Source organism: Eulemur rufifrons, chromosome 11 (assembly GCF_041146395.1).
Source record: "Eulemur rufifrons isolate Redbay chromosome 11, OSU_ERuf_1, whole genome shotgun sequence".
NCBI classification, from domain to species: domain Eukaryota; kingdom Metazoa; phylum Chordata; class Mammalia; order Primates; family Lemuridae; genus Eulemur; species Eulemur rufifrons.
This window is the reverse complement of record NC_090993.1, coordinates 10,399,254-10,528,815: the sequence shown is the minus strand read 5'-3', so window position 1 is coordinate 10,528,815 and position 129,562 is coordinate 10,399,254. Positions and strand designations below refer to the sequence as shown.

Genomic DNA, 129,562 nt, shown 5'->3' with positions numbered 1-129,562 from the left:
TTCCAAACATCCTTTGCATAGTCACGTTTTCCACATATTTTATTCACTGAATGGAGATCTCTCTCTCTCTCTCTCTCTCTCTCTCACACACACACACACACACACACGTGTCACGTTTAAAAGCTCCAGAATCCCCTCTTTCCTTCTTTCTCTCCTCTCTGCCCTCATCTGGGGAAATCAAGGCAAGGGACTTGGGTCAATCATGTTAACATGTCAGGAACCAAATCAAAGTTAGGAAGGGTCAGCTGTCACCTGCCATTAGTAAATCTGAGAGGACGGACAAGGGAGGACCAGAAGCCAGCTGTGTGTTATCATCTGTGTTATCATCTGCATCTTCGCCGACCTGTGTTGCCTCTTTCCATCCTGGTGGTGCTGGCTAGCTATTCCTTGTCAGTTACTCCCTGAAGGAGCCAAAACGAGGACCCTTGGGACGAGTAGGCTGAAAATTTTCATTCAAATATGTATTGAGCACCTACTATAAATCAGACACTGCATTAGGTGGTTAGAGGTGAGTTGGTGGTCAGGGGTGCCCGCTTCCAGTTCAGTTTATATCTGAATCGAATAAAAGTTGCCCACAGATGCTACAGAACTGTTTGTGACTCAGGGCTACTAACTTGTTGACGTGTTTCAAGCTGAAAGTATGTCTTGATTTATTATTGTTCCTTAGAATTTTTACATCACTTGCTTTTCTTTCTTTCTTCCTTTCTTTCCTTTTCTTGTCTATTCTTTTCTTTTCTTTTCTTTTCTTTTCTTTTCTTTTCTTTTTTAGAGATGGGGTCTGGCTTTGTCACCCAAGGCTGGAGTGCATTGCTGTCCACAGCCTGGAGCTCCTGGGCTCCAGTCATCCTCCCACCTCAGCCTCCAAGTCCCTGGGATTACAGGCAGGTGAGCCACTGTGCCGGGCTTTTGAAAACATTCTCACTAGGATATAAACTCCACCAGGGCAGGGAGTTTATCTCATCCACATTGTAATCCTTGGCAGCTGGAAGTGTGTCTACTACATAGTAGGTGCTCAAATATTTGTTGAAGGAAAAGTATCCCTGGAAACAGTGTGAGAGCTAATTTGCTTGTATTTAAACTTAAAATTTAAAGTTTGTATTTTGGAATAAAATCATACTCTCTGAACAAGTTTATCAATACACTTTAACTGTTAGAAACTGGATCAACAATTACAAAAAGTACTACAGCGTTAGTTTTCAGAAATTAACTGTGAGGACTTCAGGTTCCAAGGAAGGAATAAACAGCACCAGATGTATCATCCTGCCCGAAACAACTAAAATCTGGGCAAAACATATATAAAACAAAGGCTTTTAAGACATTAGTCATCAGGCAAGGAGGGATAATGAGCCCTGAGTGGCAGGAAATATTAATAAATGACCTGAGTACTACAATTGTCCCAGCTTGCTGCCTAGAGAAAATTTTCAAGGTGCAATGCAATAAAGGGGAACCCAGGTACAGCTTAGTCATCTCCTTAAACTGGGAGCTCAGTGAGACCGAAGTGTTAGAGTTTGCAAGGCCATTTGCAAGAGAGGATAGAACTGCAAAGCGAGAGGATTCTAGAGATTTGCAGAGTCCCCCTGGAATCTGATGAGTGAATGCATGGGAGAAAACTACCTGAAGCCAAGGAAAGACAGTGCCAAAAGGAACAGAAGGAATGATTCTTGGAACTCATAGAGGGTCAAAAAAAGTTCCTTTTTCCATCAGCCAGAGTGCAAAACCTTATAATTCACAAAGCATCACACATTGTACTCGGAACTGGGGACAATATTAGCCCTTAACTAAATGTTGTGCTAGTCCTGCCTGAAATACCTGAAAAGCAAGATCTGAAAGAATCAAACTGTTTCCGAATAACTTAATCACGTCCCAGAACAAAGCTCAAAAATATATATAGGAATATGAAAATATTCAATACCAAATAAGGTAAAATTTGCAATTTGTGCCACCTATCAAATATTACCAGGTGTGCAAAAAAGCAAGAAACTGTGAATCATACATAATGAAAAGAACAATCAGTCAAAACTGATCCAGAATTGACACATATGATAGAATTAGTAGACAGGAACATTAAAAAGAATAATTATTACTGTATTCTATATGCTTAAGAAGCTAGAGGAGAGACATGCCAAGTAGAGACATGGAAGATATTAAAAAAAAAAAGACCCAAATTTCATATCTAGAGGTGAAAACTACAATGTTTGAGATTAAAAATATACACTAAATGTGTTTAACTACAGAGTAGATATTGCATAACAAAAGACTTATGTATTATTTTTGAACTTGAAGGCATAGCAATAGAAAATGTTCAAAAAAGCTATGAGAACTAATAAGCTAGTTTATCAAAGTTGTAGGATATAAGATTAATATACAAAAATCAATTGCATTAGAAATTTCCAAGCTCAGATGGCTTCACTGCAAAGTCTATCAAACATCTAATGCTATATAATATCTTCCAGGAAATAGAAGAAGAAACACTTCACAACTCATCTTATGAGGTCAGCATTACCTTGGTACCTGAACCAAAGACAATGGAAAAAAAAAAAAGGAAAGAAAACAGCAGACCAGTTTCCCTCATTAACACAGATGATGCAAAAATCCACAACAAAATATTAGCAAATTGAACCCAGTAATGTGTAAGAAGAATAAATATTTGCAAGTCACACATCCAACAATAGACATATCCAAAATATATTTAAAAACTCTCTAAATGTAACAGTAGGAAAACAATCCAATAAAAAGGTGGGCAAAAGACTTGAACAGATAGTTCAGAGGATATACTAATGGCAAATAAGCGTAAAAAAAGATGTTCAACATCATTAGTCATTAGAAAATGTAAATTATAATCACAATGAGTTACAACTATCTACCTGTAAAAATACCTAAAAATCTAAAAGTCTGAACATATCAAGTGTTGGCAAGGATATGGAGAAACTGGAATTCTCATACATTTTTGGTGAGAATATAAAATGTTACAACTACTTAGGAAAACAGTTTGACAGTTTCTTTAAAAGTTAGACATATACCTACGTATGATTTAGCCATTCCACTCCCCATATGTTTATCCAAGAGAAAAGAAAGTGTTTGCCCGTATCAACATTTATACATCAATGTTCATAGCAGTTTTACTTGCAGTAACCAAAAACTGGAAACAGCCCAAATGTCCATCAATGGGGAAATGGATGAACAACTATAAATTCATGAATAGAATATTACTTGGCAATGAAAAGGAACGAATTATCTCAAAATCATTATGCTGAGTGTAGTAAGGCAGACATAAAACATCCATACCTTATCATTATGTGTATATAAAATTCTAGAAAATGCAAGCAACTCTACACTGACAGAACACAGATTGGTGGTTGCCTGGGAATTGGGAGGGTCTGGGTATGGGTGGGAAGGATTTCAAATTGGCATGAGAAAACTTTTGGGTGATAGATATGTTCATTATCTTGATTGCAGTGATGCTTTCAATAATATATCAAATTGTATGTTTTAAATATGTGTACTTCATTTTATGCCAATTATATCTCAACAATGCTATTTAAAAATTAACTGTGTATTTCTCTGTTGCCCTAACAATTTACACTGGTCTAGCACCCACGGATGGTGTTTCTTTCAGGATATTTCACAAATTTCAATTTTTAAAATTATGCCCCTCTTTGGAGGCTCATCTAAAATGCCTTGTCCTCTAAAACATCTGATAATTTCAGCCAGAAGTGACTCACCTCTGTATTACAAACACCTTTAGTAAATACTGATTATATGTAACTAACAAATACCGTCTTGAATTGTAAATAATTGTGTATCATTTCTTTTAATAGATTATACACTCTTAGAAGGCAAGAACCTTATCTTGTACTGTTTGAAATCTCCATTATAAACCAGTGCCTAGTAGATATCCATAATTAAAAAAAAAAAACCTCATAAATACAGCTAACATTTATTGAACACTTACTTTGTGCCAGGCACTATGGGGAATGCTTCGAATACTAGCTAATTTAATTTCACAGCAACCTTATGTCTGAAGTAAGTATAATCATTCCCATTTACACATGAGACAACTGTGGCTTCTTCTATTTTCTGGAAGAGATTAAGTAACTTGCCCCAGATCATGCAAATAGCAATTAGCAACACCCAGAGTTTGACCCCAGGGCTGCTGTTAACCACTGCTAAGGAATCAGGGGACCCAGATGAGATCAGCTACATAGTGACAGAGCCACAGTTAGAGGTCATGGCTCTATTTCCACAGGCTTCTCCTTTGGGCCTTTTTTTTTCCTCGGGTCAACTGGCCAAACTCTCACCCAGACATTTTCTCACCTCAAGGTAATGAAAAATTCCACGACTCAAGCATCAGAATCTCTCTGCACGTCTCCAAAATGTCCTTGACAGGCATAAGAATCCCAATCCCTGCCTGGGGTATTCAAATCTTGCCTGTTGGCTCCCTTGCTGCCTTCCCCCTTCCGCCGTATTCATCTTCAAGTCCTCCTCTCATCTTTGCTGGGGCCCTCTCAGTCTCCTTTCCAGTCCGCCACTGCACTATGTCACCATGCAGCTCTTGTTCCTAAAAGAAACTCTAATTTTAGGAACTATTGATTATTTAAGGAAAAGTAACTCATGTTTTAAATTACTTTGTTCTTTCTTCTCCTTCAAGACAGACATATAGGGCATTTTGATGTATATTAACTTTCAGATTTAGGGAAACTGAGGCAGTTAAGAGCTATTAAATATTCTCTAGTCCTAACTCCTACCCAAAATAGGAGCCAACTAAAGAACACTATGTAAAAAAAAAAAAAAAGAAAGAAAGAGAAGAAAAGAAACAAAACTTGCATACTCGTGTTATTTCTAGACCTCTGGTATGGCTGCCATGACTCTGAATGTATATAATTTTTCAGTCCCAGGCAGCTTACAAAGTGCCTCATCTGAAGGTGGATTTACTGAAGCTCAAGTTTCAGAGACCTCCATTTGCATGGCTCTTTCCAAGACTCAGTGTCAAATTTAAAATTCATAATTGTGTATTCTTTGTTCTTAAGTAAAGCCCATCAGATTGAATCATCTATCATCCCCTGAATTCATCCTAGTTTTGGAAGAAATGATGTAACTTCTACTCAGTAGTAGCCCCATCTGTCTTCTGGAGCTCTAGAGAAAATGTCTAATCTAATTCAAATATTTTAAGACAATCAGCAGTCCACAAAAGTTCTTTGCTATTATCTCATGACACTTGTTCTCCAGATAATAGCATCTAGTAAGAGCTCTTTATGTGGTAAACATTGTGGTAATCATGAATTATCTAATTAATCTGCACAGCTGCCTAGGAGGGAAGAGCTAGGATTCCCACTTTACAAATGAGAAACTGATAGTGGAAGAAGTTATAGAACATGTCCAAGGTCACACCGCTCAAAATTACGTGGATTATGACAAAACCCACACATTCAACAGCTCGGTCATATTGCCTTCTTATTTTTTTTTTCTGGACACACTCCTGCATGTGTATGTACTGTTTCTGAAATGTGATTTCCACGCGAACTTTTTGGAAAGGATGTGTTGTTATCCATCAAAAATTAGAATTGTACCCTTTGACCCAGAAATTCTTCTTTATGAATCTACCCTACAAATACAGACAAATGTCCACGTGAGAGACTGATTAAGGAAGTTAAGGAACATCTCTAAATTTTGATGTCCGTGACTTAGAAATGAAAAGCAAGTTGCAAAAGTAATTTCTTTTATGTAAGAAAATTGTACGTCTATGAAATATTTATATTTGGAAGAAAACATTTCAAACTGCTCATATTAGTGAACCATGGGGAATAGGTAGGGGGTGGAAAGAGGGAGGAACTATTTATTTCATACGATTTTTGTACTATTTGGTTTTTTTGCAGTACATGTTACATTTGTAATAAATGGTAGCCTTTATTACTGGCTGTGTTCTCGCAGCTCAGAGAACAATACATTACCAACGACTGAACATCACATCTATTAATGCAGTTTAAGTTTTGCATTTGATTTTTTTTGTCCGCCTACGGTCGCTTCTACTGAGCTTGCCATCAGTAAGACATCTAGGTCTTTTTCACAGAACCAAAAAGTAGCGTGGGTAAAATAACAAAAGATAAAATTCGATCCAATTATTGTTACTTATTGTTAAGAATGGACTGCAAACAAGAAGACATCCTTGGCATTTTCAACACTCATTCCTGTACCAACGCACATTCTCTTTCTGACTGATGGTGTTTACAGTTTTCTCGAGTCGCCACAAGGTACGGAGCCCCTTAAAAAAGTGAAAAAGTACAGGTGGGTGGTTTGTAGATGCAGCTAATCAACAGTTCTCAGGAGTATTTCAATTCATTTGTCTTTTATAAATGTACGTTTATTAATGTAATACTTTTCCCTAACCCTACAAATAACCAATGTTAACAGATTCTTGTGGCTCCTTTCAGAATTTTTCTATGCATATTCATAAATATTATTTTTTAAAAAACTTCAATAGGATTAGACTCTATGAACTATCATGCAACTTCTTTTTTATTTTATTTTATTTTTTTTAGAGATGGGGTCTTGTTCTGTTGCCCAGGTTGGAGTATAGTGCAGAGATCATATAGCTCACTGCAACCTCGAACTGCTGGGCTCATGCGACCCTCCCAGCTCAGCCTCCTGAGTAACTAGGACAACACCCCCACCTAATTTTTAAATATTTTTTGTAGAAACGGGGTCTCGTTATGTTACCCAGGCTGGTCTCGAACTCCTGGGCTCAAGTGATCCTCCTGCCTAGGCCTCTCAAAGTGCTGGGATTACAGGTGTGAGCCACTGTGCCCGGCCCAACTTCCTTTTTTAATGTGACACTGTATCTTGGATATGTTTATATATCACTGCGTGCAGATCATTTTTCCTAAAGACAGCATTGTCTCAATAATGTTGATTGAACTTCTTGACCATTGACCTTTTTGTGCATGTGGGAGGGGTAGGGAAGAGAGGGGAAGAATGTGGATCCTCTTGAAGTTTCACCAAGCAAGGAATATCAGCAGTTTATGTGTTCAAAAATTAGGTTGCAAACACTCCACCAACTGGAGAGCCATTTAGATTAAGAAGAGTCTTCATTTAGGATGTAGGTGTTGTTTCTGCAGGCTATTTTTGTATCTCATCTGGTAACCAGTAAGCACCTGGGCAGTGGCAGCCCTGTCCCAGGTGTTCCAGAAGGTCTTCTCCCCTTTGTTCAGTGCACCCCGGTTCTAGTCCCATGTCCCTGGTTCCGCCATTTCTTGGTTTTTTTACTCCATCTCTGAGTATCTGTATCAATCCTTCCCGTGTTTTCCTGCAATACCTTTCGACTGCCTCCCTCCCACCTGACTCTACATTCCATATTGTCCATTTTGGCAAACTAGAATCTCCAGAGAAGCCCCCCGCCTCCCTGCCAGACATGCCCTTCAGGACCCACTCAAGCAGGGGGGGCCCAGGAGAGCACCCTCACGTTCCTGTGGGGATGGGGAGGTTGGACAACGCACAGGGTTGAATTCGCTCCACAGTCATAAACATCCATTTGTGCCAGTTGTGTTAGTCAGGCGACGTCTAGGATAAACTTGGTGAATTCAAGCCTGGGTTCTGGGTAGGGAGATTTAATTTGGACTTTTGGAAAATGGAAAGGCTCGAGTGGGTGGGATGTAGGATGTTAGAAGATAAAGAACAGAACACAGTGCTAGAAGAGATGGGGGAAGTGGGAGAGGCGGGCAAAGACTTTTACATACTTGGTAACTTTGACTAGAACTCTGGTGGTGGCTGGAGTAATTCCTTAGGGACATCTTTAATCCCACTGGTATATTTATGGTTTATTGGAGTATCAATGTCTAAATTTTGGATGTAAGCACTAGTATGGAATTGCTAATAGTGACATCTCCCACACGTTGAGGGCATGATATTTGCCAAGCATGTGGTTAAGTGCTGCACTAACATGAGATCTCATCATCCCCAGAATCTAGAACAATGCCTGGCATTAAAAAATCATTGTGTAATCAGAAATAAGTTAGCCCACTAGTAGATGTTGCAGTTAGGATTCAAACATAGATCTGATTTCAAACTTCTTAGCCACTGTGTTATACAGCTTCTCTCAAAGACAGTAATCTCAGTCTATCTCATTTTAGCTGGTTGATGCTGATCCAAGCTCGTCAAATGTTCTCTGATGCAACTCTTGTATTTATCTAATGATTCTCCCCAAGAGACCGTAAGGAAACCCAAGGCAAAAGAATTTGCCAAACACGATCTTGGGGGAAATTAGTTTCAACTCTTTGTTTTTGAATGATCCACTTTTCTAGGCTACTCCAATTTAGGAATTATATAGGAATATTCCTATATAAAAAAAGGGGTAAATTCTAGAATTTTCTCTTAACCAGTTCTGGTTCACCCAAGCAATTTAGACAGGATAGGTCAAAAAGTGGTGCTAGAGTGATACATATCAATATCATTTATTCACTTCTTTATTCAACAAATACTTTTTGAACATATTGTAAGAACCATGGTAGGTGCTGGTGATACCAAAAAGAGAGCACATTGTTCTCACCTTCAGCAAGCTCACAGGCTAATGAGGAGAGAATCACACAAATGAAGAGCTCCAGTACAATAATTTAATAGCTGTATTGGAAATATGTGCAAATGCAAGGTTGAACAGGAAGATAGGACTCAGGTCTAACTAGATGAGACAAGGTTCACAGAGGAGGTGGGGTTTGAGCCGAGGTGTGAAAGATGAGCAGGTGAGTAAGCTGGGGACGGTATTTAGGAAGAAGGAAAAACACGTGCAAAAGCATGGAGACCTGTTAGAGCCCTGAGCCTGGAAGTCTAATGTGGGGGGGCACATTGGGGCATGGCAGGAAATAGGACTGGACACATGGGCTGGTGCAAACAGCACTGGACAGTGACAATTTGTCCTGTAGGTCAGGAGGAGCTACTGAATAATATACTCAGGTACACACAATTGGATTATCATGTGAGAAAGATCATTCTGGCAGCAAAGGGTAAGGAAGGAGCCAGGACAATGACAAGTGGGATGGAGCAAAGGGTAAGAGAGACATTAGGAAAGTGGAAGAAGAGGATGTTTTAATTGATTAGTTGGAGGCAGAGGAAGGTGGAGAAAGGAGCCTAGGCTTCCTCGTAGGCTCCTGACCGGGCCAGTGGGTGGATGTTCCATTACCTGAGATAACAGAGAAAAAGGAGCAGTCATGGGGTATGCAGAAGGGGTGGGGAAGATGGTTAATTTGGTTCGGGGACATGTTTAATAGTTAGACCCAACTTGTAGATCTGGGGCAAGGAGCATGTTCTAGTTGGAGGGGAGACTTGGGGAGCATCAGCCCTGGCATAGATGAGATTGCTTGTTGAGAATGTGCTACTCAGATGTGTTTATATAGATGAGGTTCTACGCTCAGGACAAAGCATATTGTAGAACACGCTTTCATTAGTGGAGATGAAAAATAGTTATTGTTTGTTCAGATTATAATCAGGATATACTGATCCACTGTGTATACCAAAGGCCAGTGGTTTCTCTTTGGCAAAAAGCCAGAAATTTTATAATTCTATTTTAATCTTCTTTGTCTTTATTTTGCACATGGTATTGAGTAATATGCTTTCATTACCCTTGTTGTCTGAATGTTCATAGAAATATTCTTGCTTGCTGGAAAATTGTAAAACTTGTTAGAAATTTTTATTTCTTTTCTCCAAGAGAAATCTTCAAACACATCTTTCAAAGATCGATTACACTATGTGTCTCTTTCCCAATCCCTCATAATAGACTCTGAGAATCTAAACAGAAAAAAGCCAGGCGGTGGAGGAAGTGTAGGAAGATCGCTGCTGAAGGACTGTTAAAGTTCTCTTCTGCAAGACTTGGCAATGATAAAAGGATGCAATGATGAGTTTGTTGTTGTCTCTTAATCACAGAAAGTAAGCCATGTTCCAAGTCCCTGCCCCTCACTGCTGTAATTTAGTCCTTAAGGCAACTTGGCTGAAAATAAGACAAGTGCTATGAGGCAAAAGGCAAAGACAATACAATTTTCTCACTTGACAGAGTCCAAGAACCAGAGGATTCTCTTCCAACTATGGACAGGGTACATTTGCACTTGAAATTTTATCTTAAACACCAGTTTGTGCTTGGGTTAATTGCCTTCAGTCTAAAGTTCTATAGCAGCAGAGGGACCCATTTTGTTCCCTACTCTTCCCCAATATGAGAAATAAAGAAGATACGACTATTAGAGAGTATTAGAGATACAGGAATCTTAGTGATCATGTCCAGCCCTTTCATTTTAAAGATAAGGCTACTGAAGGTAAGAGACTAAGGGACCTGCCCCAGTAATAATCATCACCACTGTCTGGAAGGCAGAGTGCTTGGTGGGAAAGAACTGGCATTAGAGCCAGGTCGACCCAGTTTCTTGTCCTGCTAGTTATGAGACCTCAGGCAGATTTCCTTACCTCTCTGAGCTTGATTTCCGGACATGTAGAAAATGAAAAATCTGGGTTAGAAAATCTCTAATGTCTCTCCAAGTTCTAGCATCTGCAAGTGGTTTTTTGTTTTGTTTTGTCTTGTTTTGAGAACAGGGCCAATGTTACCGGATCCCTAGTCCAGGACATCTCACTCCCCTCACACCGTAAGTCCTTGTTTATTCGGCTGAACGTTTGCTACTTCAGAGGCTGCTGTCTGCGGACCTGCAGCCTCACCTGGGAGCTTTTACACAGCAGAGCTTTAACAAGATCACCACTGCCTTGTGTGCACATTAAAGTTTGAGGAACACTGTGTTTAAACCATCTATGCTATAGTGTTGATCTTAAAATCACTAATTAGATTAACAAGTTATATATGTTTAAACGCTAAGAAATAAAAATTGGAGGCATATGTAAAGAAACTACTTACTGGAAGGATCAAATTCACGTCTCACATCAGCAGGACTTGAGAATTTAGATTGAAGGCCCAGTGTCATCACTTACTACCTATGGGTTGCCAGACAAATTACTCTACAAGTTTCAGCTGCCCCAGATGTCAAATGTGAATAATTCCTGCCTTGCATACTTCACCATGGGTATTATGAAGACCAAGTGAAATAACATATGCAAAATAACTTTGTAAATGTTTTATATCATACAGAAGCAACTTTAAGAAAGGGGATAGTCCTGACTTTACTGATAATAGAACAAAGTGCCTTTGAGAGGCTGATAGGATGGATTTTGTTTAGAGAGAGCAGTATTTGCCAACATAGTGAGGTTTAGGAGATAATGAGAAGTCCTCTTCCATCCTCCTCCATTCATTTGCTCATCTGAGCAATGCCAAACCTTTTCTAATGGGGCCTGAGGATCGAAAAAAGTTCAATAAAAATAAACAAATTAGTAGACTGGCTATTGCCATACACTAGTTTCAGAGAAAAAAACCTGGATGAAATATTTGAAAACATCTTCATAAATGCATTGACAAGATGACAATAAAGAAACACCCAGAAGGCAAAAAGTAAGTGAAAGTAGGAGCTATGAGAAGTAATACAAACATCTAAAGCCAAATTTCAACTTTAGGACATTTGCTTAAAAAAGAAAAAAAGGATAAATGTGGGATGTAATGGGAATTTATGATGCAAAACACAGAAGACAAAAGCTAGGCATACTTAAAAGGGAAATTATAGTATAAGACTCTTTCTCAAAAAGCTAAAACCTCAAAGAGCTATACAATCAGTGAATGGTGAATGATAATGACTGGCTGAGGATCAAGAAAAATGCACTATCTTAAATTTTGGTGCTGAATGAAAGGGAAAAAATTCTTCCCTAACAATGACTAAATATAAACTGGCCCTTATATTAGTTTGGACTTGCAGTCAAAAATCACACTTCCAAAAGTCTCAAGCCAAGTGTTCAGTTTAAAGTGGTCACCAGAATGATTAGTGAACTTGAAGACTTAGCAAGAGAAAATTATTAAAAATTAAAAAGAGAGAGAAAAGAGAATTCCAAAAACAAAAACAGAACACTAGTGAGTGGTGGGACACCAAATAGCCTAATATACAAATAACTGGAATCTCTGAAGAAGAGGAGATATGGGAGAGCACAGAAAAAAACATTTGAAGAAATAATGGCTGAGATTTCCCCAAATTTGATGAAAATCCATAGAGTTAATACACTGTGTTAACCCACAGCACAACAAACATAAAGAAAACTACATAAAATTGCTCTACATCTGTGACAAAGAGAAAAGCTTAAAAATAGTCAGGGAGGCTGGGTGCAGTGGCTCACACCTGTAATCCTAGCACTTTGGGAGGCTGAGGCAGGAGGATTACTTGAGCCCAGGAGTTCAAGATGAGCCTAGACAAGAGTGAGACCCTGTCTCTAGAAAAAATAGAAAAATTATCTGGGCATGGTGGTACGTGTCTGTAGGTCCCAGCTACTCGGGAGGCTGAGGCAGAAATGAAGGGAGAAATGGGACATATGGAGCAAGATCTCTGTAAAAGGAAGAAGGGAAGGGGATCAGAGCACAAGGGAAGGGGACATGAGCTTACTGAGGGAGGGGGTAAAAGGGAAATGTGTGCAGGTGGGCTTGTGGGCTTGGTTTCAGGAAGATGAAACACTTATGTCTGACAGCTTTCAGGGCCCCCAGTGAGGCAAGGACATCTGCTGAGAGTAAGAAAGGAAGGGGGTGGGGAGGTATGAAGAGTTGAGAAGTTCTGCCAACGAAAGTACCGCAAATGGAAAGAGAGGCAAATTCACCACTTCACAATTATTCTTAGTTTTCTGGAAGCCTGTTTCCAAATTGTAGCAACATTTAGAACCCAATTTGAAATAAAATGGAAACTGAAACCTCTCAGTCCATTTTTGCTTCATGTGCCATTAAACCTTCCCATTTTGCAAATATCTCTGTTAAACTGAGTCGTGGAATTATGGAAACTCGGTATCTTAGAACTTGGAGGAAATTGGAGATCATTCTGACAGATGGGAAAGTCCCAGAAATATTAATCCAATTTTTCCCCAGACCTCTGCTTTATTTTATTTGAAATGAAGACTATGGTAAAATGATTAGCAGTTAGCATTTCTGCAGGATTTCATTTCTTTGTTTTTTAAAATATTGTGGCAAAATACACCCAATATAAAATTTGTCATTTTAACCATTTTTCAATACACAGTTCAGTGACATTAAGTACATTCACATTGTTGCATAACCATTGCCACCAACCCTTTTCATCTTCCCAAACTAACACTCCGTACCCACTACACTGGCTTTTGTTCTTAAGCCAAACATTGACTACATCAAAGCTCCCATGTGCACAACAACAGGGTCTCATGCCCCCTCAAAGTATCCTAGAGCTTCTTTTGGAGAACTTGAAAAAGTGTGCACACATAAATATATTACATATAGAAATTATGAAAGTATAATTTTATATAATGTTTAAATAGACTTATCTTTTGAGCAGTTTTAAGATTTATAGAAAAATTGAACAGAAAGTACAGAGAGTTCCTATATACCACCTCACATACATCCCTCCCCCAACAGTTTTCTCTATTATCAACATCATGCATTAGTGTTGTACATTTGTTACAATTGATGGGCCAATACTGATATAGTATTATTAACTAAAGCTCATAGTTTACATCAGGGTTTACTCTTTATGTTGTATAGGTCCATGGGTTTTGAAAAATGTATCATGACATGTATCCACCATTACAGTACCACACCGAATAGTTTCAATGCTGTAAAAATCTCCTGTGCTTTCCTTGTTGTCTCTCCTTCTTTCCCCTCAAACGCCTGGCAACTGCTGATATTTTTACTGTCTCTGTAGTTTTACCTTTTATAGAAAGTCACATAATCAGAATCACACAGTATATAGCCTTTTCAAATTGGCTTCTCCCACCCACTTAGTAATATGTACTTAAGTTTCTTCATGTCTTTTCATGGCTTGATAACTCATTCCTTTTTAGATGTCCTACTGAAGGACATCTTGATTGCCTCCAAGTTTTGGCAACTATGAATACCGCTATAAACATTCATGTGCAGGTTTTTGTGTGGACGTAAGTTTTAAATTCATCTGGGTAAATACCAAGGAGCACTGTTGCTGAATCATATGGAAGACTGTATGTGTAGCGCTTTAAGAAACTGCCAAAATGTCTTCCAAAGTGGCTGTACCATTTTGCATTCCTACCAGCAATAAATGAGAGTTCTGGTTGCTCCACATTCTCTTTCAGCATTTGATGTTGTCAGTTTTTTGGATTCCAGCTGCTCTAATAGGTGTGTAGTATTATCTCATTGTTTTAATTTTCAATTTTTAATGACATGTAATGTTGAGCCTCTTTTCATATAATTATTTACCATCTATGTATCTTCTTTCTTGAGGTGGCTGTTCAAATCTTTTGCTCATCTTTTAATTGAGATGTTTGTTTTCTTATTGTTGAATTTTAAGAAATCTTTGTATATTTTGGATACCAATCCTTTATGAGATATGCATTTTGCAAATATTTTTTCCAAGTCTGTGAGCTCATCTTTTCATTCTAACAGTGTCTTTCACAGAACAAAAGTTTTTAAATTTTAATGAAGTCCAGCTTATTTTTTTCTTTCATGGATTGTACTTTTTTGGTGTTGTATCAAAAACTAATCACCAAGCCCAAGGTCACCTAGATTTTGTCCTAAGTTATCTTCTAGGAGTTTTACAGTTTTGTGTTTTACATTTAGGTCTATGATACATTCCATTTTCTTTTTTGGCTAATACTCTGCATAATTTCCCAATTAAATTATTGGAGTTGTGATACTTTCCATTTTGTACTATAAGTTGCTCTCTGAAAGTTAGGTTATCCTCTTAATTTTCTATCCCATTATGTTTTCCTGCTTCTTTTCCATAGGCATTTCTTCTATAACAATCTGCTTATAACATTCGTATTACTCGGACACATACAGTAACTTCTTTAATCATGAGCATATTATGCAAGTAGTTAAGTTATCAAAGATTCCTTGTTTACAAATGGGAATACTCAGGCCCTAAAAGAAACTTACTCAATATATGTGTAACTCATTATGTCTTACTCAGCCCAGCTGAAAAGCTGTGAAGACTCCTAAAGGTCCCTAAAATGGAACATTCGAAGAAAGCATGGTGTTCTAAATAAGCTGGAGCTGGTATTATGCTATTAATGAAGTGGCACTCAGCCTTTGCAGCCTAACACATATGGTGACAGGTGGAGAAACTACAAATAGCCTTGGCCTAAGAATGGAAAAAATGCTAAGCCGGGGCCACGGCTTTCAAAGTGACTTAATGACAGGAATGCAAGGGACAGACCTGAGGATACAGAATAGTGGATTACAGGCCTCCCAAAGAACCTGAGAGTGCAGAGGGCTCGGGCTGCCACGCTCATGCTGGCCCCACTTAGACTAGGACAGTAAACTCCAAGATGTCAGTTTGTGGGGGTGCTGAGACCTACAACCTGTCCATACAGTGTGTCTCATGAATACCAACTTCCTAAAAGCAACAAAACACTCCCTACGTCCTTGTCATTTTACAAAACTGAGCCACTTTGAATTGCACGTTTCCTGGGAAGGTCAGGTTGTGCTGGTTTGTGTTGGTTTTTGATGCTATTGGAGAGTGGAAAGCAGCTTAGCCCACCTGTTGGCTGTATCGTATTACCTGAAGTCTGGCTACAGGGCCACAGAGAGGGGATTTAGGAGCTCTGGGTTTTAATCCCAGCTCCACTTGTCGACTCATTGAACCCTTATGGCATTTTGATTTCCTCATCTTTAAAATTGGGATATGAGCTGGCTTTGCTGGTAAGGTGACTGTGAGTAATTAACTAATGAAATAGACCGTTTGGTGCCATGTATTCAGTGGAGGAGTAGAGAGCTACACGTGAATTGTAGACCTCATTCTGCCTCACCCTGCCCTGATTTCCTCATAATAAGGAAATCGTCATGCGGTTAGGACACATGATCCCTAAGATTGCTTCTATTCCAGAATCCTAAGACAATGGCTCTCAAATTTGAGCATGAGACAGAACCACCTGGAGGGCTTCTTAAAACACAGATTGGGGCTCAAGATCTGGCATTTCTAACAAGTTCTCTAATGTTGTTGATGGCGCTCGCCAGCGGACCACACCCTGAGAACCGTGAGCTTGTGGCAGGGGAGAAAACTCCAGCCAAAGGGGAGAGAGCGACCGAAGCTAATTCATTGTCCAGGCTGTTTCACGGGTGTGCAACTCGTGCGGTCCCACAGCTCCCTCCCCGCCGCACCCGGCAAGAGTCCTGTGCTTGGTTTAATACTCTGCTGTCACCGACAACTTGAAATTCTTAATTCCTGAACAAGATGCCCTGCATTTTCATGTGCACTGGGCCCCATAAAAGTATGTAGCTGGTCCTATTCATAGTTTTGGCTTTTCAAATAAACTTTGGGTGAATGAACAAATGTCATTTTAAAAAGGCACCTGAAAACCTACTAAGAACCTTTAAGCTACTTCTACACCTGAACAAACAGGCTTACGTAGAAATCGTTCTTTTGGTCACCAGCATCTTGCCAGTCCGCTGATCCATCCAGCAGAGGCTGCTGTGCGCATGCGGCCAAGCCCTCCCGGGCCAAAGTAGGGCAGAGTGAGGTCCAGTCTCACCTGTCCACTCCGAGTGGGCCGGGCTTCCCTCACTGCTCCAGCGAGACTCCAGCTACACAGCCAAGCGGGCTGTGAGCAGAGTGAAGGCTGGGGATTCTCACCAACAAAATGCAGACATTCACATCTTTTTTTAGGATGGGAATTCCTACCCAGGCACACCCCTTGGACTTGTTTTCCTCTTAGTCAGAGCTGGTAACAGCACTTGGGTTTTATGTAGTTCTGTAATTGTAAGTGTCAACAGCATGGGGAAGTATGAAGCCAAAATCCATTTATTTTGCTTTCCTGGGGTAGACAAGTTTTGCCAAGAGGACATAGGGACAGGTGATTGAAAGAGCCATTGCCTACATTAAGGTTTTATCAGACTGACCGAGAAAGAACATGCTCACAAAGGATAGTGTGGTTTCACTAGTGTTTGGGATGCCAGTTTTAGTAAAGATTCCCTGGAATGATGAGATATTAGCACACTGGAGGTGAAGGGTGCTAGTTAGCTTTCATCTAACGTGGACATGTTAGATAAAACCACTCTGAAAAAAAAAAATTAAAAAATTAAAAAATTAAAAAAAAAAAAAAAACCACTCTGGGCCGGGTGCAGTGGCTCACGCCTATAATCCTAGCACTTTGGGAGGCCAAGGCAGGAGGATCACTTGAGGCCAGGAGTTCAGAACCAGCCCGAGCAAGAGCAAGACCCTGTCTCTACAAAAAATAAAAGAAATTAGCCAGGAATGGTGGTGCACGTCTGTAGTCCCAGCTACTCAGAAAGCTAAGGCAGGAAGATCACTTGAGCCCATGAGTTGAAGGTTGCAGTGAGTTATGATGATGCCACTGCATTCTAGCCCAGGGCGACAGAGCCAAGACCCTGTCTTAACAAAACAAAACAAAACAACAACAACAACAACAACAACAACAAAAATTCTGAAAACATCAAGAATTTAACCCTCCTTCCTGACAAGTATCATGTACCTATAGCCCCACTATTTGCATACAGGGAGAATTTGTGCAAATTAGAAAGGGGGATTCCCTTCCTCAGGACATTTTGAAGGCATAAGGCAGAAAATTGTCATCACCTCCATATAAATTTGTGATGCTCCTGATGTGAAATGGTGTTCCTTGGAGTACCGTAGGCGCAACTTACCCCGCCTTTAAACAGAGCTGTCTCTAAGGATCCAAGGTTAGCGGGCTTCTAGGTAGATCCGTCTTTTAGTTACTAACTACATGGGGGTAGCAGCTACAGATTATTGTCAAGAATTAATACTTATTGTATGTTCACCTTGGTATGGCTGCGGAATAAGGACGCAAAAGAAAACAACAAATTGCTACTAATCACTACTTCTCTAGACGGTCGATCGTAGGATTCTGCCTGCTTCCTATGGGGATCCAATCCACCCCATACAGACTGACCTTCCCAAAAAGCAGCTCCAATCACATCACTTCCATTCAATCCCCTCATCAAAACCAAGACAATCTGACTGAAAGAAAGAATAACTCTACTTAATAGATGTAATATAAAATCACGACTATAAATATAAACATACAAAAAGCAGACAGAAACCTATCAAAGCATGAGTTTCTTGTTTTTATTTATTTGCTAGATTTTTACTTATTTTGTCGTTTGGCCAACCCAAATTCTTAAACCAAAAGTTTAAAGAAAATTGTGGGAAAAAATGATTAAAAGTTGAGAAAAATTTCATCCATTAAATTATCATTTTCTGTGCCAGGCACGGTGGCTCACGCCTGATATCCTAGCACTCTGGGAGGCCCAGGCGGGTGGATCGTTTAAGCTCAGGAGTTCGAGACCAGCCTGAGCAAAAGCGAGACCCCATCTCTACTTAAAAAAAATAGAAAGAAATTATATGGACAACTAAAAATATATATAGAAAAAATTAGCCGGGCATGGTGGCGCATGCCTGTAGTCCCAGCTGCTCGGGAGGCTAAGGCAGGAGGATCGCTTGAGCCCAGGAGTTTGAGGTTGCTGTGAGCTAGGTTGATGCCACAGCACTCTAGCCTGAGCAACAGAGTGAAACTCTGTCTCAAAAAAGAAAAAAAATTATTTTCTGGACCTTAGGAAACCATCCTTATTCTTTGATTTCATCAGCAGAACACCTAAGTTCACCCTGTGGAGCAACAGAATTTATGCAGGAGCATAGATTGAGAACCACTTCAGAAGGTGGATTCTACATGATATTCGTGGACAATATGAGACATTTCCCTGGTGCAAATAACCAAAAATAGAAACAAGAATCCAAATTTGGTCAAACCAGATCATAAGAGGATTAAAACATGTATCTGTATGCCGCACTTGGGGTAAGATTTATCATCCAAACCTACAAGATATTACTTAGGTTCCACCAAAGTGTTGACATTTATCCTACAGCACAGGGATAATTGAACACACCATTCAACTCTGAAACTTTTTGCATTCCAAAGTATGTCTAAGCATCCTGAACACTAAGGCAGCATCGCTTTTACCAAAGTTGTACATACTCCAGGAGGGAAGATCCAGCCATAAGCATCCATTTTGAACACTCCTGTCCTATAAGTTTTGTCTCCCCAAGTCAGAATGTACTGCATTTTTCACATCAAGGGCACGGTGATATTGTGATTTATAATAAGAAATATATATATATTGATTTTGTTTCTGGTTTCTGTCACAGAGGTGCTCAAACTCTTGTAATTTCCTGAGTTTATAGGGGTGCTAGGAGAATCTTTTTTTCTAATATTTGGTCTTTGACCCTGATTCATGATACAGAGCTCCTAATCTTTCGGAATTTCCTAGGTGATAGGAGCATCTTTTGTTTTAATTAAGTGGGTTCCTGGATGAGGGCTGGTCACCAGAAAGACCAGGCCATGATTAGAGGCTTTAAACTTTGGGCCCGGATCACACCAGTGTGAGGAGGCCGCCATAAAAATCCCTGAACTACGGGGTTTGGAGAGCTTCCTGGTTGAACCCATGGAGGGCATGGGAGGGTGGCACAGCTGGCGAGGGCATGCAAGCTCTGCCTCCCTTCCCCCACACCTTGCCCTGTGCATCTTTTCCATCTGGCTGTTTCTGAACTGTATCCTTTATAGTGAACTGGCGATCTGGCAAGTAAACTGATTTCCTGAGTTCCGTGAACCACTCTAGCAGACGGTCAAAACCCAAGAGGGGGTTGTGGGAACCCTTAATTTATAGCCAGTTGGCCAGAAATACAGGTCACAACTTGAGACTTGTGTCTGCACCTGAAGTGGGGGCGGGGAGGACAGTTTTGTGGGACTGAGCCCTTAACCTGTGGGCCCTGTGCTAACTCCGGTTAGTGTCAGAACAGAATTAAATTGTAGGACAGCCAGTTGGTGTCCGCAGAGAAGTGGAGTTGCTTGGTATGGGGGGAAAAAGCCTCACACATTTGGTCACAGAGGTGTTCTGTGTGAGAGTATGAGAAACAGTGTTTTTCCCACAGATGCTCATGCTGAAACAGATGCCAAACTCAAAGTCAAGCCTCTGCACCCAGAGAATGAGATGTCCCATGTCGCTGCCAAAGTGAGAATTCTCACAAGCCGTACCTATGGCCAAAACGTCTATGCTAAATTCATAATAAGGCAGTAGCTGCTATTGAAACAAGAATCTAAGTCCTAAAATCACATTGCTTTGGTGTGTCACATCTTAATTGGCAACTTAGGGATGAAATAAAAATTTAATTTTTATTCTCTTAGACACCAGTGGAAAACTGAGATCTGAAAACATGTCTTTCTTCCTTATATAACGTATTATAATGATGGTTTAAAATATCAGGGAACTAAATTGCTATCTTATTGTGTCACCTGCCGATTTTATACTGCTCTTACATTCAGACCCGAAGGGTTAGTTCAGGCTACTTGGAGAATGTCAAGTCCATTCCGCAGTGTCAACTCTGTGCCAACCAGCGTCTGCCCTTGTCTCCATTAGCTAAGCCCCAAACAGAAGAGCAATATTTTGCACACAGCTTTTCAGAAGATGATTATCTCGTCCTAATATACTGCTGCACTTGAAATGAAAATTACAATTCTTTATTTCCATGTGAAAGAGCTGCTAATAAATGGTTTTGTTTTGTTTTCAGAAACAAACATCAAACATCTGGCGTAACACTGAGAAAGGAAGGAAGAGCGAAAAAAGAAGAGAAAATGTGGCATGAAGGATGTTTCTTCACTATTATCATGATCCACAGTCATTTATTAATAAAGTGACCAGATAACATATTGTCCAAACCAGGATCTGTCATCTGAAAGTAAGAGGTAAGGCTGTTAATTGTGATGTTGGAGATAACTGCCCTGTTGATCAACTGTGTTACAGATGGGAAATACCAAGAGGCCAAAATGTCGTTTCTTCTATATAATGCTAAAAGTTAGCTGGGGAGAAAACATATTTAGAAAAAAGAAACATACAATGAGGCAGCTAAATGAGATACATTAGCGATAGCAAGGGGATTATTGAAGGCTGAGAAAGGTCGTGTTGAAGAGCTCTAAATTGGTCTGCATTTTTATTGGTCATCAAATCTTACAGTTGTGTTGGTATTTACACTTCTCTAACCGCCTTCAGACATAGCTCATTTGCTCCTCATAGCAAACTGGAGAGGTCGGCAAGGGGGCCACTACTATATCTATGTCCCAGGTGACGCAGCAGAGTCCAAGGAGATGGATCCACCAGCCAATGTCACTGCTAGTGAAGGGAGGAATGGAGAACAGAAGCCAGGTGATCCAGTTCCAGGTCTAGCACCTTCCACAACAGTACTCAACATGGATGAATGCAAGGTGAGTCCCAGAATTCCAGGAGCCAGACTGGAGTGATGCAAACACAACCTACAAGTTTGGCTAGCACACAACTCATGTGGATAATGGAAGATAATATTGAAACCTCAGTTTAGGTAAGGGGGAATTTATGACTCTTGACTGCTAGGCTTAAGTGATTGAATGTATGCTCCTGAAAGATGTGGGCCAAAGGCATGATGTGTACAAAGTCACATCTTGGGAAGACTTAACGTGGAGCAGTAGAGCCTGAAGAAACTAGAAACAGACAAGACTATAGAACTTCAACATGCATTGTTGTAGGTTGGAATTAAGATATTAAGATGGCAGATCTTGAAGTGGAAAGGAGTTCATGACTTATTTATGTGAGAAGAGACAAGTGATGAGCCTGTGTTAGTAGAAGATTGTAATTCTATTAAAAATAGGGAAGGTTAGAAGGGGAGTTGCTTAACAGTATGTCTTAGGGGTCTTCCTATCTGAGAACATATAGATATACTGCATTCTTTTTCTTGCTTCATAGTATTCTATTAATATAACATAGCTGTACCAAAGCTTATTTAACTTAATTCAGTCTTGGTCTCACTTATCCTTTTGTCAACCTTTATGCTTTCAACTATAAATGAAAGTCTTGTACTTGTGCATCTTTGCCTTGTAAATAAATATCAGATGAAAACATTTAATCTGATAAATATATTCTTCTAGGATTCTGGACATTTTGTGTGAAAACAACATATCAAAAGGCATTGACAAAGGTTGCCTCAGTAAATCAAAATGTTCCATTCAAAGAACATGTATTGAGTAATTTCTGTGTGCAAATGGCAGGTAATGGTGCTGTAGGCCGGACCTCAAGGAATTTAGAGTCAAGAAGAGGAGATACACATGCAACAAAATAGAATACAAAAAGTACGGAAAACTACGTTAGCAAAATGCTAAGAGAACACTGAAGGTACTAATTCTATTTTTTTAATGAATTAAAAAGTTTATTCGCCGTTAAAAAAACTGATTCCTCAAAATCAGTTTATTCTTGTTAAGAATCAATTCCTGTTAAGTCCCTGTAAAACAGTAAGCTTACAGAAAATTTCTTTCTCATGAACAGAAAATCACTATACTTTTGGTCCAAGATATGTTGGGTTTTTTCCTCCTTCTTCAAATGACAGATGGATGTAACTGAATCTATGAACGAGTGTACTTTTCCCAAATGTGCATCATAAATACAGAAGCGATGAACAGCAGAACCATGACCAATACTGCAACAGGGCCAACTTTGAGCCCAGGTGACTGTTCCGTATAGAATTGCCACATGCCTCCGGTGCCTGCCTTGGTCGTGTGGCCCACGGTCCTTGTTCCACAGCTGGCATTTTTCCTTTGCCGGACAGTGGATCCTGCCACCCGGGTGGCCACTGCTTTGCTGGCACGGTGCCCTGAAGACCCACGTTTATGCCACTGGGAATCAGACCTGGCATGGTGGAGACTGGAGGGTGGCAGGGCGCTGAAGTGAAGGACCGATTCTAAATGCAGGAGGTAGATCATAAATAACCTCGTAGATTAGAAATGGGCTTTTTTAGTCCTCCAAGTCTGAACTGTACATAGAAGTCAAGCCATTCAGGAAATATATATTGATTGATTAATTCAACAGCTAAGGTTTATGAGAATTATACTATATGCTGACACAGTGCAAAGTGCTCTATTTACATAAGCTCATTTAATCAAATAATGGAAAGCAGATGGAAAGAGAAAATATTCAGTATCCTTACTCATTCTTATATATGCTAATAGTACACTGAAGGGATATCTCTGTATAATTGCATTTTTACTAATTCCATAAATACAGAAAAGCTATTACTAATTTAATACATACAATTATATACCTATGATAAGTTAAATATTTTCTAATAAACATAGATGACAAATAACCTAGTAAATTACATTTATAAATGCATACTAATTATGACTGTATATTTGTAACGCATCACTATATATTACTAATTACATTTAAGATACAATTTTACTGCACTTTGAGTTCATCATTTCTGCTGCTGCTGTTGCATCCTCTTCCCCTTTTTTCTTCTTGTTCTTGTTTTTGTTTTTGTCTTCCTCCCCCTCCTCCTGTCCTTCCTCCCCCTCTCTTTGTCCTCCTCCTCCTCCTCCTCCTGTCTTTTCTACATTGCTTTCTTTAACAAAACAAAAAAAAATATGTATTCTAGTTCTATGCTTCCCATTACTATGGCAATCCTTGTAGATAAAAGAGCATGCTCTTAGGTTTGGGAATTAGTTTTTAGTCTTGTCTATTTTATGTTAACCTAAAAGAAACCATTTAATCATTCTTTCTTTGTCCAGTGGTCTCCTTTTACCAATACCAAGTCACATGTGAAAGACAGTTCTACCCAGTGTCCTGATAAATCTCAGATTCGCATTTAGGAAGGCACCGAAGGGCACGCAAAGCTAGTACGGTGGGGTCTGAAATTCAGTAGATCCCCGCCATCCCTTTCTCGTCCCGATTTCTTTATGGGCTGGGCCGTGGAGGTGCTAAGGCCAGTATCCCATGTTAGAGTCCTAGGTAAGCCAGTCAGCCTCATGAACTTCCATACCCTAATCCTGACCTACCTTCTCCCCAGTGTGCAGACAGAAAAAAGACAGCAAGAGTGAGAGCTGCGTGGATCCGCCCACTGGTCCACGGGAAGGTAGAAGCATCCAGGGGCAGCTCTCTTCCCCCAGATGCCTCCCTGGAGTCAGCAAAGATAAGGTCTGTGAGACTGTCTACCTAGGCGGGCTCTCTGGGACCCTCGGCCCCTTCTTGGCTATGCTACTGCAGCACAGATCTGTTTGCCCTTCTCGAGAAGCAGTGGAGGAGGAGGAGTGAGCGAGAGAGGCGGGTAGGTCTTAATTACAGTGTATTTGTGATTTCATTGTCTAAATTGCCCTGGTCTGAGAAGGGAATCTCGGGGACACGGTGTTTTGCCTGCCCCACCTGGCTGCTTAACATACAGATATGTCTAGGAATAAAATCCAGAAACTGATTTTTTAGAAAATAAATGGGAGGTAGCAAACGCCTCTTACATACAGGTTATATCTGAAAGAAAGAACCAGGTAGTTAGACATAGTTTGAAAGAGGATTCAGAAAGATCCCATACGTTCTGCCACTCCCCCACGCAGGGTTTCTGTCCTGGGTCTGGAAGGTCGTCTCTGACCATCAGGAAGATCTTCACGCCTGAAGCGCGGGGTCTAGAGAAAGTCACATTGTGCGTCACAGCACACCCCACCCGTCATGTATATGGCGGCCTTCTCTGTACTCACACACACACATTTTATACTGGTGAAACAGAGTAAAAGCTTTGGTAAGCTTCAGGTAATCTTCAGGGAAAAAAGGAGGTGCCATAGGAAGTGTGCAGTCTGAAGAATGTGAGTGGAATGTGAAAGCGGCTGGGGACACGAGGGCCACCAGCCATCCCGTCCCACCCCAGGACACCCACTAAAGGTCAGAACTTGCGACAATAGTAATAATGACTAATGATTGCATGCCTCTGTGTTCAGATTGTATTTTCACACATATCATTTCTTCAGGATGATTGCCCCGGTTCATCAGAAGTGCCCACGTTTCCTCCTTGTCCCTTGACAGGTAGGCTGGGGCTGGCTTGACCAGGCAGCAACCATGGGGAGCTGTAAGGTGCCCAGGGCCAGGACCAAGAGCCAGAAGTTGTCATCTAAGTTGATGGGAGAGGCAGCAGATGGGGAAGAGAGCAAAGGAACCCCAAATCCTATACACTGAGGAAAACATCAAACCAGAGAAGTTAGAATCAGATACAAAGAGTTTAGAGTTTGGAGCCAGAGTCATGAGTTCCAGCAAAAGCAGCTGAGGCTCAAACAGAATTGAACGATTGCACCCACTCACTCCTTGTTTGGCTAAATGGGTAGCATTGCATGTGAAGGTCACCCTCCTGGGGTGCTGGAATTTGGCTGGGTGTTCGGGGAAGGGTCAGGCCCTTTTCCTCCTACCCCACAGTTTGTCTCTGGTGCCCAAAAATTAATACCTGAGCCTGGGACAGCCCCCTCAACCTCCAGCCCAGCAACAGATTTGTCAGCAACTCTCAAACAAAACACACACACACACACACACACACACATTCCCTAAGTACACATTTTATGGTGTGTGTGTTGTTTTTGTTGCTGTTGTTGTTTGGGTTTTTTAGGCACAGAGCAATCTCTAAGCATACTTAAGAAAAAAATGCACAATAAAACATTTTTCTCAAGGCAACCCAAACCTGCAGCACCACACTCCACCAGCCGCATAGACAGCTCTTCGCTGTGCTACACAGAGCAGGTTAGCATCGCGGCTTTGGAACTTCTTGGGTAACTGTATTCATTAGCCTTGTTTTGGGATGCTAAGGACAGAAAGCTGAGATAACAGTAGCTTAAACAAATAGCGTTTATTTTTCTAATGTGAAAAAAGCATACAGAGGCTGCACAACGGTGCTGTCTAAGCGAGTTTTCCCACTCCAGCATCCCATACGCTTGGCCTCTCACAGTGGCCCTCAGGCTGCCTGAGCTCCAGGCATTCAGGGCAAGAAGGAGGGGAAGGGCTGTTGCCTGCATATTCTTTTCTCCCACCTGTAGCTTTTGTAAGAAAGCAATAGCTTTCTTAGAAACAATCCCCATCCACTTCTTTCTATGTCTTCTTGCTGAGGACTGAGACACGTGGCCACTGCCCGCTATAAGGTAGGCCAGGAAAGCAAGTACCTGTTCTACGGTAGGAGGCAGGCAAGGGAGAAAGGGATTGGGAATGGCTGTCTGGTTCTATGGCTTCCCTCCAGGGGTGCCAAGGCACAGGTAACTGTGCAGAAACGGTGACCCCTCCGGGCTGCCAGGTGGGGTCTCAAGCCTACCTTCTGTCTACTTCACTCTGCCTCCGACATTCACTGTCATAGCTGTTTTCAGCATTGTCTTCCTAGGACCCCCTTATACTGTTAAAAAATTGAGGCTCCATAACAAGCTTCTATTTACATGAGTTTTATCTATTAATATTTGCCATATTTGAAATTAGAACTGAGAAGTTGAAAAAATATTATATACTTCATTTGAAAATAACAACAAACCCATTACATGTGAACCTAAATTTAATGTAAAAAATCTATTTTTATGAAACATAACTCTATTTTCAAAAAAAAGATTATTGGGCACAGTGGCATTGTTTTACATTGCTGCACGTCTCTTTATTAACTGTGTTTATGGAAGACGGCTGGGCTCCCCTGTCTGCCCCTGCCATCTGTTTTATTATCATGTATCAGGTAGCGTCAGGAAAATTTGACTGCACACTCATGAGAGGATGAGAGTGGCAAAGGCAAATCATGTCTTAGTATTATTATAAAAATAGTTCTGACCTCACGGGCCACCTGAAAGGGCTCAGGACCACCTTGAGAAACACTGCAGTACGGACACAGCCACTTGTTGGGGAGCCATCCAGGAGTGTCTGCCATCTTGGTCTCCACTTCCCATTTGGAGCTCTGTCTTTTACTTGCGTAACTAAATAGCCAGTTCAAGAGTTCGTCTCAGAATTAAGAAACCATCTTCCCCATAGTTATGTGCAATTCTTCATGGCTCATCAAACGGAAAACTGCCAGTGATTTTTTAAAACATAGGCTTGTTTTGGTTTTCTTAGACACATTTTGATTTCAAAGGTCAAAGGTGATTTTCAGTCATGGCTCAAACAAATGATGTCTGTTCCTTCACTCTTTGACAAGAAGAGAGCCTCCCTCCCAAAATCACAGCGTTTAAAAGAAGGGTATTGAGTGGAAGGATGTGTCTGGGACGCGGGCGCCTTCGAGCTTCACTGCCATTGGTCTATGCAGCATCCCCTGTTCTACAGGGATTACGGAAGACATGGCTGATGACATCCAAATTCACACTCTAAATCTTCAGCAGCTCCAAGGATCAAACCTAAGACTCTCCGTCAACTGTTGTCAACATTTAATTATACCCACCTCATTCTCATTAGACTCTTCAGTCTCTCTAGCTACTCCCTTATAACCGTGAGAAAGTTCACAGGACAACAGTGGGGAGGGTGGCCAAGGACTTCATGACATCTCCCTGTGTGATCTTCCCTGAGAGCCTCAGAGGTTCCTTTGAGGGCATTGTGGGCAACCCGCAGAAAAAGCTAGAGGGGTCTCCGTCAGCTTCCAAGCTCTGTGCCAGAGATTCTCCGATGGGATGTTGGGATTTGGAGGTGGGATACAGAATGACCGGGGGCCTTTTTCAAACTCTACATGGCTGCTCCTTTCCCCAAGCCCCTGGAGGTGGATCTCTCCTCACTCCCACCCTGGTTGAAAATCACTGATCTTGGTGGTTAGGAAAGAGCTTTATTAAATTTAAATTTAGCATGTGAGGTTGTGGATAACCCTATCTCTGTTTCTGAGAAACAACTGTTTACTATTCTAACACTCCAGAAACCTGGCAACCGACTGGCAAATGTAAGCTCACAAATTCCTGGGCAGCTGCTCTGGAAGGGACCCCTTCCCTAAACGCCCCTACCCATCGGAGGGGCTAGGAGGGGTACAAGACCTAGAACTTTCCAGGACCAAAAAAAGGCAGCCAAGACCTAATTTTGATGATTCCAAGGATTTAGAAAGGAAATTCCGTAAAGTCCTTGTAGCTCTTAAAAAGTATTTTGTTCCACTGCTTTCTGTGCAGTGATTCTATTTTTGTACTTCCCTCTTTACGTGTATGGGTCTGGAACCGAACAGCAATAAAATGGAAATGATCGTCCTAAAGCGCCGTTCCTCGGTAGAAAAACGGGTTTCTAAAAATTCCTTGCCTCCCCTGCTTGGATGACAACCTGGATGAAATTGCAGGAGGATTTGCAGGATACTTGGACCTCTTGATATTCAGAGGAGGAATTTTTATTCTATTATCACTTACTCTAGGGAAAATGTGATGTGGGTTATAGCTACATGGATATTATACTTGTCACTGAACACAGAGAAAGTGCCCCGCTCACAGTTTCTGTTGGAAACGTTTGCTTCAGGCGAAGCCCTCTGCTTAGCTCCTCTTATTCTCAATCACACGCACAGCATGTGATACTTGGTGTTGGAGTGGGGTCGCCAGACAGTAGAGGCAAACGGGTAACGGTATCTCTACGAGCGACACTATAGACATGCCATGCCGCGTGATTCCCACGGCTAAAACGGGACTCCAGACGCCGGAGGGAATGGAAAGTGATGACGTGAGACACCAGGATGACACTGTAACCTCAGATGATGCTCGCAGCCAGTACTATATAAGCTGAAGGGACTGGGGCTAAGTGCTTATGAAGACATCGTGGGCAGGGAATGTTATGAAGTCGTATGTCATTCTCTGCCCAAAGTGTCTCATCTCACAGCCTCCTTGTCACAGAGAAAATAAAATAGAGCTTGTAGACTTCATCAGTATTTGATGTCAGAAATGTGCTGTGGAAGAGAACAGCATTTATGCATTTCAAGAATGATACATTTTAGCAAAACTTGTGCAACCCCATTGCCTCTGTGCTCATCTTGAATATTCATGCCCAGCACACCAGACGCCAGCCAACAAACATCCATTTGGTCCTCACTACGATCAAGGTTCTGGACTAAAACCAGACAGAGACACAAAAATAAAACAGACATTGAACCTACCCTAAAAAGGATTATAAACTGGTGGCAAGGACATATATGTAAAGAGTCATTCTATGTGTTCACATATAAATATATAATTATATACCTGAATGTCTCAGAGTGGTGGCCATAGCACTGTTCATTAAGTAGATGATACATAGACAAATGAACCACATACATGTGAGCAGGACTATTTTAATAGAGGATGCCCAGGAATATCCTTCTAGAACTTTTCTTTTCCCCAGAATTCTGGAAATCAGGACAGGATTCCAGAACCTTCTTTTTAATAGACATTAATTGCTAGTATAACAAAACTAACAGTAAATATAATGCTCAAAAATTTAATAAACGCTAGAAGCTTATTTATAGCTCCTTATGTAATTGAACTAATGATATTCTCATCAGACACTTTTTTAAGCTCGGCACACAATTCTGTCTTATTTCCCAGGAAATTCTACAGGGATAGTGGTGAGAGAGGAGGAAGCTACAGCTTACTCTTTTCGCCTGTGACTGTTTGTAGTATTCCACACCATTTCCCCAACTCATCCTGGGTCTGGGGAGGGAGGATAAATGCAAAATACATTGAATCAAGGACACAATGAGGGTATCCTTGACTTTGCTGCTGACTCTGACAATCAAGTGACCATAAGACAAGTGGATTATGATGAGAACATGATCGAGGACAAGGTTTCTCCAAGGCAGTACTTTAATGTTCCAATTCTACGAAAAAATATTGGTGTTGTATAACCAAATAGTTTTTATATTTCAAAACTCTAGAAAAAATGCAAGTGCTATTTTGATTTAAATGCTATTCACTTATAAGGTTTTAATAATTAAACCAACTCCTCTGTCTTCTGATGGGAGGAGCGTGCACAGATGGGAGAAATTGTGAGCAGTTGTCTTTATAGGACAAACTACCTATAGGTCCAGCTCACACTCTGCACCCCTGATGCCTTTGCAGATTCAGCCTATAGAACATTGAGCATCTCTCGCCCAGGACTCAGAACTCACTTGAGTACCTTTCAGTCTGTGTTCAGCTTTGACTTTGACCCCTGGTTCGCATTAGTGGGTTTCTGCACTGTTCCTAAGACTCAAAGCTTGATCTCTATACTGCAGGTGTGGTAGCTAAATCTCTCTCTTGCTCCTGCTGAAGTAAAACAGATATTGTTATTAATAGCTAGTATTTATTAAACTCATTCTGCATACCAAGCAAACCTTGAGAGTTTTATATCATCTCTGTTTTGCGAATGAGGAAACTGAGATCCAGAGAGGTTAGTTAAAGTGGCCCAAAGTAGTAAATGGCAGAGTGAGAATCCAAGTTCAGGTTGTCTGGGCTAAAGCCTATATGTATTAATATAACTCCGGACTCTACTCCTCTCTCCCTGGGTTGTGGTACTGCATGACCCTTGCCGGCCCCCCGTACCTAAAGCAGCTGCTATTCCTGACTCCCTGTCTGGAGTTCGGGTCCTGCTGAATGCTGAGATGCTCCTTACTGCTGGCCCTATGTCTTCTTGCCTTTTTTTTTTTAATTAAACACATATTCTATTGAAGTATACCATACGTGCAGAAAAGTATAATGTACAGTTTGATGATTTTTCACAAAATGAGCATACCTGTATACTTACCACTCAAATCAAGAAATAGAACATTCCTATGACCCCAAAAAGCCTCATGCCCCATCCCAGTAACTGCTTATCCCTGCGGCACAAATTATTTCCTTCATTCTAGATTATTTTCTGTTTTTGAACTTTACCTAGATAGAATCATGTTATATGTATGCTTTTGTACTCGGCATTTACTGTCTAGCATTATGCTTGTAAGATACAGTCATAATGCTGAATAAAGAGTTTGTTTATTCTCATTGCTGAATAGTTTTCCATTGCATGACTATTCTACAATGTACGCATCCATTCTTCTGTTGATAAACATCTGTAATAAGCTATTACAGATAATGCTGCTGTGCCTATTCTTGGGCAGGCTCTTTTGTATACATGTGCACACATTTCTGTTGAGTATAGTATTCCTGGGAGTTTTAGTAATTATGAAACAATAGTTTTACAAAGGTTTTGTACCAATTTGCACTTCCACCAGCAGTATAGAAGAATTTCAATTGTTTTAAGTCTTTACCAACATTTGGTAATGCCAATATTTTTATTATTAGCCATCTGGTGGGTATGTAGTAAAATCTCTTGTGGCTTTAATTTGACTGGTTACAAATGATGGGGAGAACTCCCTTGTGTGTTTATTAGGTACTCAGATATTGTCTTTTTAAAAGTGACTATTCAAGTCTTTTGCCCATTTTTTTACTGGGTTTTCTGTCTATCTTCTCTTTTTTATTTGAAGCAGTTCCTTAAATATTCTGGATGTGAGTCATTTGTCAGATATATGAATTGCAAATCTTTTCTGTTTTGTGGCTTACCTCTGCACTATCTTAATGGTGTTTTTGGTGAGCTTATCTCCTAAGTATCACTACTCCTAGATTGCCAGTTGCTAAACTCTTCTTCCCAATAGGGTCACCCTCTTTCCCCTGGGGCCTCTCTAATGCTAACTGCTCCCTGTAATCTTGCCTTCAGGACAATGTCCCCTGCCAGCTTTGGCTGCACTGAACAACCTCAGAGTTCAGTCCACCTGTTCCTGTCCTTCCAGAACCAGCCCATCCCAGCATGCAGATCTGGTTCCAGGTTCTGGCACCTTCCAGTCTTCTCAGGCTTCCCTGCAGTTAACTAGCTGTGCCCAATCGTGTTCTGAAAATAAGTTCAGGATGTCCAAACAATTGACTTATAAATGAACTTTTGGAACCCATGACTTTGTACATCAGGGGGAGTCCTAGATGTTCTATTTCTTCCTGTCTTAGTCACCTAGGATCAAGTACCTCTTCCAGCCAAAGGGAACTGGAACATTAAAACCATGATTGTGAATCACCAAGACACCAATTTGGTACCGGCTCACCAATCCATGGAAGAAATTATACTGTGGGAAAATGGAACTCTTATGCCAAATTGAGAAATTCAACAAATAATTATTATCATGTGCCTGATAGGTGTCAGTCACTATTCCAAACACTAAAAAGGTAATTAAAAAAACCAGACACCAATCTATGCACACACGGCATTTATATTTTAGATGGAGAGACACACAGCAAACAGGCTAAAAAAAGAAGACATTTAGCATGTCGGGTAATGAGTGCTCGGGGAAGGGAGGCAGGAGTGTCAGGACAGTGGTAGTGGGTTGTTAGTAGTTTTAGAGGGATTTCCAGGTAAGAGCTCACCAAAAATGTGATATTTGAGCAAAGACCTTAAAAAAAAGGAGATAGTTATGATGATAGCATCTAAGGCAGAGGGAACCAAGTTCAAAGGCCCTGCAGTGAAAGTGTGTCTAGCATGTTACAAAAACACTGAGAAGCCAGGAGGCAAGTGTGGCTGGATTTGAGGGATTAAAGCAGAGAGAAACAGGAGAAGAGGTCAAATAGATATAAAAGAGGTAGAGCCTCATAGTCATTGACCTCCAATATGATGTATACTAAGTCGGGATAATGGTGTTCAAAAGCCAAATTTGCCTTACATGTAGATAAGGAAGTTGGCTGTATTTTGAAAGTTGTTAAGAACAGCATGCCACAATATCAAAACATCAAGTTGTACACCTTAAATATATATAATTTACTTTTTTTTTTTTTTTTTAGAGACAGGGTCTTGCTCTGTTTCCCAGGCTAGAATGCAATGGCACAATCACAGCTCACTTGTAACCTCAAAATCCTAGGTTCAAGAGATCTTCCTGCCTCAGCCTCCTGAGTAGCTGGAGCTACAGGTTCACGCCACCATGGCTGGCTAGTTTTTTTTTATTTTTTGTAGATACAGCGTCTCACTATGTTGCCTAGGCTGGTCTTGAACTCCTGGCCTCAAGGGATCCTCCCACCTTGGCCTCCCAGAGTGCTGGGATTATAGGTGGGAGCCACTGCATGTCGCCACACACATATATATATATATATATAATGTTTATATGTGAATGATATCGCCATAAAGCTGTTAGAAAAATAAAATTACCATTAAACCAAAAAAGAATAGAAAAAACAACCATGGAGAGGGCAGGGCTAGAGGCCACACTACCAGACCAGGGATTTGACAGATAAGGCAGTAGCATTGAGATCTTGGGTCCACAGAGAAAAGAAGATTCAGAAAAAGGCCAGGATGTGGGAGGGAATTAAACTCCAGACCCAGAGGTTCTGCAGAGGCCAGCTGGCTTCCTGCAGAGAATTAATAAATGAGAAAAAGGGCTGAGATCACATTAAGAGATCTTACTGGTACAAAGCTCATTAATCAGGGGTTAACTTCTCTCCAATGTCTGCCTGCTTTGGGTCATTCTCTAGTACCTTATGTTTTTTACTATTTTATAATTTTTGTCTGCAAGAGAATAAGCCCAACCAAGCTACTATATCATTACTGAAAGCAAGAATTCTTTCACTATTTTTAAAAATTCAGATGTTGTCTGTCTTCTTCAGCAACTCTATTCTGCTAGATGTATGTTCTGTAAGGTAGAACATACATCTAGCATGTTACATATATCTAGTTATATTCTTTTTTTTTTTTTTTTTGGCTAGTTCTCCTTAAATAAGATGTATTTTTCTTTGTTGGCTCATTGGGGCTCTGGTCTGACACTGGATTACCCAAGTTGATGGTACCTTTCGTGTACTGTCTCTGCTCCTACACGTTGGCAATGTAGAAGCAAGCAGGTCAACAGTTCCACTGAGAATCACAAAGTCTTTCTGTTCTGCTTCTTCTTGCTTTCCTTGCCACAGGATCAATAAAGGCTTGAGGCATTGCTGAGCTTTATATTAGTTATCTTTTGCTATCTAACAATATTATCAGAAACTTAGTGGCTTAAAACAACACAAATTTATTATTATATTTCACAGTTTCTGAGGTTCAGGAGCCCAGACACAGCCAGGTGGGGTCCTCTGGTTTAGGGTCTCACAAAACTGCCATCCAGGTACCTGGGCTGTGGGCTCATCTGAGGCTCGACTGGGGAAGGGTCTGCTTCCAAGCCCCTGTGGTTGTTGGCAGCATTCACTTCTTTGTGTACTGTTGGACTAAGGGTCTCGATCACTTGATGGCTGTTAGCTGGAGGTTTCTTTTAGTTCCTTTTCATAGGGGCCTTCCTCAAGTCAGCAACGGAGAGTCTCCTAGAAAGACCAATGTTCCAAATTTATATAATGTAATCACATATATCCCATCACCGTGGCTGTGTTCTGTGGATTAAAATCAAGTCACAGTTCCCACCCACACTCAAGGGAGGGGATTACACAAAGGCATCAATACCAGGAGGCAGGGATTATGGGGTCATTTTTAGAGTCAGGCTGCCACAGTTGGCTGTCTGGCTCCCGGTCATTCATACCTCTCCCACATGAAAATACATTCGCCCCTCCCAAGGTTCCTAAGGGTCTCATCCCATTACAGCATGTGCTAAAATTCAGAATTTTATCCAAATTGAGATCCAGGTGTGCATGAAGCTCTTTGGGTGTAGTTCCTCTCTATCTGTCAGTCTGTTAAACAAAAGAGGCTGGAGGGGAAAGACATTGGCGATCAAAAATATCATACCAGTTCATAAATGTAGAATTAGCTAACTTTGTTATCAAGCAAAAAACAAACAAAAAAAACCCATCCAGAATGTGTGCAAGCAGATAGCCTACAAGTGGCTGTAAGTCTATAGTGAATTTTCAGCTCTACCTATCTAGAATCAAAGCTACCGTTGCTATACCTTATCCTGCTTCTGTGAATAGTCATCCGTCATTCAGCATGCGTGAGTTGTGCTAAGCTTACTCTGGCATATTATAACAGCTATAAACATTCCCACTTAAAAAAAAGAGGAGAACTAGAAGATATAAAGGAGTCATTTGTCCGTAGAAATTCTGAAATCCAGTTAGGCAGATATTGGCAGTTCCTGGATTAGGTGTCAAGGCCTGAGAATAGTTCTTTTTAGCTCTTGGTTCTGCCCTTTGGATTCTTGGCTCTGCCCTCTGAGTCATCCCTTTTTCCTAAAAGGTAGCATGTGTTTGCAACTGAATAGTTTTACTGGTCTGCTTCCTGCCAGTAGAATCTGGGGGGGTAGGGGGGGTCTGACATCCTCCTTTCATCTTGTATCTTTGTCCCTTTCAGTTGAAGCTGACAGTGTTTTGCTGAAATACTTTTCTCAAATACTTTGTGGGTCTCCTGTGAATGTTCCTGGGTTCCACTCTGTTAGACAAAAGCCACATAAGAGACCTTGCTGAGATCTCTACCTTAGGCCCCTGCGGAGAGGACTAAAGGACAGCACTCTTAAGCTTCCCAGAGACTCTCTGTTTTGGCTGAGAAGTCTGTGAGCCACATACTTAATCTCTTAAAAGCCATTTGTGTGACTGAATGCCACTCTGATGCTCTGATCTTTCTGAGGTTTTAACAAAAGACTGTACAGTAACACCCTCAGCTTTTCTTTGGACCTCACATTCCTGACAGTGCTCAGAAGCCATTTCTTTCACATCTTTGCCATCTGGAAAGGCTGAGAATTTTCAAAATCATGAAGTCATGGTTCCATTTTGTTTAATCATTCTTTCCTTGGTTTGTTCTTCTCCTCTCACATTTTGCTATAAGCAGCAAGAAGCAGCCATGCATGCAGCACCTTCAACTATTGGAAATCTCTTCAGCTAAATAACCAAGTTCATCACTTGCATGCTCTGCTTTCCATGTAACTCCCGGCAATAATTTTCTGCCACTTTCTAACAAGAACCCCGGCACTTCCTCCAGTTTCCAGTCACTTCCTTTTGAGCCCTCGCTTGCAGCATCCTCCAAGTTGAGATTTGTGCATGCAATGTAGGTTTTCCCTAGCATTCCCCTCAATATACTTCCCCTGCTTCACTGTCTGTTTGCAAAGCCACCCCCTCCTCATTTTTAGGTATTATAGAAACATCCCACTTCTGGTACTAAAATCTATTATAGTTATCTATTGCTGTGTAACAATATTACCACAAGCTTTATGACTTAAAACAACACATATTTATGATCTCAGAATTTCTGTGGATCAGGAGTCCAGGTACAGCTTAGCTGGGTGCTCTGCTTCAGGGTCTCATAAAACTGCAATCAGTGTATCAGCTGGGGCTGCAGGTTCATCTGAAGCTTGAGTGGGGAGGGATCTGCTTCCAAGCTCATGTGGTTGTTGGCAGCATTCAGTCGTTTGTGGGCTGTTGGACTGAGGGTCACAGTGTCTTGCTAGCTGGAGGCTAAAGGCTGCTGGAGGCTGCCCTCAGTCCTTTTCAGGGGGATCTTACCAACAGTAGCTTGTTTCCTCAAGGGCAGCAGGAGAGAAGGACTCTTTGCAAGATGGGCATTACATGCGTGTGTAACATAATCATATACACATAATCCCATACATCCTGTCACCTTTGCCACATTCTATTGGTTAGAGGCAAGTCATAGTCCCATATACACTCAAGAGAAAGGGATCAGATAAATGCATGAAAATCACCACAGAGGTTGTGGGGACCACCTTAGAGTCCATCTGTCACAATTTCTTCTTAGCATCTTTGGGCCAGGAAGACTAGACACTCTCAGGCATTCAAAATCAACTTACTGGAGGAGGATGTGGTTCTACCCACGATCCTCTGCTACATGGTCCTCAAGCAAGAGTTCCCTGATGTTATTGACCTTCATGGTCTCCCCTGGCAAACAGAGACCACTAAAACTCACACGGAGCAAAGTCTCTACTTCTACCTAGCGGAAGCTGGCTGGTTTAGGTGAAGCATAGATGGTGAAGTTAGAAATTAGTCTCACTTGGATGCCACAATTCCAGAATCCCCGTTTGTGTGTGTGTGTGTGTGTGTGTGTGTGTGTGTATTTGACTGTTTTCTATAGCCTAAATGTTTGGAAAGTATTTTAATAAATTATGATACCTGTAAATGATCATATCAATTTTGTAGATATTCACAGAGATTTTTTAGCATGGAAAAATGTTCCTGGGGGGAAAAAGCAGTCTACAGAACAGTAGATATTTTAAATATAATTCCTTTAAAATATATGCACGCATATGTGTATAAAAATATGGTTATCTCTAGGTGGTAAAGATAATGGATGATTTTTTAGATTTATTTCTTTAACTTAGCCTTATCAAAAAAGTATAACAAAATGTACCACTTACGTATTAAAGGAATAAGCTTTAGAAGCTTTTTCTCACTATTATTTTAGAGTGTGAACTATGTAAGATTGGGGACTGTGTTATTTATCTCTGTGCTTCTAGCCCCTAGCATAACTTCCTTGGACATATTAAGTTCTTAATAAATGTTTTGAGCAAACATATAAATTTCAGAAGGTGTTAAACTAATATGAAGATATTCTGTGGGAATATATAAACAGTACTATTTTATATGCATTATTATAACCAAACAAAAACAAAATCCCCCAAACCTGGACTCTACTTCTAAGGAACCAAATCCACTCCCAACCCACCCAATGCCATCAACTATTGCACTACAGGGGTCTGGGGGGAAGGGTGGCCAATGGCATGGTTGTTGGTTAAGGATGGTTTAGACAAGTGAAATTCACAGGTAATTCAATATTTCTTGTTTTAATATATAGTCTCAACTCCCTTTCCCAATATGACTTTTGAAATGGGTACCAGTAAGTATAAAAACTGATGGAGTTACCATTACACTCCTATTTTGTTCTACCACTGTAGGGGCTGGTAATGAGCATTTAATTCATTTTGTACACTGAAGGAGGAAAAAAAATAAGGGGCCAAATAAGTGACCTTGTAATATCAGGAATTTACTATAAACAAATCCTTGCTATTTTTTTTAATTTAGCTAAAATAAACTTTTAATCACCAGGGGTGAGTGGGTAAGAGATTTCCCCCCTCCCCCCAAGAATACTAAGAAGTAACATGTGATATGTGTGTAAGTTTTTATTTCAGCATTGCACTTCAATGCTCATAGTATTATTTTTAAGGATAATGTGGCAAGTATAATTTGAATGCTGTTTTACAGAGGGGAATACTGAAGCACAGAAAGAGGCTAAAGAAATTTTACAAGATGATTTGGCAAGTCAGCAGCCCATCAAATAATAGATACTAGCGTTTCTCTGTAACAGTTTAGCCAACGCTCTTCTACCTCCTACTCACCGGTTTCCTGATCCCTAAGGAAATGAAATAACAAATAACTGATTAGAGAATTGGTCTTTTCTTTTTCCTTCTATGATTGTAATATTTTTTTGATGATTAGTTCAGTTTCCCCTGTTTTACTCTACTCTTTGCCCCAAAACATGTCAGGGACCCAAGACAGTGCTTTCAATTCCAGACTCTTCTGGTCTCAGCTGAGTAACGAAGCTCTCCACCAAGACGTTGATACCAGCAAGACTTCACCGGTGTATTTCAGCTCGTCCAGTTTCTCCTCTAACTGTGGCTTCAGTCTCAATCTCTTCTAGGTTCGGGCACCTGCCACACCTGCCTGCATTTGCCATCCTGCAAAAATGGAGAAGCTGCCACATGCTGGAAACTGTGCCAAGTCTTCACTGAGAGTTAGGGGTCAGGAGAGACAGTCATGTTATGTTGTTCCTTTCCTGTGCCCAGGGGAATTTTTTTCATTTCCCTTTCATCCTGTAACACCTGTCCCTTTCTCCACCTTCTATCAAGTCCCTGCTTGGAAGTCACCCTGGCTTTGTACATTCTACATCTGAAATCTGAGCTGCACCCTGGCAAATCAGCAGTCAGTCTACACACCTCCTTTTTCTCTCTGCTTGCTTTTGGTCTCCTTCATGTCTCTCTTTATTATTGAAGTCAGATTTTTCTTTTACGAAGTCAAACTTCAGTGCCCTTCTCCACTGCAAATGGAGACACCAATTAATATGTGATTATGTCATTCTCTTCTAGGAATGCCTCAAATTGACTATCATTCCCAGAGAAAGACATTCTGGAAGTATTGTTTTAGATTATGTTGGCTTCTAGACCTTCTTTTTAAGTCTTTTTTTCCTGATGTAAGAAGTAAACATTCTTTTTTTTTTTCCCTAACATTTAAGAAAATGTTTCTAAACATTTAAGATAACGCATGTAATAGAGAGGAGAAAACAAATCAGAGTCCCATCTTCCAGAGTTCCTGTTAATATTCACATCCATTTCTTTCTAGACCTTATCCTATGCATATATGGTTGTATACAAAATACAGATGTTTAATGAAGAGGGGTAATTTGGGATATACATTTTTTTGTGTCTCTTTTTATTGAGCATGGTGCTGTGACATATTCCCACATAATTAAACATTCTTTTAAACACATTATTTTTAAAGTCTGCCTTTGAATTGCTTTCAGATGTTTCCCCTCATTTATTAATTAGGGGGAAAAAATCAACCCCATAATTATGGCCATTCCTAAAGTGTGAAAATTATAGCTCTACAGTCTGAATTTTGGAATCACAGAAATTAAACGTGAAAAATAAATTTGTGGGGAAAGTTAATACTGTTACAGATTTTAAGGGAAACCAAAAATTTATATGTTTAATTTAATGGAGAGCAGTGGTGCTACCCATCACGGACTCCAAAATGCAGCTAAAAATAACAACTATAGTTGAGTAAGACTCAGAAGATATTCTAAGAACAGGTGAGGAAACATGATAGCACATTCCTCTGTAGTTTACAAATAGACTTGTGTGCTCTGTTGGAAAAGTCTGGGTCTTCTGTCCAGCTAGGGAATAATATTCAAGGTTTAATTTCAATCTGGTCTTTGTGGATTACTGATTAGGGAAGTGGTCAGAATTGGTCATATAAATATAGTAATCATAAATGAATATTTCTTTGATGATTATGTTATATAGAGAAAAAATCTTGAGAATTGATCAAGATTTGATCAATACTCTGATCAAGAGGCTTAGAAATGTATTTGCTGTGATTAAAGCATCCATTTATTTGTCGAGAAGTACAAAATCTGGCTAGATCTGCAGGAAGCCAGAGTTTCAGGTAAAGATATCTCAAGACCTTAGTTTAGTAGAAAAAGCACTGGACTGGAATTAGAAAACCTGAGGGTTAATCCTATCTTTGTCACTAACCATCTGAGTGATTTCAGCAAGTTATTCCACTTATCTGCTGCTCAGATTTTTCTTCCTGAAAAAAAAAAAAATGTAACACATATTATAAAAATTTTAAGCAATATTTAAGTTTGTAAAGTAAAATGTACTTTGCCTCACTCTGAGTCTACCTCATGATGTAACCTCTGTTAAAAATTTGTTAGATATCACTCTAAACATTTCTCTATAAGCATTTGAATATTTTTGTTAAAATGGGATCAAACTCTATATATTGTCCTATAACTTGCTTTTTCTACTCATGGACAGTCTTTCCTATTGCAGTCTTATATTTCACAGCATGGAGATACTTTATTTAACACTTCCCATTACTGATGGATATTTAGATTGACCCTCAATTTTCACCACCTAAAATTCCTGCAACAGGCACATCTGTACATCATATCCTCATGCATATGTATTAGGATTCTTGATAGCTTTCTAAAAGTGGAATTGCTAAGTCAAAGGCTACATGTATTTTATTTTATTTTTTTTTCCTTTATCAACTACGATAGACCCTAACACATGTATTTTAAATTTGTATAGGTAGTGCCAAACTGCCCTCCAAAAATGTATGCCTTGATGTTTTTCCCCAATGAGATATGGAAATCCTCCCTTTTTACACCTTCACCAACATTGACTATCATAAATCTTTTTTATACTCTGCCAATCTGTTCGGCGAAAATGGAATTGTATTGAAACCTATAAAATGAAGAGTTGGATTGCATGATCTCTAAGGACATTTTGAGTTCTGAAATGCTACAAGTCTGTAGAGCTGTGGAAAACATAATTGCTTCACCTAAAAACATAAATGCCTGGCATCCTAAGGGAATTTCCTGGGCCCTTCCTGACCCACCTGCAAAGCTATTATACACTGTGCACTGAGAGTTTCCACTGAGAGTTCCAGAAAAGGTGGGGCATCCAGGTAGAAGATACGTAGACAATGAGACCTAGCAATCTCATCTGAAGTGAAAGCAGAAAAATGTTGCTATTCCCAGCAATTTCAACTAAAAGAGAGAAAACATAACACCACAAACAAAAATCAGAAGTCTAAAAATATTTAATTCTTCAACACTGCATATTATAAAGCAAGGACAAAGCTTCATATTTTATACAAAAAGATCTGGCTTTGCAAGATCTAACATTTGGCAGGGACTCAATAACTAATGATAATAATAGTACTGCTGAAGCCATCTCAACTAATGTCTTCTTTCTGGCCAAATATTGGAGATGTAGATATTATGCTAATGCTAATCAAACTTTCAGTTAGGCCTAAGAGGAAAAAAAAGATTATGACAGAGCAATGGAAAATCTTCCGTACCAGGGGAAGGTTAGTTTGATTGATGTGCCCTTCTGGCTGGAGCACTCAGTTCTTCCATTTAGAGTTAAAGTGTCTTTTGAGTGGCAGTTTGGAAGCCTTCGCCTAGATTTAAGGCACTACTAGCAAGCTGCCCCTAAAAGCTCCGTAAAGGCCAACTTCATAGTTACCATTAGCTTTTGTGTAATGCCTTCCTTTCTGGCTGTTCTTTTTATTTCTTAAAATCCTTGTGCAGTTTAGAAACAGTTCAAGCTTTTAATGTATTTAATTTATAAGAATGGAGGAAATCATTTTTAAATGGCATCTGTAGGGAAATTTATTAAAATGTTTATTTATTTTTTTATTTTGTATTTTTTTGAGACAGAGTCTCACTCTGTTGCCCAGGCTAGAGTGCTGTGGCGTCAACCTAGCTCACAGCAACCTCAAACTCCTGGGCTCAAGCAATCCTCCTGCCTCAGCCTCCCGAGTAGCTGGGACTACAGGCATGCGCCACCATGCCCGGCTAATTTTTTCTATATATTGTTAGCTGTCCATATAATTTCTTTCTATTTTTAGTAGAGAGTGGGTCTCACTCTTGCTCAGGCTGGTCTCGAACTCCTGACCTCGAGCGATCCTCCCGCCTCGGCCTCCCAGAGTGCTGGGATTACAGGCGTGAGCCACTGCGCCCGGTCAATTAAAATGTTTAACATAACCCCGGGACTAAACTATTGCAGCCACCACCTTACTGGTATCTCTGTCACCAGCCTTCACCCCTCTGGTTTGATTGCCACTCCTCGGCCAAAGTCAACCACCTCCAACTTAGAACATCTTCCAGAGCTGACCTCCATCTCCTGCTCCAACCGCTTCCTCGATTTTTCCTTCTAGTACTCCCTGTCTAGTCTACTCAGACTGGCAGTTCCTCGAATGCTCTGCCTCGTGTCTCTGTGACTTTTGCATGTCAATCCACTACCTGGAATGATTTGTCCCCCGGCATATCATCGCCTCCTGTTTGTTTCTAGTCAGCCTTTCAAGGTGAAGTTCAAATGGCACCTTCTCTGGGAAGATGAACTCCTCGGGGACGGTTGGCCCCTCTGTGACCTCAATCTCTATTATCCTGAGGGTTAAACAGATTGGTGTGAGTTATTGTACGTGGCTGCTTTCTGTGCCAGACTCTGCTGAGGCTGACCACAGGCCCTGTGTTTCCGTAATCTTTCCATCATTTATCAAAGTGCCAGGCATGTTAGGGGTGTAGCTGATGTTAATTGAATTGAATTGAATGACATAGTGATGAAGCTGAAATTACTCAAAGACTCATTTCAGGGGTGATCTTGGCATACATTTCTGCCAAGTATTGCTTTGTCAAATAAGCTACACTTAAAAATTATGCAAACTACTAACAAATCACGTCTCTGGGAAAATGTCAATGGACACAGTGATCCCAAACTCCTTATTAATGGAAGAATGAGGTATGAGAAAGATTTCATTGTAATTTTTATAGTCTTCTTTGCTATGTGGCTTGCACAATAGCCATGTTTCCCTAAAGATTCTAAGACCTTTTGAAACGTCTAAAAGCACATTCAACGAAAACACAAAACTAATGACGTGTAAAGTATAATAGGACTCGCTTTGATAGTGCTCACCCAACCCTCAAAATGTTCAAATAGTTTTGACCTGTGCAATTTTGGAGTTTTTAATGGGTTGGATCCCCCCTTTATCTTTCTGCAGTACAAAATAATAGCTGCCTTATATATCATATACATTATCTTTACATACTTTCCCTTTTCATTTAAAGCCTTAAATTCTTTAATGTCCGCAATTGCACTTGTAGCTTAAAATTTTTACATGTACAATGACTTTTGCAGAAAGATCCTCTAAGATGCATAATGAAAAATTTCCCAGTGTCTTTATAAGTATATTTAAAGGAGTAAATTCATTCCATTACTCCTTCTGGTTATAAACCTGAGACCCAGAACTGAACGTCTTCTTCAAAGTATGCTCTTTGTTCCCATTTTCTCAACAGAAGTCCTTAAACTAGCATAACCCAACATGTGCATTGGTATTTAGGTAGTTGCTAATATATTGTCTCTAGTAAGTTATTTATATGGAGTCACTTATGGGGAAAATGTTAACTATATTTATTAAAGTTTAAATATTAGAGACTGATTTAAAATGGAAAATGACATCTTGTAAAAATTGTTGGTATGAATAAATTAGAAAAAGGTTTTTAATTATTTTTGTTGAAAACTATCAAACCATAGTTTTTAAAAGTTTGTATTTAAATACATACTTGTATTAAGTGTTTTTACACTTAACTATATATAACCATATTTTTCAAAATCCACCATCCCACACAATAAAGTGATAGCAGTCTGTTTATGGCTGTGGAATGTTGGATGGTTAAAAGACTTCCAGAAATGGAATTAGTGAGTTAATGGGTATGAACATATTTTTGAGTTCCTGATGCTTATTTCCAAGTTGTGTCTGAAAGCATGATACCACTTTATAATATCATTTGTAATGCATGAAAATATGAATTAAAATATGCCTTTGCCAGGAATAAATATTACTTTAAGTAATATTACTATATATTAAATTATTATTATTAAATAATAAATAACATGACTTTATAAAACTTTATTACAGGCAGTCCCCAGGTTATGGACAAGATACATTCCTGAGAACATCTTTAGGTTGGATTTGTATGTAACTCGGAGTCCTGATGAACAGTGCCTATATATGGTAATAATAATAATAATAATAATATAGTGGCTCATATATTATGTGGTAATAATACATTGTAATACTGTATTAATAATAATACTCCTGTACTGTAATAATAAGTTACAGAAACTATTGTGCTCTTTCTTTTAATTCAAATAAAAAAGTTTATATAAAAAGTTTAGAAAGGAGTTAGAAGAGGCCGGGCGCGGTGGCTCACGCCTGTAATCCTAGCACTCTGGGAGGCCGAGGTGGGCGGATCGTTTGAGCTCAGGAGTTCGAGACCAGCCTGAGCAAGAGCGAGACCCCATCTCTACTAAAAAAAATAGAAAGAAATTATATGGACAGCTAAAAAATATATATAGAAAAAATTAGCCGGGCATGGTGGTGCATGCCTGTAGTCCCAGCTACTCGGGAGGCTGAGACAGGAGGATCGCTTGAGCTCAGGAGTTTGAGGTTGCTGTGAGCTAGGCTGATGCCACGGCACTCACTCTAGCCTGGGCAACAGAGTGAGACTCTGTCTCAAAAAAAAAAAAAAAAAAAAAAAAAGAAAGGAGTTAGAAGAAATTTCAAAGAATCTTAAAGGTTAACACTTATCTAATATTGCATCACTGTCTTGCTTACTGGAAGGGGCACTTTTGAGGCAAGAAGGTAGCTGACATCAGTTGGAAGACGATGATGGAGATGGTGTTGGAGAGGATGGGGTAGGTGCTGGAGAATCAGGGTTTGATTCTGTTGCAGGAGGAGAGGAGTTTACCACTGATGTCAGTTTCTAGAAAAATGTACGTAGGGTTGTTTGCACAGCCTTTTTTTTTCCATCAGAAATGACCTGTAGCAGCTGATGTTCTCACTAACTGCACAGTAAACCTTTGTAAACCACTCAATGTTAGGATCTTGCTCCTCAAGCTTAGCAAATCGTGCTTCAATGAAATGAAAGGCTTCAACTAATTTTTTTTTATAAAAAATAATATGGAACGCTTCACAAATTTGTGTGTTATCCTTGCGCTGGGGCCATTCTAATCTTCTCTGTATTGTTTCAGTTTTAATGTATGTGTTTCCGAAGGAAGTACTAGCTAATTCTTTTGTCTTTAACTTTTCTTGGCTCTGAATCTTCTGATTCTTCATGTTCTTGTGTTTCTATCAGCTGCTTTTCTGTCTAGGAGACTAGTTGCTAGTGGAAAGATGCTGCGCCCATGAACCACTTATGCCACGCGGAGTTCTTTACATGCACAGAAGAAACTAGTTCTCGAATTATTAATTTAATTACTTAATTATAACTTATCCTCATAGGGAGCCCTGGGAGCCCGTTCATAAGTATGGAATGCCATACGTCAAGTCATCTGTAACCTAGGGACTGCCTGCATTAAAAAAAAAAAAAACATTTGTTAATTCAGTAGGTATAAGGTGTATTATTCTAATCTACAGATTATTTTTTACATTATTCTTTCTAACAGAGTTGAACATTTTCCCATAAATTTAATAATTGGATTTGTTGTGTGTGAATCATTTAGTTATGGTGTTTGGGTATTTATTGATTGAAATCTTAGTGTTTTTCTACTTAGTATTATGGGATATGTATTATATACATATATGATGCTATTCTTTTATCTTCTATATTTGTTGTTTTTTCCTCTGTTGCTTGTCTTTTAAATTTATTTAATCGGTTTATGCATTATTTTAAAAAGCAGAATATCTTGAATCTGTAGTTTCTATGTAGTTACATCTGCTGATCTTCTCCTCAATAATTTTTTTTCTGAAATTTCTAGGAAGTCCTCTCTCATATCATCCCCAAAATTGATAAATGTGCAAGTCCATTATCTTTTTTTTTGTTTTTTTACTATTTAAGTTTTTATGTTAATATAACTTCTTTAGCATTTTGTTTAGTGAGCTTTGGTGTCATTTTCTTCCTGTTTCTCATATGGGTGTTTATTGAGCTTCTTGGATCTATGGATTCATCATCTTTAATAAAATTTGAAAAATGGCCAACTATTATATCTTTAAATATTTTTTATCACCCCCCTCCTTCGAGGATTCCAGTTACACACATATTAGTCCATTTGAAGTTGTGTTGTAGTTTACTGATGCTTTGTTCATTTTTTAAAATTCTCTTTTTTCTGTTTGTATGTTTCATTTTGGGTAGTTTCTACTGCTATGCTTTCAAATTCACTAATCTTTTCTGTGATATCTACTTTGCCATTAGTCCCATCCATTGTATTTTTCATCTATACGTTATAGTTTTCTTCCCTAGTAGTTCAATGTAGGTCTGTTAAAAAAAAAAATCTTCCGTGTCTCTATTTCTGCAAACTCTAGCCACCTGGTTCTCCCTATACTCCGAGCTCCATTTCTTCAACTCAGAGAGTCCAGGGTGCTCTGCCTGGGCTCTCCCAGTGTGGACTGTGGCCTGTAAACTCTCCCAAGGCAGTCAACTGGGACACTCGGAGGGCTCACCTCATTTAATTCATGTCTCTCTGGAATCACCAGTAACTTCGTTGCCAGATGTCTTAAAACTGTTGTTTCATATATTTTGTCCATTTTGAGTCCCTCTTACTGTATCTTGTTCAAAACCATAATTTCTTTAGGTACTCTGGAATCTGTTCTTGTGTACAGATTGAGATGAATATCTATTTTTATTTTTTTATTCCACCAAAATTACTTAGCCCCGCATTAATTAGTGAATATTTTCTTCCTTGAATATTTTTTGTATTCCCCTTGTACTACATTAAATACTTAAATATATTGGAGTCTATTTCTGGATTAGCTATTTGGTACTGGGGATCTATTTGTCTGGTTTTGCCCCAGAGCTATACTTTTACCTGTAGCTGCTTTGCCATGTATTTTTAATATCTGATAATGCTAATCTACCCTATTATATTTTTTTCATTAAATATCCCTCTGAGAATTTTAAAAATGTGTTCTAGTATACCTATTCTTTCATATATACTTTGGAAACATTTTGTCAAATTAAAAAAATCATTCTGGGATTTTTCTAAAGACTGAATTAAATATCTAAATTAACTTGGGGATAGCAAATAGACATTTTATGTAATATTTGTTTTCTTATCTAGAAGCATAATATAGCTATCCATCTTCCCTACTCATTCAAATTTTTTACTTTTCCATAAGGTTTTATAGTTTTATTCACAAAGATCTTTTAAGTAAATTTTCTTTCTCAAGTACTCTGTGTGTGTGTGTGTGTGTGTGTGTGTGTGTGTTGCTATTGGGAATTGGCTCTTTTTTATCAGTTTATTCTCTTACAGTTATAAATATGTGTTTGTCATTAACACCACATGTATATCTGTGTGTGTGTGTGTGTGTGTGTGTATACTTGCACCTGCCTAGTTTCCTATGTTCCATACCATTTCCGCTATTTTTAGAATGGAATCCTTGGCTTTTCTAAGTATATAATCATGTCACTAGGAAATAATGATATTTTTGTCTCTCTCTTTATGATACTTAAATAACCCACATAAAACTAGAATGGCTTACTGGGTCTTGAATCCAGCCATGGCATAGAGTTTCACTATAAGAAATAGGTCTGACTCTCAAATAGAACTAAAAATAAATTGAAATCTTTATAGAAATCTTTTAAGAATACCTAAGGAAGAATCTAAATGTAGCACAAAGCAAAAGTGCTTATTTTTTTCTATCCACTTCCTCTCAATCTAACATCTAGTATTACCTCACACAGGGAGCTGCCCTTCTCTCCAACCTCCTCCCCAAACCCCTCTCTCAACCCCAAGTTTCCCTTCGAATTCATCTCACATACAGCCAAGTCCTCCTAGCTCCCCCAAACTGTCCTGGCTAATTCTTTGCCATTTTGTTTATACTAGTCTCATCTTCTGGCTTCACCATCCCCGGTGGCAAATATTCAATAGAAATCAACTTGGAATGAGATGGGGCTGGGAGAGGAAAGGAATTCAGGCTACTCACACCTACAATTTAATGTATTCGTTAAACAATAACTGAATGATTCTCATTAGGCAAGAATATTTAAACATTTTTAAGCCCTGTAGTTCTCTAAATGATGTTTGAAAGCATTATTTTCATTTCCTTTTACAACATGTGGAAGCTTTAATGAACCAATTTTTAGGTAATTGTATATAATTTTCAAATTTAAAAAATCTGAAAACTTCTGCTTCTTTGGAAAGAACCAGGCCACTGGAGATACCAACCAACTCCCTCTGGGGTCAGGAAAATGCTTTGGCGCCACCTGCTGGTTTCTAAAGATATTCCAGGCACTTGTTCTTCATTTCCAAATCATTTTTTTTTTTCAACTCCCAGCTCCCCACCAGCACATTTCAAAATAACCAGAAAAATAATTGTAATTTTTGGTAACAAGACCATAAGTGTTCAAATTCAAAATAATTCAAATAATTTTTATTGAGACACAATATGAAGAAACCTACTTCTCAATCATCTAACTGGCCATACATTTGTTAGCACTTGGCCAAAATGTAGATTTCATATGTTGAATTTACATTGCCAATTACATACATCCTATTTATTTTCTCATCAATAGATATATTTGCGGCCGGGCACGGTGGCTCACGCCTGTAATCCTAGCACTCTGGGAGGCCGAGGCAGGTGGATCCATCGAGATCAGGAGTTCGAGACCAGCCTGAGCAAGAGTGAGACCCCCCCGTCTCTACTAAAAATAGAAAGAAATGATCTGGACAGCTAAAAATATACATAGAAAAAATTAGCCGGGCATGGTGGCACATGCCTGTAGTCCCAGCTACTCGGGAGGCTGAGGCAGGAGGATAGCTTGAGCCCAGGAGTTTGAGATTGCTGTGAGCTAGGCTGATGCCACAGCACTCTAGCCTGGGCAACAGAGTGAGACTCTGTCTCAACAAAAAAAAAAAAAAGAAAAAAAAGATATATTTGCAAGTCGATGGAATCCCTTCAGTTGTGATATATGATGCAAATAATCTACTAATAATAAAATTCTGAAGTTTCTGAAAAATTTACATTTATTATAGTTAGAATAATTCTAAACTATTCCTATCATAATGCTATTCTCATTTACTTGCATTCTGCTACACATTTCTTGAACAGACAGGAGATACAGATACGGCTTATGTACATTTAAATTCATTCATTCATCTGTGCAGTCAATACATACGTATTGTTAACCACATCCTGGGTACTTAACTGATAGTGAGGATTCAGTGGTAAACATGAGAAAGCTCTTTTCTTCAACATTGTCCTTGGACCACGGTACGACCCTGATCTCTGCATATCACAAACACATAAAAAATAAATTTGTTTAAGCTTCTGGGAAACAGGTCCCTTGCCTCATGTCCTCAAAATAAAAGACAACCTTGTCTGAATACTCTGAAAGTTTGTGAATCATACTGTTTCTGGACACTGTTTAAGAGTGCAGGGATTATCCAAATGCACCAAAGATGAAAAAAAAAAAAAAAACAGTGCAGGGAGAATTTGAATACAGAAGTGCTTAGGTAAGAGAAAAGACAAATTCATTTGTCGCACTCTTCCTTTCGGACTATATGAACATAACAGATTTTTCCAAAATATAAGTGTTATATCTGAGTAGTTCCAAACATGTAATTTCTTATTTCCTTTTGTTTTCCGATTTATGGTTCTTGATATACTCAGGAATTAGTAAGGAATACATCAACAATTAGATGTGACAGTTGAGGAACATTTAACAATATTAAATAATTCATATGATTCTTAAATTTGAAAATAGGCAGATACAGATGTAACCTGAATGAAGGGTAATACCAATTCCTTACACGGGCAACTAGATAAATGATAAACTTGTGAGCAATTTATTTTTATGAAAAATGTCACAGGGTAATAGTATTTACCAAAAAATCAAGAAAACTTTTAGATTTATTTAAGTAATTTTATTTAAAATTTTGCTACTATTCACATCTTTATTTGGCTTCTTAGAAGAAAGATAGCTCAAAAATGAGTGAAAAATAAACTTAAGGTACTGCTTTTCATTTAATTTATATTTTTATACAAACCTTCAAATTTTGTAAATTTTGAATATAATTAAATTTTAATTTGTAATCTTTTTGATCATTATTGTTGATAGAACACAATTACATGAAAATCATAAATGGTGATTTTGCTGAAAGGAAGGCAAAATTTTATGGGCTAAATATACAGGAAATGTATTAACTATAGATGTCTTTATTACTCATCCAAAATCATCAGCCAATCAACAGGACACCCAGACAATAATAATTAAATGCAGTCATCATCTTTTAGATTTTGCATATTTTCAGCCATATAGAAACATTTTTATTTTGTCATTATAAATGTTTACTTATCAATGTTGGAGGTTATAGCATATCCCAGTTAACAGTATGTTAAGTTGATTAATAACTTTAAAATATTGAGACCTACAGTAGTGATTCCATTTGTACTCTTGCTCAGGCTCCACAAACCTTAGGGACTGGCTTCATTCCAACCTGCTGAAGCCAGTACTGTAGTAAGGGGATACAAGAAATAAACAGGTAAACAAACAGACAAATGAGATTATTTTAGGCAGTGATAACGGCCATGAAGAAAATACCAGTTTGGTATATTTGATGGACAGAAAGGATCCTTATTGTGATTGGAGTGGAGTAAATGCCAAGATCAATCCTGTCTGGGATGATCTTTGTTTTTAAGACTTATTCAGGTCTCATCTTAAACATCCTCTCCTGAGAGTCTTCTCCAACAAGTCAAACTAAGGACACCCTCTAATCACCCCTATCATATGGCTTTGTATCATTGTCATCAGAGCACTTATCATATCACCTGATTGTTTTCTGGTTTATCTATTTGCCTGTTATCTATCTCCTCCTGCTGGAATGCAAGTTCCACAAGAGCAAAGAGCTCAGTCTTGTTCACCACCCTATCTCCAGCCTGGCATAAAGTACACTTGGAATGCATCAGAGTATCTGCATTCTGGATTAAAAGGGGTGGGGTAGGAGTGGGAGAATAGGCTTTAAAAATAACTCATTCATTCAAATCACTCTTACAAATTTGATTTTTTTTAAGGTAGAGTCCTTGCCGTGAACGGCAATGAAATGAGTAGAATTCATCACTCTATCATACGAACTCCCCCCAATCAGAATGAAAGACTGTGTGGTTAAAATGCCATCTCTGAAAACAATGTTTTTCCTTGCATCAATAAATATACATCAATTATAGCTAAAATTATGGATTTAAGGAATGTAAAATAGCAAAAGCCATGAAAAGGATCATTGGATAGGAGAATTGCAGAGCTACAATATGATCTATAACCGGTATTTTAAATTCAAAAACAACTGAGAAAGTAAGTTTACTCTGGTCCTCAATTAAATAATCTGTGAGACAGGCATATAATCACAAAATCCAAGGAGGTGATAATCAGAAAACAATCAGGAACAAATCCAAAGAATTATTTTAAAATGGAGAAAAATATATATAATTCAAGACCACTATATATTTTTTCAAACCAAAGCTTTATATATGTGTGTGTGTATATATTTTTATTTATTTATGAACCTCTGACTTGTTTTCCTTTTTACTTTCCTACTCTACTTTCAAAGTAAAATTCACATGGCACTATGCCATTGGAGCTGACATAGAAAAGATTGAACTAAATATTTGTAGGATTTTTTTTAGTTTCACTTTGATAAAGCTTTTGAAAATATATAGAGGATTTTTTTAAATAAAAAAGCACATATACTTTTGGTGTATTTGCTAGATAGAAAGGATCCATCAAATTTTTGTCTTGTGGATAAAATAGGCCTGGTTTTTATTTCTTAGTAAATACCAAAAGATGATTGCTTTTGTAAAGATATAGTTCCTGTGATACCGTAGAAAGAAAAAAAAAATCCTTTGCGAGATCTGTTCCTAAGAATGAAATAGGTACCACCAGAATTTTCATGTTGTTCTCTGCAAGACAATCAATACCACATGAAAAAGATTATTAACTATCTGTAGAAACAACTGAAGACATTTTTGGGTTGTTTTAAATGCTGTCAAAGCAAACCAATAACAAAAGAGTCTGTTCATAAAAGGGAGAGAATCTGCATAAAGTATAGAAAACAGGAGCCTTCAAATTTGTAGCTGAGTTTCCCACATTCTCCAGGGAAGAGGATCAGGGAAACCACCCTGCACTCATTGAGAGAAATGAATGCATCCGAAAAAGACAGGGCATCCGATCTCACTCCTCCGTCCTGTGCAGATTCTGAGAGGTCAGTTCACCCTATTTCTAGCACAAACCAGACTGCTTTGGAAACAGATTTGGTGTAGCCACACATAAGACACTCCAGCCACACTAATCTATCCTGATGCCAAGACTAGTGGTTGCCTAGGGCCAGGAGTGGGGGTGGGAATCTTCGCCAAGAGGCAAGAGGGAACTTTTAGGGGGGGCGATGGAAACTTTCTACGATTTTGACTGGGAAGATAGCTACACCTATATATGCATTTGCTAAAACTCATCGAACTGTTCCACTTAAGTGGGTGCATTTATCGTTTGTAAATTATAACTCAACAGGGTTCGTTTTAAAAGAAAAAAATATATATACTACGTGCCTTCCAGGAATGCAAACAGAGAGGAATGACAAGATCGCCTCCAAGCTCCGGGGCAGTGATGTCCAGCATTTATAGATCGGTTCGCACTAGGATCAGTACCTCATCTGGTTAAATTCTCGTCCTGTTCCCGCTTGTGTAGCGGAAGGAACAGACTCAGCGAGGGATGAAGTGATTCCTCGGAGCTCACCCGGGATTTGAACCGAGGCTGCGTGACTTCACGAACCAAAGTTTTAACCACCACGCGATGCTGGTGGTACATAGAAAAGGCTGGATAAGTATATATCGAATCAATGATTTTGGTGACAGACCCTTAAAGCTCACAAAAGGCCACCCAGAGACCCAAACCTTCAGACACCAGCCGGGCGGCAGAGGGATAGACCAGAGACAGGGAGTGGAAACCGGAGTTTGAGCCCGAGCCCAGAGGGCGGGGGGCGGAGCTAGCGCGTTGCATTTCTCGCAAGTTTGTACCTCTTCCCTTGCCGTAGCGCCTAAAACCGGAAGTTCCTCTGAGGCAGGCTTTAGGTTTCCGGGAGAGAGCTGGGCTCCTTGGTACCATGTGGGAGCTGCCGTGAAGGCTTGTTGGCTTCCCAGTGACTGCAGGTGAGGAGGAAAACAGCCGCTTGGCGTGGCTGCGGGTCGGGGCTGTATATCGAAGGGTGAGTAAGGCGTCCGCAAGTTTTCTGGATATTTTCGGAGCCGGGCTTGAAGGAAGCCTTGGTGCGGCCCCCGGCATGGTAATTAGTTAACGCTGTTGAGGTTGTGTTTGCATCTCGGGGGTCCGCGAGTCCCGGGACAGATACGTTACGTGTCCGCGACGAAGCTAAGTGCAAAGGAAGATTGTGAGACATTTGCTGCTTGCAGTTAAGCCACTTTATGGTTTCGTGGAGACTTCTCACAGTGGTTGTTTCTTGGCCTGTGTTACTAGAACTCCGCCGGTGCGAAAGATGACGTCCCTAGCCCAGCAGCTCCAGCGACTCGCCCTCCCTCAAACTGATCCCAGTCTCTTGTCTAGAGATGCGGTTGCCTCTTTGTTGTTTGACCCCAAGGAAGCGGCCACCATCGACAGGGACACCGCCTTTGCCATTGGTGAGTCACCCTTTAATTTTGAAAAGCTCTTTGAAGCGTTTGTTTTCTGGGTGTTGCTGTGTTTTCTTGTTTTCTCTTCTGTCTTGTCCTCTTCATAGCAGTCTCTAACATGGTGATTTATGTCATTAAGGGAATGAGAATATAACAACCATGTGCTTGGTGTTTGAAATGTATATGGTTAGTGATAGCTGGAGTTTACAGACAAAGAAACAAGGTTAGAGAAGTCAACTGATACGTAAAAAGAAAACAGCTAAAAGGGAATGGAGGCAGTGGGAGGAGTCGTCTTCCCAGAGGACTGGCCTAGTTAATGTAGGGGGTATCAAAAAAAGAAAAGGAAATTGATCCTGTATGTGAAGTACTTTCTGTTCTTCTAGTAGATGAAATAGGATTTATTATATACGTTGAAATCTAGAACTCTGTGTTTGGGACTGTATTATACATTATATGTGCCAGAAGAATTCAGAGAATTTTAGGGGTAAGTAAAACTGTAAAAGAGGGATAGGATGACTTTGCTTGCAAAGAATCGTTAAGTGAACTGGCTTTTCTTTTAGGATGCACTGGCCTGGAAGAGCTGCTTGGAATTGATCCTTCCTTTGAGCAGTTTGAAGCACCGTTGTTCAGCCAGCTAGCAAAAACCTTGGAGCGCAGCGTTCAGACGAAAGAAGTGAACAAACAGTTGGATGAAAACATTTCATTATTCCTTATTCACTTGTCCCCTTACTTCCTGCTTAAGCCAGCACAGAAGTGTCTGGAATGGTTGATTCGCAGGTAGCTAATGGAATTATAGAAAAATTAAATAGTTGAGAACACTTACAAATTTAAAGTTGAAAAATTAGGTATATTAAGAGATTAATACAACGTGTATTGCGTGAGATAGGCATGCTCTGCTATTTTTAAACTCATTTTTGTTGGTATTGAAAAGTAGAACTACTGATGATCTTGCATAAATAGTCTAACCTTTTTAGTTCTGAGGAGTTCTTGTCACTTTTGCCATATAGATTGCTCCTGCACACTTGGGGCAAAGGGTATTAAACTTTTTTGCCAAAGTAACAAACTGGTTTGGGAAAAGGGTAACAATATCCTCTAACATACCGTTACTTAAGAAAAATAGTAATAACTAATGTGTTTCGAGCATTTACACACCAGGCCCTGTGGTAAGCACTTTACCTGCATTATCTCACTCAATCTTCTAGTCTTCTGAAGGATAGATACTTATATTATCCCCATTTCACAGTTGAGAAAACTGAGGCTTAGAGGGGTTAAGTTGCCTAAGTCACACTAGTAAGTGGCAGAGCTGGGGTACAACTGAAGTTTGTTTCCAAGGTCTGATCTTTTATCTGCTTTGGGAATTGTCTCAGTTTATTTTCCCACTTTTTGATATCATGTCACAGCGTACACATTTTTGTTTATTCTCTCATTATATGTGTCTTAAAAGTAGATTTCAGTTTCATTAACTGGTGATATGGGGATGAAGTGAGTCAGGAAGCAACTGAGTCATTGCGAGAACATAATTTAAACTTGGGTCTTCTGATTATCAGAACATTAGATTCATCAGACAAGAATGTTTAAACGTCTGTAAAATTTCCCTCTGTTTTCTAGCATTTAATTTTCCCCAAATAGATCGTTAGTGTAAAGAGTGCTTTTTGCAGTTGATTTTTCATTTGTTTCTTCAGGTAACTTATTTATCCAGCAAACCATTAAGTTTGATACATGACTAAGTAGGTTGCGCTTGGTTACTGTTTTGAAATAAATGCCATAATAAAGATTTAGGCAAAGTTTGGGCATGTAGGTCTGCCTAGAGTAGTTGAGGAAGCTTCATGGAAAAAGGAACATCTTGGCTAGTATTAAAGCCATATGTAAAACTAATAAAAGGCAGGTTGGTATGGTACTGTAAGAAAAGTACATGTAAAAGAGGAAGAGAGTTTAGACAGATACAGAGGGATCACTTGGCTTGGAGAATTAGAAAAACCATCTTGAAGAAGGAGGTATTTGACCTAGGTCTTACAAACTAGGAAGGATTTCATGTATCTGACACAATTAATAAATCTATATTACTATTAGGGTAGAGAAGCTGATAGAAAGTTTTGTGAAGTTCATAGACTTCACATACGTGTGAAGGTTGTCATTTGATAATTTTTAATATAATTTTAAAATAATTTTTATATATGGTTATTTGATAATTTTTTTCATCCAAAGAAATTAATGTGATTTTCTTTTAATTAGTCTTTTGGTTTTAGAAGTATGATAGTTAGGAAAGCTGTGGAAGGTGACTTTGGAGCATGGAGAGAAGCTGAGCTTTGCTGTCTAGTTGACCATTTGGTTTTAAAAACTTGAGAGAAAGTGAATAGGATGTAAATTTTGATTTGAATGTTCAAATATATAAGAATTGGCAGGACCGTGTTGAGGCATACTTGAATGCAAAATAGTTTAAGTGCTTTGTGTCTTATTTATAATTATGTGGTTGCTTTTACTGATACTCATTCTAGGTAGTTTTAGCTCACTGATATACAATTTGGACATGTAAGGAAATAGGTGCTTATTAAGTTTTGTGTCAATTTGAACTGTTTGCTTTTTTCCCCAGGTTCCATATCCATCTTTATAACCAAGATAGCCTTATTGCTTGTGTTCTGCCATACCACGAGACAAGAATATTTGTACGGGTTATACAGCTTCTAAAAATTAATAATTCAAAGCACAAATGGTTCTGGTTGTTGCCAGTTAAGGTATGATTGCTAAATGACACATATCTATAATCATTACAAATCTTGGTTAAGGGATATAATTTGGAAAAAATAAAGTCAGTCCTCCTGGGGATAGTCCAGATATTACCTGTATTACTTTTATTTCTTAACTTCCAGTTAAAACAGTTGTTAATAATATTTAGCTGTTATTTAGCACCTGACAGCAGAATAAGCAATTTATGTATTATGTTGGATTCTCACAAAACCCCATTTTTATAGGTGAGGACAGGCTCAGAAAATTATAAGTTACTTGCCATAGTTCATATAAGTGGCAGAGTTGTGATCTGAATCCCCATCTGATTCCAAAGCCTGTGTCTTTCTACCATATGAGAGGCTCTTTGGCATTTTAAATTTTGGAACTGAAGAGCTTTAAAAAAGTTGGAGATGAAGAAAGGCAGATAATACTTACAAAATTAAAAGGATATGGATAAATTGAAGGGCTTCAGGAAATTAGTAAAGTTGGGAAGAAGATGCTAGGAATTAATTTCCAAATGCATAAAAGGATGCTTGTCTCACAGGAAGGGTCTAGGTAAGACCAGATAGTATGCTATTGTAGTAAAACCACTGACTTACTATTAGCACCTTGTTTGCAATATGTAGTAGGGGAAAGTAGCTGTGTGTTGTTAGTTGGAACTTCCTGCATGTTGAACAATGTGGTCCAGGTTAGAAGGGGGACAAATGGAGACAAAAGTAGTCTCGCAGACTATGGGGCTGTGCAAACTTGGTGGGTGATGATAGTGAGGTCAGTGGACAGAATTAGTGAGAGTGAAGGAGTGGGGACTTTCTAATTAGGAGGATTTAAGAATCTGGATGTAAAGCACTTGAACTAAAGAATGTACAAGAAGGCCAACCTATGATAATGCTTATCAAACTGCTCTTCCCAGCATTCACTCGGCTCGTAGTACCACAATCATTTTCCCCCTGATCTATCCCCAGACCCTGTTGCTCCCCTCTTACTCTAGGTATCCAAACTCTACTCACCTGTGAAAGTTCACTTCATTCTCCTTTCATTGATTTAGTCAGTATTGAGCACCTACTACATTCCATGTACAATGCTAGGTGATAGGAATAGCAGCGTAAGTTGGCCGGGTTCCTGGTCTTTTTCTGTTATTGGTGTTAATTGTAAAGCAGTGACAAAACCATATCACAATGATGCGAAAACCAAATTTATTCAGGAGAATTACTAAGAATCTAGAGAATTTATATTTAGAAAAATATGTGTCAAAATGCAACACATGAAAGCATTTTTCACTGAGTACCTCCATCCTCATTGCTGCCCCTCTGTTTTGAACTTCTAAAGTTTGCACAATTATGTTAATCTCATCACCGCTAGTTATAAGAAGAGCTTATGTTTTGTACTTATGAGCTGTAGCAGCATAAAGACTTTGCTAGGGTAGGTACTTTAGTGATCGGTTGATACATAACCTTAATAGTTGGTTCTTTCTGTCAATAACAGCAATCTGGAGTGCCCTTAGCTAAAGGAACTTTGATTACCCACTGCTACAAAGATCTTGGATTTATGGATTTCATTTGTAATCTGGTGACAAAATCTGTGAAGGTGAGTAGTATGTTGTTTCATGAATGTATAATTCCATGAAAAGACTGTGCACTCTCAATGAAGAAAATGTACTAAAGTCTTCCCTAATAAAAATGGTGCTTTGAAGAAATTCCTTTTGTTAAATGATCTAGTGTTTTGAAGCATGAGCAGTTTGAGAATCAGTCTTTTTTCATTCTCATCATGTTGTGTATTTTTTCAGTGTTGCATATGATAAGAATTAAAATGTCAAAGCCTGAAGTAGTTCAGGGGAGCTGCAAATATTTTTGTAGTTTTATCTTATTGGCCTTTCCCTCTTAAATGTGTTTTGTTTGTGTTCCTTGTGCCAGGTTTTTGCCGCGTACCCAAGCGGCTCAGCTCAGTTGAGGGTGCTGTTGGCCTTCTATGCTTCTACCATCGTGTCTGCGCTAGTGAATGCTGAGGACATATCGGACAATATCATCGCCAAACTATTCCCATATATCCAAAAGGTTGGCCCTGCTGATGTGTAAAGTAGATTATTTTGTACTTAAAAGGAATTTTCTTGCTTTTGAAAATTTCATTTAGACATGTTTTCAAATGGACAATTTATTTCAGATGGTTGATGAGATTTAATCTTTAGATAAAAGATATGACTTTTTTGGTCTTAAAAACTCCCCAAGGTGGAACCCTAATTAGGACTCTTAGGAATAAATATTGGCTGTCCAGCCCTGCCACGATCTCCCAGATCTATATTCTTAGCAGTCATTTTACCTTACTGGAAAGAAAATCGAGTAGGCAGTCTCTTCAAGACATAGGCAGTCTCTCACCAGTCTTTTTGCATGGCTTCCGCTTCTCGATATTTCTTCTTCCCAAGCGCCTTGTTGCCTGATGCCTTTCCAGGTGCCCCATGGAGGTACTGCATTTTGCCCCCCACCAGTGTCCCAACTCATTATCTTTAATCAGATACTTTTTTCTTCTTCTGTTAGTGATCTCATTGAAGTCTCCCTTCCACAGGAAGGTGTTTGCACATAAAAGAAGAGCTTGCTGGCTCTGTGGTGGATGTCTGAGTTGGGAGACTTTCTGAGATACCTTCTCTCATCCAACAGACTTGTATCATCTCTGTGTCCACTTGGGAAAAGGGGTCAACACCTTGATTGTTCACTTCTGAGGAGTGATTGACTCTCTGTGCATTAGGTTGTATTAACTTCTAACTTATGACATTTCTAATTTGTAAGAGTAGGTAACATTTTAAGTAGAAGAAAATAATGTTTATCATTTTTTTCTTATATTTAAAAAAATATTTAGGGATTGAAATCATCTTTACCAGATTATAGAGCTGCAACATACATGATAATATGTCAGATTTCTGTGAAAGTGACAATGGAAGAGACCTTTGTGAATTCATTGGCGTCACAGATCATCAAAACATTGACCAAGATTCCCTCTTCAATCAAGGATGGGTTAGGTTGCTTGATAGTGCTCCTGCAGAGACAGAAGCCAGAGAGCCTTGGGAAAAAGTATGTACAATTGAATTGAGAATGGGTGCTAGTCAGAAGTGAATGAAATGATTTTGGACAATTTTTTTTGTAAGATAGTGATATATATATATTTTTATATAGTCATTCATTGTTTAGCTTGTAAAGACAACATCATGTGTACTTGCTTCCTCCAAGGCCATTCCCTCACTTGTGTAATGTTCCTGACCTTATTACAATACTTCATGGGATTTCTGAAACTTACGATGTCAGTCCTCTTCTGCGTTACATGCTTCCCCATCTGGTTGTCTCCATCATTCATCATGTTACTGGTATGTGGTTTTATATTTTGTGCCTAGAAACATACTTTCTAGGATTTATTAGGAACCATATCCTAGTTAATAGCTTTTGAAACATTTAAAATTTCTCTCATCCAGTTGTTTTTGCATAACTTGTCTATTTTTCTTAAGCAAGAAACATTTAGGGTAGGGAGTAGGTTGATTGAAGAGAGATCCTTCTTAATTGAATGGTTTCTCAGAATTCTCTTTTTTAGATCTGTATTCTTAAATAGTCTCTACATGGAAAAAAACTATGGAATTACTTTAAAATGCTTTACTGAGTAAACCTTTGCCTTCTCACTTAATGAACTTTAGTGATGTATTTACAACAAATATCTCATCCAGTTGCCAAAAAACAGTTTTTCTCCCTAGAGTCATTGAAAATATAAGACCAAGAACAGTTCATACATAAAAATCCTGATTACAAAAACGGCCAAAAGAGTTAGAATGTTATTATTTGTATTATTTGTTTTTACCTTTCAATACATACATAAAGACAAGGAAGAAACATTTGATCTTACTGCTACTTTGAGAATGCTAAGAAAGACATCTCTAAAATTATATTAGTCAATCAGAAAATAAGGTTATCACAACCAAATCTTGGTTTAAAAATGCATTTCAGAAAAATGACTAGCATAAGTGAAAGTATATTCTTCCTATTCTGATGCTGATGAGTAATGTGGTCCCAGTCTTTGAAGGCAGGAGCTAACATCAGCTTTGCGTGTTTATAATAAATCTGAATGGTTCAATAAGGAGGTATGTATTGAAACAAAAGCTTGTTTTTAGAGGTAGTTTATTGAGATCTACCCAACTTCACCACTAACTTGTAATATGACTTAGGGAAAGAATATGTAATTTTTGGACTTTTGTTTTATTGTTGTTATAGGCGTGATAACACTTGTTAAAAATATAGAAGTTCAGGTGAAGGACAAATGAGGGTAATGTATACAAAAATGCTTTGAAAAATATAAATGCCTACACAGGTGAAATATACTTTTGAAAATAGGTGAATAGCTGGATATCAGTATATATGTTCTAAAATTATTCTTAGAAAGACTTTCTGTTGTAAGTAAATTTAATAGTGCTAGCATGCAAAAAAATTTTCCCCAACTCAGTTTTAATGTGTTACATATTAAGGAGAAGAAACTGAAGGGACGGATGGTCAAATCTACAAGAGACACTTGGAAGCTATACTTACAAAAATAGCACTGAAGAACAACTTAGACCATTTGTTGGCTAGGTAAGCTGTTATTTTTGACATGCTTTTGATTTACATTTTTGTGGCTCAGTATACTTTTCAGGGCTGGTTAGAAGTTTTCCAGTATTCCTTTTTAATGTACATCTTGCTTTGTCTATATCACTTTATTAACTATAAGTACTTAATCTAATTACTGTGGCAACATAAACAACAAAAGTAGGCCGGGCGTGGTGGCTTGCACCTGTAATCCTAGCACTCTGGGAGGCCCAGGCGGGAGGATGGCTCAAGGTCAGGAGTTCGAGACCAGCCTGAGCAAGAGTGAGACCCTGTCTATACTAAAAATAGAAATTAAAAATATATAGAAAACTAAAAATTTATAGAAAAAATTAACCGGGCATGGTGGCGCATACCTATAGTGCCAGCTGCTTGGGAGGCTGAGGCAGGAGGATCGCTTAAGCCCAGGAGTTTGAGGTTGCTGTGAGCTAGGCTGACGCCACGGCACCCTAACCCAGGCAACAGAGCGAGAGAAAAGGATATAGGCATTGCAGACAGATGTAGGTTTGAATCCTACTTATGCCACAGTAGAGTAGTAGTAATGGAGGTCACATTGGATCTGGTTTGCCTTTGTGTAGCATCAGGCTTATACCTGTCTGCCCGTGGGCATCATTCGTGCCCCTTGCTCAGAGGGTTGGTTTATGAATTAAAGGAGAACATACCGGTGAAGTAGCATTGAGAGCTGAGACCCTGGAATCAGACTGGGCTTTTTTTTTTTTTTTTTTTTTTTTTTTTTTGAAACAGGGTCTCATTCTGTTGCCGGGGCTAGAGGGCAGTGGTGTCATCATAGCTAACTGCAACCTTAAACTCCTGGGCTCAAGCGATCCTCCTGCCTCAGCCTCCTGAATAGCTGGGAATACAGATGTACGCCACCAGGCCTGGCTAATTTTTCTGTTCTTTTGTAGAGATGGGGTCTCGCTGTGTTGCCCAGGCTGGTCTTGACCTCCTGGCCTCAAGCGATCCTGCCGTCTCGGCTTAGCAAAGTGCTGGGATTACCAGACTGCGCTTTAAAATTAAAAAACCCACTCTGGTTTTTATGGCACAGAAGGGCTTACCAAATGTTGGCTTTTGTTGCTGTTCTCGTTTAACCTCAGGTAAATTGGAAGACTTCTTATCCTAGTTTATCTATAAAATAAACACTTTCATTTCTACTTTGCAGAGGTATGACAGCTAGAGATAACATTTCTAAAGCACCTAAAATATAGTAGGCACTCAATAACACGTGTGCTGACATTTCTCTTTTGCAGCCTTCTTTTTGAACAGTATATCTCATATAGTTCACAGGAAGAAATCGATCCTAATAAAGTAACTTTGCTTAATGAACAATTTCTTCCACTCATCAGACTTTTAGAAAACAAGTAAGTTGTGTGTATGTTTGTGCTTTTCTTTAATGTGTACCTCCTGCTCTATAAAGATATGATTTACAAGTCACATCTTAATATAGTAGATTTTAATGAAACTATCCTTTTCTTATTTTTTCCTCTTTAGAAACGAATACATATAGGAATTAAAAATATTTGAAATATAAGAGGAAATAGGGGTTATGTCAGGACTGTGGAGAGCAGAATTTTTAATACAGAGACTATATTTGTTATTGGAGTAGTCATATAACAAACTTGACCAATGTCACTTTGTTTTACGTATGCCATTTATTAGAATTTAAGTGTTAATCTCAGGAATTTTTTAAAATTTTATCTCTTTACTTTATACATGTGTGGTGTGTGTATAGTTAATAACTTTATTAAGAATAATGAGTTAATTCTTTAATTTCTTCCCAGATACCCCAGAACATTAGATGTTGTATTAGAGGAACACCTGAAGGAAATTACAGATCTGAAAAAACAAGAGCATTTTCACCAATTTATTTCTCTTTCTACAAGTGGAGGAAAATATCAGGTATGTTGCTCTTCTCCAGAGGAATTATGACAATTAGGGGTATATTCGTGGTTATTTGAAGAGCTTCAAAAGGAAATTTGCCACTTTATACCACTCTGAAAAATTGTGGCAAATTTCCTAGAGAAATGAGACTTTGTACCATTTGCCTAGTTCTCTGAAGTAAGTCTCTGAGGCAGGAATTGAATAATTGGAGAAAGGTACAATAGCTTTTAAATAACTGTGAACGTGATACTCACTTCACAAAAAGTATTATGTGGGAATTTTATACATAATATTCCTTAACAGTTACCAAAGGGTAACATAGATTTCTAGCGTTCCTTATTTTTCTCCTAGGTCTGTACTTTCCAGTGTCCTAGCCACATATTGCTGTTTGGATTATTGATTAGAAAGGGGGAAGTGGGCTCTATTTCCTGATCATGTTAAAACTTCAGGAATATTCTGGTGATTCAACTCTAAAATTATTATATTAGAAGTTAGACATTTAAGCAGAAATTCTTATAATTAGCCTTAACAACAGATATTATGAAGGGAAATATGATTTAGTTTTGCTCTTCCATAATTAGACTTTCTTCTTTAACAGTGTTGGATTTCCAAATCTTAGGTTGATAGATAGACTTCCCTTTTAGTCTAATTACGTAAGTGAACTAAGTTGTCACTTACTTGAGCATCACTATTTGTTATATCATTTAGATGAGTTGCATTCTCTCTTCAGTGAGGTGCTAATATAGTGATTTCTTTTAGATGCTTTTTACTTTGGAATCAGATATGTAAAGAATAGAGGTTTACTTCATAGAATTACTTCACTAAATTAGACCTACACATAGACACACGGTATACACAAAATCAGACCATTAACAATACAGATTTTGGCTGGGCGCGGTGACTCACGCCTGTAATCCTAGCACTCTGGGAGGCCCAGGCGAGCGGATCGTTTGAGCTCAGGAGTTCGAGACCAGCCTGAGCAAGAGCGAGACCCCATCTCTCCTAAAAAAAAAAAAAAAAAATATGTAGAAAGAAATTAGCTGGACAACTAAAAATATATATATAAAAAATTGGCCGGGCATGGTGGCACATGCCTGTAGTCCCAGCTACTCGGGAGGCTGAGGCAGGAGGATTGCTTGAGTCCAGGAGTTTGAGGTTGTTGTGAGCTAGGCTGACGCCACAACACTCTAGCCTGGGCAACAGAGTGAGACTCTGTCTCAGAAACAAAACAAAACAAAATACAGTACGGATTTTTTCACCTGTTGTAACTCATACCATGTTCTAGAGGCAAGGATTTTGCTTCACTTTTTGATTTCTATCGTTAGATAGTTGTTACTGAATATGTTGGGCAGTTTAGGGTGGTTTTTTTTCTGGTTTTTATTCTTGATCACATGCCACTTATATTAAGTGAAATCATTTGATAATTATGTCACATCCTATAGTTTTTAGCAGATTCTGATACCTCTCTGATGCTCAGTCTGAATCATCCACTTGCTCCTGTGAGACTTCTGGCCATTAATCATCTGAAAAATATCGTGAAAACATCAAAGGTTTGTGTCAAACAGCTTTCTTTTGTGATTTTTTTTTTTTCCTTGTGATGAACAGTGTAATTCTAGAATAAGAAATTGAAGTTATCGGCCGGGCGCGGTGGCTCACGCCTGTAATCCTAGCACTCTGGGAGGCCGAGGCGGGTGGATTGCTCAAGGTCAGGAGTTCGAGACCAGCCTGAGCGAGACCCCGTCTCTACTAAAAATAGAAAGACACTATATGGACACCTAAAAATCTATATAGAAAAAATTAGCCGGGCATAGTGGCGCATGCCTGTAGTCCCAGCTACTCGGGAGGCTGAGGCAGTAGGATCGCTTAAGCCCAGGAGTTTGAGGTTGCTGTGAGCTAAGCTGACGCCACGGCACTCACTCTAGCCTGGGCAACAAAGTGAGACTCTGTCTCAACAAAAAAAAAAAAAAAAAAAAAAAAAAAAAAGAAATTGAAGTTATCATCTAGAATTGATATTGTTTAATTTTAGAGATAAGATGAATAAAGCTGATAAGAGTACTTGGGACTAAGATTTAGGACTATATATGCCAGTAGTCCCCATTTTAACAACAACCTAATAGTAACCGCTTTCATATGTTTCCACATTGCAAATTACTAGTTTAGCTTTGGCTCAGTGTTTTTCAAGCTGGAATTTATAGACCAGTTCAAAAAGGTTTATAAATTATCTGAAAGTTTTTTAGTTTTGAAATTTCATATGAATAGTCTTAATTTTATAGTAAGGCATATTTTGGTCCCATCTGAATGGGACATCTGAATGATAACTTTTGAACACTATCCTATGATTTCAGTGCCAGCAGTGGCATTTGTATTTAAAATTTTGGTGGCTCCAAATAATAGGTATGAGGCTGACTTAATTTGTAAATAACTTGTTATAATTTGTATTTTTACCCAAAGGCACTGGTATGAAGATTTTGCAGTGATTCCAATAGAACAGTATTTTCCAAACTTCAGTCATTCAAGCAGTACCTTCATAATTTTTGCTAAATTAACTTACCACTGATACTATTTTCTTAAAATTTGTTTTTTAATTTATTTCAAATGGACTCATTATTTTTTTTTTTACTCAGTCTTCAAACCGTGAATGTGAAGTATACAATTGTATACACATTTTACTGTAATTACTATAAAAATAGGAATGTTCCATCTGTGTAATATCTAAAATTATATCCCGTGATTTGAAAAATTCCAGGAATAAAGTGGTACAAGTACAATTCAATTTCAGCTAATTGTAATTATCACATTAAATTCATTTTAATTTGAATTTTATTGTCTTTATTTGGTATTTTATATTTGCCTTGTAGATTTTTAAAATATTTTTTACTTTTTATATCTTCTATATTTTAAGGTGTTATACTTAATCTTAAAATTGATATGTAAGCAATGAGTAATTTACAGCAACAGTCAGATCCATGAGATTGTTTCTTTAAAAGTGGTAAAAGTGATTGATGTAATACTCAGTTTTGAGAAATGTTGATTTGATTCATTTCTAATCTGGCATGAGTTATGCTTTCACAAACTGCTAATAAGTTTATCTTACTGATTAGTTAAGTAATTAAGCTAATTGAATACTGGTCTTTGATCTGATAGGAAGATTTTGGTGTCTAGAATAAAAAGGATTTCTGAAATCTTCTAATGTTCCTGAAACTATTGTTATCATTTATTCATTTACTCTTAATCCCTTAATCCCCTGTTCTCTGGATTTGGTTAGTTTTTCACTGAAGGACACTATATACATTAAACTTATAGGCTTAAATATTGTAATTGTGATTAATGTCTTTGCACGTCAGGTTTCATTTTCCCTTCTTTATTGATGGTAGGTGCTATTCTAAATTCCAAATTGAGATATATGGCTGCTTATTAGCTCTTGAGGACATTTTGATGGCATTTGATACTAAACTTTGACTTAATTTTATTTAGTTGTTTTTTTCCCTGCCATGTACCGGTAGGGGTATATTCAGGTTGATTTGCAGTCTTATTTTTTTTTCTTTTTTTTTTTTTGAAGACAGAGTCTCGCTCTGTTGCCTGGGCTAGAGTGCCGTGGCATTCGCCTAGCTCACAGCAACCTCCAACACCTGGGCTCAGGCGATCTTCCTGTCTCAGCCTCCCGAGTAGCTGGGACTACAGGCATGCGCCACCATGCCTGGCTAATTTTTTCTATGTATTTTTAGTTGTCCAGCTAATTTCTTTGTATTTTTAGTAGAGATGGGGTCTTGCTCTTGCTGAGGCTGGTCTCGAACTCCTGACCTCGAGCAATCCTCCTGCCTCGGCCTCCCAGAGTGCTGGGATTACAGGCGTGAGCCACTGCACCTGGCCCAGTCTTATTTTTCTATTACTGTGAAGGAGGATATACTTAGTTTTCTTTTGTTTCATTTATTGAAATATTTATTTTTAAAAGTAGGATTTCTATTTCTGGCAGACTGGCTTTGCAGTATATGTCCTTAACCTTGTGAAAATCTAGGTAACAACAGTAGCTAACTTTTAACAGTACTTATGTATAAAGCAATGTTCTACAGACTGACATATATTTTTTTAATCCTCTAACAACCCTTTGAGATAGGCAGTACTACTATTATCAGACTTATTTTACTAATGAGAAGAGTGAGGCCCAGAAACATTAAGTAACTTGCCTAAGTTCACACAGCTAGTAGGTGATAAAGCTAGGATTTCTTGTTCTTTAGCCTATGCACTGTCAATATGTGGGTCCTCATTTTAACAAATTGAACTTCTTAATTGCAAAAATTATATGTGGATTATGCATATTTTATATTTCCAGAAACTGGGAAAGGTTTTTAAAAAACCAATGATTAATCAATCTCAAAAGGCCTTTTAAAGATTATCTAGTTCTAGAGCATTTGCGTTCTCATCCGGAGCAGAGCCTGTGTTTTTTGACTGGTATTCAGGAGTACTTCTCACAAAACCATGCTTCCTTTCTAGCATAAAGTCTTACGAGGTTTCTTGCAACAGCTAAATTAATTTTTTTCTATCGCTCAGGAGGGTATTGATGAGTCTTTCATAAAAGAAGCTGTTTTAACCCGATTAGGTGATGATAACATAGATGTTGTTTTGTCGGCTGTAAGCGCTTTTGAGGTGAGTGAATTTGTTGTTCGTTGAGATGTACAATTATGTTTGTAAATCTTTTCTTGCCCTTCATGTGATTCTCTGCTGGAGGATGGAATATATTTGGAAATTATTTTTTCATTGGAAATTTGTTCTCTTAAGAGCACAGATTTAAGTCTGGATAGGAGAAGCTTATAGGAGTAATTAGACTGCGCAATTTGATATATATGGAAGTTCTTCAGAAAGAGAAAGTGCTTTGTGAATTTTCATATTGTTTTTAATATATTTTTATCAAATAGCACATACCTTGGGACCATGGAAAATTGTTTCATGAATGCCACTTTTGAGAAATTGATCTCATAAAACTTTTAATTTACACTAGGCTACTTGGGAGAAATTCCTTAGAATTCATTATTTTTTAAATTTATAAAAAAAAGCACCATACATATTTGAAGCAAGTAAAAATTTACTCATGGATATTTATATATTTTTTTCTCTAGATTTTCAAACAAAATTTTAGTTCAGAAGAGACTGTTTCAAATCTTCTGCATCTCTTTCAAAGAGCAGAACTTTCAAAGAATAGAGAGTGGTATGTATTCATTTCTCCTCATACTATTTTGAATTGATGAAGTTCACTTTTTAATTTTTTTTTTTTTTTTTTACGTTTTTTGCAACATGTAATTTGGTTACATGACCGTTTGGTCATGGTAGTAAAACAAATACTAATGTAATGCTCTCTTGCATTATAAAGCGAATAATTTGGGTTTGTGAGTGTTCATTATACTGTTCTCTACATTTAAAATTTTAATAAAATGTAAAGGGAAATATATAATGTATTAAATTCTGGGAAGTAGAATGGGAAGGATTTTTTAATTTTCTACTCTATATAATTCTATATAATTTTTACTTTGCAATTAAAAATAAATACAAATAAATAAATTGAAAACTAAGTTCAGAGGCACATGATACTTTCTATATAAGTATTTAATGAATTCAGGTTGTTTCATTTGGAGCACCAAAAATTTTTACAAGAAAAAGTAAACTCCTTAGAGGATAAGAGCATATCTTACATATTTTCATATTTATCATATGGGTAGATAACTATCACATAAGATGTGCTCAGTTAATTTTTTTGAATGCCTGAGTGAATCTCTCACTTCCAGTGGAGTTGAGACATCTAGTGTATGTTTTATGTTGTAGTTAACCTCTAGGGACTTCTCCTTCCCCCATTCCCCCCAAAAGAGACTTGACAGGGTGAGCAGTTTAAAATTACTGTCACAGATAACTCCTTCATTGGCATGGATTTTAAGTGATGTCTTGGTTTCTCTGAATATTATTTTTGGTCAGGAGACCAGGATATTGTCAGTTGAGCTGAAACAAAGTAATGATGGATTTTTTGCTGAATTGCAGCCTCTAATGTGTCTCTCAGTCGAATATGCTTACATGTCTTTTAGGTACAAGGTACTTGAAATAGCAGCAGACATAATAATTAAAGAAGAGGTACTGAGGGAGAACGATCAGTTGTCAAATCAGGTGGTTGTACATTTGCTGCCATTTATGGTCATCACTAATGATGATGTGGAATCTGCTGACATGAAAATTGCTATATATTTGTCAAAATCAGGAATTTGCTCTTTGCACCCACTATTAAGAGGCTGGAAAGAAGGTAAGAAATTCAATTGTTTTTTTGAAAAGGTCAGCACATTACACTTTAAAGAGAAGACAGGTACAATTAAAAATTGGCTATATTTGTTATTTGAAATTGTTTGTCATGTCATATTCCGGCAAGAAAATTTTTGCTAAGATAAAAAGCATATAATGAATAGGAAGCTGACTCACACACACATTCAGAATTGAATAGAAAGAAAAATAAAAAGCAAACTTTCATAGAGAAGTAATAAAATGTTTGCCTAAATTCCTTACTATACCTGACTCTTTATGTGAGTGTTGGTGGCATAAAGGGTCTCTGTATTCAATTTTTTTACAGCTCTTGAAACTCTAACTAAAAGCACAAAGTCAGGAAAACTAATTGGTATAGCAAATCAGAAGATGATTCAGTTGTTGGCTGACAATATCAATTCAGGAGATCCTTCTTCAATGTTACAGATGGTATGTGTGCTGTCAGAGTTCACTTTAAATGTAAAACACGTAATACCTAGTTAGGCAAAAAATTGTTTTATGACAATCAAGAGCTACTCGTGATGGAGTATGTTTATTTTTTAAGGTGGAGGATTTAATAAGCGTTGGTGAAAAGGAGTCCTACAACCTGAAGCAGAAAGTGACATTTCACGTGGTCATGTCTGTGCTCGTCTCTTGCTGTTCATCTTTAAAAGGAACTCACTTTCCATTTGCAATAAGAGTCTTCAGTTTGTTGCAGAAGAAAATAAAGAAGCTCGAAAGTGTCATTACTGCAGTGGTAAGGAGTACAGAATCTCTAGAAAGTTGGATGTTGAGTAAAGTGACAAACTGGCCTATTAGCCACAGCAAAACTGAAAGTCAGAAGCGGAGATGTTGAGTCTGTGGAAATGTGAAATAGCGTTGCGTAGCAGTAGGGTAGCGAATTAGGCTCTCTCTTCCCTTTGCAGAAAATTTCATTGAATTACAGACTTTTAACATTGTAATGTTTTGTATCTGGTGGCCGACTCTCCCCTTTATTGTCTTTATTGGGTAATTACCCAAGCTGCACTTAAACTACCTCTAGTGATGAAGGATTCACTTGGTATATTAGTGCTTGAACAAAGTACTATTTCATTCCATTGCTTACTGAAAATGGATCTTTTATATTTTTAAATTTTAATATTACATTAGATTTGGATCTCTCCAGCCTGTTACTGTTTTTGACAGTATTACTAAGGGACATAGTTGAGCTGTTTATTGTTACCTACCTGGTACCACATCTTGAGGTAACAAAATTATTTCTTTTAATATCTGCCATATGTAAAATAGTATTTTGTTTTTAATTTGTCCTCCCAACTTCAGAGTGCTCCTCTTTATAGGATTTGCTAAATGAATTACATCTTTTTAACATTTACATATACCCTCAGGATTGTTATAAGTTCTGATCATAGCCAATGTTAGCTAAAATTTATAAACTTTAAAAGAGTGAATCTTCACATTTTAAAAAGTAGTCCATATGGGCCCTTAACTTCTAACTTCTTTGTGTCTTTTGTGAAGTACGATCATGTGAACTATATTGGTTTTCATTGTTAAAAGTATGGACAAATTGAGCGTTTTATATCTAAGTAGAAATGGGTTGTTTTATATAGCTTTCTTTTAATGCCTTTTCTGAAGGTCATGACAGTTTCAGTTGTAGCAGCACATTGAGGTGATAAAATTCCTCACTGAAGATACTATTTTGTAAGTCTAGCTTTGGATTGTTTTCCTTCCAAGTTGTTACTCTGTATTGGCAGTGCAAAGCCTCACTTGTCATTTTCCTACTCTTGTTCTTCTGTATTTTTTTTGGCATTGGCAGTATAAATTCTAAACACCTTAATATTTTGCTACTTGTTTAAAATCCACCTGCAAGTTTGAAAATTTTACTGTGTCCCTTCAGATTAGCAGTAAAACTGAAATGAGAGAAGTCCCTTTAAAGATCTCTTAGAAATCCAACTCCTTATCTTTCTGTTTTGAAACATGCCAATTTATTCCTACCCTTTATTTGATAAACAGTTTATGAGTAAAGTTTATTTTTAGAGATAGTGTTTTAAGGTAAAATGTAGGTAAAACCATATTTCACTTATCTGTATTTTTTCTTGTGAATAGTGATAGTTACCCCTCTTTAAAAATCTGATGAAAGCTATTAATCTTTTCCCCACCAAAATGCACATATAGAAAAAATTTTGCATATTACTTACCCAAAGGAACTTGTACATCCATCACAGCTCACTCATGTAACTCATGTTCAGAACCCCTTTAAGTTTGTACTAGTTTTTATTTGCTTTAACATTTCAGGAAATCCCCTCAGAATGGCACTTGGAACTGATGGTAGACAGAGGGATACCAATGGAGCTGTGGGCACATTACATAGAACAGCTCAGCAGTGCCCAGAGGGTTGCTATGGAAGACTCAGTTTTACTTGTATTTTCCCTGAAAATTTTCATTTATGCACTAAAGGCTCCTAAATCTTTTCCTAAAGGTAAGACGTAAGTTGTGAATCTTTTAAATGTGATACTCTGCAAAGTTGAATTATTGACTCCATGATTATTCTTTGTCTTGAATGCAAAGCTCCCAGCATGTTCACGTAGGTTATGCATCGTTTCTCTTTCCATGTCCACGTAGATGATATATGGTGGAATCCTGAACAACTGGAAGAAGATAGCAGAGAGTATCTGCACTTGCTCATTGGGCTCTTTGAGATGATACTCAGTGGTGCTGATGCCATTCATTTCCGGGTTCTGATGAAACTTTTCATAAAGGTACTAGGCCCATCCTTTCCAGGCATCTTCCTTATAAGAAGACATTGTGGGCTGGGCGTGGTGGCTTATGCCTATAATCCTAGCACTCTGGGAGGCTGAGACAGAAGGATTGCTTGAGCTCAGGAGTTTGAGACCAGCCTGAGCAAGAGTGAGACCCCATGTCTACTATTCATAAAAATAGAAAAATTTGCCAGGTATTGTGGTGTACACCTATAGCCCCAGCTACTCGGGAGGCTGAGGCAAGAGGATCACTTGAACCCAGGAGTTGGAGGTTGCAGTGAGCTATGATGACACCACTGTACTCTACCCAGGGTGACAGAGCAAGACTCTGTCTCAGCAACACAAAAAAGAAGACAACGAGGACGTTGTAGGTTATTTTATTAGTAATTGTAAGCGTTTCCAATGAAAATGAAAGTAGACTTTTAAACAGTGAAGAGTGTGTGATAGTAAACACAGGCTCTGTAAAGCAGTACTGCAATCAGACGCCAATCAGTAGGTTGAACAGACTATCATTGTTGCTAGTTATTATTTATATGTAAGAATCACAACAGCCCAGTCTTTGGCTGGTTAATAGTATTTACAAATGAGAAAACTGATGTTCAGAGAGGTTATTTAGCACATGCAAAGTCACTCAGTTGGGAAATTTCATCCCAGATACCAGTGACCTCCATGTTGCTAGGCCTAGTGGTCAGTTCTTGTTCTTGTCTGACTTGCTGTCTCCACAGCATTTGACACAGATGGTATTACTCACATCATCTTCAAGGTACTTTCTTAATCAGGCTTCCCATACACCACTTGTCTAGGTTTTCTACTTAGTGTCCCCTTTTTTGGTAAGTGTTTTCAAGTGCAGAGTTACAGTGAGGCTTCTGAATATCACTCTTCATTGACATCCTTCCCAGTTGGTTTAAAATAGAAAGTATGAAGTAATTTTAAGTGATTAGATGAAGTAAAACATTGCATTAAATTGTTCATTTTATATAATTGTATACTAATGAGGATTAGAACCCACTTATTTGAGTAAGAATTCAGCTTCACTGTCTTTTTCTTTAATTAGGTACATCTAGACGATGTTTTTGAGTTATTCAAGTTCTTTTCTGTTGTATGGACCTGTGGTTCTAGCCTTTCAAATCCACTTAACTGCAGTGTGAAAACAGCACTGCAGACTCAAGCTCTCTATGTAGGCTGCGCCATGCTTTCTTCTCAGAAGACACAGTGTAAACACCAACTGGCATCCATATCTTCTCCAGGTATTGAAAGTAGCATTGTTATGCTCTGTCATCACCAGCTGTTCATGCTTTTCCACTAGTATTGCTGCTAGACAGGCTCCCAGCCTAGCCCTGAAGTACTTTTGCATTTATGGTAGTAGACCTGTCATAGTACTCCTGAACATAGGAGAAATGCACTTCGTTATACGTGGAAGCTCAAAGACAGGACACTGCAGTCACGGAGGGCATCGAGTAGAAGGCCACTTTGTCATTGCATCTGTCCTCCGGGCTCTCCACTTTGGGTCCACAGTGAGCTTCTGGCCATACCTTGTCTGTGAGGAGTCTAGAAGAGTTGGCTGATATGTTTTAATATATTTACCAAAATGTTACAAAGTTCAAAAGTAAAAGGTACTATGATTATAATGTAATATAATATTAATTATATATAAATATATGTTATATTCATTAAAATGTTATGTTCAAAGGCAACAGGTACTGATATTATAATATCATATAAATATACAATGTTACCATTATAATAACATATTCATTAAATGTTCAAAAGTAAAAGGTATAGCAATATAACATTGTTTACTAAAATAGACAATATTGCAATTATATAATACATTATGATAATGTAATATGATATTATATGAATTAAGTTTCTGTTATTGCGTTGGGAATCTAAACACTAGTTATAACTTTCTACACAGGTGCATACTCTAACTCAGAGTCTTGCATATAGCAAGTCTTTGCTGAATGAATAAATAAAATTTGTTCTATCACTTGTAAGATGGGGCTGCCTTTTATTTGTTTGTTATGCCTAATCTCAGTATAGTAATTTATTTGCATGACTTAAAGCGAACTTCAAATATTTTTCCAATTTTTATGTAAAATATGCATTTTAAATCTAAATAAAATTAGTTGGAAAAATGAAATTACAAAGATTTTAAATGGAAGAACATTCCTAAAAGCTCATTGCTTAAATAATGTAGTTTTGGTTTATGTTGGGTTTCAGTACCTTACTTGAACATGATAACCTTAGCAGTTAGTGCTTTGAATTTGTCTTTGAATTTGGATTTTTTTTGGGGGGGGAAGGGAAGCTCAACTCTACCATAATAGGGAATGTTAGCAAATAGATGTTTTGGTCTGAAGCTGTCCCTGTGTGAATTCAATTTTCCAGCTATTCATTTCTAATTTTATTTCATAACTTAACTTTATATGAGGACTAGAAAGAATTTCCCACTTTCTTAGGGTGACACAGGTTGATTGTCCCTTATCCGAAGTGCTTGGGACTAGAAGTGTTAGAGTTTTCCAGATTTTGGAATATTTGCATATACATAATGAGATATCTTGGGGCTGGGACCCAGGTCATTTATGTTTCATATACACCTTTAACACATAGACTGAAGGTAATTTTAGACAATATTTTTAATAATTTTTTGCACGAAACAAAGTTTGTGTACATTGAACCATTTTATTACCGTTTGTGGGTGTGCTTGCATATAGGGATCAGGGTGTGCACGGAAAAGATAGATCTCAGCTGAAGGGGCCGGGAGGATAGTTTTTCCCTTGGGATTGCTGAATAAGCTGTTATGTGCCTGCGTTTTGACTGAAACCCATCACATAAGGTCAGGTGTGGAATTTTCCATTTGTGGTATCATGTTGGCACTCAAAAAGTTTCAGATTTTGGAGCATTGGGATTTTGGATTTTTGGATCAGGGATGCTCAACCCACATGAACTTCTCTGGCCTGAAAGCTTGTCAAGTTCTTTTTTAGTATTTCAGAGGCAGATAGATCATTTCTAGCAAAATGTAAATCATTAAAGTTTGTGTCAATAGAAATAAAGCCTAAATAACTAATTACCTTAAAAGGAATTTAGGTATCTCTTTGTCCCAGAGACATCTTTTTAAATACCCCCATGCAGTTGGTCTCACAGACACAGTCTTATGACATCTTCAAAGCAGGTTTTTTGTATGTTGTTGAATGGGTGGGGTGTAGAAAGACAAGGGAAGTTTCTAGATTCTCAGTCTAAAACAAGCATAACACTGAAAATTGACGTTTACAGACAAAACTGTAGACCATGTGGCCTGTATTCTGAATAAAATATTTGGAAATAAGATCTAACAGCATATTTACAAAAATAATCATTTACCCAGATAGAGTTCATGCTAAGAATATAAATTGGGCCGGGCACAGTGGCTCACGCCTGTAATCCTAGCACTCTGGGAGGCCGAGGTGGGTGGATTGTTTGAGCTCAGGAGTTCGAGACCAGCCTGAGCAAGAGCGAGACCCCATCTCTACTAAAATAGAAAGAAATTGTATGGGCAACTAAAATATATATAGAAAAAATTAGCCAGGCCTGGTGGCGCATGCCTGTAGTCCCAGCTACTCGGGAGGCTGAGACAGGAGGATCGCTTGAGCCCAGGAGTTTGAGGTTGCTGTGAGCTAGGCTGACACCACGGCACTCTAGCTCGGGCAACAGAGTGAGACTCTGTCTCAAAAAAAAAAAAAAAATATATATATATATATATATATATATAAATTTGTTGAGTATAAGGAACTGTGTTAATATAATTGACTGTATTAATGTCAAAGGAGAAAACCCGTATAATCATATCCAAAGATCTGAAAAGACATTAGCTAAAAATGAGTAATTATTCCTAATTGACAGCAAAATAGGAGTAACATGATAAAGATATTCTTCGAATCAAAAGCTTGCATTTTCACTTCCTAGAAGCATTCCTGTTAAATTCATCACCTACCATTGAACATAGTCCTAGAAGTACTAGGTGGCAGAAATAGACAAGTTTCAAATACTTATGGAATATATGAATATAATAAAGCTGAAATCCAAGATCTGTGGGGTGCTTATGTGGATTGTTAAATGGGACATCTGGCTAACCATTGGAAACATTTGAAAGTTTGACTCCACCCTCATTCCTTACACAAAAATTTCATTTGCACTAAAGATTTAACCAAAAAAACCTTAGCTCTGTTGTTAGAAGAAAATATGCAGTTACATAGGATCTTTCTCTCTAAATAGAGAGTTTCTAAATTCACTTAAGAGTGGGGAGGGCCTTCCCGAGCAACAGAAAAAACTAGAAGAAAAATTGGACTAAAATTTCTCCATCAAAAAGTAAAGTCAAAACACATCAATCTGGGACAAAATATTTGCAAAGCACGATGTGCAAATGGATCATTTCCTGCACACACTTCTGTGAGGATGGGTGTATATTGGGGTGTTTGTTGCAGCATTGTTGTGATGCCAAAAGACTAGAAACCCAAACTTCACCAGTAAGGTACTGGTCTAAAAAATATGGAAAATACAGTAGAGTACTTTACAATTAGAATGATTTAATTTAGATATGTATGCCCTTACATGGAAAATATCTCCAAATACACTGAGATGTGATAGCAGTTGGTGCAGAACAGCGTACATAATATGCTCTCGTTTGGATATTTTCAAAAGAATACACAAGATAACATATGCCTAACATTTTTCTGGAGTAGCAAACAAATAATTAAACAATGAATTGTCTTCAGAGAAGGAGTTTGAGTTGAGAAGGAAACTTTTTATCATCTATACCTTTGGTAATATGTAAATTTTATCATGTTCCAGTTTTAAAAGTTGTTACTTAATTTTTTTTCCCTTTGGTTTTAGTGGTGATATCTCTACTCATTAATCTGGGAAGCCCCATAAAAGAAGTCCGAAGGGCTGCCATTCAGTGTCTCCAGACCCTCAGCAAAGTAGCGTCCCCGTTTCATTTGGTAATAGATCGTTTGGTTCCCAAGGCAGAGGAGATCACCTCAGACGCCACCTATGTTGTTCAGGTAAACTCACTGGCAAAGAAGATAGAGTGATAGGAGTGTGTACATACCTGTGTGTACCCATGAACAACTTTCTCCATTCTTGACATTTTGCTTTGTTGGGATTTCAGTGGACCAAGTCATTGACTTTAGAAACTGATAGGTCAATATCCGTCCATCTTTTCCCCCTTATTTTTAAATGATAGCAATACCGTATTTCAATATTATATCTTTTCATTGGATAAAAGACCAGTGTTTGGCTTTTCCTAATAAGCTAACTGTAAGGGCAAATGGAAAATTATGAGGACTGTCACATCATTTGGGTAGAATCTTCCATAATTAGTACATTTAGCCTTTGTAGTTACTTAACTGTTTTGTATCTGATTTTCTTTTTTGTATCCTAGGACTTGGGTACTTTATTTGAGGACCTACAGAGAGAAAAGAAACTAAAATCTTACCAGAAGTTGTCTGAAACTTTGAAAACCCTACTTAATTGTGTATATAGTTGCCCATCTTATATTGCAAAAGATTTGATGAAAGTACTTCAGGAAGTCAACAATGAGGTATGTGTAATTTAAGTGGGTTGTACATGTTATGTGATGTTACTAAAGAATTTTAACTGTTCATGTATAAGGAAGACATTTCCAAGAGTTAAGTGCATGTACTCAGAAGTGACAGTTGTCATAAAATTTGGAGGGGGGAGAGTTGAGGTACAGAACAAAAGATATAGGATATAAAAACAAGTATTGGTGAGTTTCTTTTCATTTTAAAATTAGTTGTGTTGTCTCTGTCTAATCATTAAGTTGGCCTTATGGGGCTACACTGCTGAAGAACTGTTGGTTTGTGTCTGTTTTTCAAGTGAAAATTCTCCACAAGGGAATGTATTTGGACATAAAAGTCTATGAGATTCCAAAATCATTTGCTCATTCATGAAATTTATGTTTTTGTACGTTTTTTTATGGGGGAAAATTCATAGCTTTCCTTATGTTCTCAAGGAAGCTTGTGATACCAAAGAAAGTGGTTGTGAAGCACTTGTTTATGTGATGGTATGTGCTTATCAGCAGAGAAAAAGTTCTTTCATCCTCGTGTTCCAAAAATGCCTGTGTGCTTCATCAGTCTTACACTGACTGGAGACTTAAGAAAACTAAAACGGGTAAAATGGAATGAAGACCATTTGATTATATTTTCTTGGTAGAAGCAAACAAATCACATTTATCAGGTCTAAGTCATCCTTGGTATAGTTTAAAGTAGGAGTTGACAAACTTCTTGTGTAAAGGACCAAGATAGTAAATACTTTAGGCTCTGTGGGTCATACAGTCTCTGTTGCAACTGCTGGTCTTGGCCGTTGTATCAGGAAAGTACCATAGACAGTGTGTAAACAAATGAACGTGGCTGTGTTTCAATAAAATTTATAAAAACGGTCCAGTGAGTTTGGCCCACAAGCCATAGTTTGGCTCCTGCTTTAGTTATTAAAGACTGAGTGCCTTAGTATAGATTAATAGCTGCCTCCATGTCTAAGTGGTCATCATTGTTGGGTTTTTTTTCTCTTGGCTAAACTCCCAGGCTTCCAACAGGGTATCTTTGGATGTCTTTGTAGAGTGATTGAAAACATATTAGTCTTGGGAACTATTTACTAACAAGTTTTCCAATCTTTAGATGGTGCTTTCTCAGCTGTTGCCTGTGATTGAACAACTACTAGAAAAGATTGAGAAGAAGACCATTGCTGTCCTGAAAGATGAGGCCATTGTTCTGCATCACACTCTGGGAAAATACAATGAATATTCAGCTTCCCTTTTACATAAGGACCCAAAGAGTCTAGATATATTTGTAAAAGCTGTGCACACAACAAAGGAACTTTATACAGAAATGCCAACCATTCAGATCACAGCCCTTGAAAAGGTCAGGGACTTCTTTCAGAAACCAAAACATAGTCAAGCACTTAAAAATCTGTCCTGTTTTATTTGGAAAAGATAATTATTGGTGGACTGGGCATGTTTTAAAGGATTGTGATGTATTTGGCCCATTTTGCAAAACTGAATGTTGTACATGGGTCATTAAAAAGAATTGCATTTTAACTGACAAAATGGGAAACAATTTTATATTGTGAGAGAAAACCATTTTTGGAGCTCAGAGTACTTGTTCATTGAACTTAATTGCCTTTTTTCTACTTCCTCTAGATCACAAAACCATTTTTCGCAGCTATATCAGATGAAAAAGTTCAGCAGAAGCTTTTGCAAATGTTGTTTGATTTATTGGTGAACTGTAAAAACTCACATTGTGCTCAGACTGTTAGCAGTGTTTTTAAAGGGGTAAGTTGCAAACTTCCTGTAATTTGTTTGTTAATGTTTAGCATCTTTCGAGAGACACCACGTTTAAGTGTTCTGCACTTCACAGTGCTTGTAAGAGGCCATATGTTACCATTAATAAGAATCATGAGAAAGTAGGTCATAGAGAGGCACAAAATCAAAATTATAAGTCTTTACCATTATTTTTCTTGTATGAAGTATTGATAGTTTTAACCAGGTGGGGTGTATGTGTGTGTGTTAGTTTGGTTTTTGCTCACATTAGGTGGGATCTACCTGTTTTATGCAAGGAATAGGAATAAGTGAGCAGCTTGTTGTTGAACTAGGTGACAGATGATTCTACTTAATTTAAACAGTTGTTTAATGACATGTACGATGGAATTAAGAATCTGCTTATTGGTTTTATCTGCATGGTGAAGCCTAGCTACCTCAGAGTAACCACCTGGTTATTCTGTTTTTTGTTTTGTTTTGTTTCTAGGAAAAAAACACATTTACAAATATATAGAAGTGAAGTCCCAGTAGCCAGACTCAGTAGTTCTTAGAATTTTAACATATTTACTTAATTTTTTCCCTTTTTCTTTGCTAAAGTATTTTAAAATATATTGCAAAGCATCATGCACTTTTTAATCCCTATATGCTTCAGTCAGCATCTTTTAAAAAGTGGACATTTTCTTATATGACTATAATGTCATTATCACACCTGAAAAAAATAGTAATTCCTTGATGTCATCTAATTAATTGCCCATTCCATAATCATACATCCATGGTTTTCTCAAAAGTATTTTTTATAGTTATTTTCCTTTAGTCAGAATGCAAACATTTAGTTGTGATGTTGGGACCTTTAAAAAAGAGATTTCTGGATCCCACTCCATATCTACAGAATCTCTGGGGCTGTTTGATTCCTTACCAGTTGATTAGGATATACATACCTGGTTTAGCACGTGGAGCCAATCAGTGTGGGTGATTCTGTGTCTAGTTACCAGTTTTCCACTCTGAGGGGTGAACCTGAAATTGAGTGACTCTGGGGTGGAGAAATGACGGCCTGTGATGAGGACAAGCACAAGGCTGTAACTTGAGAGCCGAGACAAAGCACATAGAAAGCAAGTGCATGGTAGTAGGAGAGCTCAGTTCAAATGAAAATCTAAAGCTGAATTTATGTTGGGTAGCACTAGATTGCTTTTGGTGTACACCTCCCTCCCTACTTTCCTTGCTTCTCATTCTGATTTTTCAAGAGGTCTGTAACAAGGTAGTCGCAGCAAATGGTGGGAGGAAGCAGGTGCTTTTCCAGAAAGTCATTCTTCCCTCTCAGTTAAGTAAGCGCTTCCTAGGGGATAATGTCTAATTCTAGTCTTAATAGTTTTAAAGGAGTGTGGGGAAGAATTAGAATCACAAAGGTAACACATATTTAACAGGCTTTGAATATAGTGCTTAATTAAGTGCTGGTTGAATTGAGCTAAGATTTAGTCCAAAGGGGAGCATCGTAAAGCATTTAAAGGATTACTAAAAGGAAAGTGTTAACTGAAATTCCTCTGTCTTCTATCTCAGTGGACAGCCGACTAGAGAGCATATGAGATATTTCCTAGACATGCCGTATCAGCCAAAGATAAGACTGATCTTAAATGTAAAGCAGCTGTACTTTTTCACTATTAAAATTATTTTGATTACCAAAATGCACTCTATTATATGAAACACTTTCTTGTGCTTTGTGTCAATAAATATGTATCATATATGAAATAACTATGTACTGATATGAGTAGATTTCCAAGACACAAGTGAAACAAATCAAGAAACAAAGCAATGTGTGTATGTGCTCCTGTTTATGTGTTTTTTTAGTCTTTACATAGCTGTTGGTATATGGAAAAATTTCCCAAGGGGTGCATAAAAAATTTGTCAGTGATGTTTGCCTGTGGGGATTTGCTGGGCTATAGACTGGTATGGAGACATAAAAGTGGACATAAATGCTTTTGTCATTTGTCTTTTTAGTCAATGTTTATTGCTCTTATTTTATCCCAATGAATTATATTATCAACATTCTTCCTTCAATGTTTCAGATTTCTGTTAACGCAGAACAAATCAGAATAGAACTGGAGCCACCAGATAAAGCTAAATCCTTGGGCACAATACAGCAAACAAGAAGGCAAAAAATGCAGCAGAAGTAAGAGCTATGAATGCATTGAGAACATGCTGTTGTTCCTCAGGCTCTGAATGTTATGAAACCATTGAGATTATTTGATACCCATCAATACGGCATCATCGGGCACAGTAGTTTTTACTTAGCAACGATAGTGTTTAGTTTCCTAACTTTTTGTTTTCTCTGTTTCCCAGAAAATCACAAGATCTGGAATCCATTCAGGAAGTTGGAGGTTCCTACTGGCAAAGAGTAACCCTCATCCTGGAATTACTGCAGCACAAAAAGAAACTCAAAAGTCCTCACATACTGATGCCAACCCTTTTTAACTTGCTATCAAGGTAGTGACACTTGGTTTTTATCTGTGAGAGAATAGGATTCTAATTCTTGCTCATCTTATTTTATTTAACATTCTCTTTTCAACATACTGTCTTCTTACCTAGATAGTCTGTAGAATACAGCAAGTTTTGTAGTTGAAAAATTAAAAGAATGGTTTGAGGTACACATTGCCAGTACTCCAAACTGACCTTTATCCTGTATTATGTAGTAAACAACTACTCATTTTAAAGCCTACTTTCCTTCTGAACTTTCACCCTCATGCCCAAGACATCTTTACTTGTATTTAAAGATATAGTGTGGTACCTGCTGTATTTTTTAGGTATAAATTATTAAATAGATGGCTATAGAGTATGTCACTGAATTGTAGAGTATGCTTTCATGTGAAAAGCAAAATAATTCTCAAGGTTGTCCTCTAAGATTTCAAATAGGCTAATGGAAAGTACAATAGAGAGGAAGGGTAATTTGATGTAAGCACCCGCGTGAGAAAAAATTAAGAGTTAGAAATCTTACATCTTGTTTATAGACTCTGTGTTTGCTGATAGTATTTTAGTTAGTCCTTATTTAATATAAGTTCTGAACAATAGTCATTAATGCAGCAATGAATTGTCCAACTTTTATATCTCCCATCATTTCTCTTCTGGGCATCCTGAAGGTGTTTGGAACCTTTGCCACCAGAGCAGGGAAATATGGAATACACCAAACAATTAATTCTTGGTTGTCTGTTCAACATCTGCCAAAAACTCTCTCCAGATGGTGGCAGAATACCCAAAGGTATGTACTTGTTGAAAGAGTAGCGAAATTATCTACTTTGCTTGTGAGCGTACCTGCCACTTAGATTTTTTTTCTTTCTTACCACTTCAGATGTTGTAGATGAGGAGAAGTTCAACGTGGAATTGATAGTTCAGTGCATCCGCCTTTCAGAGATGCCTCAAACCCATCACCACGCCCTTTTGCTTTTGGGCACTGTTGCTGGAATATTTCCGGTAAGTGTTAATGATTTAAGATTATAGCAGATATTTCAGATACATTTCTTTCATGGACATGCATTGACACGTACTGATTTGAATTCATTTAGTCTTTGGGGTCTTCTAGCATGTGGGACTCTTAGTCCTGCCTCTTAGTAGCTGGGACATTGTGGGCAGGTGGATCTTGCTGAGCTTCACTTACCCTTTTTATAAAGTGAGAATGAATAATAGTAACCTTCTTCATAGGATTGTTGTGAGAATTTAATTGGATAATTTATGGTTAGCATTTAGTGCAGTACCTGACACACTGTCACTATCCAATGAGACAGTGAGTGTTAGTGTTATTTGGACAAAATTAGTATGCATTAATCTTCAGATAGTATATAAACAGCTTTTGACCAGTGACATAAGAAAATTAATTTGATTATAAACGACCTCATTTAAAGAAATCATGTCTCATATAAAATATGTTACTTAAGAATTTTTGAAGAGATTGTAACTAATTTCGTATTAGGGATTTAGGTCAGAGGTTCTTAACCTAGGGTTCCCTGTGAGCTTTAGAGGGTCTTAATCTGCCGAAATCATGTGCAATATTTTGTGTGTATGGGATTTTTTTTCTCTGAGAGTCTGTAGCTCTGAAAGGGGTTGATAATCTAGAAACAATTAAGAATCATTGATGTTTTTCCTTTGTTTTTATTGAAATGTAGTTCATGTGCCATAAAATTCACCCATTTAAAATGTATTATTAAGTGGGTTTAGCATATTCACAAAGTTATGTAATCATCACCACAATCTAGTTTTAGAACACTTTTATTACCCCAAATAGAAACCCAATACCCATTAGCAGTCACTCTTTCTCCCCCAACCCCTCAAAGCCTCCTACTCCCTCACCAGCACTTTCTGGCCCCTGGCAACCACTAATCTACTTTTTGTCTCTATGGATTTGCCTATTCCGGACATTTTATATACATGGAGTCATACAGCGTGTGGCCTTCTGTGTCTGGCTTCTTTCACTTAGCATAATGCTTTTAAGGTTCATCCATGTTGAAGCTTGAGTCAGCATTCCTTTTTAATGGCTGAATAATAGTCCATTGTATGTATATACCACATTTTATTTATGTGTTCATCTGTTGATGGACATTTGGCGGGGGTTGTTTCTTCTTTTGGGCTATTACTAATTATATTGCTAAGACCATTTACATATGAGGTTTTGTGTTGGACATGTTTTCATTTCTCTTGGGGATATATACCTAGAAGTAGAATTGCTGGGTCATGGGGTAACTCTGTGTTTAACTTTTTGAGTAACTTGTCAGGCTGTTTTCCAGTGTGGCTGCACCTTTTGTCTCCACCAGCAGTCTATGAGGGTTCCAATATATTCACATCCTTGCCTGTACTAATTATTGTCTGTCTTTTTATTATAGCCATCTTAGTGGGTATGAAAATGTTATCTTGTGATTTCGATTTTGTAATTCCATAATAATGATGTTGAATATTTTTTCATATGCTTATATGCCTTCTCTGTTTGTGTATTCCTTTTTTTTTTTTTTAGAGACAGGGTCTTGCTTTGTTGTCCAGGTGCTAGAGTGCAGTGGCATGATCATAGCTTGCTGCAGCCTCAAACTCCTGGGTTCAAGCAATCTTCCTGCCTTAACCTCCCTAAGTAGCTGGGACTACAGGCGACAGCCACCATGCCTGCTGGCTAATTTTTTTATTTTTTGTAGAAATGGAGTCTTGTCACATTGTCCAGGTTCGATTCAAACTCCTGACCTTCAGCGATCCTCCCACCTTGGCCTCCCAAAGTACTGGTATTGCAGGTGTGAACCACCACAGCCTGGCCTGCTATTTGGATATTTTCTTCGGAGAAATGTCTTTTCAAATTCTTTGCCCATTTTTAAATCTGTTGTTTCTCTTTTTATTGGTGAGTTGTAGTGAATCATTGATATTTGATATGTTTGAAATAGAAAATATTGACAGTTGTATTTTCTTTCAGGATAAAGTTTTACACAATATCATGTCTATTTTCACATTTATGGGAGCCAATGTCATGCGCCTTGATGATGCTTATAGTTTTCAAGTTATTAACAAGACAGTGAAAATGGTTATTCCAGCACTTATTCAGGTAAGCTGTCATCATTAGTATTTTTTTTAATTTTGCATATAAATGACATTAAAAGCCTTTCTGAAATGCACAAGTACTTGTGCCTCTTAAATTTTAGGATAGTGAAGCTAAGAAGCAGTGTTGGCAATAATGTCTTTCCCAGGCATCTGAACAAACGTAGCTGGTTCTGCTGTGCTGCGAGGGTGTATCTATAAAAGTGTCTTAACATTCTGATAGGATGGATTTACATCTACTGTCTATTTCAGGACATCACTTCAGTTTGCTAAGACCCTTTTGTAGGTTTATGAGGGCAGGAACTTTTAGAGCTACAGTGGCAAATTTATTAACATGCAATTCAACAAATGTTTACCGAACATTCTATCAGAACCAAGTACTCAGAAGTGAGATGTTGTCTCTGCCAGTAAGGAATGAACAATTTGAAGGTCAAAAGTAGCCTCAAAGATGAGAGAGCTTGGTTGTCTACTTGAGTTTTCTGTTTACGCCCCCTACTTGTTAAATGATGTCTTTTCTCATGCTACTGACCATTCTGGGGACGATGGTATTCAGCGCCTTTTCCTTTTAATCTTGGTGTCAGATTGGTGTTGTCAGTGTCCAACAAGTTGGCAATTACAGGACATATACACAAAAATAATAATAACTATATGTATTAATATGATATATGCCAATGGAATAAACAAATGCTGAAGGCTTTAGAATAGGAAGAAGTCTGTATGGGCCAGGATAATCAGAAAATACCTTAAGAAATAGAATTTGAGCTGGCGTGAAAGAAGGAAAGGATTTTTTAGTGAAATGGCAGAGCCCATAGCATGAGAAAAGTCATGGTCTAGGAATGTGCACAGAGTGTTTGGAGAATGTAACGTAGGTCGATTTCATGGAGAACAGAGGGTTGGAACAGGCAGGCATTGGTTTATTGACTCATTCAAGTGTTTGTTTATTCTGTCATTCATTCTGTCATACAGGCAACAACGATATTTTGATCACCAGCACCAGAGTAAAATGGTTGGAACTTGATTCTGAGAGCAGCAGGGAGTTAGTGGTCTTTTCTGTGCTCTGCTTCTCTTGATTATACCCATTCTTCTCGAGGCACAACCCAAGTCCTGTGTGGTCTGTGTCTGAGCAGAGTTGACATTGTGCCACGCCTTTGGCATCTGCTCTTTACTGCTTCCTGTTATCTTTTCACATGTGTGTCTTGTTTCATGCAGATTATAAATATTCTTTGGGGCAGGGCTCACATCTTACACTTTGTATTTCCCTCAGGGCTAAATAGTGCCTGGGACATGACAGACACTCACTGAGTATTTGTTAGGTCTTTGATTATGAAAATTCTTTTGGTAACTTTTTGGGGCACATTTGAAAGCCTTATCTTATCCACTTAAAGCTCATTTTGTGGAGGGTTATTTGCACCTACTCATTGTCCCTGCTTGCTGTTCTACAGTCTGATAGCGGAGACTCCAGAGAAGTCACAAGAAACATTGAAGAAATCGTGGTGAAAATCATTCATGTGTTTGTGGACGCACTGCCACATGTTCCAGAGCACAGGCGCCTGCCCATCCTTGTTCAGCTCATTGATACGCTAGGGGCAGAAAAATTCCTCTGGGTTCTCCTCGTCTTGCTCTTTGAACAGTATGTCACAAAAACAGTGCTGGTGGCAGCCTATGGAGAAAAGGTCAGAACATGGGATGCGGGGGATGAGGACAATGGTTACGTTTCAGATTTTGTAACGTCCAGTTTAAACTTGGGGCTGCTCATGCTTAATGTGTATTATTTAACAAACAGTGCTTGCTGAGAACCTTTTCCAAAAAATGATTTTGGCATTTTAAAAAATTGCTCTCAGAGCCTGCAGCACTCTGAATAGCCTCAGTAGCAGCAAAACGTCTTCTGAGGGCCATTTGTCTTCTCTAAGAAACAGATGGTGCCATGCTGGTGGTTCTGTTTTAAGGCCAGTGGAGCATGGCTGTAAAGTAATGAAACAGCGTCACTTGCAAGTGGTTTTGAAGGCATTTTGCGGGGAAATGGAGGAGCATCCATGTCTCTGGGATTAGTAAGATGCAGACAAAGGCAATTGTTTGGAAAAGTGCAATTTTGGATAGACGAGGGTAGAACTTACGAGGGGTGCTACTCCTATAGTAGTAGTAGGAAAGTAGTATATTCAGTTCTGCTAGAAACCATCATGCAAATTAGCCTAGAATTATGTCTTCACGATTTGCATAAATGGGCTTTTTAATAGAAGGAACTCAATTAACTTATTCACCTGGTGATGACCATAAGGAACAATATATGATGAATTTTCACGCTAAGGAATCTCTCTTAAACATCTCTCTTGTATTTATTAATTAAAATATGATAGGTACAGGTTTGTTACCTTTTTTCTTTCTCTTTATACAGGATGCTATTTTAGAAGCAGACACTGAATTTTGGGTTTCAGTCTGTTGTGAATTTAGTGTCCAGCACCAGATACAAAGCTTGATGAATATCCTCCAGTACTTAATAAAGCTGCCAGAGGAAAAAGAAGGTAAGCGTGAATCAGGTGTTATTTATTATTTAATCTGAAAACTAAAGAGAAGCAGAAAAGAATGCAGGTTGTCCTTAGTACATCTTTATTATAATTTTTTTTTCCCCATTTCTTTATTAGGAAGAGAAACAGTACATCTTTAGAAGGATATTTTTTAAGTAAATTAATAATTATTGAGTATATGATTGTGTTCTTTCTTGAATCCTTATGGAAAATAGTCAGTAGGATTTCTACTTGCCATTTCACACACATAGTACCTCTGTGCATTGCACTGATGTCTTGGCTGTGGAATGTTACCAGTATTCAAGATAAATTATGTTCAAATGGCATAAGTTAGCAGGAAGTTATTAGCTATCTCTTAGCTTCCCATCAAAATATCTGAAGAGATTGACAAGAAAAGGAAAAAAAAAAAAATAGATACCACATCAGTGGTAACTAAATATTAGAATTGCACTATATAGCAGAGTCTTGAAGAAAATTCCATTAATTACAGCAGCACCGAGGCTGGTTTAAGAAAGGGTAGATGTGTTGAAAGTTCTTAGTTCTCTACCCTTCAAAGCAGAACAGGTGCATTAGAAAGAGGGTACTAAGGACTCCACAGGGACTGTTTTCTGTGTGGCCAGCTGTCTGGTGGCCCTGTCACCCCTGTTTGGCCAGGCAGTAACTTGTCTCATCCTGCAGTTGGCTCAGGTTTGGTAGGGACAGACCAGGGAGGTGCCTAGAGAGCTGTATGTGGTGACATGGTTAAGGAAGAGTCTATGTTGAGTCTTTCTCAAGGTCATTGGTATCTAAGTGATTCACCATGGACCTCTGACCGCTGCACCCTCAACCCCATTCATATTACATACCTTTGATAAGGAAATCTACATTTGAAGTTTGAAGTTCAAAGACTCCTTCTGTAATATCCTTTTCTTCCATTTGATTGTCTCAGTTGCTCTGTTTTGTTTTGTTTTTTTGTCTTACGCACCCTCTTAGGGCTGTTGGGTACTTTCTTGATAAATACACTTGTATTTTTCACTAATTTGGAAGAGGAAAAACCCATGGTCGTATCCCATTAACATGCTATCCTTTAAAGCTCATTATATCTATATTAAGGATTCAGGTTGAAAATGTTTTGTTGCTATGTTTCAGAAACCATTCCCAAAGCAATATCTAATAAGAGTGAGTCACAAGAAGAAATGCTACAGATTTTTAATGTAGACACTCACACTAGCAAGCAACTGCGGCATTTTAAATTTTTGTCAGTGTCCTTTATGTCTCAGCTCCTGGCTTCTAATAGTTTTCTCAAAAAGGTAATGTGTTTTAAATGTTTTTATGATGAAATGATTTTGCTTTTTCTAAAGGAACTGTGTAATAGCTTGGTAAATGTGTCATTAAAATAGGCACAGCATGCTTTTAAAGATAATAGAAAAAAAATAGTACACTTCACCACGAAAAACTGTTTGGCATGATCTGTTAAGGTTGAACATAAGAGAAACCCTATGACTCAGTAATTTCATTCTTAAGTGGTATATACCCAACCAAAGTGTATGAACATACACACCAAAAATCATCTACACGAATGTTTATGATAGCATTATTCACGGTAGCTGCAACTGGGAACAACTCAAGTGTGTCTCAGCAGAGTGGATAAATTGTCTGTGGTCATAAATGACATGGGGGAACCTCAGGTCCCCAGTGTGACACAGCCATCTGATGAACAAACAATATTGAAAGAAAGAAGCCAGACACCAAAGAGTACGCACTACGGCTCCAGTTATGTAAAATTTAAAAATTAAAAACAGGCAAAACAAATCTATGGTTTTAGAAGTCAGGACAATGCTTATGTTTGGGGAGGAAGGAAAGGGTACTAATGGTGGCAAGTATGGGAGGGCTTCTGGGGTGCTGATCATGTGCTCTTTCTTTACCTGGAGACAGTGAGCTTTGCCTGTGTGATTTGTCCATTAAACTTCAGTTTAAACAGTGAGAGGGAAAGAAAGGAATATCAAGACCAGGAATACAAAACTGGTTTAACATTAGAACATCTTTAAAGTATAATACTATAAAGCATTAACAGATCAACAGAGGGAACCATATGATCACTGTGAATTTTACAGAGAAATAATTCAGAAGATTCGGTACCCATTTCTGATATAAGAAAAAAGTTCTCTTAGCAATGCAGAGTATGTTGGAGTTACTTTGTCCTGAAAGCCTGTGGTTGATTTTATATCACACCTAATGATGAAACATTAATAGTGTGCCTGCTACAGTCAGGAATGCCCTCCATTGTTTCTGTTCAGGAAAAGAAATGTAAGAATCAGGAAAAAAGAGAATCAACAAACAGTTAATAGCGATCAGTGTAGAAAGTGATCCATATCCAGCCAGCTGGCTGAGCTAGTCTTACCCACCGCTGTACTTTAATAGCAAATAGAATAAAAAAAAGGATTTCATGTACAATAAAAACATAAACTTAAAAGGTACTAAGAATAAGCCCAGCAAAAACGTATGAAGGGAGATTATGGAGGAATGTCCAAGATGCTAAAGGACACAAGACTTGAAGAAATGGAAAGAGATACTGTGTTCGTGCACAGGAAAGCTCGCGATTTAAAGATGTCAGCTCTCCCCAGAGTAATCTATAAATTCAATGCACTTCTTCAATCACATCATTTTTTAAAAGGATACTGACAAATTGATACCAAAATGTGAGGGGCCCAGGACAGTGGTGGTGCGAGAGTAATCAGATGGGTCGATGTGGCTGAACAGTAAGCTCAGAGACACACCTACTAAGCTCAGAGACACACCTACTAAGCTCAGAGACACACCTACGAGTAGGTGAGAAGGTGGCAGGTGACTTTACAAAGCAGTGGGGAAAGAGAACTGTCTAAGGACTAGCCCTGGCACGATTTGTTTTCCATTTGGGGAAGTCTGATCTTACACCATACACAAAAGACAATTTTAGGTAAAGTAAAAACTTCAGTGTGAAAAGCAACACTTAGAACTTTTAGGAAAAAATCAAGGAGAACATTGTTGTGACCAGAGAAGAGAGAAAAATTTCTTTAAAATTTTTATTCAACAAAAAGTCACCATAAACAAAGTGAAAAGAGAGCCACAGACTAAGAGAAGGTTATCGCTCTGCCTAAATCAATAAGCATGTTTCCGTTAGAACACTGGCAAAGGATATGAATTCACTAAAGAGGATCACAAATGGCCACTTAATATGTGACACAATTCAGCCTCCCTGGTAAGCAGGGACTACAAGATTAAATGAGATGTCTCTGTGATGTTCATCAAATTGGCAAAAATGTCAAAGTTGTTAACACCAAGGAGTGGCAAGGATGTGGGGAACATAGTTGCAGGCAGTGTGAGTTGTTGCAACTTCTTTCGAAAACACTTGGCAGGATCCCAAGACGTTTAAGATGTTTGTAATTCTTGTTACTTAGTAATTCCCTTCTTTAGGCCTATGCTCTATAAAAACTTGGCTAGGTGCTCACAAGACATAAATATGTTCTTTATTCTTTAGCATTATGAGTAAAAGAAAAAAATGGAAATAAACTAAATGTCTAGCAACAGAAGCGAATGGATAACTAAGTTGTGGTCTCTATAGAGGAATATTATGTGCAGTAGAATGAACTAGAACAACATGAATTGCCATGCATAGATCTCACTAATCTAATGTTACCACAAAAACTTGTTTTTCAATGATATGTACCATTTGAAAACAATAGGATGGTGCTTGTCTCTGTGGGACGGTGGGAAAATGGGATGAGGGAGCCGAACGTAGGGGCTACAGCTGTGTCCATCATGTTTAACTTCTTAAATGATATATGAGCTCACAAGATCAGCATTTTGTAGAATTGTTAGTTGATTGCAATATTTTTCTGAGTCTTGGTAGTACTTTACAGATACTACAAATAGAATGTGATTAGAATAAATTAAAAGAAATAGAGTTACTATAGTATAACAAGGATGATCTGAACCTGATTAAATTTGTAATGTCAGAAAACAGTTACTGGCTGGGCGAGGTGGCTCATGCCTGTAATGCTAGCACTTTGGGAGGCCGAAGCTGGAGGGTTGATTGCTTGAGGCCAGGAGTTCAAAACCAGCCCAAGCAACGCAGTGAGACCTCATCTCTACAAAAAAATTGAAAAATTGGCTGAGTGTGGTGGCGTGTACTTGTGGTCCCAGCTACTTGGGAGGCTGAGGCAGGAGGATCACTTGAGCCCAGGAGTTTGAGGTTGCAGTGAGCTATGGTCACACCACTGCACTCTAGCCTTAGTGACAGAGCAAGACCCTGTCTTTAAAAAAAAAAGAAAGAAAGAAAGAAAAGAAAAGAAGATGGTTGCTATGGGAGATTTGAGTGAATAGTCTGAGTTTTATTGAACCAACTTCAGATGACCTTTTACTATTTGCTTCCATACTATTCTAATGATGTCTTCTTTGAATATTAGGTACTTGAAAGTGGTGGTCCTCAGATCTTAAAGGGCCTTGAAGAGAGGTACGTTTACTTTGTTTTTTTACTTTTTGTTTGGAAATGATTTCATACTTAGAGAAAAACCGGAAGAATAGTACCCCAGACTCTCATATACTCTGTACAGCCAGGCTCACGACAGTTGTTAATAGTTTTTGCCACATTTGCTTTATCATTCTCTCTACATATATATTTTTTTCCTGTGAGCCATTTGAAAGTAAGCCGTGTGCATTATGCCTCCAAGAATAAGAGATATTCTTATAAAACCACAGTATATTCATCAGATTCAGAAAGTTTAACATTGATACAATACTGTGATCTAATCTACAGTTCTTACTCCAGTTTCCCTAATTATCCCAACACTGTCCTTTGTACCACATTTTTTTCTGGGTCACAGTCCATTCCAGAATTGTATCATGTATTTAATTGTTGTGTCTGTTTAGTGTCTTTTAAACTGGCCCAGTTCTGTATGGGCTCATGGAATGCTTATTCCGTGAACTATAATCCATATGCTGCCATTGCGTATCTGGATGCAGACATTCTTTCCCGTCACTACCACGTCCTTACAGTTAGTGTAATAGTGCGTAGTGCGTATGACTTACTTTCAAATGGCTCAGAGGAAAAAATATGTATGCAGAGAGAATGAGAAAGCAAATGTGGCCAAAAGCTCCCAGCCCTGCTCTGTACCTCCCTCCCGGAAGCATGGCCTTCCCAGGGCTACGGTCCTGCCCCATGTCTAGGATTGTGAGCTGCCAAGGGCCAGTCCTGGCCAGGCTTTTAGCACTATGTGTAGGACTTTCCATCTCAGGGGTGGGCTTGTCTGTGTCGTCTCCCCTCCTCTGCTGTGCAGTGTCACATTCTGTCTCTCCTGTCCCCTCCACCTCCCCACCTTCAGGCTGGCAGCAGTGGGGGGAGCCCCACTGGTAGTTGTGTTGGAATTTGGTGTGTACTTTTCTAACTACACGTTATTTGAAGTTTATAGTCTTTTTCTGTCTCCTAGTAATGTTGGAGACATGGGTTATGTCTTGTTTTGTTCCTCTTTGGTCTGAGCGTGTGTGGGGGTGCGGGCAGCTGCCATTAACCGAGGGCTGTAACTCCCTGAACACCCCACGTGGACAGCACAGTCAGACTCACAGAGCCTAAGCGAGGAACGTCCCTCTGGACCGAGGCACCTGTTTACTTCTTGGTGATGTTTCTCCATGGTGATAATCCTTTTCTTTCCACATAGTTTTTGAAATAATGTTATACAACATTATTTAATTGGTCTTCCTATATGAAACATTCAGCATAAGATAGACATGAGTGAGTTCTTTAAATGCTTTCGGCTCCTGTTTGCTGAACGAGTCTCCTGTGTTTTAGGTTGCTAGAAACTATTCTCGGATATATTAACACCGTAGCACAATCTGTCGAAAAAAACGCAGACAAACTAACTGTGAAGTTTTGGCGAGCGCTCCTTAGTAAAGCTTACGACATGTTAGATAAGGTAGGTTTTCATTTCTCCCCGTAATTGTTGTGTTTTTTCGTTGTTTTTCATGTTATTGTGAAATTGTTTGAAGTTTTACTTTAAGAAGAAACTTAGCAATACCTTTGCTGAATATAGTGAAGCCCTGATTTTTCTTAGACAAGAATCCCTTAATGATTAGAAGTAAATTTGTCTGGAAAAAAATTGTTTTCCTACCAATTATAAGAACTTGTACCTCAAATATATTTTAAATAATCAGTCATGTACTATATAATGTTCTACTTTATTTAAGTGGAATAAAATAAAAAATATTTTTAAGTATATTAGGTAGATATATATCACTGGCCTTGAAATTAGAAATGCTATTCAAATCCAGCTATTATTCAGCTCATGGCCTTGACACTTACTCCTAACATCAAGTTTTTGTTTTGCTTAATAATGTGTGGTTAATGCCTACCTGAAAGATCATTGGAAGAATTAAATAAGAAAATGTGTATGAAAATGCCTGGTACCCAGAGGTGTGCAGTGGACAGAAGTTTATCTTAATCAGGGTTGATTTTCTTTTCTTTTCATGTTAAATATAAAACTTCTTTATAGGTCAATGCCTTGCTGCCCACGGAAACATTCATTCCTGTGATTAGAGGACTGGTGGGCAATCCCCTCCCGTCCGTTCGCCGGAAAGCGTTGGATCTTTTGAATAACAAGCTACAGCAGAACATATCCTGGAATAAGAAAATAGTGAGTGAAGAACATAGAGCAGAGCCAGTGCTGTCCTTCGCTTTGTCAGAGAGCGGCATTGAACTCCCTGAAGTTTCTCTAGTGGAACAATTTAAAATTGAAGTATATTATTATTATCTGAGTGTAATACCATGACACACGTGTTTAAAAATGTGATGTTCATTCTGATGAGAGTATGTATGTGTTGTCAGAGCTCCTAGACTAGAATCTCAGCCTAATGGAATTCTTACTGATACGGACCATACCTTGCCCTTAGCTTTAGCGTAATTCTGAGCCCCTTTTACTCTAGACCAGTAGGTTGCTTCGTGTGAATCAGAAATTGGTCAACAAGCACATGCAGTCGCTTAGTGGTAAATAAAGCAGATGGAGAAACAGCTGCTGTGCATGTGTGTGGCTTGGACCCCTCATTCTGATTTTCATTTAGACAGTCTCAGGCGGTGACAGTGGGAAAACAGACCAGCAGTTTTTGCAGCTTTCATTATTTGGGGGTTTGGCTCTCCTCTTCAGATTCACCATTTCCTGAAACTAGTTCCAGTCCTTGTGGCCATGGTGCAGCGTAAGAAAAAGGAGGGGGAAGAAGAACAAGCGATAAACAGACAGACGGCTTTATATACTCTCAAGCTTTTATGCAAGAATTTTGGTGCAGAAAATCCAGAGCCTTTTGTCCCAGTGTTGGACACTGCAGTGAAACTGATCGCTCCAGAGAGGAAGGAAGAGAAGAATGTCTTGGGAAGTGCCCTGCTTTGCATAGCAGAGGTGGCCTCCACCCTGGAAGCGCTGGCCCTCCCCCAGCTTCCCAGGTACGCAGCTCGATGCTCCCAGTAGGAGCCGTTACACTCGGTACAGATCCAAAAATACTACCTCAGTGACTTTTCTCCTCTTACATAAAATTAGTTTTGTTAAAGAATCGATCTTCTCTTCAAACTGAAAAACACATCGTCACCATTTTCCATCAGATGTACTCTTTGTGGTGTTAATTGTTCCCCAATTCTTCCTTCCTTTGACTTGTTGTCATTAGAAAGCAGTGGGTAAAGCTCCTTGGTGGAGGGGCCCATCCTAGTTGGGCAAAGCTAAAGCTGCCTCGTGCTGCCACATTGGGAAGTTAGACACTCCTGGCTGCATCTTTGCCCCGACAGTGCCTGGCTGTGCGGTCATGGGTACCTACCACGTGGGATTCCCATAGGGCAATGTTTGCAAACATATGTGCGTGACACATAGCCAGTGTTAAGTAATTCAAAGACATTGTTATTTTTTAAAATTACTGTTGGGTCAGTACTATTGGCACTGGGAAATTTCTTGCACTTGGTCACATAAAATGTGTAGATGACATTTTTTAGGCTATGAGATACACCATGATGTAACAGGCATGGTTCGTTTAGATTTTTTCCCTAATGACCTCTACTCCATTCTCTAGTCTCTGTTTCTTCTTAAAGTTCCTGTAAAACTCTTGCTCTTTATTTTTAGCCTGATGCCTTCGTTGCTGACAACGATGAAGAACACCGGCGACCTGGTCTCCAGCGAGGTCTACCTGCTCAGTGCCTTGGCCGCCCTGCAGAAGGTTGTCGAGACTCTCCCTCACTTTATCAGCCCCTACCTAGAAGGTGTTCTGTCCCAGGTGAGCCCCGACAACCACAGCATGCTACCGGGTGGCAGGGGAAAGTGAAAGTCAACGAATACAATGATTTTATTTTTTCTGTGTTAGTTTTCATTTGACAGAAAGGATTCTTACTTCTGAAAAGATGTACTTGTTTTTAAAAAAACATGTGCTTTTTCTCTTCCATCATCCCTTCTGCTTAATCATGAAATTGACATGGGGGTCACTTTTTAGGGAGGCTCTTCTTTCTGTCTTTTTTAACTGTGCAGAATGTATTTTATTGCTTTGTTTGCCTCTGCGAGATCTTTGGAGTTGGGCTGGTAGAGCTGTCTTGTCTTTTATTCCTTCTTGTGGAAACTGGTGTGCCCTGTCTGTTTCTAATATGAAAGGTTTCTTAATCCTAAAGCATCTTGCAGAATTCCTATGTCGCAGGTCAGTGGTGACCTGCCGATACACAAGGGCAAGTGGCATTGCTACTTGAAAATGCTCAAGAATGTTCAGCTCTTGTTCCTCTGGTTATCACTGTTCTGTTGTGTTGATCATTTGCCATTTATGAGGTTAGGAGCCTAAATTAACATGGGGCAAATGATTTAACCAATTCCCATATTCTACAGCCAGGGCTTCAAAGTAGCCTTCTCACAGAAAGGGGCCTATGCTCTGAGGAGCTTTCTAGATGTTTTATCAAGGAAGAACTTGACTCTGGTTGTGGTCCCTGGACGCCTGTCCTCTAAGAACATCATCAGTCTGGGTGCTCTGTGTGCTTCTGCGTCACTTACCTTTACCCCTGTCAGTTGGGAAAGAGGCATTTGCCTGGTTTTATCTATAAACATTTAGAGTTAGCTTTACAAGGAATTCTGTGTAGCTAAAATTGCTAAGTGTTTCCCAAACACTGGCCTTTGGTTGACTTCCTGTCATCACTAGGTTCATGTTGACCTGTTTTTTATATTCCAATAGGTGATTCATTTGGAGAAAATTACTAGTGAGATGGGTCCCACCTCACAGGCTAATATTCGTCTCACGTCTCTTAAAAAGACATTGGCTACCACACTTGCACCCCGAGTCTTACTGCCGGCCATCAACAAAACTTACAAGCAGATTAAGAAGAACTGGAAGGTTAGATCATATTGGGTACTAGCCTTTGGAGGAGGGCGAGGTGGTACTAAGATTTTTAAATTTTCACTGAAAGAAGAATATGATTATTGAATTCCTTTGCAAATGCATTACTGAACTCTAGGAATAATAAAGAATAGCACGTCTCTTTGCTGTGTTATTGGTAGAATCACATGGGCCCCTTTATGAGCATCTTGCAAGAGCACATCGGGGTGATGAAGAAGGAAGAGCTCACCTCCCACCAGTCTCAGCTCACCACGTTTTTCTTGGAGGCCCTGGACTTCCGAGCACAGCACTCTGAGGTAAGCTTATTTTCACTCTCCCAAATTCTAAACTTGTTAACTACCTATTGAAAAGCCAGAGAAAAATCCAGCTGTGTAACAGTTGTGCTTGCCAAAATAATTTAGAGAAGATATCAGTACTTTGGCTGAGAATAAGTCATCTCTTCTATTTTCAGAATGATCTGGAGGAAGTTGGAAAAACGGAAAGTTGTATCATTGGCTGTCTAGTAGCCATGGTTGTAAAGCTTTCCGAGGTCACATTCAGACCCCTGTTCTTCAAGGTGAGGCCTTCTTCCTCCCCATCGCCTTGTGCTCAGATGTCAGTGACTGCATGTGTAGAAGAAACTAATACTATGTTACCTTTTAGCTGTTTGATTGGGCTAAAACAGAAGATGCCCCGAAGGACAGACTGTTGACATTTTACAACCTGGCAGATTGCATTGCTGAAAAACTGAAAGGGCTTTTTACTCTGTTTGCTGGCCACTTGGTGAAGCCTTTTGCCGACACCTTGAACCAGTTGAACATCTCCAAAACAGGTTGGTGACTCTCTTCAGTTCAGCCGACACCCTTGCTCTGTGCGCCTTATGTAAGGTACAGTGAGTATAAGTTACAATCTAGTGCTCATAGACAAGATTTTGAAGGTTCTTGAGTCCTAGGCTAAGGAGGGTGACTATTTACATTATTGTTGTCAGTCATTGAAGTTTTTGTTTTAGCATGATGAGAAAGTGTTAAATAAGTTGACTTAGTTGGGAGAAAGAATAAAGTAAATGGGCATTATTCTCAATTATTAGAAGTGACTTTAAAACATAAAAATGAAGATTGGTTTATTCTCCGGTGCTAACAAGTGGCCCACGTGACAGTTCAGGGTAATGTAAACTCGACAACCTGAGCATTAGAATCTTAACAACTCAAAAAAAAGGAATCACCTTTTCAAGAGACCGTCCATTTTATTTGTGTTCTGCCTTCATCCTGATTATGATTTCTGGATTTTAGAAATACCATTCTAATTATAGTTATTTTAATAGTGATTTGAACTTAAACATTGGAGATTAAATTGTGAAATTGTTTTGTTTTGTTTTGTTTTCATTTTTACTCTTCCCCATCTACAGATGAAGCATTTTTTGATTCTGAAAATGACCCTGAAAAGTGCTGCTTGCTGTTGCAGTTTATTTTGAACTGTTTATATAAAATCTTCCTTTTTGATACCCAACATTTTATAAGTAAGGAGAGAGCAGAAGCCTTGATGATGCCTCTGGTGGATCAGGTAACCACACAGTCAGCTTCTGCTATCGAGGGAGCTGTCGCTGTTCCGTCTTCGCAGGTTTTATATCTACTAAAATGGCTGGTTGCTAGGGTTTTTTTTTTAAGGGTTATTTTTTTTTTTTTTTTGGCTTTTTAATGAAATTTTTATTTGAAAACTGACTTTTCATGAGTATAACTTATCTGCATCGTGGAATTTGAGTTTTCTTGAATTTCTCAAAGGCATGATACAAGGTTTCGTGGTGAATTTATTAAAGTTTTTTAACTGGGCTTTGTTGAGAATGTTTCTGAGTGTGGCTGTCCTCTGGGGAAAGAACTCCAGGGTGTTCTGCTGGAGAGAAAAGGATGATGCCAAGGGGGTCTGAGATTCCATTTGAGTTCCAGAAGGCAGTAAATTTGCTCTAGAGAGAGTATTAGAATAGTACTTAGTTTTTGAGCCTGCTAATGCCATGAAGGATAGTAAAATATTATTTATACATTTGGTGTTTTTTAAAACAGAAGGAAAAATGAGACCTGTTGCTCAAAGTCCTTGTCTTCCTCTTCATAGCTGGAAAACAGGCTTGGAGGAGAAGAGAAGTTCCAGGAACGGGTGACGAAGCACCTGATACCGTGCATCGCACAGTTTTCAGTGGCGATGGCCGACGACTCTCTCTGGAAACCACTCAACTACCAGATCCTGCTCAAGATGAGGGACTCCTCACCTAAGGTCAGGAACCTGGGTGACAAGCACTGAAGCTGTGTGTTTTAGCCACATAGTCTAAACAGCCTGCAAGTGGTCCTGGATGTAGATCCTGCTACTTCTCAGTCAGTACTGCAGGTCGGGTCTTCTGTGTCAGGTGGAGATTTGAGCCCAAGAAAATTTGGGGTTTAATTACAGGCTGTTTATAAATAGTAGCAATTCCCTTCTCCCCCAACCCCAGTGGTCTGTTGTACACAAGTCCTAAAATACTTTCTAAATACTTTCAAATCTTAAATAGCAAAGACTTGAGGTAATTCCTTGTGTTTTTTTAAGTGCCATTGAAATGTCATCGTGCTCCAGAGATGCTTTCAGTTTGTCCACAGAACGGTCTTTCCAGTTAGATCAATATATTATCTTTTTATATACTAGGGTCATTATCTCGTTTTATAAATGGTGGCAACAGAAATACAATGTCGTGGGTAGGTTGATTAGAAGTTAAAATTCCATACCTGAGGGTCAAAATTTTCAAACTGTTTCAGCAGTCAATCACCATTTCTCAAACTAATTATTGTACTGGAACTTCCCTGGATGTATAACAGACCAAAGCAGAATTTTATTAATAGGATTTATTAATTCAAATTACTTATTAGGAGATGAGTAGAATGAGGGCGATCTGATGGACCCCCAAATTTTAAACTGTAGATTCTTTCACAATTTCCAGCATCGAATTTATTTTAATATTTTATTTTGGTTGCACAACATCAAGGAAATCCTGACTGAATATAGGTATTTATGAATGGGTTTTTTAATAACTCATTTTGCAGAGTCCAAATATGATTTAATTAAAACATCCAAAACTAGAAAGAGGACCAGTAGGGCTTTTGTTTCAAAATGAATTCCTAACAGTGCCTAACAACTGCTTGCACTCCTTGTCATGGACAAGCCATGTGAGAAACACCCCGTTTTTTTTGTTGTTTAAAGTTCCCTAACTAGGACATCATAACACAGAGTGTGTTTTTTATTCAGTGCTGAGATGAGAGCATAACCCACTCAGATGTCCCGGCCCCTCCTACAGTGGTGACCACTGTCACCACTGTCAGGGACCGTGGCTGGGGAGTCCTGCCAGAGATGGCCGGAGATGCTTACTGCCAGTTCGGCACCATCTCGGGCAGCCTGGCCAACTGGTGAGCTCCAGTGCAGTTACATTTGGTGACATGCTTGAGTTTACATGTGGCATTTTTATTTTATTGGGTTTTTTTAAAGGAAAATATAAAAAGACATTCACATGAAAGATCTGCAGTGCCGGAACACAGTTTGGAAGACACAGATTTATAAGGTTGCCCATATAAACAGATCCCAAATGGTTAAACAAACCGGTATTCTAAGAGGAAAATTGGACACGACAAAGTGAAACAAACGCATATGAAATAACATTAGTTTTCAAAGTAGAACTTGTCTCAACTCAGTACAGATCTTACGATAATAAATACAGCAAATTTTAATTCTTGACTCTTTTATCCTTTTCAGGTTCGATTTGCTGCTTTGATTACTGTATTGGCACTGGCTGAAAAACTAAAGGAGAATTATATTGTCTTGCTACCAGAATCTATTCCTTTCTTAGCAGAATTGATGGAAGGTAATTCCTAAACTATTAAGAAATAATTACAGTAAAATTCTGTGAAAATGTGCCCAATGATGATGCATATTTGGACACGAGGGGATTAGCGGCCGATCGGTCTTCTGCGCCAGTCTCAGATACGTGCAGGCTCAGTTCCTGTTCTGAGTAGGGGGAGGGGCGGTGAGTTAGGAAGTGACCATCTTGTGATCATTCGAGATGCTGTTTGCAGTGTAATCTTCACTGTCTTTACTTCTGTGGGTTTTTTCCCTTTTGATCATACAGATTACAATAATGTTTTAAATTAACCTCATACATTTATGTAATTGAATATTTTGGTCCCCAGATGTGGGGCTATTGTACAGAAATGTCTAGTGCTATTAAGGATGCAATAGGATGTCCACCGTGAATGATGACCATTCATTTGGTATGTTGTTAGGTGATGTACACGGATTATCTCATTTAATCCTCACAACAGGGTATATGCCATTATACCTATTTTACAAAGGAAGAAACTAGAGGCCTAAAAGGTCTCGATTACTTGGTAAAAGTGACGGAACTAGTAAGGGTAACAGGGGAGTGGTGGTCTCGACAGCCAGGTTTGTACAGTTCTGGAACGTACACTTTTAAGCGTCATATCACCACCAGTGGCCCAAGAAATAACCATAATGTAATATAGGCAGGGACGGTGGGGCAGGTGGACCAGCACTTTTATACTAACAATTCACTGCTTGTCTACACCGAAGCAGCACATTCTCCTTTGTTTCTCACCTCCTGGAGAGGGGCTGGGTAAGCTACCGAAGGAGTGGCATCCCTGAGGATTGTGAATTGTGACCACTGTTTGGGGGGTTTTATCTCATTCTGCTTCTGAGTCTAAGCCTGTAAGGAGGGAGTGAAGGCGGGAGGAGGACTGAGGAGCCCAGAGGAGTATTCCGTGGTGCTCGGCCTCTTTGCACTGTTGATTGGATGACTGCCAGAGAGTGCGAGACATTAAGAATTAGGTTAATGATAACTGAGGCAGGAAGATTGACACAGATTTTAATGTTGATTTTTTTTTTTTTTTTTTTTTTTTAGATGAATGTGAAGAAGTAGAACATCAGTGCCAAAAGACTATTCAGCAGCTGGAAGCTATACTGGGGGAGCCACTCCAGAGCTACTTCTGAAACTTTCTGACCTTTGATACTCTGCTCAGAGTTCAGATTTCTTTTTCATATTTTTAACTTTTGGGTGTTTGGTGCCATGTTACTTTTGGTGCCTTAACGCCTACTTGGACTATACACATTTCCTCACTTCTTCACAAAATTCCCGCCTGGTTTGTGCTACCACATAAGCCTCTCCTGCCAGTTGTATAGTTGCAAAAACAGTAAATTATACATGGTGTTTTTATACAGACTGCTGTGTTTGTTTAAACGTTTATGATAGTGTTTCTGATTGATATTAATAACAGACATGTTTGATTTTAGCACCCAAAGCTGATACCTCATTTGGACTGTAAAGCCTTAACTCTCGCATGTCGCAATGTTTTATGTATGTACATGGTATCCACGTTGGAGATTTCACTCCACGTAACACTCTACTTCAAGTACGTGATGTTATTTAGCATTCACAATAGGAATACTTTTTACTGCAAAACCATTTGGGATTTTTACTTTTCGTTTTGAGTGGAAGACACTTGAGCTTTGATTTCTTTGTGCGTGCCCATGATGGGAAGCAGTTCTGGAATGCAGTTTTCAGTTGGGACTAGGATTGACTCCCTTATCCTTTAATCTCTGGTGGGAGGAGCGGGGGCGAGTACGCTGCTTAGAAAACTACCCACACCTGGCTGATCACACAACAGAATGGGCCCAGAAACGCTAGGTGGCGTGAGGGAGCCCCTCCAGGATTACAAGTGAGCATAATTTCATTGGTGGTTACCTAAGAATTACTTGTATAAGAAAGCAGGTATCAGATTTTTTTTCCAATACTTTGAAGTGCTCTAATCTCTAGGTCTGTGTCATGGTGAGGCTGGCAAGGCCTCAAATAAAAATAAATATGCCTTTATTTTTAAAGGCATCTAAGAACTGTCCCATAGAATGTTCACACTGAGTTTGAAAGCCTTTGATCTAATTTAATACAGAAATTTGGTGTGGGAGTGTGGCAAGCAAAAAGCCAACTTGCAGTTTAGAAATGTACCTTATTAGAACTGATTATTTCTCTTTAAGAAATATCTCAACAAAAATCTTAAGATTTTGCATTTATTCTGTCAAAGAATCAGTCTTAGCGCCGTGTAAAACAAAAAATGAAAATGAACCTTTTAAGATTTAGAGAAAACAGTGTGAGTGGGCTTTTTTTTTTTTTTTTTTCCTAAATGCCTTACAGTCTCCAAGATCTCAGCCATGCAGGCACTCTGATGTTCTTTCTGAAGAGAAAATAACTGGAGGGGATTCTAGAGCCTTCTTGCCTCTATAATTTACCCTGCCTCCCCCGCCCCCCATGTTTTTTGGAGTTGGCAAGACTGCAGAATAAATTAACATGAAAAGCTGGAAAAGAATTAAAGGCTAACAGTTTCTACACTGAGAACTTTTTAAAAAATAAGATTAATAATAGTATTCTTTTCAATGTATGGATAGAAATAATATCTAACCAAAATCTGTTATGGAAATATTTCTAATACAGAATTCTGCCCAGCAGTTTAATATGATAAATGATCTGATTTAGCTTTTTTTTTTTTTTTTTTTGGAGATAGAATCTCACTCTGTTGCCCAGGCTACAGTGCCCTGGCATCAGCCTAGCTCACAGCAACCTCAAACTCCTGGGCTCAAGCAATCCTGCCTTAGCTTCCCACATAGCTAGGACACGCCTGGCTAATTTTTTCTAATTTTTTAGTTGGTAGGGGGGAGTCTCAAACTCCTGACCTCGAGCGATCCTCCCACCTCAGCCTCTCAGAGTGCTGGGATTACAGGCGTGAGCCACTGTGCCCGGCCTGATTTAGCTTTTCTCTCCCACTCCCAGACCTTTGAAATTTTCTGTAAGAAGATGTGACTTGTAAAGATTCTACATAGAACTTCTGCTAACTCCCTTCCAATAATAGAAAAATTACAATAATGCAACAATTTAACTTGCTGCTACAGGTTGGATTTTAATCACTTAAGACATAACAATGTTTGATCTCAGTTGCTAATGATGATGGACTAATTTTTAGAGGAGCAGAGACAAACGTTGGTTTACGATTGAACAACAGATTTAGGTTACCTCCCTCTCTACTTCGCGGGTCTCTCGGCGGTATGTGTTACTTTCTGATAGTGCCTATTTTATGAGTTCCTTAATTCTAATCTTGACTATGTTACCCACAAATGTCTTACAGATTAAATGCATCTTACCTATACCTTAAACTTTCTGTAGGAGTCGCTATAGACCTCTGACTCACCCTAAGTTCAAATACACAGAAATCAGCTGCCTTGAACTTGACATCAAGTTAATTTCAACACCATTTGGTTTTGGTTTTGTTTTGGTTTTTTGCCTTCATTTCTGTGCTGTGTTCAGATGTCATGTTAATTATCTGTTAAAGCTTATAGCTGGTAGGTCTAGATCTGTTTATCATGCTAAAGGAAATTAATTGCCAGGTATAAGTCAACATTAGTCCACTCAATTATGGGATCTGACAGAGCACTGGGTATGAAAGCAATCAGCGGGGAAGGAGTAGTGTCTTGTGCGGATTAGTGTCTAGGTGGTTTAACAGCTGCGTGACTCTTTAATCCCGAAGGACGCCGGATGAGTTTACGCGACGCCTGTAGGAAAACGGTGCACAGTGGTTGGCACAGAAGAGTCTCAGCTCAAGAGAATACGGAAGAGACTGGCTTTCGGCACCCGTGTGTATGTATCCCAGCTCCTAGCACAGCGCCAACCAAAAATACGTGCTCAATCCACGTTACCTACTGTATTATAGTAGGTACTGCATAAATACTTGTTGAATGTGATTTTAAAAAGAAGAGGCCAAATCAGGTGAAGGCAGAGTGACCTCAGATTTCCTTACTCAGTGCCAGACGTAGCCACGCTGCATGGCAAAGACGGAGAACACCCAGGAGGACTTGATGTTTTGCAAGCTCATTTTAACAATATAGAGACAGTGAGATGCATTTGGGCAAGGCCAGTACCCCAGAAGCCGTTTGTATTTCGGATTTTGTAGCGGTCAGGTCAGCTACCAGCTCCTCACTTCCAGTAAGTGGATATCCCCGTTAATTTCCAGCGTGTCAATACTGCTGAGCTCTTTAAACCTGTGCTGGTATTCCAGGCTGTGTACACCATTTATGGCAACCTTGAATTCTCTAACATCACAATAAATGATCATCTGAAAGGAAAGGAAACATACCATTAGTCGTTCCCCTTAGTTTAAAAATTGTTGTTTGTTGCACACTAATAGGGTGTCAGAGTAAACCATTTGGTTCGCTTTATACACAGAGCAGCTGTCTTGGCCTGCTGCTGTTGACTTCCCTTCTGTGATTTCTAAGACCCTAGTGGCACCTTCTGCCTTGTCTCACTCAGGAAAGTTACGCTAACGTGCGCTTGAAGCCTCGCACCCTCCTTTCCTCGGTACACCCCCCCCCCCACCCCCGGCTCCCTCAGCCCCCTCAGCCCCATCCTGTAAGGTAGGAAGCAGCATCCTGCTGCTATCTTGACCGGCATTCACGGAGATTCTGACTCCAATGAGCAGACTGGGAACCAAGTGACTTGGATCCTGACTTTTCTGCCTCAAGCTTGAGGGTCTCGGGTAAATCAGACAACTAATATGAAATTTCAGAAGCTTAAGGCACTTGCTAGGGATTGCACGGCTGCTTGGTGGTCCTGATTCCATGCCAGCTCAGCACGTCTTGGCCTCAGGCCGTTTCTCCAAAGCTCTTGGAAGCTGAGCATCCTACGAGTCTAAGGAGTGATTTCTTAGCATGCTGGCAGATCCAGGTCAGGTTCATCACTAGTGTTGGCCCTTCAGAGCTGTCTCTGCTCAAAACTCAAGACAAACGAAAACCTGTTATCCTTTCACATCGCCTTTGCGCCTTCACCCTGGTGATACCAAGCTCGCAGTGCCAGGCTGGGTTTCCACCCGTCCTGAGAAGGCCAGTCTGGTGGCCCTGCACTGTGCGCCCTGTGCCCTCCCTGCCCCTGTGAAGGCTTCAGAAGAAAGCAGAGAGGGCAGCACGGAGCAGAGAGGATTAGCAGCTTTGCTAACCGGCCCCATCCCCAGAGGCCAGACCGAGGCACGAAATCTTAATCCGCAAAGAAGCAAATGGAGGGTCTTTATTCTTTTGATAGGAGCCGTGGAGATGGCTGCCAAGGAAAATCGGGAAGAGGGGGACATTCTGTGGATCATACAAAATGAAGGCTCTGGGTCTACACAGAGAATCGGGTAAGTATCCGTAACCTGACACTACATCCCCAGGAGAAGGGTGGAAATCCCAGTTTCGACCCCATGGAAGGGACCTTGTGTAATGTACATTTAGCAAAATCCCAAGAAAACACAAACAGCCTCGTGCAACAGCTCAGAAGGAAAAACAAGTAGGCACCAGAGGGAGTCAATTAGTCTGTATCGAATCAGAGCAAGCACAGAGCCGACGAATTACAACAGGTCACACACCCAGGTGAGCACACTACTGCAACACAAGCAGGTACATCACGTACAAAAACCCCTAGAAGAAAACATGGAACAACAGAACCCCTCACAACCATCTGATGTTACAGAACAGCTGGTAAGAAAATAAACTTCATTAAAAAGAGGAACTCGCAGATGAAATGACAATACTGAATGAGGTTTTTTTTAAGACTGTAGGTATAACTAATAAGTAAATTTGCAACAGCAAGAAGATATGTTTAAAATGAAAACAGTGGCATAATGGAAATACCTGAGATAATCTCAGTGAAGGCATATTAAAAAGGCAAGAGTTGGAAGCATCTATCACTATGGAAAATTAACAACACTGATCAACATGAGGATAATTACTGAAGTCGAAAACTAACAACCGGAAAAGATGATTGTTGAAAAGATACATCTATTCATCCTTTTCACTCTGTCTCTACAGAAAAATGTCTGCAATGTGGTTCACCTAATCTTAATGGTATTGTTTGAATTAAGAAGTTGAGGATATTTTAATTTTCATCTTAATATTTTTCAGTATTATTTGAATTTATTATTATCATCCTTTTTAATTTTAATAGATCCAAGCTTGGGGCCCAAATAGGTCAAAACCAAGTTACATCACTGGCTTCCTGTCACCAGCCACAGGGATCAACTGCCTTCTGGAACGCACACCTCTGTTTCCCTCCAGTGGACCCAAGTCACCCTTTATGCCCTGACTCCTGCCAAGCCAACAGCCCTCTGCTGCCCTTCCCACTGCCAGTGACTTGCTCAAATCATGCCCTAAATCTGGAAAACCAACCTTCAGCCTCCTATAGCCTTCCCAGCATTCTGAATTCCAAACCAATATCCACAGCTTCCGGGGAACCCTCTGTGATTAGCCCACATCTGTCTAAACTCCACATACCAGGGCACTGCACTAGACTGGAGCTGAGCAATAAATATTAATGTCAAATCACCATCTTCTACTCAGCCTTGATGTTTATGCTTTTAACAAATAGCATGATAAGTCCTTGTGAACATGATAAGTCCAGAGGATGTGGCAGTTTAAAATATTACAAAAGTATGACCTAAATCAATGGCCCTAAGTGACCAGGGAGGCAGAGAGTCACCTAAGCTAGTGAGTGAGCCTAGCCAACCACCCAGCACCCACATCTCAAGGTATCCAGCTCTGCTCAGCATCACAGACACGTATTTTGGGATGTGTTACCATAATAGTCACATATTAGGGGACTCAGGACTACATACCTTTTTAGTTCCAAGGGACTAATGGATTTTTCCTTGAATACATGCAAACAGGACTAACTCCTTGGAAGAAGGGACTGTCACCTGAAACTCTACCACGACTGGAGATGACGGCTGTGCAGATAAGCAGTTTTAGGGCCCCTACATCCTCAAGTCCATGTAGGATTAAACTTGTGACTCCGGTACTGAGACAGGTTTCTGTTAAATCTTACCAAGCAATGGGCTTGCTTTTAAAAAAAAAGGTTCCTATTCATCAATGACAAATGTCAAATAATCCCAATGCAAATGATACGGTACTCTACTGGCTCTTCCATTTGTAACGATGGCCTCAGATTACAATCTCCAAGTAAACAAACAAACAAACCCACACACAATCTCCACGTGTTCAGTGAGGCCTTGATTTAAATGTGCCACTTATCCTGCCCCTGCTCCCAGGATCCTTTTTCCTGTCCCATCTTCAAAAACTATAATCTCACCTCAAAGTACATCCCAGGACTAAATGGGAAGCAGGTAATATTTCTCTCTTCTTCTCCCCAGGACTCCTGAAGAAAAGAATTTCTTACAAATGCTTTGGTATTCAGGCGTGGGTTCAAGTGTAGAGCAATATCCTTTGATTTTCCTGCTAGCAGATCAACATTAAAGCTTTTGAGAGAAAACAGAAAACACTTTAACCAAGTAGGAGAGCATCGTGGCACTTTCTGCAATTTTAACAACCAGACTTCGACTATGATTATAACTACATGAAACATACACAGGCACATGGGAATGCAGATAAAATGGAAGTATTCCACTAATATTTGCAAAATAAAAATACAAAAAAAAACTTTAAAATAATGGTGGGATCTGGTTGGGCAGAAATTGAAGGCTTAGCACTAGTAAACCGAATAATTATTTCAGGCTACAGGAATCTGGATCCTTTCAAGCGGGGATTCTCTCTAAATCATTTACATGTGTTCCTTCCTTCTTGCAAGTACGCTACTTTCTAGGAAAAAGCTCTAACTTCAAGCTGTCAGAAGTCTGGACACTTCTGGAAAAGGTTCTTAAAGCAGAAATTCCCCAAGTCATAGGACAAGAGGGGCCCTAAAAAATGCTGCCTGATCTAACGGACTACCCTTGGGGTCCTCCAAGGCGAGGGTGGGCCTCGTGGACAAAAATGCTGCCCTCTTGCCTGGCCAGGAAAAGCCTAGGTCGGAACACTGGACTTTAGCCTCGGCTCTGCCACCCACTAGTCGTCAGCAGTGTAACCTCTTGCGTTAATATTTTCACCTTGCAAATGAGGATGATGACACTAGCCCGACTTTTAGCTCATGAGAAGGTTACAGGTGTGAGGCCGTAACAGGCACACTCAGAAAGTATTCACACTGTTTCTGGCAACTTCAGGATACAGACCCTTTGGCGGTTGTATTCACTTCTGCCTTGATGACGACAGTTCGTCCGGGGCCCATGGGGGAGTTCAACCTTGCGATGAATGGCAGGGTCTGAAAAGAAGCCACGGTCAGGACTGGGAGGCCTGCAGGAAGGGAGCTTGTGGGGAAACTCGTGTGCAGAGAACATGGGGCATGTTTAAGAGTAATGACCCTGTAAACCCCATTGAAGGGACAGATGAAGTCTGCCTTGGTCCCAGCTGGGTCCCCTGCAGCAGCATGGTGCCTGGCTCACGTCAGACGCTCAACGACTGCGTGTCAGATGACAAAATGCACGGACATGGGGTGGGACCTGATACCCTCTGTGTGAGTGAGGGTCACTCTGGGAAAGCCACCTGTCCTGGGGGCTGACGCAGGGCTGTGTTCTGCTGGAAGGGGAAGCAGCCACACTGGGGGAGTTGAGGACATACACACGAACGGCTCACGGACACGTGCCTGGTTCACTCTCCTGTCTGTCCAGGAACAGCGAACAAATGCAGAGTGGGAGTGGCCGCTCTGGGCTTACTGGGGTCAGAGGTCACACAACAGCTCATAATAACTTAATTTTTATACAGAGTTAAGAAAATTTGGGGCTCTTCAAACCTTTGACAAAGAGTTGGTAGGTAGTATTTTGGTGCAAGTCAAAGTGTGATTGGCAGTCGAATCTTTGCTCTTGGTGCAGGCAGTTCTGGGTACGATTTTAGAAAAGTCTCCTTCTCTAATACTAGGCTGTAGGGGAAACAGTTCTGCAGTAAGGGAGGGAAGGAACGGCGCTGCCTGCTGAGGTCTAGACTGTTCGTTTTCTAGGCAGTTTTATAAGATGTTCCACATGTAATACCCCAGACAAAAATACTCAAAAACTGTGGCATACCAGCTGTTACACCCACTGGAAGAGAAAGAAAATATGAGAGTGTTCGGAAGGGAAGAATTACATTTTATAGTACGAGCAATTTGACCTTGTGGCTGTGCTGAGCAGAGCCCGGCCAGAGCGTGGGCTGTTGGTGCCTGCTCCGCCTTGGGTGTGACGTGCAGGCAGCCAGTGCTTTAAGACAGGGCTGGGTGGGCTTGTAAAGGGCTACTCGGGTTGAGAATAGAGTCTCATTGCCCTGTTACTTAAACCCTTTATCCTCCACCATAAACCAGTGATTTTTCACAGGATGACATATGACCTCCAAACACATCTTACTTGTCCTTTCCAGGGGAGCCCCAGAGTGCTGAGATTATTTTCTACCTGTGAATGTGAACGTGCTGAGATCAGTACGTCTTCACTTTCTCCACTAGGATTAGCAAAGATGCAATTTGTAAACGGCACTTCTTCCCACAGGGGGAGCAGATACACGCGGAAGTTCATTTGCCAACGCACTGACTGACGTTCGGTATTTACAAATACTTCCTGACAGCACTAGTCACCAGGTGAGAGTGAGACAGTTCATTTACGCAAGAACGGTGAGTAGTGGTGGCAGAAACTGACAGGTTAAGCAGCAGCAGAAACTTATCAAGTGCCGGGCAGCACCAGAAGTATATGCCTCAATTTTCAAATGATTACTTCCGCCCTAGCCTCACAGTAAAAACATAATTTTTTACAAACCAGCCTTCCTGCCACCTGACCTACATGGCAACCAAGGGAACATTTTAAAACTGGTGGTTTATTAAAAGATTGAATATTTACATTTTCTTTACTTATCTCTGTCAGTTCCACAGTAGATGGTTGGGTACTTTGTAAATCCTGAAGAAAAGATAATAAAGATTAATTTTGAACATCCATCAGCACATCTTTTCTAGATATAACCTACTTGACATATCAAAAAATTATAAATGGTACTAAAATTATGATCCAAAAATACACTAATTATGATCCAAATATACTCCCTAGCAAATGGGCAAACAGGCCAGGCCCAGTGGCTCATGCCTGTAATCCTAGCACTCTGGGAGGCCGAGGCGGGAGGATCGCTCGAGGTCTGGAGTTCGAGACCAGCCTGAGCAAGAGTGAGACCCTATGTCTACTAAAAATAGAAAGAAATTATCTGGCCAACTAAAAATATATATAGAAAAAATTAGCCGGGCATGGTGGCGCATGCCTGTAGTCCCAGCTACTCAGGAGGCTCAGGCAGGAGGATTGCTTGAGCCCAGGAGTTTGAGGTTGCTGTGAGCTAGGCTGACGCCACGGCACTCTAGCCCAGGCAACAGAGCAAGACTCTGTCTCAAAAAAAAAAAAAAAAGGGCAAACATTAAAGAGAATAAGCTCTAATGGCAACAAGAAAGTGACCAGGCAGGCACAGGTGTTGACAGTACAAATTGTTTTCATCTTTTTGGAGGGCAAGTTGGTGGTATCTGTCAAAACTTAAAAATGCAGGCCGGGCGCGGTGGCTCACGCCTGTAATCCTAGCACTCTGGGAGGCCGAGGTGGGCGGATTGTTTGAGCTCAGGAGTTCGAGACCAGCCTGAGCAAGAGCGAGACCCCATCTCTACTAAAAATAGAAAGAAATTATATGGACAGCTAAAAATATATATAGAAAAAATTAGCCGGGCATGGTGGTGCATGCCTGTAGTCCCAGCTACTCGGGAGGCTGAGGCAGGAGGATCACTTGAGCTCAGGAGTTTGAGGTTGCTGTGAGCCAGGCTGACGCCACGGCACTCACTCTAGCCTGGGCAACAGAGTGAGACTCTGTCTCAAAAAAAAAAAAAAAAAAAAAAAACTTAAAAATGCAAAACAGTCGTGCATCGCTTCACAAAGGGGATACATTCTGAGAAACGCATCGTCAGGCGATTTCACTGTTGTACGCACAGCGTAGAGCGACTTGCACAACCCACATAGTATAGGCCATTGCTCCCAGGCCACAAACCTATACAGCAGGTGACAGTACTGAATACTGTGGGCAATCGCAACACAATGGTAAGGATTAGTGTATCTAAACATAGAAAAGGTATAGTGAAAATACGGTATTACAATCTCATGGAACCACTGTCGTATATGACTAGAAACGTCATTATTCAGCATATGACTGTACTCTTTGACTCAGACATTCCACGTCTAGAAACTATCTTACAAAAACACTCCATTGTACTCCCACGTAAAGGGAATACCCACTACCTAGCTAATAATTGTTTGTTTGTTTTGCTAGAACCATACTAGATTTGAGATCCTATAGACAGTAAAGCCCTGGTTGATAGATAACATACTAGTCTAAAAAATTCACTTCCTAGAAGTTAATAGTCTACTGAGGGAGATATCTGCATTATTTTTATCCCAAAACTTGTGTTCATTAAAGATGTTTTCTACCAATTCATGAGAAAACATCATCAAACAGACCCCAAGGTGTGGACACTCACCGAGCTGAAGTTAAAACCAACTGAGTGAACACTGACTTTGCCATAAATGCCCAGAGTGTCGATTTTCTCCAGGCCGATCCTGTGGGCATAGAGCAGAGTGTGTTTTCCATTTACAGCCACCTACATGGACACAGAAAACAGCCACCCGCCAAAAACAGTTAATAAATGAACTTATCCACGTGGAAATGTTTCGTTGGGTTTAATTTTATGCCTTTTCCCACAGGTCTCCACACATCTGACCAAACCGTAACTAAGAGCACCGCAGCACTAGTAGTGTTTCTCAACTTCTTGTGAATTCCTGATTGGATTAAGCACCATGGACTGTCTCTGGACAAACACATGCATTCACAAATACATGTATGTATGCATGTGTGCGCTGTGCATACAGGTGACACACCCCAGGTTCAAAGCCCCACCCCGCCCCCTCGCAGCCCCTGCACAGGTGCCCTGGAGGCTGCGAAGCCAGGTTAAAGGTCTGCCCGACAGAACCTCCACCACATTGTCCTGGGGACCAGACTCTAAGAGAGACCACGTAGGTGGCAGACGCTCAGTAACTATTTGTTGAATTTGCTAAACGAAACGAACACGGGCGAGTTATCCAACTTATCGGAGGCTCCGTTTTCTTATTTGTAAGTAAGTACAATCTCTCCCTCAATGGGCTGCGGTGATGAGATGACAGTAAGGTAGCTTCTGCGAGTCCTCAGCACAGTGCCTGACACACAGGAGCTCGGTATGCGGGACTCCTTTTCCCTGCCTCCCAAATGCTGGGCACCGTGTTGGGTTATAGGTGGGAAACATACGCAGCACACAACATGGTCCCATTGGGGAGCAAAATAAACGCATGATAAAACAAAAGCACAACGGTATAGGAACAACTGTTAAAAAGAAAGATAGAGACACAAGGGCTCAGAAGACCAGAGAAGGGAGAGCCAGATGGAGTTCAGGAGATTTAGGGGAGACTTTCTGGTGGGAGCAGTGTCCTCAAGGACAGAAAGGATTGGCACCAGAGATAGGAGCGTCTTCATCCGCATCAGTATGAGTCTAGGATGGCGCCACAGGCCTCAGAGACAGCAGGTGTGAGAGCCTCCAAGGCCACACCCTACCTCACACCCATGCGCTAGGTATAAAACATTCCTTGAAGCCAATGATAGAATTTGCTGCACAAAGGATTGCTAAGACCCCCCTTCTGGATCTAAAATCTCATGATCCTACAGAGCTGCCTTATGGCAAGACTTAAATTTACAAAACTCTCCTGATTTCTGCACTAGGATTCCCCACCTGTCTGTTAGTTCCAGATTTTCCCACACTTTGGGTGGTGATGGTTATAATTTACTCTCCGTAATTAACATAATACTGTGTCAGTTCAGAACTCAGCCCTGCCAGGAGAAATATGATCTAATAAAAAGATCTAGTCACACTGGACACGTATTTCTGCACAGCAACAATTGGCTGGAGAGAGTAGCTGTGACTTCCCTCACATTTAGGTACCTGCCTGGTTCTATTTTAGAAAAAAAATTACAAAGCCAAACTATTTCTTGAATTTAGGAAATATAAAGTGAGTCACACAAATGTAAAAAGCTCCCCTGTATGCTCATCCTCACTAATGAGGATTCAACTTGTCATTCTCCAAAACCTACCTGGAATTTGTCCTTCAGGACCATAATCACGATTTCAAAAGATTTTTCCTTTTGGAAAGGCGTGTCATAGGTGATCTCTTCCCACCCCCATTTCTCATTTTTCAGAGTGTTGCAAACAATGCAGTTGGACCTTTTGAAACGAGGATTGAGATGAAAGGCCACATCAGCTCGAGGCTTCACGCTGCTGCCGCACTGTAAGTCCACCTGGAATCTGTGTGTGGGAAGACAGAGGGGCCCCATAAGCACTCAGGAAGGACGCAAGGAAAGATCCAGCAAGCCCTACACTGCAGGCCGAGTGACGTATGACTGATAATCCCTTGTTCATTCACCCATGTGGCCTAAAAGAGCTAGTTGCCTAATCTTCCTGAGTAACAGAGCCCCTAAGTTTGAGCTGGGTCCAGATCTGCCTGGAATAAGAACCTATCTTTCCCAGCCTCCCTTGCAGCTAGGCCTGCTCATGTGGTTAAAGTGCTGCCAACGAAATGGAAGTGAAGTGCTCAGGAAAACTACCAGAAACTGCCTTAAAAGTTAGCAGGCACGTGCCTTTGGTCCACCCCAAACACCCCACGTACCCATCCAGCCACTCAAACCAAGGCTGTGAGGGCTGGAGATGAAGCTTCCAAGGATCATGACAAAGACCTTAGCTCACTGTAGGGTTGGCAAAGAGCTGAGCTGGAAAAAAGCCTACGTCTCTAATGACTTGATGGAGTTGACTGAAAAGGTCTGGGCTGTGCCCTAGAGACTTCATTTTCATATGTCACTTAAAATGCTGCTGTGTGGGTGTCAGCTGCATGGAGCTGAGCCCAGTGCTAACTCAGTCTGGAGTTTGAACCCAAAGCAAGTGCTCAGTAAAACAATCTGAAATAGATCCTAAGAGATGTGGGAATATTAGACTGTAACTGGGCTGTCCCTGTCATCTGACTGCTATTCCCTTCTTTAATGACATACCTAATTCATTATATTGAAATCAGACGTATAGCAATGAAATAAAAATGTCCAATAGCTTTCGTTCAGTCCTTCATTACAATATCCTGAGCACCTTGGCCAGGGCTGCTGATGAAAGCAAATCAGGCCTCAAAATATCAGAATGGTCTGGCCCTCATTGTTTTTTGCCGTTCCACAATCGCGGCAAGACAGCTCGCTCCCTTTCTTTCCCCAGCACAATGACTGTACCTGTCCGAGTCGCTAGGAACATGCCCACGTATTACAATCAAAGTTCCAGGCTCCAGCTGCTCGGGAATAGTGCCAACATAGGGGATCGCCTGAGGGAACAATGTTAACACACGTACAGTCACACAAACGGAAGTATTGACTAAGCAATTATACCCAAATCTCATTACTGCTAGGGAAAGACGACATGTTTAAAGGCTGCACATAAATCTGCTCAGAATCTAGCACTTTCCACGTCATCTTCACTATTCAAACAGCTACAAGGGAACAACACGGCTAGGATACTTAGATACCTGCAAACTACTCTGAGTTCCTTGGAAAAAGTCACAAGATAAATACTATTCACAATATTTTTTATTTGGCTGAGGATTTTGTAACATAACACTTCTACTTCGAATATGATGATTCTGATAATAGAAAAAACAACAAGGTCATGCAGCTGTTAAGATAACTGAGGAAGTTCTAAATGAACTGACATCTCCAAAATGTGGGAAAAGCAGAGTTCTAGAAAACAGTTTATGTAGCATGATATATACATGTAAAAAAAAAAAGATATGTACAAGGTGATACATACACAGCACACGTTTTCACAGTATACCTCAGGAAGGATATATAAAGAGCTGGTGAGAGAACTGAGTACCAGCGTAGAAGGAAAATTTATGTTTCACTAAAACCCTCAAATACTGCTTGGATTTTTAAAAATGAATTGCATGTATTATCTTTAAATGTTCAATATGAGAGGTAAAAAAAAAAAAAAGGACAAGCCACTGGTTTTGACATAAACGTAGTTTTAAATTTTGAAGACAGATAATCTTCAAACTGCCGGGTGCTAGGTAACATGGGAGGAGGCAGAAGTTGAGTGTCAGAGGGACACTGACAGAAAACTGCAGACGGGGGGGCTGGCTGGGGAAGGAAGACTGGAGTTCAGGTTTGAACGCCTGGTCTTGCAGGGCTGGCTGGAGATTCACGCTAGGTGGAAGGCCGGAGCTGGGCACGTGTTCAGCAGATCTGCAGGTGATTGGTAAAGGCATGAAAGAAAGAAGTTAAAGACAAGATTCTACTGGTAAAGCCAACCAAGAAATTAGCAAAAACTGAGAGGGCAGAGCCTTGACGAGGCAATCAAGGCAACACAAATCACCTCTCACTCAGGCAGGCTGGCAACAAAGGGAGAAAATGGCCCAAAGCCTGGAAGGGACCTTACAGGTTACAAAGGAAGATTTTATTGTGTTGTGTTGTAAGATAGAAGGGGGAGGTACTTAGAATACTAAGGCGAGAAGGATAAAGTGGAAGCAAGGCTTCTCAGCAAGTTCAAATGACCAGCTTTTCAGCAGCAGGTGGGATTGATGTTGACAAGTGGTTTATTAACTTGGGGTAACAACCAGTTCTGTTTAATTTCTGAATAACTTCCTTGCTAGCTTGCATTAATCACATCTTAGGAACTATTAACCACAACAGTAATAAAAACACATAGGTAGATGATGAAAAACAGAATTCACCGATGGCGTTTCTGGTATAAAGTGAAGATACTGTCTTCCAAATTATTCACTCAGTTTGGATGGAAAGAAAAGTGAACCTGACTTTTAAAAACCGTAGAATTCTATCAGCTGAACTAGTCAAAGAAATATACTAAATAAGAAAGAAAAATAGGCCAGTTACAATATTTATCTTTTCCAAGAAGCGTTAATGTGGACAGTGTACTACCAATGTGGACCAACTTTTGGAAACATTAATGAAACAAAAATTAGAATGTGGCAGTTCTGTGTCTTTAGATGCCCAATAAAGAATATAACAGACACTCAATAAACACTTACTGATTATTTGAACTGATCACCAATAGAATAAAATAACCACGATGTAGGAAAACCGTTTTTCTAAGTCTAGCTTAGATACCTTTATTGATTAACTTAAAAGAGCTAAGTTATTTTTGTCTTTTGAACATTGGAACAGCAACTAGCTACAAACGGGAGAAGAACGGCGTGAAATAGGGGCCCCTAACACTAGGAATATTTAACAGCAGTGAAATTTAAAGACGGAGAGAAATGTTGTTTCGCCACTCAGTTCAGTCTTTCTACCTCTATCTAACCTAGTCTACCCTTTTGTGAGAATTGATCATAAAACAAAGAAACCAAAACGAAAAAGCTATTTGCCAAAAAGAGTATTTGCCTTGGAAACGTTTGGTCGTGAACTAGCTCAGAACGGCAACCAGCCATTCCGGAGGCCCGAAGGCACTTGTGTTCTCAAGCAGAACAACTTCTCTGGACCCGCTTCCTCAAGAAATGACTAATGTCTCATTTTTGTTCCAGCTCTACAGTTGAGGGCGCGCACACCAGAAATGACAGGAGTGATCGGTATGCCGGTGTAACCGAAGAAACCAGCCTGATCTGGTTCACGTTTGCGTAATAAAAGGGTAAGTTGTCGTTCAGGTGCCACGGAACCCCAGGTTGTAAGTTACAGAACCTGAATGTGCCCAGATGAGCCACGCCTGCAACCGCGGGCAGAGCCTAAGTGCTCAGACCAAGGAGCAGGAGCGAATGAAGAAGCGGACGCCACACGGCATGATCCATGATCCACTCACATCGCGCCGTGGCATCACCCCGTGGCAGGATCCAGTCGGATCATGCCTCCCTACCTCTTTGCAAACTCCAGTCAGATCATGCCTCATTACCCTCTGCCTATAAAACCTGCTCCAGCCCCCAGCTCTGGAGACAGATTTGAACCTGACTCCCGTCCGCTTGCTCAGCAGCCTTGCAACAAACTTTTCTCCACAAAGGAACCAGCGCTTCGGTGTTTGGTCGTCCACCGTGCGGGGGCAAACGGACCCAGTAAAGTTTGGTAACACTAGAACCGAGATATGCGAGGACTTTGATCTATAAAGTTATTTTCTAAATGACATTTAAATACGGCACGTTTGTGTGTGAAGGGCAAAACGGTGTGACCCGACCATCTGTTCCATCCTCCCAGCTTGAGCCAAGGTGACACCAGTCACCCTTAGCAGGCAGCCTGTTTGTTTTTGTTTTTTTTTTAATTTTTGCAGAAAGTCAGTCTACAACCTTGAGATGTTTTTAACTCTAACATGCACAAAATCATTTTAAATGTCTCACTGGCTTCAAATTCAGTAAGTTTTCCTTTTGAAACCTGCTATGACTGAAAGGCTATTTCTTCTAAAACTGAGTTTGCTTGATACTGTGGTTGTACCTCATTCTTGTGCAATGACATTAAAACTTAGGCAAAAAAAGAATTACAGCTACAAAGTAAACAAAAACTTGAATCCACATACACTAATTAGACTGGTTTAGGGCCTTACGTCAAGGACCCTCACACTCCTTGTGGCCCCAAATTTGGGGTTCACCAAAAAGAAAAGCAGCTGTCCTGTTGAGATAGGACAAACCCCAAAGTGAACCGAAGTTCAGGGTTCAGCTTCAGATAAGTGGAAATCAGACATTCCTGAAGATTCTCAACACTACATAAAACTAAAGTAAGTTCTTTACTGCTCAGGACATACATGGCCACTTCCAGCAACTACAGTCACTCAGGGGTTCCTGGGCCGGCCAGGACCCTTACTTCTCCCCATTCTCCGCCTCACCACTGGCTTTTGATACCTTCCCTGCTCAAGTACCAAGCACTGTTTGAAAAGCTGAGACATTAACTTCTCGTGGATAGTTCTAATTTAAAAAGAAAATAAAAACTCATAGAGTAAGAAATCCAGTTTCCCTTAAAAATTACGTTTTCTGATTATCTGAGCCCCCTTCTCCTCTCCCCCCACCAAAAGTTGGCATTCCCTTCGCTGTACTCCCCCGTTCTCTGTTCGTAACATGGTTCTCACCACCTTGTATCGTCATTGTGACCTCTTCCTCCACAAGACAAGAGCCATATTTATTTTTTAGTCCACACCCACCACAGTCCCTACAACACAGTAGGTGCCTTATGTATGTTTACTGAATTTTATTACTGCTGCATCTCCCAATGGATAATTACTATTCAATCGGATTTGCTCTCAATCCTGCCATAGGTAAAAAGCGATTTTACAAAAAAATCAGTTACCGGGTTATGGATGATGGTGCGTAGGTTATTTAAGGACAACATCATTCTTTTCCACCTGATTGCTGATTTTATTGACTGGTGTCTCTCTTCCGTGTATGATTTAAGATTTTTAAGCAAGTTTCATTTAAAGGTTACCTAGATTGAAACTGAGGAACTCGCCCTGTGTAAAGTCAAAATAGAGAGAAAGAAAAATCAGCATGCATCATTTTTCTTCATAACTATTTTTAAGTTTAAATTATACATTATTTTACTGATATTTACCAAATAACAGGATGTTATTACAATCAAAGATCTGACTCCCATTCTTACCGGTGTACTTATGTTACCAAAAGCGGCCACTTGTCCTCGACGCATCATCAGAAGAACAACAACAAATGTTTTGAGGAGAAGGAAAGAGAAATTTTATTTGCCAGCAAAGGAGGATGGAGACTCCTGTCTGAAAAGCTATTGTCTTCCTAATTAAGCAGAAATACAGAGCTTTTAAAGGGTGGCTTCTCAGCTTCAGGCAATTACTGTTCAGCTAAAGTTGATGATTCTAATCCTCCCATCTCCATCCCCAGACCCTAGGACCCCCCTTTACCAGGTCTGGGCTGGGCCATCTTCTTTAGGGCAAATAAGACTTATCCTGCCCGCACCCCCCCAACCTCTGGCCTGAGGCAGGGATGCAGGTTTTAGTAAACAAAAAGGAGTGGAAGATGTTTTAAAGAGACAGGCCATTCCCTCTGTTACACTTACACACTCAATAATTTTGGATTATGAGTGCAGGAAATACTGATTTAGAAAATAAATCAGTACAAAATTTCTAACATGTAATTGATTATTGCAAATACTAAAATAAAATACTGGCAGATACTAATCAAACAGTCCTGTACAATTATCAGAGGTATACATTTAACTTTTCTTGTCTGTAAAATGAGAATAATAATAGTATTCACAACATAGGTTTGTTCTAAGGATTAAATGAGTTAAAACATCCTAACAGTAAGTGCTAAGTGTTAGCTATCATTATTATTATTACTATTAACAGAAGAGATTGTTCTACCTCCTCAAAATTCAATCAAAAGGGGAAAAAGTCCAATCCTTTTAATGCTAATAGTTTTCTGTTAAAAAGGCACAGAGTAGGAGAGCTGGAAAGCATCAGCCACATTTTTAAAGATAAATGTACCCATCCACACTACATTTAATAGCTCCAGGGAAAACTGATGACTAATCGGAACTAAAAGAGAATCGAAACTAGAGCTTCCTACATTTTACTTCCAGCAATTCTGTACAGCAATACCCACTGATAAAAAAAAAAAAATCTAAAAAATCTATTATTTTTTATTTATTGAGGAAAAAAACTGCATTTCTCTTGATTTACCACCTAAATAGAACCCCAGTCTGTGTCATTAACTCACACGTTAGTCAAAACCTCAAAACTCTTTGGCTCTGTGAAATTCAGGAAGCACAAACAAGAGCAAAAAGAATGGATACAGAGTTGCAACTGCCACATTCATAATGTACACCATGACCAGAGAGTGACCCAATTAAGCCATAGGCTTCATGAAACCAATCAGTCCTCGAAGTATCCATGGGGACAGGTCCCGCCGTGAGGAATATTTCTTATACTTCCCAAGAAGCCAGCACTGGTGTTTTACGGACGGTCAAAGGCCGGCGGATGACTTGCGTTTTCTCATGTTCGATGCTGCAGTCAAACGACTCGGCACCTTAGAGTGCGTGTGTAGAGTCAGGGAGGGCAGGGGGGTCTGCCGCTAGACTGTCATTAAACAGACCGGAAAGGAGACTTCCCTGGGTTCCCCCGCTAGGAGGTGGCGCTCGGCCTTGGGCGGAGAGGGAGCAGGTGAGAGCAGCCCAGGTGATGTGGTTTTGCAGCGAGGGGACACCCCAGTGCCAACAGCCTGACCCCAGCCAGGAATGTCCAAGAAAGGCCACGACCCCCGACAATGCCTCATTCCGCGGAGCCAGCAGAGGCAGCTCCCTCGCCACCCAGCCCCGGCTCTGCCGCGGTGGGGCCCTGCGGGACGGGATGGACTGGACAGTGTCCCATTCTACTCTGATTTAGGGACAGCGACGTCCGAATCCCCTCCTCGGCTGGCGCGACCATCAGAGCAGCCACGCCACGGGCGAGGCCGGTGGGTCGGTCGCCAGACTTACCCAGACACCGGTGTCGCAGGAGCTCCACGCAGCAGGGTGTCTGTCCCCCGCGAAGTGCCGTCCGGGCTCGCAGCCCAGGCGTCCGCGGGCGGCTACGGGAAGTGACAGGAGTCAATCCTCGTCCATTTCCCGGTTCGCGCGCCCTGGCGCCGCCGTGGGCCCCGCTCGTGTGTCCCCGGCGTCCTCGCGGCTCTGCCTGGGGCTTCAGGCAGGGCCCTGCCGCTGGTCGCTGCCCGGCTCGGCCGCCTGCACAGTCTCCGGGGACTTGGAGCGCGACCGCCTCGCTGCAGGACGAGCGGAGAGGGACGAGGCCAGAGCGTGTCCTGGGCGGATCCGGCTGCCTTTGCCCCGACGGCGGGGGCGGGAGAAGTGGGAAGGGAAGGAGCCGCAGCTCTTCCCCGGCAGCAAGTGTGCTTCCGCCCAGCCCACAGTTCCCCAGTTCCCCGACCCGGGTCTGGAGGGCGGGCGCCCAGGGCCGGACCCTCAGGGCCGTCGTCCACACCGCACGGCCCGCCTAGACCCGGCGGCGCCCTAGCGGGCCTTCCCGGGGCGCCCGGCGGGGGGTCGGCGCCAGCTCGCTCCGCGATGTTTGCCCCCCGCCTGCCTCGGATCAGAGTCCAGACAGCCAGGAGAGGGAACCGGGCTCGGAGGCGCTGCGGGTGCCAGTGTAGACTTGGGGCGTGTGCGGGTGAACCGGCGGGGAGAGGGGCCAGCGGGGCTGCGGTGCGCCCGGGCCAAATAGCTCGCGCTTGCAGCCACTGGCGTTAGTCGCCAATTGTTTGTGTCCTGCCTAGGAAGCGTTTGAGAAATGTGACGTGAAGAAGTGGCCAAGATAGTGACTATTAGTATTTCAAACTATTTCGCTATGAAGAGGAACAGAGAAACAGCGTTGCGGTGGAGGAAGCAGTGGGGGAAAGGGAAGACTGTGGTTTTCTTGTTTTGTTTCTAGAAAGAAAAGGTAACTACAGCGGTGGCTTTTAGAGTTGTTTTGTTTTTAATAGCTCGCTCTGTTGTCCAGGCAAGAAGAGTGCGGTGGCGCCATCACGGCTCCCTGCAACCTCAAACTCGGGCTCAAGCGATCCTCCCACCTGGGCCTTAGACTTTTTCCCCAGTGACCCACGATAAGAACTACGTTTAAGAATACTCTTGTTAGGTATAAAACAATCCACTTTTTCATTAAAAAAAATACTGCTTATAACCCACTAAAATTTTTGCAAGCCCCGCTAATGAATTGTGACTTGAAGTTTGAAAAACTTTCAGTGGTGTGTTGGGGTTAGCTCATACTGGCTTATGCTGTGACAGCCAATTTCACCCTTCTCTTCCCTGTTGACACCTTGACATTGGCCATGATGTATGGAAATTAGGCAACTGCTATAACTGAAGACCTTTTTTCCCCAAAGAGAGCCAGACGTTAAACATTTACCAGCACACTACTGACTACTCACGTGAATGAGCCAGTGGAGAGGAGAGAGAGTTAAAGGAGCAGTTCTTAAAATAGTTTTGCCCAAAAAACACAGGAATAAAAATTTTGAATATCAATTCAAAACAATAGCATAGATGTTACAAAGTATTCGCCACAATTGTCTTAGAATTACAAAGATAAAAGGATCAACTCTGGTAGAAACCATTTCTTTTTCATCTTTTATCGTCCTCTTTCCTGACTAGAGGAATTTTCATAGTATAATGTGGCCACAAATTTAGAAATAGCATGATATAAAAATATTAAGTTTTATAAGCAAAATGTTAAATGATATATGTTGCCCAAAATTTTTTAAAACTTGTAAACAATCACATGATTTAAGACGTGTGAATTGTCCACTGTATCTGCTTTTGCCACTTGGCAGGATGAACTGATTAAACAGAAATACCTGCCATGTTCTGTCAGTGATGTGAATTACACTGTTTCAAGCTGAGAAACACTCTGCCAGTGATTTTGCTTATTAGTCTGTTGCTGTGTTATTTTTGTTGTTAATATAATTTTCAAACTTTTTGACACCCCTCCTCAACCATCTATTAAATAGTGATGTCAGTGCTGGGAAAATATTCCCAAATGAATGATTTTGGAACACGGGTTAGTTATGATAAAACAGTTTGAAGAACTTTCAACAACCGTCTTGATATGCTATGAATTTAGAAGCCACAACTCTAGAATCTATGACAATAATATATAAAAAAACAATATTAAAACAAAAATTTGTCATTAATAGTTATAGACCTATGAGCCCTGAGAATACGTACTCTGTTTTCCATTTATTCTCATGAGAAAATTAGTCAAAATAGGTAGGTTTTCAATTATAAAGACTCAGGAATGCATGTAGTTTACACAACTACAAGTTCTTTTGCATATGTCTACTTCCCTGGGAAATTTCATGGTTGGTGTCGTCTACCTCTCTGATTCTCTTCTTCAATCTAAATGGACTCATCCTCTTGCCTTGGCCTAATCTATCCCACACCCCAATCCTAGCACCATCCATGAACACTTCAGCCCCTTTTTTCCGCCCCCCAGACCCCCTGTGTTGAGATTCACCAGGCTTACCTCTTACAGGATCATGTGCCAAATCTAGTCTTTTCAAGTGTGAGAATCAGGCTTCTAGAACTCTGGTTTTGTCATAAAATAGAATCTTAGTGATGGGAGAGATCTTAAGAGGAGTGTAAAGTAAATTAATACATCTCAGTGGCTCAAAGGATGAGATGTAATTTTTTAAATACTTTTTTTGAATGGCTTACAGAGAATGCTGAATTATGATTTGACATAAAAATTTATCTGAAATTATGTAAAATATAAAGGCAAAACAAAACAATACTAAAAATGCATAAATAGCATTTATATTTTATATATACACACGCTATATAAAATAGTATATCCCAGAAATAATTGTGGGATCCTCCAATATACTAGGCAACATGTTAGGCACTAGAGATCAGTGGTGAAAAATATAGTTCTCCTGGAGCTTAAAATCTGGTCAAGGCATCAAACATTAAGTAATTATTAAATACATATATGTATTTAGTAAAGTGGTAAAAAATGATATTAGTAGCTACTAATGCCCATGTCATCTTTGTTCCTGCAAAGTTATGGGATTCATTAAAAGCGAGCCAGTCTCAATGTTTAACCAACCCTTCTTGCACATAGCTAGTCTTCCAGCTTAGGTTTACACAGCTTGTTATAACATAAAGTGGCAGGTGAAAACTCAAGAGAAGAATTCCTATGACAGGTTAGAGCAAGCAAGAAATTGGGGTGGTTCTTTAAATAGAAAAATGCTATTAAGTCCAAGTAATTTTTTTAAAAAACACTTTCAGTATTTAAAAACATACACAAGGCCGGGCGCGGTGGCTCACACCAGTAATCCTAGCACTCTGGGAGGGAGTCGGGCGGATTATTTGAGCTCAGGAGTTCGAGACCAGCCTGAGCAAGAGCAAGACCCCCGTCTCTACTAAAAATAGAAAGAAATATATGGACAGCTAATAATATATATAGAAAAATTAGCCGGGCATGGTGGCGCATGCCTGTAGTCCCAGCTACTCAAGAGGCTGAGGCAGGAGGATCGCTTGAGCCCAGGAGTTTGAGGTTGCTGTAAGCTAGGCTGACGCCACGGCACTCTAGCCCAGGCAACAGAGTGAGACTCTGTCTCAAAAAAAAAAAAAATTAAAAACATACACAAAAGAGAGGTGGTGTGATGGACCCCCTGCTCTCATCGTCCAGCCCCAGCCCTTACCAACGTGGCCAATGTTATCTCATCTACACCTCACCTGCTGCCTCCCACCACTGGCTCATTTCGAAGCAAATCTCCGACTTCATTTAATCTGTAAAAGTTTCGAAACTGGTTGTTAGACTTAAAAGTTTGATCCACCCTGGTTTACTTTTTGGCCAAAAGACTTGATAGGTGATATGTACTTCCAGTTGTGACTCATCAGGAAGCACAAAATGTCTGGTGGTTTTTCTTTTTCTTTTCTTTTTTTTTTTTTTTTTTTGACGTCAAAACCGGTCAGTGGTTTCAGGTGTTGTTAGCCTAATCTGTCTGTTAGAAAGTTCCCATCGGTTTTTAATCAGTTGATTTTAGCATCTAGTTATTGATGGCCATTGCCTAGATGCATTATTTCATCAGGAAATGGTGATATTTCATTTCTGTTCTTCCTCCTGCATTTATCAGTAGGAACTCTTCTAACAGGAAATACTGTTGTCTTCACCTGCTATTTAGTGACTGCCATGTGAAATTTAGGCCAGAAAGGGAAAGTAAGTGCTTGATTCCTTGCCTTTGCTTACGGGTTTTCAGAATAACAAGCTGGTTTCCCCAGCCTCTGTCAAAGGTAACCAGGGAGCCATTAGACAATTTTGTCATTGTGCGAACATGATAGAGTGTACTTTCACTAACTGAGATGGTACAGCCTACCACACACCTAGGCTATGTGGTATCATCGCCTTTTGCTCCTGGGCTACAAACCTGTACAGACATTGCTGTATTGAACACTGTAGGCAGTTAGAACACAATGGTAAGTATTTATGTATCTAAACATACCTCAATATAGAAAAGGTATAGTAAAAATATGGTATTATAATCTTATGGGATCACTGTTGTATATATATATGGTCCATCATTGATCAAAATGTTATGGGACACATAGCTGTATATTCATGTTCCTGCCTTCGGTAAAAGACAGCATACCACACACAGGTGTGCACTTTACTCTTTTTACTTAACATGTAAACTGAAGATCACTCCATAGTAGTATTCAGAAATACTCCTCACTTCCTTTTACAGCTGCATGGTACTCCATTGTGAGGAGATACCCCGATTTATTCAATCTTTAGACTGCCAAAACACAAACTTTCAACAAATTTAGTGTACAGCTCTAATTGGCCTTCATTTGCGATTCTAGAATCAAGCAACACTTCATTCTATGCAACAGAATGAGTGTTCTGATGAGCCAAGCAGAGGAGCTTGGCTTTATACACAGCAAAGGGCTGGAGAAAGCAGGAACAGAGAACACAAAGTAGATCATCGGTCATTTCAAAGTTTACTTGGCTCATGGCGTTAAATAGACTTCCTTATTACACGGACTCAGGTTGACTGGAAACTGCTGGTTTCTTGAAAACTGGCCCATTTCAAAGTTCAGCTTGATTACGTGGCGTTTGGAGTAAGCGACTCCCTCCTGGGCTGGCCTGGTCGGCTGGGGCCTAGAGGCTGGTCCAAAACAGTGTCCTCCCATAAACTTTGTTACATAGGACATGTGGACGGTCTCTCATGTTCTGCTATAATAAATAACGCTGCAATGAATAGCTCTGTGCACATATCTTTTTGTATGTTTGCCACCGTGTATCTTTGGATAAACTCCTAGAAGTGGTATTTTTGTGTCAAAGGTTAAATGCCACGTAATTTTGCTAGCTATGAATCCAGGCACTCTTTGAGAATTCATTTAAATCCTATCTGCGCTCTACCTTAGGGGGCGGGCCAGGCTCCTCTGGTGGGAAAAGGGCCATTGTCGGGGAGGCCCAGGAGACTGAGGTGGAAAACCTCTCACCTGAGACAACAGGAGAACCAAAACCAAAGGAGTGGCAGGGTCAGGACCACGTGGAACGCCAAAGTGAAGAAGCCAGGAAGGAAATCTAGGGCATTTCAGATAGGGGCCAGGAGGAGATAGGGAAGCTTCCGCCCAGGAGCAGAAGTGTGGGAACAATGAATGCAAATGGACTTGGAACAAACTGGGAAGGGTGCAAGGTAATTACTCCGAACAGCTGCTGCTCTTTTACATGTTTTTCTTGGCTGGCTAGAACATAATGTAAAGTCACAGGGTCGTTGCTTCTGTTTGTATTGTGCCCAAGGACAACTAGCTGGACTTTGTATCTGAAACCCAGTCTGCACTTCAGCCGAGCTGGCCTGGTCCTTGCTGTACACCGCCCCCCCCCCACCCCCCGCAAAGGGATGGGGGGCAGGGTGAGGACCAGCTTTTTCTAATTTGCACAAAGGCGCATTTGGCCTAACCCATGGCTGTTTCAAATGAGCAAGAATCATCCAAAATCTCCTTCCATTTTTGTAGTTATAGCCACATTTTTCTCTATAATTTAGCTATAATATCGCACTTTTGAACTCTTGTCTATAATAGGAAGGTGAGGCTAAATTTTATAGGCCTTTGCATCTGAGCTGTAAGTAGGAGTTGTTTATTTTAGAAAAATGGTTTCTGGGTCAAAACGTGACTGCTGAAAGCTTAAGGTTGTGTGAGGTGAGGCGTGTTGATATTTTAGTTTATTTGGAGATGGGAGAGGCAGGAAAAACTGCAAACGGTGCAGTAACTGGAAATGATATGGATCTTTGCATTTAAGATCTCGAGCTTTGGAATGAAGACAGGTGGGGAACGGAATCCTGGCCCTACCATATGCCAGCACAGGTAGGTGATCTTTAAATATTGCTGCTTACATACCTCGAATAGAATTTTAAAAAATTATGTCATCTTTCACACTTTTTACATGGATGTTTAGGTTTAATTAGTTGGAAATGATATAATTTCTAGAATATTGCACATACTGACATTTTAAATAAAATGATTACATTACTCTTTTAAATGTATTAAGTGAAATATAAGTACCAAAGTGATTTGATATCCACTGCCATCCAATTAAAAATACACTAGCAAGCTTTTCTTTAACAGTTTCTTTCTTTCTTTTTTTTTTTTTTTTGAGCCAGAGTCTCACTCTGTTGCTCAGGCTAGAGTGCCGTGGCATCAGCCTAGCTCACAGCAACCTCAAACTCCTGAGCTCAAGCGATCCTCCTGCCTCAGCCTCCCGAGTAGCTGGGACTACAGGCATGCGCCACCATGCCCAGCTAATTTTTTCTATATATATTTTTAGCTGTCCATATAATTTCTTTCTCTTTTTAGTAGAGACAGGGTCTCACTCTTGCTCAGGCTGGTCTTGAACTCCTGAGCTCAAATGATCCACCCGCCTCGGCCTCCTAGAGTGCTGGGATTACAGGCGTGAGCCACCACGCTCAGCCTAACAGTTTTCTTACATTGTTTTATTCTCTTTCAAAATTATATTTCTATTCCATTTCCTCCAAAGAATTTTATCTAGTATAATCTATTTTTAATGCTTAAAAGCCTTTTACTGATCCATTATGTCTCTGCAACAAAAAATTTATTAAAATTAATATTTCATAAATTCTTATGGTCCTAAGTCTCTAAATATTTTAAAAAAACCCAATTTCCTTGAATTTAGTTATTTTTATAAGTCTTTTTATTGTTACCATAATCAGTACACAATCAAAATAACATAAATGAATTTTGCCATTTTGTAAATAATTATTAAAGTTTTATTGGAAGTTATCTTTATAATGAGATGGTTGCAGAGCCTTTACTAAAGGAAGCTCTGCAGGCATCGGTTGGAATTTCCTCTACTTGACAATATGAGTTTTTTTAATGCCCAGGGCAATGCACGATATTAAAATATAGGAAGGTCAGCCTGAACACGAGTGAGACCCTGACTCTTCAAAAAACAGAAAAATTAGCCAGGCATGGTGGTGCACACCTGTAGCCCCAGCTACTCGGGAGGGTCAGGCAAGAGGATCGCTTGAGCCCAGGAGTTGGAGGTTGCAGTGAGCTATGATGATGCCACTGTACTCTAGCTTGGGTGACAGAATGAGACCCTGTCTTAAAACAAATAAATAAATAAAATATATATATAAAATAGGTGAAAGGTTTTGGTAAGTGGGAGAAGGGCCATCGTGAAATGGAAAGTAGGAAAAGAACCAGCTTAATGCCCCAGTTGCAGGCACTTTCTGTCTCAGACAGATCAGTGTGCAGAGAAGAGGACAAATGGAGGGGGAAGGTTCACGCCTGTGGACCCCGGGCCCAGTCTTCCCTGGCCCACGTGATATTAGGTTAGATTCTGTGTCTGTAACATGGAGACTAATAACACCTACCTTGCAGAACTGTAAGGACTAAGCAGGGTAGTATGTGTCCACTGCTTACACATACCATGTTATGTAAACACACAGTGAAGGGACATCGCCTTCCGAGCGGGCGTTCATTGTTACTGCTGTTATTATTGGTGGTAAACGTGTCGTGGATAATTAAGAGATGGAGCGTGTTTGTTGCAAGTTCTCAACATGCCTTTATCATAAGTTATCCCACCGAGTTGCAATTGCCTGTTTTCTCGTCTGTCTTTATTCCTGGACTTGTTGGCTCCCTGGGTTGGGGAGAGTTGACAGAGGGCCCAACCACAGTAGGTGCTCAGTAAATGTCTGTTGAGGGAATTAATGTGGTTTCTCCTATTCGTGTCCATTTGAGGTTAAAACTAGAAACAGAAGTCATCTAAAAGAGGTAGAAAGCATCAGTCCAAATCTGTCCCTCCAGAAACATAGCTCCCTTTTGATCTAGTTGTTTTCGGAAACAGACACTAAGAGAAGGAAGCAGTTCCTGCTATTTACTTCTCTTTGTCAAAGGAAGATGGGCCTGATAGTTGTTTTTATTTGCACTGTTGCCAACATGGGCCACTGCAAAGCTCAGGTTGAGAGTTTACATAGACCTAAGGTC

The 129,562-nt window shown here is 39.6% G+C and overlaps 2 protein-coding genes and 1 non-coding gene across 3 annotated transcripts; 1 reads left to right on the top strand and 2 right to left on the bottom strand.

Moving 5' to 3' along the window:
* Nucleotides 1-44,991: 44,991 nt before the first annotated feature.
* LOC138393524 (U6 spliceosomal RNA) lies at nt 44,992-45,098 on the bottom strand. Its single transcript, XR_011235204.1, has one exon. It is a non-coding gene; the product is annotated as a U6 spliceosomal RNA (small nuclear RNA).
* An 8,015-nt stretch (nt 45,099-53,113) lies between these two features.
* HEATR1 (HEAT repeat containing 1) lies at nt 53,114-101,614 on the top strand. Its single transcript, XM_069484568.1, has 45 exons — nt 53,114-53,169; nt 53,495-53,655; nt 54,207-54,423; nt 56,237-56,378; nt 57,853-57,954; nt 58,281-58,421; nt 59,218-59,429; nt 59,586-59,719; nt 60,863-60,965; nt 62,225-62,335; nt 62,756-62,873; nt 64,298-64,405; nt 67,404-67,499; nt 67,970-68,058; nt 68,924-69,135; nt 69,457-69,578; nt 69,694-69,885; nt 71,421-71,604; nt 71,748-71,884; nt 72,939-73,131; nt 76,754-76,923; nt 77,304-77,462; nt 78,556-78,798; nt 79,077-79,208; nt 81,254-81,357; nt 81,528-81,671; nt 82,322-82,440; nt 82,531-82,652; nt 84,625-84,753; nt 86,189-86,419; nt 87,139-87,265; nt 88,397-88,557; nt 91,693-91,739; nt 93,072-93,195; nt 93,772-93,912; nt 94,420-94,712; nt 95,377-95,527; nt 96,461-96,619; nt 96,784-96,918; nt 97,074-97,178; nt 97,265-97,433; nt 98,007-98,161; nt 98,705-98,863; nt 100,364-100,472; nt 101,526-101,614. The coding sequence occupies exons 2-45, from the start codon at nt 53,514-53,516 to the stop codon at nt 101,612-101,614; spliced, it is 6,432 nt and encodes a 2,143-aa protein (XP_069340669.1). The 5' UTR covers nt 53,114-53,169; nt 53,495-53,513.
* A 1,549-nt stretch (nt 101,615-103,163) lies between these two features.
* Nucleotides 103,164-121,521, bottom strand: LGALS8 (galectin 8). Its single transcript, XM_069484569.1, has 9 exons — nt 121,037-121,521; nt 118,883-119,042; nt 114,845-114,933; nt 113,672-113,882; nt 112,035-112,154; nt 110,374-110,430; nt 108,691-108,779; nt 107,778-107,943; nt 103,164-104,778 (listed from the first exon to the last, which is right to left on the bottom strand). The coding sequence occupies exons 2-9, from the start codon at nt 118,925-118,927 to the stop codon at nt 104,629-104,631; spliced, it is 927 nt and encodes a 308-aa protein (XP_069340670.1). The 5' UTR covers nt 118,928-119,042; nt 121,037-121,521; the 3' UTR covers nt 103,164-104,628.
* Between the last annotated feature and the right edge of the window lie 8,041 nt (nt 121,522-129,562).

Coding starts and splice junctions, on each gene's coding strand:
- HEATR1 (XM_069484568.1), top strand. CDS start 53,514: ATGACGTCCCTAGCCCAGCAGCTCCAGCGACTCGCCCTCCCTCAAACT. Junction 60,966..62,224: donor TTAGACCATTTGTTGGCTAG/GTAAGCTGTTAT, acceptor TCTCTTTTGCAG/CCTTCTTTTTGAACAGTATA. Junction 69,579..69,693: donor CTTCTTCAATGTTACAGATG/GTATGTGTGCTG, acceptor TTATTTTTTAAG/GTGGAGGATTTAATAAGCGT.
- LGALS8 (XM_069484569.1), bottom strand. CDS start 118,927: ATGATGTTGTCCTTAAATAACCTACGCACCATCATCCATAACCCG. Junction 114,934..118,882: donor GCACCATCATCCATAACCCG/GTAACTGATTTT, acceptor TTGTTCCCTCAG/GCGATCCCCTATGTTGGCAC. Junction 108,780..110,373: donor CAGAGATAAGTAAAGAAAAT/GTAAATATTCAA, acceptor GCTTCTTTTCAG/ACCCTGCCATTCATCGCAAG.